This window comes from Nymphalis io, chromosome 13 (assembly GCF_905147045.1).
Source record: "Nymphalis io chromosome 13, ilAglIoxx1.1, whole genome shotgun sequence".
NCBI lineage: Eukaryota > Metazoa > Arthropoda > Insecta > Lepidoptera > Nymphalidae > Nymphalis > Nymphalis io.
Window position 1 is genome coordinate 6,170,721 of NC_065900.1, and position 144,179 is coordinate 6,314,899.

A 144,179-nucleotide genomic window follows, 5' to 3' on the forward strand; every position below is an offset into this window, starting at 1 on the left:
TTTGGAATAAAGTTCATAAATTTTAAACCTTTTTTTCTTTCCTTAAAGCAATTCTTCAGTAAAGAAATTAGCCTTTAAAGAGTAGTCAAAAGGAAAGAAGTATAAGAAGTAATAAAAACTTTTCGGCGAGCTTCCCGGGCTTGAGTAATAAAACAGTTATGACTGAATCTTTGGGCGGGCTTGGAGTCCAGAAGTACCTAAAAGTATTTGTTGTTAGAAAAAACTCTTTCCCTTTACTACAAACGAATGGCCGAGAAAATAACACGCTGTAAATCTTTCGGGATTAAGATGTTTACACTCGCTCACTAAATCGTACTGGATTTCCTGGTAGACGTTTTCTTAAAATTAATCGGTCGGTTTTTATGTTATAAGACAACCATAATCTTAGTAAAATTTTAATATCTACAACTCGTTTATACTCTCCACGTTAAACGTGAAAAGTTTTAATTGGTAAAAAGTTTTATACAATTTATAATTCATCCAATACGCAATTGTATGTTTCGCATACAGTTAGAACGCTAAGAATTAATATTTAAACTTTGTAATAATTGTAGTCACGTACTGTATTAGACTAAGATTAATGTTAGTCTGTATATTTATATATTGTGTATTGTTTATTATTAGTTAATAATTAATTAATGATATTAAATAGAATATTTAAAATGCGGAAAGTATAATGAAAATAAAATACCTACATATTACTTTTCTTTATTTTTCTATACATTGAATAATATAATTAAAATTTATAATATAATAATAGTTTTTATATTATACCATCAAACTAAATGACTAATTAAATTAAACGATTTTACTTTTGCTAAAAATAAATATAATAAATACAAGAACAGCTGCATGGCAGGAGAACATAAATAGTATTTCGATATTATAATAAAGTTTAAAATTCGTTGGTATATCAAAGTTTAAACTTTTCATTTTCTAAAGACTTAAAGGAGCATTTATATGCACAGAGAATATAAAAAGACATCTTCTTAAACATATTCTTAGCACAGAAAATTGAAACTCCCTAGACAAGCCAAACTTTGAGAGTTTGGATAGTTTGTAGTTTTATACACCACCTGACCCTTATATACTATATAAACTACGAAGTAAATATGAAAAAAATATATATATAATTAATAAGATTGTTATTTTTAATAATATATTATGTACAGTCAGTACAGTTATGTTATGTACTGATATACAGTGACGGCCTGTTAATGTCCCATTGCTGGGCTAAGGCCTCCTCTCCCTTTTGAGGAGAAGGTTGTGGAGTTTATTCCACCACGCTGCTCCAATGCGGGTTGGTAGAATACACATGTGGCAGAATTTCAATGAAATTAGACACATGCAGGTTTCCTCACGATGTTTTCCTACACCGTTAAGCACGAGATGAATTATAATCACAAATTAAGCACATGAAAATACAGTGGTGCTTGCCCGGGTTTGAACCCACGATCATCGGATAAGATTGACGCGTTCTAACCACTGGGCCATCTCGGCTCTTGATATGTACTGACATGTTATGACTTAACTGATTTGGATGCGATTTTCACTAATGTACTGTAGTAGACTTCACTTAATTTAGTGTTTGTTTTATTTCAATCGGTTTATAAATAATAAAGTTACATCACTTTAAATAATCATGTTGAACATTTATTCGATAAAAATGCTATAAAATATCTGTTCAGTTGAATTGGCTGAAACTCTAGCTACCTATAAATGAAATTCTGTAAAATTATGATGATTGAAAGTTTATAGGAACAAAACAAAATTAAAAAATGGACAATTTCATAGATATAAAACTTCCAATATAAGTTGACCTCAGATCTATATTATCTATCAAGGTACCAAGAGGCCCGTTGCGTGCACTGCGTAAACGGTTAAAGTTACACAACAATCATGTATGACGGAATTGTTCCTCTTGAAAATTTCTAAAAAAAGTCCGCGATAGTATGTGTATCTTTTAAGGTTGACTCACTATCACCTTTTGTATGGTAATCAAATGTCTTCCAAAAAAAATGCGTTATTTTCGAAGACGTTTTTGTAAACATGGCATTAATTCTTATGAAGATATCTAGATAAGATTATAGACAATTTTTAGTACTAGAAGTTGTTTCAATACCTGTGTAGTTGAGTAGGTTGTATGAAAATACTCATACTTAAGTATTTGTTTTCGGTTTGTAAATAACTTTGTATGTTAAAGTTTATAGGTTAGATAGGTAGTTCGTTTGGTTGTGGCATATATTTTTATTATTTTGTTAAAGTTACTTAGTTGATTAGTTGATAATAAGTACTTTTTTTTAAATACACAGATTTAACTTTCAGTTTTGAAAGGACATGATCTTTTGCAGTCACAATAAATAAAGCACAGGGAGACTCAAGGGTGTCGGAATAGATTTAAGGGAGTGCTGTTTTTCTCACGTATAGTTCTAATTATATGTTGCCCTATCTAGATCCGGGTGCGGCAAAAACCAATATCAGCTCTTAGTGATTGCTTTAAGTTATACGCGGGTGAAACCGCGGGCACTGCTAGTTATTATATAAAAAATGTCTTATTTAATTAAAGTCATATTTAAAAAGGTTGTTTCTTTGTCATTCCACTCGAATAATAAAAAATAAATTAGGATTCATTTCATTTTACACGCCCAACGTCCTCGTCTTCAGCACAAACAAAATATACAGTTAGAATCAATTTTTATTATAAGAAACACAGTTCGTTTTATATTTATTTTTAAGAAGAAAAATGTACCATTTTGTGCCTGAACATATAATTACAATAATTTATGTATATTCGAAGTTCATCTGCAGTACGATCACGAAACACTCTATGAAACTTGACGAAGGCTTTTTGGTAGGGGAAAGTTTCCTAGCAACGAATACATCCCTTACATACAAATGATGGCCAATTGTAGCCATGAGTTACAAAAATATTAAATATTAATACATAAATATAATGCTCTCTTGTTCCGTTATATTTTATTACATATTTTTTTCTTTCAATTACATTTGTATGTCAGTTGTATACAAATCTATCATACATAAAATACTACTTTCCGCCGGCAACCTCTCCCGTGGTTTCTTGTTTGAGGTGGGTGCTAGTTATCTTATGTACTATGTATTTACTGTCTCCTGTCAACATGTACACAAATTTTATATACATGTTGACAGGAGACATGGGTAATCAGATAGTTAGACGTTAAAGCAACACAAACAAACTCACTATCCCATTTATAATATTATGTAGGATTATTAGATAAATTAAAGTTATTTTATTAAGTCTTTATTGCACACAATATATAAAAGGAGAGCATAAAGTAGGTAGATAATAAGTATGCAAAGGCGACCTTATCACCTACGTAATAAGAGATACGGTGATACGAGATCACAGGCAACCTCTATTAAAAATGAAGACAAACAAAGAATGATTTATTCCAAATATGAATATTATGTAACCTACATATACATACCTATAAAGTGTCAATTACGATTTTTAATAATATTAATGACTAAGAGTTAAATAAATTATTTATTCTCATACGTACATGTAATACATGCAAACGTTCCTGTATTTAACAGAATCTGGTACACATTTCCAAAAGGGTATGTTTCAAATAATGTGAACACATTTCTCTGACCACGCAAACTTAACGGGACTCGTTTTTCTCACCCGATATAAATCATTGTAAGCGGTTTCTGGCGAACATATTCTCACCTTTTTTGCTGCTTTATAAGAAATAGCAGGAGGGATATTACGCTTCGTTTACACTAATATAATATCGATTGGGACAAACAAAATAGGTATGATAGAACCAGGTATTATGTCTCGGAAAAGTATTAAAATAATTTAGAATATCTATAAAAATAAATGAAATTGAAGATGAAGTGTTTGTGATTTCAAAATAACTGCCTCTTTTAAGTTAATATGGCTTGTAGCTAATTACCAAAATAATTTCTTGTTTATTTTACACTACCGCTGCTAATTTGTATATCTATATTAGTTTGTTTTACATTATATATATATTAGCATAGAGATCAGGTTAGGTCTTCATCGAAGATTGCGAGTTCAAATCCAGCCAAGCAACCAGGTGAGTTTTTAAGTACATCATATTTTATGATTTGTTATTCATTTCGTGCTACCTGAAACCTTCATTTGTCTGACGAACATCTGCCGCATGTGAATCCAATAATCTAATTGGAGCAGGGTTATGAAGTAAGCTCCAAGCCTTCTCCTAAAAATGAAAGGACGCCTTTACCTGGCAATGATAGCTTTTAGACTTTCATATACCTTATTATATATATTTAGTGGAACATCTTTATTATGATCATTAAGTTGATTTTCTTTTTACTTTATTTTTGTTATTCATTTTTTTCCACCTTTATTATTTAACGCAGCAGTAATTTTGTATTGTTTATTTTTTTAAGTTTAAGGTCATTCAAATGTATTGTTGTAAATGCCTATCGTATTTTTTTGTTTTTAATTTGATAAATATGCGGTTGGTGTTATAATATCAATAAAATAAAATGATCGGTTAGGTATCATCATATGATAAGAAGAATAATTTTTTGTATACTGAATCACATCCCTGGCGTATTAAACAGGTAATATAACTTAACATTGTAATATTTGCTCTCTGAGCTTCAATACGAAATTATACGACCTTTACAAAACAACTACAGAAGCAGAAGCGAATAAAATTGAACATAAAAGTTTGTACCAGATGTTGATTTTGAGAATTTGATTTCGAAACACGGAACCGATTTGTTTTCATTTTTCAGAAACTCCCAGCGGACAAAACAGACACAAGTTATTCATAGCATTGTGTCTGTTTTATTTCTTATTGATCTTATTTCTTCGATGACATTTTATTTAAAAATCGGATTCCCAATTGTATCTTTTGATCAACTATCTGATAGCCAGCTTTGGTTGATGTAGATTAAATATTTTTTACGACTATTTAAAAAAGTATAAATATTAATATCCTTCGTCCAGTTGCATCGTGATTTACTAAGACAACTATCGCATTTATAAAATTTGGTAGTTTGTTTTACACAATTATCACTATATATGAATTAGATATTACGCAATAAAGACATATATTTACATCTTAATTGACTTATTGATATGATAAAATATATAATAACGTAAAATCCTATAATAACTTATTTCATATAACGTTACAGTTATATAACTAATAATTCATAATAAACTTCAAGCTATAAAATTATAATTTACTATTTCTAAATAGGGATTTTAATGAGAACACTCTACAATTAGTAAAGTTAAAAAAATAAACGCATGCACTACAAAAATATGAGTGGCAGCTGTAACAGTTTCTAAACCGTTTCTAATTAGAAATACCACTTTTATAATTTCAAGTATACGAAAATATATTTGATGTTAGGACGAAAGACTTTAAGAATATAAAAACGAACTCGCTCTAGTCAAAATTATTCTATTTCACAGTTATGGCTTTTTGACAACTTCTTGGAAGACTTTTTAATTTCCCAATATAATATAAAGTATTTGTCTATACAGTAGGTGTAGTACCCACAAAGAGAAATTATTGGTAATATATATTATATATTATATATAATAATTATTGGTAATATATATTATATATTACCAATAATTATTATATCTATAAATATAATACCATTGGTATGTAAAACGATAAGATGTGCCATTGTAAAACATATTCTTCCTGATAAAGAGCAACCGCAACCGCGATGTATCACCGCAAAATAACAAATGCTATTATTGAATTTTATATAAATTGCTTTGTGCCTGACTTCGCTTGTAGGGTTAAAAGTATTAAAATATGTTGCACCTTGAATTAAGACATCACAGCATTGAGTTTTATCGAAATCTGTTGTTACCATGTGATACATATAATATTTTCAAGAAAATAATGTTGTTTTGAGAAATATGAATATTAACATTTGCATAAACGTTTTGACTCCTATATTCATAATCAAAAAATAAGATCCAATATTACAGTTACACTTTATTAAGGTTCAGTAAAAATCTTCTTACGTTCTTAATCTAACATTTTGCCTATATATTACAGAATTCCTTAAATATATAATGTAAAAAATCCATAAGCGAACAAATCGCTGAAGTTTTGTATCATTAAACGTGTTGCTTTTTTTTAAGAGTTTTAATACTTTAGTTTTTAATTGACACTTCGTATGAATGATAATGTTCATGATTTTACTAAGAACTTTCGTTTATTAGACGTCTAGACGAAGAACGCGTGCTAACGCATAAGGCGATCTGTTTCATAATAGGTGTCACTCAGAAGACAAATTAAATAAGAAAACACGTTCGAGCATGGAAGTCACACAAATGTCAGAAAAGTTTTAATTTATGCCCTACCATTTAGTATTTGGAAACGTAAATTTTTCATTCTTAATACTTTTATGCTATAAATAAACACCTACATGAAATTTAAAATTTTTCTGTCGCTTAAACTTTTAAGATTAGTCATATTATTCAATTTTATAAAAATTAAAGACTTTAGATGTTTAATAAACTTAAGAATAATCTTCGATTTAAAATTCTTAAAATAATCTAAAAAGATGAAATAATGTAAATATATAATTGCTGATATTATTTTTTAAGGTTTTAATTCCCATTTAAAGTTGAAGAGAAAAAAAAGCCAACCGCTGTACCTTATATTATTATTAAAAAACATATTTTAATAACTAGAATTTAATATTATTTAAAAAAAATATATTAATTACGTTAAAAACAGTTTGATATATAATAATAATAATTTATTTATTATATACTATTAATAATGTCTTTAAGCCGTTTTATTTTTTAAATTTATTTTATTCTATTCGTATATTATTCGGCACATTGGATAATAGAATAATGAAAAATAACATATGATTATTTAATGACAAAAGGCTGATACAGAGTAAAAATTAACGTAATTATACAATTATACAAATAAATAGTAGATATAAATAATTACAGTACAAATTATACAAATTCTAGGAATACCTTAAAGGGGTTTGTTTTATTCTGGGAATGCTGTAGACTAATAAACCCGAGATACACAGTTATTGCGAAACTGAATATAATTCTTGATTACATTATTAATTAAAAGCTCGTAAAAGCTATCCAACCTGCTGTGAAACGCGGACTCTGTTCTTAATTATACTCTGAATAAGCCTCTTAAATATATGTTTGCTAATTACCTAAGCGACATATTATTTAAACTAAGCTGATGATAGTAATCTGTTTAACGTTTAAATAAACTCATGTTACATAGTACAAAAGACAATCGAATTTTAATTGAAATTATTATGTGTGTATATGAATAAAAATGAATGTACGTTTGTTTGTCCTATATGTGACTGCCTCGTTGGTCTAGTGGCTTGATATGAGGCCGCAGACCCGGAGTTCCTGGGTTCTATTCCCAGGTCGGGCCAATAAAAAGTTATTGAGTTTTTCTGTCAGAAAATTCTCAGTATCAGCCCAGAGTCTACACTCCCGTGCCTCGGAAAGCACGTAAAGCCCTTGGTCCTGCGACTGAACTCTTTCCGGTCGTGTCGGATTGCCGTCCCATCGGACTATGAGAGTTAGGGAATAGAGAGTGCACCTGTATTTGCGCACACACTTGTGCACTATAATATCTCCTGCGAAGTTGGCTAATCTCTCTTGAGATCGGCCGCCGTGGCCGAAATCGGTCTGAACGACATTATTATTATTATGTGTCCCTAAACCATTCATTCGATTGTGATGAAACTTTGTTGGTTTTTTCTAGGATCTTCCTGGCCCAAATAAAAAAAAAATTGTCCATCAGTTTTAACGGTTTTATATAGACCGTGATATTCGACCAGTGCAAATTCGGAACAGGCATATTGTAAATTATAAAAAAAAACATCGTCTGAAAGTAACTTATCTATAAACATTTTATTGATGACGTACTGAAAATAATACACAATGCAACATTAGAAACGTACTCTTGACAAATTATAGGTAAGTACATCATGTATAGAATTTTTTTTCTACTCGAGCATAACACAAATGCAATTCTTTGAATTTATTATACCCTAGTACTTATAAAAACACACTTTTATGATTAAACGAATGTTTATAAATAATTCGATATAACATTAATGTTTTTTTAACCAATAATTGCAAATACCTCAAGCGAATACTTACATTAATAGGTCACGTTTCAATCAATTTATGTAATTACATACTTTATCTCGTTTTACCAATTAATTATAGACGGAGATAAGAATACTCTTAGTATAAGTGGACAATTTAAGTCTCTTACATACGAGAGTGTAGGTAGTTGAAGTAGAAACTTGTTTCATTAGCACGATAATAAGTAAAGCTATATTTCAAAGTCGGTAACGATGTTTTGTACCGTGTAATTATTGCTCGTTAATTACAGCACAATTAAGGGACATAAACAATGATAAGCCATTAGGTATTGGGAGGATAGATTTTTAGTGTTTTTTTTTATAGAATAGTAAGGCGGACGAGCATATGGGCCACCTGATGGTAAGTGGTCACCAACGCCCATAGACATTGGCATTGTAAGAAATGTTAACCATCGTTTACATCACCAATGCGCCACCAACCTTGGGAACTAAGATGTTATATTCCTTGTGCCTGTAATTACACTGGCTCACTTACCCTTCAAACCGGAACACAACAATACCAAGTACTGCTGTTTTGCGGTAGAATATCTGATGAGTGGGTAGTACCTACCTTTTTCCATATATATACAGCTTTAATATTGCTTTGTAAGTAAAACTATTTAATTGTATAGTATAATTTCAGATCAGAATATAAATTCTAAGCATTTCTAGATACTACTTCTCGTAATGTCAATACTGTAAGAGAGAGAAGTTTATGACAATGGTCAAAAGCTGTGATAAGAATAATACTGTTATTTTAAGGAAAAAAATTGTCGAAAAAATAATTTTCAAATATTTAATAAGTAATATTTGTATTTAATAAAGTTATAATATTTGTTTACTAATTAAATGATATCTATTTAAATTATATCTATTAAAAGTAGCCAACTTAAAGTTACGAGAGAATCTCTTAAAAGCCTTAGTAACACTAAGACTTTCTGTGCGCAAAGCACGCGAATATAAGACCTGACCAAATTCCAAGCTCTGGGCTGCTATTGAGAATTTCCTGACTAAAAATTCACATTTTACAGTTAGGATTTAAAACAAACACCTTAGACACTGCTGTAGCCTTATAAACTAACTTATAAACCAATAGCGCAGTTACATATAGAAATATATAGAATAAAAACTCTTTTAATTTGCTCTTTCAAACCCTGTTTCAAGGTAGGGCTACTAGTACAGGGCCACATATTATATATTATATTCCTAAACAGTAAGACTTTGTATAGTTGTGTTTGTTTAAAGGATGAGTGAGCCATTGTATGCAATGCACATGCGACCTCTCGTTCTTCTTATTCAATACCCTATTGGCAGAGCGGATTGAAGTGGTGGCTGATGTTACTCTCTTCGGAATGTTACGCTATCAGCTGTCAGCTGTCATCCTAGTACATTTATGCAATGGTCTGCCGACCGCAGAAAGATTAATTTTTATTAAATAAAAAAGAAATATATTATAAGAATGTTAACTGTTTTATATATGTTTAATAAATGATTTACATATTGTTCATATGTAACACGAGTATGAGTTCAAAAAGAACACCAAAAAACAGTACACAAACGAATACTGGAATAAAAAGTACCTATATCTTTGGTTATGACGTTAATAATGGGAAAGAAAAAAAGAAAAAAATAACGCAACGAACTTGAAATTCTTACTTGAATTTTACCGAAAACCTGTAAAATGAAAAAAAAAACATTTTTCGGTGTGAAAACTTTTGTCCTGCACTGGAACGTCTGACAGCAGCCGCTTGGGAAATTTTTCAAATTTTCATTGAAATTAAAGTAGGCGAACTGGGAAGGCATTAATCACGTCAGAATATTACCTCTGTAGAAATTAAATTTTATGCGGAGAACTAAGCGTATAAAGTATCTTATATTGGCTGTATATACTTGTTAATTTTAAACGACGAACGACCAGTCTTTGCCAAGGCTTCTGTTTTATTTTGCAATTTCCGTACAAGGCATGTGTAGCACAGATAAAAAATCAAAATGACTATCACGAAACGACAACCAAAACGCTATTTAACTTTGGCCGGAATTCTTCAATAAAATCATCAGTCAACCTCTCATTTAATAATAACTAAAATATATATTAAATAAATGATAACGTCATACTTTAAAAATATTTGTATTTTCTTAACATGAATTCAAACCAAAAAAAAAACTTCAACGTAATATACAATGAATATAAAAAAGAAACAAACTATAAAAGCGCTTTTTCGCATTTAGAATCACTGACTTGAAAGAGTTTTTATTTTGCTTCACCGTGCTCGCATTGAATTTGAAAACGTGTGTAAACGTAAGAAAGTGAGTGTCGGCGTGCAATAAGTCTAAGGGGAAGTAGTTTATGACCCCGCGCCCTCGACGTTGTTAGGTAAGTCCGGGTTGATTCTTTGGTAACATAGAACAATATAAAATATGAGATTAAGCTATTATTATTATTATATATTATTTTTTGGATCCAAATAAAATAGCATAAAAGTTTTTATCATTTAATAAGTTTAATGTTATAAAAGCATAAAAAAAATGTTTTTATTATACTTGATTATATTGATGTATTTATTAATACTTGATTATTAATAATAATTATTTATTTTATTAACATAATGATGATCTTTATTCTCATAACCTTATAAATATAGAAACAACATAAGACAAAGTTTATTAATTCTGTTAATTTTTTTAATTGTAATCATGTTTTACTGTAGGTGGTAGGGCTTTATGTAAGTTCGTCTGGGTAACACCCACTCATTAGTACCCACGATACCAGGTTGGTGGCACATTGGCGATGCAAGTTATGGTTAATATTTATTACATCGCCAAAGTCTATGGGCGGTGGGGACTTTTTTTTAATACTAGTATGAGTTACATCTATTTATTTTGCTAATACTGCTTAAATGAGAATGCACGGGCGTCTTGAGACGTCCCCCAAAGGTTCACTGCAATTTTACGAGCGACTGCCCCTAGCCATCTAGGACTCCCTCGCACGCACAATTCTTCGAAGAAAACAATGCTAGCATAATATTATATTTGATTCTTAGTCGAGAATGTACTTAATCTCGAAAATATAAAAGAAAATGACTGAATTTTATTTTAGTAAAATGTTATGCAGGTACAAACGGTGAGAAGTTGATTTTTTCCGAAAAAAAATTTTTGTCGTAGATAGTACGTACCTACTTATTTTTTAGAAATAAATTAAATATGAATAAGTGTATTCATTTACCTTTTAATACTAACTTGTTTAACACGATAAGATTGCAGAATTTAACATATATGTACCTATTTATTTCAGTTATTCAAAATAGAAATCCCATAAATGTTATCTACATACAAAATACACCAAACAGACTTAAACAACATTTCCCATTCATCATTAAGGATTTTATCGTTCACGTGACGAAGATTTATTATAGGAGGCTTTCTAAACGATAAAAAAATATCGGCCCAATTATGGATCATTTATTGGAACTCATGCATATAAATCAAAGCAATAATCTAGCGCACTACGTGTTTGATAATAACAGGGCAAGAGACCGGCTAAGACGTGACAAGTGACAGGTACAGTCTAGAACTAGAATTAAGATGCAATTTTAAGCTGGCGGATACCTACATGGTCTATGTAAAATCTCATCCTTATAGAGCCTACTTTATTAAAAAGTTTTTTTTTTTAATTATTATTCCGGTTGATATTCTAATATATTTTACGTTAAACTCATTAAGCTAAATTTACTTGAAGAACTTTCAATAATTTAGACAATAAAAGTATTTTTTCGTTTTTTCGATTAATAAAATTATTCATTCCCAATTTATTTATTAAGACCAATAAACTAAAGGGTAAAATAGGTTGTTTGAATGTGGCGACGATTTTTGCTGGGAGGCAAAGCAGTTCTAACTACCGGCTGTTCATTCCCACGTGCACCGGGCGAGCGATGGCGAATTTAAAATTCCATTTTCCAGCATTGCGAAAAGTTCAAAATGCAGTTTAAAATCACCCATTGTCTATTCTCCCTGAGGCAAATATAAAAGTAATCATCATGTATACCCATTAAAATTTTAACTAATATTTTTGTATATTATACTGGTGAAATGTCACACAAATATGCGCCATATTTGTGTGTCATGATTTAGAGACTGAAATAATTTGTAAGTAATATTTTATTGCATAGCCTAAATAAAAAAATATCATAAAACTAATGTAAGATTTTTTGGCCACAAATTTATTTATCAACTAGGTTCCGTAAATTATATTGTTTTTATTCAGGTAACATCTATGTCAAATTTCATTAGATTCTTTTCAGTGACTTAAATCATCATAAAGTAACAAGCAGACAGACTGATTTGCTTATTTTGGTCATTGAATTAAATATTATTCAGCAACTAGCATACCATCTATCCAATATTCTCAACAATTCGCAGGATGTTACCTATTACTTGGGTACATGTTGGTAACATGTAGATGGCATTCCACAGCAAACAGACCAAGAAGCTTTGAGTTAGTTAATAGACCAAAGTATAGATGGCGCTAGCGGTTTGTATAATGTTGAGGAAAATATTTTTTTATTTATATAGATATACAGTAATCAATACTATTATTTGTAAGCCATGTATTTATGTAATGGTTTTACATGAACGACAAACTTAATGTTATTAATAATAAATCGCTTTTTACATGTTTTATTTATGACAATGTCTAATCATAATTATAAAAGTCCATTAACCAGAGTGCTGTTTGTAATTCATAATTTATTTCGCAATATATTATTTTCAATAATTTAGTGTATTAACGATCGTTATAACATAAATTAATTGCATTCTTCAAATAATAGCATAAATTGCGTTCACTAAGTTTGACTTTAGTTGACGAACATTTGTTACTCAACAAAAATATTAAAGAAATTCGTAAACGAATCAACCAAATTATGATAAACATTTATCGAATCGATTTTTGTTGTTTTAGTATTATTATCTTCAAATTAAAATTGACATTAGGTAAAAAATAATATTTTGTGTGAAAAAGTAACATTGTGTTAATGGCTCACACTATTGGGCTCAGGCCTTCTTCCCAGTGAGAAGATTGGATTGGAGCTTTTTCCACATCGCTGGTGGATAATTATTGTTAATATTTTTGCGTTATTGATTAATATAAATTGGTTACTCTAATGGGTAATGAATATCGATGTAGCAATTTAAAGACAGGATCGATTTTTTCCAAATAATATATTTACTAATGCCAAATCAATCTTAAACACACATCAAAACAGACATAAGTAATATGCACAATCTCACTTAACTAAGCTTTAAAAGTAGATATACTCTATTTTGTTTTTGGAAAACAATTTGTAAGAATTTATTCTCCTTTAATACTTTATTGAAAATTATAGTATATATTTATTTACAAAGTTCATTTTAAGGCACATTTGTGATTTGCCATTGTAGGTATAAGTACAAATATTATTAAAAAAAAACATGAAAGTCCGTCTGATGATGGCACAAAAAATGTTTCAATGAACAATACATCGTGTTTGAAACATTGTAAAATAACTATACACAGACTTTCAAAAACTTTGTACGTTAACTTCATTAATCACGATATTATTATACTGATATTATAGATAGATGTTAAATTTTTCATGCGAAAACTGTATGGCATCTGATATTTTTTAAATGCTATTTTTTGTACCATAGACAAAGATACAGCCAAATGCTACAGAAAATATTATCGTTTAACTTACTCGATTTAAAATAATGGGTGCTATATATTTAATGTTAAAATATTTTATATAATGTTAAAACTTGATTCAAACATAATTCTATTTAAGTGATTAATATTTTACTAATTTAAGGTGTTGCCAGAAATTATTTTGATGCAATTTATAGCACCACATATAAAGATAATTAATATTTTTAACAATGAAATTGACACGAAAAATATTGACAAAGATGTTTCAAAAGGTCTTAAATATAATATATATCTATTGCAAATTTATGAAAAAAATTAACGATTGTATGAGGTATAGATAATATCTAGATACTTAAATTCTCAGATTCTTATTAAAAAAACATAATGAATGGCGTTAATAAGATTCAAATGTTAACACATGTATACGTTGCGTAACGTATACATTACATAGAGATATTTATGGTCATTCATTTGAGTGAGAGACCAACATATTAAGTACTAATAATGAAGTAATCATGGACGGAGTGTGTTAACAAGGATTATACAATTCGAATAAAAGGCTAATAAAAATTTCATGTGTTCCTAAAAAAATTAACATACTCTTGTCGATATTTTTATACATTTTTTTTTATTTGAATGCATTTTGACAATATCCTAAAGATTCATACAAGGCACTTAAAGACAACGATTTTTTTTTTTACTTTTTCCCGTGAAAAGTTATATTTTATATTTATTCTTATTTCTAAATAAAATTTAAGGTATAAATTTTCGTTCTCAATGTAACATGTGATTAAATTTTTACAATAGTATTTCGTTAATCTCAACATCAGATCTCTCTTACTTTTGATAATTGCTCAAATAATGAGAATTTTCTATAAAATATTCATTTGATATAACATCTATTGCACTAGCTTTAATATAGTAAATTATTGAAATATTATTGCTTTTAACAATACATAGCTATGTACATAACAATTAACTCTATGATTATAATTGCCCCATTTGCAATTGCTTATACATTTTTAATTTTCGAGACACATTTATTATTAAGACACTAAAAAACACGTTAAAAGGTGATCTGTGATATTCTGATACAGATAATAATAATTATCAAGAGATTCTTACAGGAGATTGCAACGAAGGCTTTAATGTAAGTATATATATGATCCATAAGACAATTAGTCTTGAGAAGCTACTACATTTACAAAAATACAACTAATTACCTAAATTGATTCAAGACAAAGTATAAACATTAACATTAAGCGAAGTTAACAATAATTTAATCTCTTCTAAATTTACTTTTATTATTAAATAATCAATATAACAGTTTTATAGAACCACAAAAATGAAAACATTGTACATTAATTATTAAGGCACATGGGATGTGCAATATACGATTTGTTATGTATAAATATTAAGCACTACAGATTATAAAATATAATTATTTAAAAAAAAAAGAACTAATCACGAATGCGAATTCATTTACTCATCGACCAATTATTATTTGTGACGGAAGACATCTTGAATTTTGGTCAGATATAAAACGTATCAAATATTCCAATGACCGACATTTTAATATTCTTTGGTTCAAGTTTAACAATTTCCCAAAGCGATCTTAGAGTCAATAAGTAAATGAAATACAAAGACTATTAGGTATTCGATTATCAGTCCAATGAAAACATGCTAATCTACAATTTTGCGGATTAATACCTAATACATTTATACTTACATCCAGTTACCTCTATCCTGCCTCTTGTTTGTTATCTGGAGAAGCGATGTTTCTTCTCAACTCCAGAATACGAATATTTATGTAATTTGTACTATACTTAACATATAAATCGTTTATAAAAATGTAGAAGTTAAAATATAAAAATCTTATTCATGTTTCTGTATAAATAAACATGCATTCAAATAGCAGACAGTAACCAAAAGTGATTTCAGTTTTACGTCAACTACATTGAACAACTCTACTAAAAGATTAAATGATCTAAATTGAAACAGTTTAAAAATAATTTCTAAGCCATCAAAATAATATTTCGACGGCGCCAAATTTTTTGCTCAACAAAACGATACTTTATATATTTCGATAATATAATATATAACTAGATCTAATAAATAACTAAATACTAAAAAATTATTAAACAAATTTAGCGCCGCGGTAGATAGGGTAACCTAACAACACTCGTGCTCCAACAACAATACGGTCAAGCGACAACAGAAGTACAATGTTACAATACAGTAAATATAGTCGATGGCGTGTGCCACTTCAAAAAGAAATATAATATAAATTGTTAATAAAGTTCATCTTGTTATAAACATAACAGGCATATAAATGTTAATAGTTAGACTATTAAAATACATAGTACATGTTAACGTGAAAGGCCCAACAGCTATAGCTACATGGTGGTCGATGTTCCGATGAATATGTTACGCGGCGACATAGGGTCCTGTGCGGGCGGGCGACCGTTTCTTCTGTTAATGCCTCGGCGCCATTAGCACTCACCTAGCCGGGTTAACGAGAAGAGAGAAAAACAGAATGTTAGTATCGATCAAAATGTCATGGTCCGACTACACGAAGCCTCAATCGCGAGGTCGAAAGCTTCAACGCTTTTACGCTGCCCGCGTCACGCCGTATAATAATTATTGCGTTCTCGGAAATTTCAATTTTGGGCAATTCACGTGGACACAAAAATATCGTATGATACCATGAATGGGAACCGGCACGACATGCAGCTTATAAAAGCGATCAAACTGGATCTCGGATCGATGTCTAAGGTGTACGGATTTAAAAATAGATTTTGATAAAAAAAAAAAAATAATAATATCGGGAGGCTATCAGGCATTCGTGCCGCGACATTAGATTCGTTTGCTATGGTCCTGTTAATAAATTATACAACGTATACTTAAATTAGTTTACTTAGTTAATGGTTGAAAATGTTAAAATAATTTAGTATGATAATGATAATCTACAGAATAGGATTAAATGCCCAATAGTTCCCATTGAGTTGAGTTTCAAACACTTGAAGTAGGATAAGTACGCTTCGGTGTTTTAAACTCATCCCAAAACAAACAAGCATAGGTAATAAACTTATTACTTATGTATAACCATATCACCCCGATGCAAGTATGTAAGTTATTCAACACATCTGAAATAGTTCAAAAATATATTTATATGATAGCATTCACTTTTTAATTGTTAATAAGTTTGTGATCGATGTCATTACATATTTGCATGTTAGTGACTCATATAATATAAATATATAGTTACAAATAAATCTGCAGTGACAGTAGCAGTTATGACAGTGCACTTCGTAATTATTATGGCAATAGTCGGGAACTTGGCCTTGTGGAGTTACATGTTAGTTGTGTGAGGCTACATTTGACCATAATGACTGCACGTCATCAACTCTATTGACTCATTGTTTTCACTATTGTATTGTATATTTAACCAAATACGCGATCCTGTTCGAGCTAAAAATAAAAAAACTCCAATTGAAAATTTCAGACAATTTATTGTAAAGTATATTCTTCTGAAAATGCATTTAATATTTACAATCAACAATTGAAATAATATTTTATACAAACATATCATCTTATATAATTCTTTTTTATAATAATATCGATAGCGTTCAGTTTTAAAAAGTATTGCATATAAAGCGTGAAAATACGTAATCGGCGTATGCCATTTCAAAATCCACAAGGACACAAGTGCAAAAATCTTAATAATAAAAAACTTTCAAATAAGAAAGTGAATAAAATAATACCTAAGGCAATAAAATCAACTAGCTTAAAAATTTCATATATAAAAATCTTATATTGACTAAGAAAACTTGTGATGAATATAAAAAAAATGTTAAGTCAAAGGATGGGGCATTTTGTTTAATACTGGAACGATGGCACATATTCTGAAAATGCTCTTTCCTTTGACTAATACTGGGCGAAATTTAGGAAAGAAGGACTTCACAACCCGAATGTAGCACCTGCATTGAATTTATTTGCTTAACGTAATAAGATATCTGGATTTATTTTAAGAAACACAACGAGTCAGCTAATTACTGGAATTCCAATCCTTCTTCCCTTGAAAATATATTTCTAAACATTACCCGAAATATCATTGTTCGCATAGATAATGCATACGTGACTCTTAGAAGGCACATGTTGTGATAAAAATATTACAACAGAAGCATTAACAGAACAAAATGAGAAATTTGGTAACGCTGATGTTCAACTTGGAAACATTAAAATATTTCGTAAAAAACACTGTTATAACGCCTCGCATCACAACATGTAACAGGTTTAAAAATCTATAAAAAAAAAGAAATATAAAAATCACAGTTACAAATTATGCAGTGTCACTTCAGATCCGGTTTGAAGTAGTGATGGGCATAATATTCCTCGAACAAACTAATCGAGGACATAACTAATAAGTACACAATAATATAGAAAAGGACACAGAGAGACCATAAAGCAGAGGCACACACGCATTCTTACGAACGAATATGATCGCTAGCTATATTGCATTATATATTTGCATCATACATTGAGATTGTAATACTAAGCTCTGAAACAATCAAATGTCGTATCGATTTTATTATCGACTATGATTTTTGAGATTCAAATTTACCGATACGTCAATTGAAGGTTTTACGAACACAGATCGTGTATGCAAGCGTATTCATCGTAAGGCATGCGTGCACGCGCGCTTCTCACCTTGTTAACAAAATGGCGGCGTGAGAGCGTTTTGGCGGGAATTAAGGCGCCGGTAAGGCAGTGCGCTGGTAAGGGTGCTCCCTCACCTGCGTCAGCCGTCCCGCCCTCCGCACGATACCTAGCGGCATAGGATATTCATTATCTGTGTCTGAACAGAGCATTATGAAGTTTCAACCAATTACCGTTGAGCGGCACCCAGGCTTTTATATACTTTACAAAAATAAGGTTTATGTGATGATCATATAAAACTGACATAATTAACAATATAACACTTTTATCATTACCATGGAATGAAAAACGATACGATTTTAGATATTTAAATTGTTTTTAATTGCCTAGGATGCCTGTAACAAACTATATATTTAAATGCTGAAAAGAAATTATTCTCATTAATTTAACGCCATACAATTTCATACAATTTGTACAAAGTTTGCAAACAGTAAATAACAACCGCCGATGTTGGTCACGTTTAAAATGTTTAACATAGATATTATAGAAGCCGTACGCTTGGCAGTAATCACTAACTTCAAGTTTTATGCTTATCTACGTCTAAAATTTATCTATAATAATATATTATTGCTTTGGAAATAAAAAATAAAACTTTAAATCTCATTTGATCGTACAGAAATTAATTAAAAATATATAATCATTTAAAATAATCTGACTCAGCAACAAGAATAAAGAATAATGAACCTATTTAATAAACGGCTGTTTGATTTTTTTTTCATAAAGCTCACTCTTTTCTACACTAACTAAAAAATCTTTAAAAGATAAAAATAATACTTAAACCTATGGTATGTTTATAAATATAATAATATGGCTAATAAATTAATAAACTATGACATTGTTACAGCAATAACATAACATTCTAGTTCTCAATATATAAAATGCTATGTTATTATCGTAAGGTTGAAAATTTATAATTGTCTAGAATGTTCTTCTTCAATTTCTACAATTGAATGTTTATGAGATTTTTAGTAATCAGTGTGGTTAATAGTTAAATATATTACGATTGTGTTGCTTGTAATAAATATTCAATTTGTATTTGGTCCCTTTGCTTGTAATCACTGAATTATTAATAATTATTTCGTCATTCAGAGATTTTTACAGTTAATAAAAAACGAAAAAAAAATCTTGTTAATCACATTCGGGAAATCTAATAATGATCAAAATTATAACATGCAACAATGTTATTGACAAGTTTCTGAAGTATTTTATGAAAAGAACCGGCTTTTGCAAATTTTATTTTTGTCTACGCTTTCCACCAATTCTAATATTTAAATATATGTCTCACAAGGAAGTATTTATTTCATTAAATTGTTACGTTCTTGTGATCTCGGTATTAAAGCCGGTACTGTGTGAATAAACATTAACAATATGTTAATTGATTAGTTGTATTACAAGCGAGGGTTATCACAAAAACATTAGAAAATTATGTTTTTTAATCAATGCGACTATTATATATAATGTAATAATAATATAATGTATATAAAGTTCTATGTCTTTGTATATCGAAAAACGGTAACTTATAAGAGTTCTATTGGCAGTATCAGAAGTACTCAACTACAATATTTATTCAAATCTGCCTTCAAACACTGTTATGAAAACGTTAAAATAAATATTTCATTTATATTACTTTGTGTAAATAATTTATAATGCTATATAATAAATAAATAATATCCTTTGTTCGTTGAGATATAAAATATACTTTGTATGACTGTACAAAACGGCTAAAGAAAAAACAGTTGGTTTTTTAAATTAAAAACATAACGTAGGTACAATATCGAGTCACTAAATTAAATCGTTCTTAAAGTAAAACTTAAATCTAACTTGTTAATGGCTCTTATGACTTTAGAAGAGGCGTTTTAAAAAACAATTTTTCAAGGACGGTTAGGTCTTGCGGACACGCATATAAAAATACCACACCCAGACTTATCTATGGTAATTTAAACAGGCAGTAGAACTAAAGTCGATTTGATAGTCTATGGTATAAGATATTCGACTGCAATTTGCCAGGTCCTAAAAATGTTGCGTTGACCGTAACGATGAAGTTGGAAGCCTGTCGTATCTTATTGCGGTCTGCAATTGTGGCCAATGTCAAAAGCCAGCAAGTAGATATCTCGACGCTGCAACCCCATTAAAACATTTAAAATCACAGTTCAAAAATTTTGTTATCTACAAAATTGTATTAGTCTGTTAGATGTGTAAAATTTACTATCGGTATCCAATTATGAAACATCTTCGAATATTATTTTTTGTCGATACTATTTTCCGATTTAACAACGTAATTTTAACCTAATATCAATGGGGTAACAATGTAAGTAGGGGTTAAACAGGCAAGACAAGCTAAGCTATAAAACGAACACTGCTAAAATTACGCATGCTTGTAAATATTTGTGTTGTGATTGTATAAAATATATCCGTTCGTGTATAAAAAAACGTGCTGTTAAACATCATTAATACGTAATGCGATAAGCTTTAAACCTCCAGTTAATTCTAACATCATATTCACCTACCTAAATCGATAATAACTTTGAGTCTAACAAACATTTGTAGTCAGATACCCGGTACCTTTAGCGTTAGTTTGTTTAATCGACATTCGATAACACCAACATTTAAATAATTGATCCTTTTTTATAATCACGTACTCACAACATGATTTTTAGGTTTGAAATAGATCACTGAAATGTTAAAGATGTTATCAAATGCTATGTAAATAAAAGATCAACGGGCGAATAACCCACCCGTATGGTCGGCGGCGGCGTACTCCGCTGTCAGCAGAGGATTGGCAGCCGCTGTCAGGGCTGCGTAGTTAGCGTAGTCAGCATATGGTGACGCGTAGATCAACTGGTGAGACGGTTCTCCGGGAGACAGAAGACCAGCGGCAGCACCAGCGCCTGATCCGTTAAGCAACCCAGCTTGTCCACCAGGTGCTGTAGGTATGCGTGGAGACAGTATCAACGGAGCTCCCAATGGCGCTGATGTGCGAAGAGCAACGCTGCCTACACCACCTACTCCACCAGTTGGTGCCAATAACCGCTGGGTTTCTGCGGCTACACGTCGCCATTCTTCATCGGCTGTGGATTCACCTTTTGTTATCAATAATTTTCAGTAAAGATTGTTAAATCTTATTCGATAATTTATGATATGAGAAGCTTTAACTGTATTTTAAGTTGAAAAATGGAAACAAAAGTTGTTTAATAACAAAAATCAGTGATAATTAATTTTGTTATTGTCATTATGCTCATTTTTGCAATTTGAAATAAATTTGTCAAAGATTTATCGTACTGGTCGCAATGAAATCACCCATGCTAAGAGTTAACAACCGTGGCATGCCACAAATCAATTAAGTTAGTCATCTTAATGATGGTGGATGACTCATGTCGGTCGACAAACCAGAAATCATTTTCATTTAACAGTTATATGTAGCATAAATAAGTATACACAAGTTTAAAAAGAGAAACACTTATGTATACATAAAAAACAAAAAAAGTAACATTGTCGCAGTCCCATTTGTTAATATTTTATAAATGGATCTCAAGATAATGTTGACCACGGAGCATTTCAGGTCAGATCAGCCATCAGTCAACAAAGTGGGTCAAGCATAGTCACTTTTGTCCCAGAATAAGTGAATTTGATTTCCTTGTAGACAAATATGAGCAAGACAAATATATATCGCTCTCTCACAGTAAGTTACCGAACTTAGGTCCTTTTTCAGGTCTTTTTAAGTCAAATGGTTATTGCTCTCTTTGAAAACGGAAAGTGTCAAATTTGGGTTAAATTCAATTTTAAACAAAAATGGAAAATATTTAACATCCATTCCAAATCCGTTCCCAAAATCAAACGCAAGAAAAGAAATGATAGTATCTATGAACTTGATAAGTAATAGAAATAAATAACCAAAATTTAAAATATATGTTAGATCTTAATTTATATTAGTGACAAAACATAAAGGCGGCCATACTTATTAAGCACTGACCGTTGACGGGCATGACCGCTTTCGTGCTTGAGTCACGGTATGTGCCATTTATAATGGCCAATTCCATTAACTGACGTTTTTTCAGTTCATCTTCGCCGTCAGCTTGCTGTAAAATAAACCCTTTTATTAAAATATATTCAACAATTTTAACATCTTATTCGTCAAATAATAAACATATAACATCCAATAAGATTTGAAAGGATATTTAGTTCAGCGTAATTTTAAACACAACATACGTCACGTCTCAGGTTACACGGTTTGCCAAGCATTGCATATACGAAACTTGACAAATATCGAATACAGCCAACGCAGTTCCGATTGACAGTTCGTTTATGATTGATTTGACTATGACGAAATGATCATTATTATTTGAAGATCTGTGGCGATGTTTTTGCCAAAAGTAAATCTATTTATCAACCAGTTTCATAAATGTATATAAGACATCCTAATATTGCTACTGCAAGAATATTATGTCATCGACATCAAAAAACTGTTTACAATTTAAAGGCTTACTATAAACATACCGTTTGTATTACAACAGATATTCTAAAATAATTCATTTGAGAAATAGATTATACGATTTGAAAATGGAGTGCTTATGTAATTTTGAGTAAAATTTAATTTAATAAGTGGTTATGTAATATTCCGTTAAAAACATATTCTTGCAAATAAAAATGTCACTTACAGGTACCAACAGGCGTTTGACTTCTTCAACAGCCCTGGCCAACTTAATCTTCGCTCTGTTCTCTGTATCTTCGACTGTAAGCAGTACGTGCAAATCGTCAGCTAGGTGCTCCCAATTTGGCTTACCCCTGTTGGCGTCCTCCTGGAATATGCCCAAAAGATAAATCATTGGATACGTAATACTTAAAAGACGGTTTATCCAAATTTATTTGAACGAAATTGTTGGGCCAGAAAAAGGAATATTAGTGCCAAGAATGTCTAGTGACTAGAAAACGGTCGTAAATGTAAATTATGCTAAGTTTAGGAGAAGATAAAGATGACTAAAATAAATAATTAATAAATTCAAAGGAATATTTCATAGAAATATTAATACGAGACATCCTTTTAAGGTTTTCTGTATAACTTTTCACAGAAGCGGTTGACGCATGATTCTGACGAATCGTTTTAGACAAAGTATTGTATAATATAAACCTGTAGCATATTCCAAACAGCGCTGCATGAAACACAAATAACATTTGTCTTAATTTTTCGTTATATATTATTTAAATAAAGGAGCCGTTATCATTAAAATAAATAATTTACCTTCTTCTTATCCCTCATTGAGCCTTTGCCCCTGACCATAATTTTACATCCAGTTTCCTGTTCTAACTGTTTTGCAGTCATACCTCTGGGTCCGAGAATCCTTCCCACAAAGTTGAACTGTAAATAGAACAAAAATGCTATACAGTTTTATAACAAATATTAATATAATTATTAAAAAGGGAGGATAATAAATAATATTCGGCAAGCAAAAACAATCTTTATTACAAAATGCTTCCACGTGCTAATCTCAGTTCGTGTTTAATGCGCAACTACTGGGTTAATTACTACCATTATACATAAATTGTGTTTGCCGCAAGCGCATATTACATACTCGTGCAGAAGCTTAGAACATTTAAATCAAACTCATTTCCTAGGCATCAAAAAGCTTTGGACAGTTCAGCGCATATGAATCGTTAACGGGCATCTCTGCCCCGTCTACAAAGTAAGAAATGGAACAATTGGAATATTGCCAAGCAACTCGCAATATCATAGACAATTTTTACGCACAATAATTACAAAAATCAAATATCTCGGACATAACTAAAATGTTTAGTATTAAATGGTGGATGAAATTAAGTCTTGAGATTTGTCGCGTCTGTCATCTTAAATTGTTTTCTATGACAGATTATTAATTATTATTTCAAAACGGTTTAAATATTTTAAAAACAATATTGAAAATAACGAATTTGATGTCAACGGCATATTACGATTTTACTAAATTGTAAATGTAGCTTATAACTGAAATAATTTCTGGTTCTTTGGTGCTACAGAAAGAAATATGAGACACGGAAGTGGGAAACAATAGGTCTGAGAAAACAGTCGTGATTATAACGGTCCAACGATTTTGATTATGACTAGCACGGAACATATAAATATTAGAAATGATTATATTAAAAATCAATACAAAGGCTTTTCTGTATAAAAACACTTTTAGAGTACTTAATTTACTCAGCTAATACACAATCGGTAACTAAATTGCAGCAAAACGGATAATAAATCTTCGTTTTCATATAAAGTTTTTAGTCTACCCAAAATTTGACACCTTGTTTTATTGCATCAGTTTTAAATTAATGTACCAGATTCATGTTGACTTAGTGAAGATATATTTTCAAATGTCGTAAAAAAATTTATTTTCTAATCTTTTAACTTCGAAACATCGGTCACTCGTCAATAATAATAGTGGCTTATTTTTCCCAAGTGCGAACAAAGCTCAGCCGGACACGAAGCCATGTTGAAATAGCGTCGCACTAGTTGGCCGCGCGCCCACATTCGTTTTCTCACCAGCCGTTAATATTTTCATGACAAAAGTGATTACTGTATTTTCGAAAAGGCACAACATATATCGTTTCACGTTACATTCGCTGTGCCTTAAACATGTACGTACAAACACCATGACTAATCTGTTCAAAGTGTACCGTAAGAATTTGCATATTCTTCCAACGGTGCAGAAAACGTTGAATTTTTATCCGATCAATTGAATTTCATAACAATGTTGACTTATTCACATAACTGAATGAGTCTACGATAGATATGATGATAGTTATAGCAGTTTTATAAATTCAAACCCAGTAAAGGGGTCGTCACGGTCAAAGCTGAGTGTTCGGTCCCAATTAACACACTGGTCGCAACAGAATGTAGGTTAGGCATTCTAAATGCTTCCTAGTTGATCATAACTCAATCTGAATTACAGTGATGCAGTTGGTTGAATATCGTTGCGAGATATTCCTGTTTCATATTTCTGAACCGTGTTTAGATGAGTTAGCGCGTCGCGGAAGCACTTCCCAAAAATTTATAAGCAGACGATGGAATGAAATCGGTAAAATTCACTCATATTTATTTGGCTAGCGGACTTCATTGGACTTAAAATAAAGTTTTAAATATTTTAATGATGTCGGATGCAGAATAAATAAAATTCTATGGTTTCCACAAACAACCAATGACGATTAGATTTTTAATAGGTATTACATCATATAGCGTTATTACAGAATACTCATCACTTTAAAAATAATCAATTGGTAATATTGTATGGGAAATTCAATAGCAATCAATATAATTGTCGTTTTAAAAATGAAATAATTTGATTTGTACTTGTGTAAGTAGATACAAGAACATTAATAATAGCAACACTGGGAACGCCCTCGCCGTCGGCGCATCTAATCGATAAACATCAATTGCATTCCAACCTATGTACCATACTGTATTGCACTCTAACTACACATTTGGTATTGCTATACGTTTTCAAATAAGTACTGGGCATTTAAAAGCAGTACTGTAGTTCCTATACAGTTAAAATAATAGTAGAAAAATATTTAAAAAGGTAGAGATCTTTAACTGTTTTTCGTTTATTGAACAGAATTGATTTCACAATTAACATGATTATGTGTGGCTCAAATTTTTTCAACTTAAATAACGTATAATATTCTTATTTTTTATTTTTTTTTGATATTGGTTTAACTATTTAGTTTAAACATTTAACACGATTATTACAAAATCAGATTACAATTTAATGACAAATGCATCAAATAAAACATGAATACAAATCAAATAATTTTTTTTCAACGAATTAACGTCACCAGCGGTACGGAATTATGTTATTAGGTACCGGATATATTAGGTAAATTGTCACAACAGTGTTACACCAGCATAATAGTATTCAATAGAAATGTGCAATTCCGAGGCAACAGTTTTTTACACTAATTATAGATTAAATCTCTATGCAAGCAAATGTAAACAGTCCGAAGGTTGATTATAAAGATTTAGAGAAGGGTGCTTTTTAAAGTTTGTCAATTCATTGTTGGCCTGCCTTAAGAAATAAATAAATTAAAACTTAAGATCATTATGATCAAATTATCTTAATTCCAAATGAAATGTATTTTAGAACGCCTTTGATGAAATATATTTTTAATTTCCTGCAATATACCGTCGAGGTCTTACTAACAAGCAGCCTATAATAATTTTATATGGTTCATTGTATCAACAACAATGTTGTTATTTAAAGGAACGACTCAAAGCGCTTTTGTTTTTTCAGCTATTCTTAACTTCATAAAACATATGCGATGCACTCACTCAGATTGTTTTGATTTCTGAGATTGGATCTTCTGCAAAGTTATAATCATGGATATACGAAGACGTTTTGAAAAGAAAACATCTTAAGATTTATGATATGATTTAGTACGTGTTATAATACAACCTACCGCAGTTTGACTGGACGCATTAAAATAATCTACCACATATATTTTAGTTTTTAAATTTAAAATAACTTGTTTTATGATATTAAACAAGAATTATTTACAAAACAATAAAACTGTTTTAAATTGTGTTTTTAAATTGACCAATTAATCTAGAATGATGTCTTCTCATCTCAACACTTTTTTATTCTATTTTATTACTAAAACCACATAAAGTTAGATAGAAGAGGATATAGGTAAACTAATCCGATAAGGTCGATCCGGTACTACAGCGAGAAGTGCGGGGGGGGGGGGGGGGGGGGGTGCGAGATTACCTTCACCCCCTGAGGAGAGCTCCACCTAGCCACGAGCGGAGCACAACACGAGAGAGACCGCGGATGCATTATATCACCAAGATCCCGCAGCCTCTCCGATCCGTGCCGAGGACGGTCATCGCAGTGGTTTTAGTGGGTAAGAATCCATAACCAGGTTCCCCTCCATGGGAGCCGGGTACCTTTCTGAAGGTTTCCACTGCGCGAAAAAAAAGGTAAACCAATCCCTACAACAGTCTGGGTTCAGTGGGTAGCTAATCACGTATTATTTACTAAATATGTAAACATTTTGACTACGTAATAACGAAAATTCTATTTACAAATAATAAATATGTCATCTATAATCATTCTCACATTTTAATAAACAGTTAATTAACAAATTAATTTCAACTGGTTAGATCGTATTGATATTACTCGTGGCGTATTATTAAACCACTTAATGTTTACTTTTGTAAATAACGTTTCAACGCCAGTTGACCGTGTTCTTGTCTAAATCAAACATCTTTTGTTTGATGAAACGTATATATGAACTATTGACCGCTACTGATTGCCAGCCATTACGAGTACCGGATGAATGCAGGTGTATTACGAATCAATATTACTTTTGATTGAAGGGTTAATTCCTACGTAAATTGTCCAACTATCTGTCACGACGATTATTGTAAATGACATTCGATTTAAACATTTATACATTCGCTTATAAAGCACATTTTGGCGTAATACTTATAGAATGTATATATTTTACAGTTGAGGAATGTATGGATTGGTCACGACGTGCGTTACCGAGAGTTGCCGCAGGCGATAGTGGTATTTAATTTTAAGCTAAGAATACATGAACCCAGAAATCATAAGCTATAATTTATTAAAGACTGCTGTCATATGTGAATCTACGTAAATTATGCGAGTCGGATAACATTTTGAGATAATGAATGATAGAATGGAAACAACGTCTCTTGTTGTTCATTATTACTTGACGCGGAACATTAAACAGTAGAAGATGTAGTATAGATTATTCAAGTCCATAGTTTTTCATGAAAACACAATGTCGTTAGTAATAACGTATACTGTAAAGTAGCACGTTAACGAAAATGTCTTCATTATTTCCGCTTTAAGGCCTCTTCTTTTAAGAGGTTTTCGAGCGTATTCTAAAACGCCGCTCTAATATGAGTGTTGATGTTGCAGAATTTCATCCGACAATCATACAGCACAGGTTTCCATGTGAAGTATCACTTTTCGCCCTTCACCTTTACCCCCGAACACTACATACATTATAAAAACAAATTAATATCGTAATAATAAATCATTAGTCTTTGACAAACAACATAGTTACCTATATATTTTTTCCTTAGACTGTACTAGGAAAGTATTAATATTGAATAGTTTCACTATTGCTTCTATCATTATCAGATCTTAAGTATAGAATTCTCTTCAACAATTATCACTTTACGACATTTATATTTATGCGTAAATAAAGTTATTGATAATATGCGTAATTGTTCAAGCTAGGTGTGTCTGCAAATATTAGTTTTAATTTATTTATTTATTCGTAATATGCACATACATTACGTTGTATATTTGCACAAGATAATATAATATAATTTTTAACGTTCAATTGCAATCACGTTGGTTGAAATGTTTATTCAAATAGAAACATTTTTAAATAATGTATAAATAAGATCCCAGATTCGGTCACAAACATAAGCTTAATAGTTTAAAATTTTATTTGAATATTTGAGAGATTATGTTTAGTAGACTATCTATTACTACTAGACCGGTATAAAATATATAAAGACATTTCGGTTCAACTACTTCAGGTTGCAACTAATTATATAACCTTTTCGAATGAATAACTTGTTATCACACACACCGATGCAGATTCACAAACACATGGGGCATTTATATAGCTTCCCTTGATAATTTTATTGCACGTATTACTGTATGGGTGAAGACTTTTTACTGTCGAATCATTAGCTACTATCGCTTAGATGTTATATGATATATTAAGTATCATTTGATAATTGTGTTCATCATCATCAGCCGAAAGACGTCCACTGCTGGACAAAGGCCTCCCCCAAGGATTTCCACGTTGCCCGATCTTGCGCTGCCCGCATCCAACGGCTAATTGTGTTAATTCACCGGAAAAAACCGGACAAGTTTCATTAAATTTCATTGCCAGGTTTTCGCGTAATGCGTGACACAAAACTGATAATATCAAGATATATAAAAGAAAAATATGCTTGTTCATAAAATATGTCATGGAGATATTCGATGGGTATGGATATACCATGATTATATACAATGACTATGGATATACCCATCGAATTATTATAATTACATGAATATATTGACTCCATATTTCAATGTTTGTTTATAATTATATAAATGAAAAAGGTTTTTATTATATATTTTATTAAATGTAATAAATTAATTAAAGCTAAAAGAGTAATAAATAAAGTTCACACACATTGATAAACGAAACCATTTTATTATCATTAGTGAATCAAAGGCTTTAAAGAATGTTTTACATAATCACTTTACGATTTAATTTTTTTAACAGTGTTGACAGACTAATCCTTCAGTCACGAACTACGTCAATCGCTTGTTGTCATTTATTTCGAAACGCCGTAGTTAAATAAACAAACTGGCTGAAAATAAACTACATTGAAGTTGGTGTAAAAAAAATTACCGACGGACTTGCGTCTCTGACTGTTTCTCTGGCACCAATACTGTTCATTCACTCGAACGAACATTTGGCGTTGGAACTAAATGGAACGTATCATACGTACGGCGTCTGAATTCGCTAACCTAATTACTGGCCCTTTTACCATTACTAAGCGAAAATCGGCAATTATTAAAAAATAATAAGTTTTATTAAATACCTAATAAAAAAAATTAATAATAATTTGTTTGGTTCAAATTGAATATGTAATATAATCTGTAATTAAATACAGATACAAAATGATGTTTTTTTTGTCTGTTGACAGTTGCGTGAAGGTTTCTGGCATAAAACATCAACGGACAATAGAAGTCCGCGAGACGAATCGGATGTTTTTACAAAAAAAAAAATTATTCAGGTAAAATTAAATTCTCCTTTAAATCAAAATAATTCACACAAGTATAATCAGAATAATAAAATAAATTCAGATTTACTAAATATACGTGTGGAGTATGATTTTTTTACAAAATGGCGGCAACTAACATCTATGTTATGACGTCACGACATTTTTATTTAATTTAGGTACATGCTCTTGCCTCGAAAAGCGAGAAATGCCGCTAGTCCTGCGCTTGAACTCTTTTCGGTCGTGTCGTCTTTGCCGTCGGAGTCGAATTATAAGAGTAAGGGAATTCATTTGTGCATTGTAATACTTCCTGCGTAGTTGCCAATCTCTCTTTAGATTCGCCAACGTGGTCTAAATCGGTCCACAGGTCTTTAACATGTAATTTAATTTTTATGTAATGAAGACATATCTTCTTTTCATTTTAGTCGTAACGCAAACAGATAAAATATTAACCCGACTTAAGCTTTACGATAAAACCATCTGCGTATTGGTAATTGGCGGCAAATAAAGATTAAAAAATACAAATTTATATATTTAATCATTCCATTTATTTATGGAGGTTATAACGCGGTAAGTATTGAAATAAATAGAATTTTAATTTCTTGAAACTGCGTTTTTATTGCCCTCTTACGACATATGGACTTATCTAAAGATTATTACCAGATGGCATGAGCTAATGTGTTTATTACGTATGTCATGTAAGTGTTAAAGTCGTTAAACGGAGATTGATTTGGTTTAACCCACGTACAGTATCAGTTAACTATGTCTGTATAAGATATTTAACAATGTATCTTTTCACGATCTTAATTTAAGACATAAACAATTGATTTGTGGCAATCAGGTGTTATAATTGTTCATCTGTTTACAAAATATATTACTTATAATATTAATAATAAATATATTACTTGTGTTCCGGGTATAAGCACTACATGCGAAAGTAATTTTGTATATGTATCCCATTTTGATGAAATGTCGTATGAAGAAGATTGCAATACCTAACATCTACTAACACGCGAGCGAAGCCGCAGACGAAAACTAAATATAATTAATTGTATAACCGTAACAGCTTGTGAATGTTCCACTGCTGGGCTAAAGGCTTCCTCTCCCTTTTTGAGGAGAAGGTTTGGAACTTATTCCACCAGCGTGGTGGAATGTGCGGGTTGATATTATTTAACTGTTGAGCAGATGGACACCACTACCATCGGTAACCAAATTTCTTCTATTGTTTCAACGGCATTATTAATGTTTGTCATTATTATGTTGTGTTAAAGTAAAAAAAAAACTTTACTTCATTTACATATTAAAATGCAACCTTTTTTCGTTCAAGAGGATTTGACGATCAAGCATAACAATCAACTATATTTTATTCATTCTGTTTTGATAATAATTTATCATTTTTAAATTTTATTCTATTTACAGATTATAAATTACCATTTTAAATATAAATGAATAAAATAAGAGCGACATAAAAGCGTAAAACGATACACGGCTAAGACGCATCGGTCGGGTGCACACGGCATACGGTTGACCTCTCACCGTTGACCCGTGCAAGAACGGTACAGAATCTAGATAATATGATGTATTTATCCATTTCCTAGATATTTCAACTAGGAACATGTATGTTTTGACTGTAAGCTAATTGCAATATTAAAAATAAATCATGAATTATAAACAGACAAGTTGAAAAAAAAAACAGTATTCCTCTTGTGGTTTTTGAATCTGTGCTGTAATGAGAATCGTTTAACTCAGCCTGTATGACGCCATAACGAAAATAAAATGTCTAGCGGATACTTCATATTGTGGATGTGGTAAGATTCGAATTTTAATTTCGAACCACAAAGCAACTGAACTTACTCAAAAGGCCTAGTAGTGGGATATTAATATACATTACTTCTAACAATACAAAAAAATACTTTTAAGAAATTAATTTATTAAATAAATATTAATAAATTCATTTATTAAACAATATACAAAATTTATCTCATATCATGTCAATTATATGTCAGTTGCCTATTAAAGTGACTTGACGTTTTTATTTTCAATGATTAAAAAAAAACACTATAATTAGAATATTATAATAAAGAATATCTTTTACAAACCGATTATTGCTTATAACTTATAATGTATAATGAATTTGCAATCCTGACAAAAACTCTTATTAGTCGTAATAACTATAATAAAGAACGACAGCTTAATGTACGTCGGAATACATAGTGTAATAACCTAAATTATAATATAAATATTGAACAAAATTATAGTTACCTGGTATTTTACTGAATGCAAATATGTGAACATATTTTGTTGACAAAATATAGACTTGCTTTGACATTATTTACGAGAGGGAAGACTCCATTCACGTTCATTTTTGATTTTTAACTTTAAAATCTTATTTAAAATAGAGTGGCTTAAATATATAATTTGGAAAAAAACATAGTCTGAACATTTTTTAACTAACGTGTATTTTATGTTTTCTGGTAAAATATATGAAGCCGATTAATCCCAAAAAGAAAAAAAATCAACCTGAATCGTATATTAAAAACATAATTTATGAGATAATTTATTTTTAACGGGACAGACGAATTTTTAGCTAAGGATTAGCCAATGAAAAGTGAAATAGTTTAAAGAGAATGAATATCATATGAAAAATTGAACTTTAATATTTAAACGGATTATAATTTTATCTAGTTTGTTTATAATCGTACTACATTTCTATGTTATGGTTCATGACCTGTCAAGTGCAATCTAATCGCAAGGTTCTGTGTGTATTTGTTATCAGGACAAATGTGCAGGTGATAAAAAAAGTATGTGCTTATCTCAAATAAGAAATGCAACCGCTAAATGCTATCGACTGAGCGGACAATTATTTATTAAATCCTATACTATTTGTATAGGAACTTACTTGCTTAAGACGTGTTACGACGTGACGTGACGTGATCTACTTTTATTTTTTTATTACCAATACTCTCAAAGAATTTGTGCGTTTTGCACTATTATTTATAATACAAATACAATATTCCACTAATGTTATTTCAATACGAAAATGTTCGTGTTTTGATGTTTGTTAATGTTTCTAAATCATCGCTGATACAGATTTGAATGAAACTTGGTACAAAAGGTTGTAAAGCGGACATGTTTGATTCTGTCCGGGTAATTATTTACCTGTTCGGTTTGTCCGGCGTGAGTTAAAAGACTTTTAGTTTTAATTTAATAGTAGATAGCACCTCCAGAGCGAGAGTTGATAATATTATAAAAGTTATGTTTAGCATTAAAAACCGATGTCTGGTTATAAAAATATAACTGATTTTTTGATTTTAAATAAAAAAACCCTACCTACATTTTAATGAACGCCTTGAGAGTAAAAGGGCCTACAAACTAAGAGCCTAAAATACTTAGATTATAAAAAAATCACGACTTGTGGCGTTATATGTAGAAGCAGTAAGCTTATACTCTGTAAAGGAAAACATACTTCAAAATACAGCTATCCACAGCGACGTTTCCCGGCTAGTTAGTTATTTATAAGTCTTTCCGCTAAAGCTTCCTTGATTTCTTTTACAATTATAAACATCCAAGAGTTAATGTCGTTTAAACTTTTTTAATCTGTCTCTGTATGTTGCCATAAGAATAAAGTTTATATTAGCTTATAAAAAGCGTTATAATTGTCATGGTCCAAATTACGGCCGAACTAAATTTAGTTAAGTCATATTTAATTTCTAATTCCCAGTTTCAAGTTTTTAAATATATTAGTACCAGAACCAGCTTCTATTCTATAAAAATTCTATCACCCCTTTACAGCAACACGTTTTTTTATGCTTTATAATATTATAATTATTATAGTTTTACGATTGTGTTCTGCTGCAAGTTTCGAGTTATTTTTTCGGAATAGCTCTACAGATTAAGAAGTCACAGCTGAGCGCGTGTTGAAAAGAGCGACACGCGACAAAAATAAGAAACACGCTGTATTTTATGAAATTTAAACAATTTAAAATGTTTACGTAAGCAAAAGATGTAATAAAACGCGCATTTAGATCTGGGAATCTGGTCAAATTTTATGAAAATAGTACGTGAGTCATATTCACCATTTGCCATTTCGTCTAGCAGATCATGAAACTTATGATAAATGAAACGGAAATTAGCGTCTCCCACGCATGTGGGTTTATTGCACTATTTAATGGATTAATACACCGAGATAAGTAGAAGAAAGTTCATTAAATATTTTTAAATGAAAGGCAAACATGATCAACAAAAAACAACCCACGGATTTTTTCTTATATCCTTTACCTTCGAGTCCGATTTTTGAAATATCAACTTTTATATCTCATATTTTTCGTTTTAGTTTTTAGTTGATTGAAATTTACTGGGATATTTGAGAAATGTTGTCTATAAATAACTATCCATTTCGGTGTAAATTTCATCCAGATGATTATTGTTCTTGAATAAATGCATACATACACTCCAAACCAACTAAATGTGAAGAGCTTGGAAAACCCGATCATGTTAAATTGAAATCACTTTTTATATAACTTCTTCTATGTTAAAAAAAAATAGTAAAATGTCTAAAGTTATATTAAATATAATAAAAAAATAATTTCGTTTTTATTGATACAAAACAAATAATAATAAAATTATTTATTCATAGACATATCTATAAGTTCCGGGGACATATAATAGGACGCTCAGAAACAGAAAATATAGTTAACAGAAATGTATTCACGGTGCAAAAAACAGATTAATAAGCAGTCTACTTTTACAGCTCACCGGATCGCAAAGAGGAACTGGCTAGGCTATTTGAAATGTTTATTTACATTCATATGTTAGCCGTGAATTATTATTGCTTGTTTCTAGATTTCCTTCCCGGCCTAAGCTGTTTTATCTTCGAAACGATTCGGCTTTTACTGACGTACTCTTGTGAATGATAAAGCACACACTGTAGTATACAATATACATAGTGACCATACGTCCTGTTTTGAGAAGGACAGTTCCGTTTTTAAAATACCTCAAAAACCGCCGATATGTAGTCCACAATTCATTTAAAACATAAGGACTCAAATAGCAACGAAAATCCTAAACCGTCTTCAAAGGTCTACCGTTAAATATTGAAAGTCAAATATTAAAGACATCATTAATTATTTATTAACGTTATTAATTATCATTTATATAATAAACTTGAATTTATTTTAAATCCTATTATTTTGTAAACATTCCAAAAATATTCAGTTTAAGTATAAACGTACTCAAACTGTTCTAGCGCGCCATTCGGCAAATAATATATTTCTTTCATAAAATAGTGAACATTTGCTTGGATTATAAACAACAAAAGTTGTTATGATTTATTGAATTTTTTTTTACTAAATACGAAACAACTGACCTAGTACATTTTTTTATACATATTTAACTATCAAAATATTTACTTTTGCTAAGAGGATGATTTATCCAAATATTATGAAAAAGTTTCAACAACTGCCCGTAACCTATATGAGAAGTTTGGAAAAAATACTTAGAACCCAAATTTAAGCAATAATATATAATAAATGATATATAAATTATATATATTTACCACAATCAGGGATTGAACCTACAGTTAACAAGTCGCATTGCATCAATCGTATTTCGTTGTTACGTTATCAAGATGAAAGGTCCCGTTACACATTGTCTCAATATCCTTATTTAATACGTATAATTATCTGGTTTCCCAAACAGGTTTTAATTAATGTCATTTACGTCTTCGCTTCTTATTTTCGGTATGAAAAAAAGGGTCTTTTTGTCTCTTGATATCGTTTTCTTGTTTTATAATTTATTTATTAAAGATTTTAAACAAAAAAAAAATATTTTAAACTTGATTACTTGATTATTTATTTATTGATTTTTTTCAGTGGTAGGTTTACGTTTACACATATAATTCAGAAAAATGACGACTCAAAAGTGCTTAAAATGTATATTTTTATTTTATTTTATTCGTGAACAAAAATATGTTATATTTATTTATTTTACATTTTAGCTAATAAAGGAAAAACACATAAATATATAGAGAACATTTAAAAAAGATGATTTTTTTTATTACCCTGTTAATTTTATAAATAAGTCATTGAAATGTCCATATAACAAATTATTTTATAGGAAAAACATATCAGTATTTGTAACTAGCTTTGAGATACATCGATGAGAAACTTGAGATATCGAACAAAAAGTTCATAACGGACCTTACCAGTATGGTGGGATTTAATAATGCCGCCCTATAAGGACACGAAACGGTACATTGATCGATGCCGATGTCATACAGTTGGGTACATTTTATTATATCTAGCGTTTGTTAACTTTCGCTCACGATTTCATAATAATATTTGTATCTAAATATCAAATGATGATCAACTGTATTTACACCATACATCATATTATTTTATTTAAGTCACGTCACCTGACATAAAGAAGTTGATTCTTTCACTGCAGAAGTAGAATTAAAAAAAAAGATAAAAAAAAAACAAAAAAGTGTGTTTCCAAAAAAATATTGCACATACATATTATACAAAAATAAATAAACTGCTCGTAAACTAAAATAAAAGCAGTTATTTGAGAGAACTAAGAAATGTGAATACATCACAATTATCATAGCATCGAAGTAAGCACTAACAAGAGAAACCCGTAAGACGAGTTCAGTAGCTGCAATGTCTAATCAACTTGATATGATTGAGCCCGCTTCCTATGCGCATAAAATTTATACCTAGTATAATGTAATTCACAACGATACGGAATTCTGTTCCACAACTGGCGTAGTTGCTTATTTCTATTAAGGAACTTGTATACATCGCAGTCTGTCCAAATAGCGCCATTTCACCATCATGATGATGGATTGCTTCTGTATTGAACTTATGCGTTATTTATTCTTTAATAGTGAATGAACGACGCACGCGCATGTTTTATTTGAAAGTGGAACAGTCTCGGTGGTTGTTTAAATAGAAACAATTTAAATATGAATCAGAGAAATAAAACTAAGCATAATAAATCTTTATTTCTAATTTGTATATTAGAAAATAATTTCCGTAGAGTAATAAAATATGACCTGCAATTATTACAAATTGATTAATTTATTTACGAGCACCGTTTTGTTAAATGGTAATTATAAATTAATATCATAAGCTGTCCACGCTTTCTAATCAAAGGAGAATTAAGTAGGAGTGTGATAAAATATTTCGAACCTAGATGCAAAGCTAACGGTTGCGCCAAATTTGTTTTTGGTACTATTTCAACACTATGCCGCCATAAATAAGATGTATTGGGCGGAAGAGCGTATAGAACATCAACGCGGGTGATGCCACGAGCACAAACAAGTCATTAAGACAAATTTAGGGTGGCCTACATGTGAACGAACGCTATAAACGAGTTCATCATGAGATTACAATTGTACAGAACTAAAAGTGATGATTAAATCAACCGTTAGAAGGACAAAGTCTGTGGTGTTAGACAATTTTACTTAATATTTTTTTATATTAAAGCAATAATTTATAAAGTCGGCAAAACGTAAACAAAACGCTAACATTATGCTAATGAACAGAAACAAATTTTAGTGCATTAGTCACAGCAAAAAAAGGCTTTTAAGTTGAACCTATTTATAACAAACTATTGAAGACAAGTGAGGAGAATATACTAGCTGCCCGACCTAACATCGTAAATAATAAGTTTTGTTTTGTATCTGATGGTAAGTGGTCCTCACCGCTCAAAGACATTGGCATTGTAAGAAATATTAACCATCCCTTAAATCGCCAATGCGCCACCAACCTTGGGAACTAAGCTGTTATGTCTCTTGTGCCTGTAGTTACAATGGTTCACTCACCCTTCAAACCTGAATACAACGTCACTGAGTATTGCTGCTTCGCGGTAAACGCATATGAAAATCTAAATAGTGTCTGTACGGTTTGACTTCGATTGAGATCATGTTCGAACTAGTCAACTAGGGTCAGAATAAACAATCATAATAGATGACGTACTATTATTAAACCTTTAGATTCTTGTTTTATGTAAGATAAAATGATGAAAACATCGTTAGGTTTCCCATTAATAACAAAAGCATATCTTTAAATGTCTTAGCATATAAATCGCGTATCGATATTTTACAGCAAACGATTTATCTTAAGATTTATGAACGTCATCAAAACAATTATTTCACCTATTGATAGTCACAATAATTGGTATATAGGGTAATATTTGATTTTCAAATGAAATTTCGTAGACCGACTTCAATTGTTATTTACCTACGAAATGATTAATATGCATTTATTTTTCACATGCCGTGACTAATTTAATGAAGAATTTATTAAATAAATCTTCCTGTTCAACTATTAATTATATGACTGCAAACGTTTGTTATCTTTTAAAAATATTAAATCACAAAGCTTCAAACGTACATGGCCTTATTAGGACTAACAGACTAGGAGTCGGATGGCGCCAACAATCGATCGCTAACAAGATCGTTGATATATATATATATATATATATACCTATCTATCTTGACCAAATGCTCGAATAATAACCTTAGCTTTACAATCTGGTTATCTATATAATCATTTGTAATTGCTTTTTATCAATATTAATGTCGATAAATAAGAATAACAGGTTTTGCGGCGTTTAGACGAAGAAAATATATTTAAAAAACAGTTAGCGGTATTGTATGGTAATGCGAATATAACTTGAATGATTAGGTTCATACAATGAATCCAAGCAATAGAAATTTCCCATCAAAGACCTTACTTATACCTAGAAAAACTCAATATCAGCTAACTTTTTTTATACAATTGAATATATACATGAATCATTCAGTTCATTGAACTTTACGGTCTATATATGAATTATATAAGACGAATCATTTGCAAATGAGTCTGTAGTCGTTTGTTCCAATGAATGGACGGTTTCATTCAGGTTGCGGGCCCCGAGCGCGTGAGCCCGTCGAAACACGAGATCGCCATGACATAAGTCACCAAATGTAGCAAGCTGCCAACCTTGTCTTTCTATTTATATGTATAACACTCGTTCATTTTGTCCCCCGATGCAATAAAACTTACAGCCTATAATACTTATTTCAATCTATGTCGTAATTAACCAAACCCTTATAAAATAACAGCGGACCATGTATCTGACAATTGTCAGATAGCTGTAAATGAACTGGGTGTGACATGCTAGAGTTGACGGGAGTTTGAATCGTTTTTGTCGTTAATGAAATCTATTGCATGCATCACTTATGTTGAAACTGTTTTATTATTGTGTCTAGGCTTGGCTGCGTTTTATTCATTTAACTCCATTACGTATTATATTATATAGTAATAACCTTCTGCGTTGTTCTATTCATGTTAAATGATTAATTTTCTTATTCACTTTAACTGTACAAATTACGGTAATGTTTGTTTCTTTCATAAGATTAAGAATTATTATTGCCTTATGACATTTAATTTTTAATAAATATATTTTTTTATAAAAATAAGAAGGGATGCCCGGGCACATGAGCTGCCTGTTTGTAAATGGTAACTATCGACTTTGGCGCTGTAATGTGAAATATTAACCATCCCTACATGGTAAATGAGTCGGTGGTACCTACCGACACAGGCTTGCACAAATCCTTGCTACCAAGAAAATGAGTTCGTATTTATTTTATGACTTAAATTAACAAACTGTTAAAATAATTAAACAAAGTACTCACATCTGGGTGTTCTTTTACTGGTACATATACTTTTTCTGTCAGCGTGGTGACCATGCCCTCTGGCTCTGGTAGAATAAGTGGTTCCTTCTTGACTCCATTTATTTGGAATAAGCTTGCTCGTACTTTTGCTATTTCTGTAAAGAAAGAAAAAATATGTCATCAATATAAAACACCAGCCGCTATAAATTTTAAAGATTAAAGATGTCATATTAACGAAGCTAACATAAGATGCCAGCCCAAACGTTTACCGGGAAAGATAAAAGTTAATGTGCCATCGTAAATTTACAAATACGAGAACATGATTACAGATTTGGAAAACAACCAAAATTCCGTGCCATCAATAATAAGTTGTGCTGTCTCGTTGACCTAAGCTAGCATGTAGGATCGAAGCACCCTGGTCTTGGGTTCAAAGTCAATCGTTAGGTCAGTCAAAGCCAAATTCAAAAATCTTTATTCAATATAGAAGCGTTACACTAAAAAAGTGAATGTTCTTCCGTGGAAATAATCTCAGTAGCAGCCCGGAGTCTTTTTTATTACAAACAGGATGGCAAACCTGTAAATGGGAATCTGATGGTAAGTAGTCACTACTGCTCATAAACATTGGGGCTGTAAGAAATATTAACCATCCCTACATGGTCAATGCGCCACCAACCTTTGGAACTAAGATGTTATCTCCCTTGTGCCTGTAGCTACACTGGCTCCTTCCTTTTCAAACCGGAATGCAACTTTATTAAGTATTTCTCTTTGGCTGTAAAATATATGATGGGTGGAACCTACACAGACGGACATGCATAAAGCCTTACCACCAAGTTAAATCTGCAAGAAGGACCATGTTCCAAATAGTGAGAAGGTACAATTGTAGCAATCAATTATTGTTATTTATTTAAAAGGATATTAAATTTTATATAATACTCATGGTCATATAATGACTGGCTATGACATCATTCAATTGATGTAACATTGTTGATAGATCTAATACTGCCTCGATAATGACAAAGCGAAGCCGCCACCTTCGTCGCTTTGATGTCATAAGTTCATGCTTAATGTAAATAAAAACTAACATAAGTAAACATTAAGAGGATCTTATTTATATATTTTATATCATTTGTTATTACAACTAAACAATCTTATATAAAATCAACACAGCTTCTTGAACTAGTTGTATTTTTGTTTCTTTGTATTAAATATATATTATATATAGAACATAATATAACTTATAAGAGACATAGAAAGTATGTTTTTTTTTTTTATAGAATAGGAAGGCGGACGAGCATATGGGCCACCTGATGGTAAGTGGTCACCAACGCTCTTAGACATTAGCATTGTAAGAAATGTCAACCATCGCTTACATATCCAATGCGCCACCAACCTTGGGAACTAAGATTTTATGTCCCTTGTGCCTGTAATTACACTGGCTCACTCACCCTTCAAACCGGAACACAACAATATCAAGTATTGCTGTTTTGCGGTAGAATATCTGATGAGTGGGTGGTACCTACCCAGACGAGCTTGCACAAAGCCCTACCACCAGTAACAATATTATAAATTCAACAGAAACACACACACATAACTGTCAATATATAACAATATTATAAATTCAACAGAAACTCTGGCTGTCTATTCTTTCACGGCTAAGCCAATAAACAGAATTTGATGACTTTTAGTATGAAGCAAGCTTGAACACCAAGGAAGAACATGGGCCAATTTTTAATACCAATTGCCTGACACCACCTTCCCTTGCAACACGCGGGCTAACTGGTACTTTAAATCTCTCTATATATTTTGATAACACTAACCTATTATATTTATGTTTATAATTCAGCTCGTGTTTTGTGTTGAAGCTAAACATCGTGAGGAAACTTGCATGTGTCTAATTTCATTTTAAATTCTATCACATGTGTATTCCACTAACATGCATTAGATCAGCGTGATGGGATAAGCTCTAAACCTTCTTCTTAAAGCAAGGTCTTAGCCCAGCAGTGGGACATACATAGGCTGTAACTGAAATATCCTTCCCCACAGTTCTAACAATATTGGAAGCCAATTGTAAATATAATTGATCATTGTGAAAATAACATTTAATCGTTTCGATATCCCATTTTCGTATATGAATAGCATAGTATAATTACATAGTCTTTATCCAGATACAGGTGATGAATCATTGAAATATCCGGAGTACAATTGTACGACCATATGTTTTAACAACATCACTTGCATAAAAAGTATGCCAGGTTCTTATGTTTATTCACGAGTGTAGCCTTTAACGTATAGTTAGTTCTTGTATAGATATAAATAGATAGAATATATATATATTCTTCTATTGAGTACACTTATAAAAGACATAGAAAGTGTGCCACAGAACTGTTAATATATAACAATATTATAAATGCGACAGAAACACTGGCTGTCTATTCTTACACGGCTAAGCCAATAAACAGAATTTGATGACTTAGTATGAAGCAAGCTTGATCACTGAGGAAGAACATATATATATATATACTAACTACTATACGAAATCCAAATTACATTTATGTCAGAGACCGATTTGTTGATCATTGAACATAGTACATTTATATAACGACTGTCAACGTGATTTTGTTTTTGTCATTCTAAATCTATTTATTGTAAACAAATGTTCATAGAATCGCTAAAGTTAAGTTTAACAGAAAACTTAACTATACAATTAAGTGTACAAAGGCGGATTTATTCTAATAAGATATCTAATTCCAGATTTAAGCTTTGTAGGCTCAATATTCTATTCTAAGTTAATTTAACATTTTTTTTCTAAATTAAACTTAATATGTATCTCCCATGTATATAAAAAAAATTGTACACCTCTTTTAAATAACTAATCTGGCAATACATTCGGTATAGGCTTGTCAAAAATGAACTAAAATTGTTTTATAAAGAAAAGAATAGACATGATTTTATTTATTCAAATATATTTCAATATGAACGCAACATATGTACACAACATGTATATAACGGGTTTAGATGTTAATCGAGTTTTTTTTAATATCATAGACGATCAAAGGCCATACGACGCGTCCGTACGTCCATATTAAGGCCAGTGTGGACTGGCGACAATGTAGCGGAGCTTTCACGCCATATAAGGTTGGTAAGTGAATAAACAAGCCATTAAACCACTGCAGGACTCCGTGATCAACGGTGGATTATAATAGTTATTTAATTGCAACATCTGATATTTTAAATAATAGTATGAATAACAATTTGGGAAAATTAGACTACGCTCGTTTCTATTTTCGTTTCTTAAAACATACTATTCATATATTATTCGAATAAATTCTAAGGATATTATATTATTTTTAAAGAATGTGTTCAATGAATAAATTAGAATAAATAAATAAATAACGCTTACGAAAGACAAATAACTTGAAAAAATATATATAACCCATATTTTATTCGGAAACCAATTATGCATTTATTCGTTTAGATTAAGTAGGTTAACATATCGAGTAAATATTTTTAGCCTCTTTTAATATCCAATAATTCAAAATGAAATATCCATTAAAAAGCGAAAATTTAACAAACCTATTTTACACTACATCTTTTCTCAAATTTAATTTGTTATATTTTGGATTAAGCAATCCTTAAAATTACAAGCCAGTCTAAATTCACGAGGTCGTAAAGAGCGTGTCTTTTAAAAAAAAACCGTGAAAACTTGTCATAGCGGACGCGACGTTGACTGGTGTCGAAACACTTGTACGAGACTAAACAATACGACCGCATTTCTGTAACAATTGGAACTTCAAAACAAAAACAAAGTGTATAATAGAGGCTTTATTGACGCAGGTGATCTTGAGCCTGTCTGTCCGTCATTTCTCGTGTACATACTATGATTAATGTATTCATACAAGTGAACTAGATAACAATTGTCGTCTTACGTCATTTTCGCTTACAATATGTAATATTTATTATTTATTAAGTCTGCCTTGTGTCTATGTTTGCAGAATCAACGATGTTCATGAGACCCTGAGGAAATCAATTAAGTTCATCGGTATCTGATTTATAATCTAGCGGTAGAATTAACAGTAAAAGTCATTACAATTTGACCACGAGCATAATATTGTGTTGTTATTTATAAATACAAAATAGAATTCACGATGAAATAAAAACAAATCGCAAAATTCGCAAATCGCAAAATCGCATTTTCAAAGCGCTCAAAACGATTGCTACAAAACAGATGTGGTTGGGAATTATATTGTTTCTTTATCCACAAACGAGTTTAAAACCACAATCAGCATAGTTTAATTTTCTGATTACTTGAATTACAATAACCACAGCGGCGTTCACTCTGCGTTAGTAATTCTAACCTTGTAGAGCAAATGGTGACATTATTTTGAATCTTTTGGTGTATTACAGTTGTTATATTTTTTTTTTTTTTATAGAATAGGAAGGTGGACGAGCATATGGGCCACCTGATGGTAAGTGGTCACCAAACGCCCTTAGACATTGGCATTGTAAGAAATGTCAACCATCGCTTATAGCCAATGCGCCACCAACCTTGGGAACTAAGATTTTATGTCCCTTGTGCCTGTAATTACACTGGCTCACTCACCCTTCAAACCGGAACACAACAATATCAAGTATTGCTGTTTTGCGGTAGAATATCTGATGAGTGGGTGGTACCTACCCAGTCGAGCTTGCACAAAGCCCTACCACCAGTGATATAGATAGTGATATAGATAATGATTGGAACGTATGTTGGGAATTTGAATTGAATAGAATTAAAACTGGCAGATTTGTATTATTATTATTTTAAAGTAAATAGTTAATAGTAGACCCTTTATTTAAAGAAAAAATTACTTTTTTTTACATATTACCCGTCGCCTTTACTATCCATAACGGTTGTGATTAGAATCATCAGTTAAAGTTTAAATGCGAATAAAGAATATCTTATTATACAGGTAAACCCTTATACTAAAATAAACACAAACTTAAGACAATAAAAGTATCGAGTTGTCGATGCTCATAAACGCAATACAAATTAATAGAACACTAGATTTACTAGTTTTTATTATATTTCCATGACATGCTCTAAGGTATAAACGACAATTATATACATTAACATATTTATAATCGATCAACAAGCTCAAATATTAACATTAAGTACGACGTTATTGTATCTAGGAGTCTATCAATCTCGGTTTCAAATTCACTTTTAGTTTTAACGTATCTGTGCGGAAAATTAAATTGCATTATTTCTTGTTTTGTTATTAATTAGCACTGTTTACAGGACGTAATGAAAGCTTTGTAGCAAGCGGAGGTGTTGTCTAGACAGTGAAATTTTATGATGGTGCGTTAATTAAACAAGACGGCGACAATTGGAGCAGAAATGAGCAAAATATATTAGTTCACATACCAGAAAATGTGAAATGCATTTACGTCAGGAAAATGATAAATGATTCAAAAAGGTTTTTCTAAAGATCAACGTAAATTGAAGCTAAATCGATGTGTATGTTATAAGTAGTAGTTAGAATTCGTAGTTATATTAACGTTAAAATAATACAAAAGTTGTTTTTGGGTCCCGACGGTAAAAACAAGGGTATGTACTTTAGAACAATGAGGATTTAGAGGGAATTTTCTCACGTCGAGCAGCGACGCGTTAACGAACCGCTACGGTCAGTTTGCGTGTCGACTTCCAACCAGCGTGACTTGTATCACGCGAACGTCAATATATTCTAGATTATAATGTTGTTCACGCTATATATAAAGTGAACCTTAAATACCTTATTTTTTAAGAAAAACAGATTTAGTATTAATTTGTTTATATTTACTTTGTGATAAGAAACCAAAATAACGCTTTATATTCAAGATACAGCTGAAAATTAAATTTGTCTACGTGAACAGTTATTTTAGAAACTATTGATTAACACATATTCTTATATGTATATAAAACTAATATTTAAATGAATTTTTAAATTATTCATAACGTTGTACTAACATAACCAACGAAGAATATACTTAAATTTAAATATCGCGTATAAAACATTAAAAATATTTAAATGGAATTGAATAATATTCTACTACAAAAAAATGTTTAAGAACAATTATGTAATTAACAGTTTAATGTACAGATTTTATATAATTATGAAAACATAATTATGTAAATTTTAAGCAGAAAAGAACGAGTCATGACAATTTTTGCTCAATCCTTTTAGACAAATGTTATTATAAATGTATTTGAACATGTTATTTCAACAGAACGGTCACTTTCAGTCAATACAAGTGGAGACTTCCTGCCTCCGATGTCAAGAACTGATGTGTTGTTACGTATGAATTATGCATAAGATTTAAATGGTTGCAGCTGACAATGACTAGGAAGGTATAAGAGAAACAGCAACGAATGACTTTGAAAGACAGCAAACACGCTTTTCTTACTAAACATATTTAGTAACTGTGGGTCAAATCTTGTAACAAAATTTTGAATTAGTTCCACAACCGATTAAGCCGAAGTTTTGACAATAATTTTGTATGAAATTAAATTTTATTGTTATAATATTGTGACAGTTCACAATAGTGTCGGTTGTCATGAATTCAGTTTATAAACCCGTATCTTAGGGTAAACGCTCTTCCTACTTGCAAAAATTGATACACGATGAATAACAATGCAATTACGTAACAATTTTAGTATTTTGTGACAATAAAGTAAACATCTCATAGGAAAGAAATTGTAACTCGTCGGTAATTTAAATGAAATAAATGTATTAGTATGTCAAAGTTATATTCTTAGAATATTGACGAAATAATAATTTATTTTGAATGTATCACATTTATTAAGTGAATTGTAACATCTTGAGTTGAGTATTGCAAAACATCCTCAAAAGGAATCTTGTTTGAAATGTCAGCGGATTTGCTTCAGCGCTTAAATTATTTAACTGTTATCGCGTCATAAATAAATTTAAATTCATTTTTAAAAATGAACCTATATGGGCCCGGAGATTTTAAGACCGCGGTATCAAACCCGGACAAGCAACGCTAACAATACACGTGTTAACGTTATTCTCTTAAATAGTTTATACCATGCGGTGATTAACATCGTGAAGCAACCTATATGTATCTGATGAAATTCGGATGCATACACTACTAGAATTGCGTGTCGGAATAAGCTCCAATCCGTCACCATGACAAGCGAGGCAGCCTTTCAAATTCCCACAAATAGGAGTGGGACATTTATGAGGTACCTGTTACATTTGTTCAAAACATTCGAAATTATATCGAAAATTATGTTATTAATATAATGTTTCTTCTTAATACCTCATATTCCAGCTAGTGACGTAAGAATGAGTCACGTATCTCCGAAATAGGCAGCCTATCATGCGTTGTTTATTTTTTTATTAACACTTGTAACATTAAACTCATACTGTTGATTTATTATTAACAGAAAATGTTATTGTCAATCAAGTATTCTTTTAAAGTTCTTATTATTTTATATCGGAATTTAATTACAATGATATAATATTGTATGCGCATATTTGTTCTAAGAATATGCATTCCACGCAGTTAAATGGTAATTAAAAAGTGTAAAAAAAGATACAAATTTAATATTTATGAATAGCACTGGATTGGCTATTAATAGTAAGAATAGAATAAAACTGTATAATATTATATGTTTCAAACATTATATTGATATGTTAAATACTAGAAATTGCTAAATAAAACAAACACGTATTCCCAATACCATTCTAAATAAAAGATATTATTAATTTTTAGGCTTATTGTATTTACATTAAAGCCATCAATATATTCAAATAAAAATTAAAAATTGTTTCGGTACAAATGACGACCGCGAGAAATGGTGTTTTGCTAAATAACAAAATCATTAAAGCATCATACTAGCAATTTGCACCTGATAGAAAAAGAAAAAACAGCTCGAAAAAGAAATGGATTGGAGGCGATCGTGTAATTTCCCAAACGGGCTACCTTCCTATTAATGTAACAACTTATAATTTAATAACCTTTTGCATACCAGCATCTCTTCACATTGTTTTTTTTTACTAAGCAGCAGGTTAGCCGCTTATTTTGACCCTGTTGTAACGCGTAGTGCGCTTCAAAAGATTTACTAGGCTAAAAGGCTATGTAGTTACTTTGTCACGAATATTTTTATTCATGAAGGGGTTTACGAGCCGTTTGTTAAAATTCACGCGTGTTAGAATAAAATATTAAAGCATAAATGTTTGAAGTGACAAAATGTGTCGAATTTGAAGGCAAAATAATAATGAAGTGACGACGTTCGGGTGGTGTTTTCAGTATGCAGGTCGCGTTCTGTACTATTTATTCTCAGAGCACTGTCCGTTGACGGTTCTTTTATTATAGCTATAAAATCAGTGAAGTAAACCGACGATTTTCGCTGATTTATCGGCTAATATTTATTTTTCATGGTTTACTTGTAAAACTACTGCGTAAATAGGGCGTTTACGGTGGCTTATCCGGTGTAGTTACAGCGCTAGCTAGTTGCAAACGACCGACAATATATTTTTAATGCATGTTCTTTGTGAGTTTAGTACATCATTATTCTCGTTTCTTTATAATAGAATATTTATATGATGAACATCTGTTTTTAAATTTATAATGTCTTGCTTATGCAATCAAATCATCATAACGAAAAAATATTAAATCAAACACGATTCTCGTTATAACTACATCTTAAGAACGGCTAATTAATAAACCTCATATACCTTATAATGTTTCGTAAGTAAAGCTGAAACAATAACACAGTTTGTGAGCATTTGGCACATCCAAACGATCAAATGCCTGTCGACTTAATCATTAATAACAACTCCTCAGGAGAAGCAACGCCTATCTTAGACACGTCAGTTTTGCTTTTGATGAATGCATAATAATGAGTTGTCTCACTTAATATATGCAAAGGTAGTCCAGATGTTTATCTCATCGCATCCACCTACGCAGATGTTGTGACAATGCTTCTAAGTACTTGGTCTGTCAGTTAATTTAATGGGTCACAATATATGGCTTTTTACTGCCGGCTCAATGATTCATCACGATTCTTTAGATAATTGTACGCTCGACTTAGTTTGTGCTATGAGTTATGATTTTACCAGCATTATGATATAAATACAGTAGGTAAACTAAGATAAGCCGCCCTCTACGCTAAGTTTAAAAAAGTAAGCGCTTTTTATAATCTACATCCTAAATAAATTGAGTTATCGTTAGATAATTATCCTGTAATACATCCGTCTCCGATGTTTATGAACAAAAAGTTCGTTTGTTCGCAAAAAGTTTTGTACTTAATTTACGTTCAAATGGAATGTTAAAAAATATATTTTTTATATAAAAAAAAACACTAAGAAACTGATCTGAGCGGTTTCACTGGTACTTCTTCGCTCCTATGGGTTGTTAATATTTTATAGTCTATAATCTTTCTTAATAAATGTGTTATTTAATAGTAAGGCAAAACAATTGATTCAAATTGCACTGGTGCTAGGATGCACCAAGGTTTAGCGAGTTTAATAAACAAACAAACGAATCCAGCGCTAATATATTATTATAGATTATCATAAAGTATGTTAAATTAATTTAAAATAAATAAATTAAAAAATAAGTACCATAATTAATTTTATCGAACTATTTATTTCGGTATTTTAACTGTAGTTAGAAACATTCTTATACAAAATACTTTCAAATTAACATTATTTTATAATCATTCATCAACGATTTAGTCATCATTTGACAAAATCGAGCCTTTCCTTTAAGCTATCAATTAAAAACTAAAACTCTAACAATTTAGTAACTTTTTAAACGATCTAGATAAATAATTTAAATATTCATAAATCAATATCAGAAATGAAATCCACACGATAATAATAATGATCGTGTTTAAAAATTAGTCAACCAGTTATTTTAAAATGTCTTAAGAGTCATACTTTTTGTTTTTTAATTATTTTTAAATACAAAACAACAGATAAATTATATGTTGATCTCGCCTTGATGATAATAAATAAAAGCGAAATTTAATGTTGCATTAACATTGACTGGCACAAATGTAATCAAGAATATTTAATAAGACATAGGTATTAAAGGTAAAATTTCGTTTATAATAAATTTTATATGTATTGTGTTTTATATGTTAAAAATCGTTGATATCCGAAACCTTTAGTTGAAGATATTTCAAACATGAATCACCGCTAAGAAAAGCTTTGAGATGTGCGCACTCGGTCAATTCAATTCCATGTTGTAATCACACGCGAGATTTGGTTTAGTGTTGATATGATTTCATGGTTTAGATATAATCAATCAATTATAAGACGCGCCAAAATGTTAGAAATGCTCGAGACAATCCTGTTTACACACTTTTTTTTTTATCGAAAACAACTATGTTTTCCGTATAAAATTTGTTTGGGGAGTGTTTAGTTAAGCAATGCTGTTGTTCATTTTTTAAATGTCACATCAATGATGACAAAAAGATAGCAATCTATGTTTTAACTAAATATCCATTAAATAATAGTTAGAAGTAAGGCCGATAATGTATTACATACTTACGATTAGAGTCGAAATCAAACTTTTATTTTTTCATAAATATAATCAAATATTAATATTCTAAAGAAAATTTTTTCTACCTAACTTTACTAATATTAATATTAGAAATATATACATATACTTCTGGTGACTATTATGTAATTGTTTGTATTAAAAAAATGTTCCCAAAAAATATTAAAACGACATTCACGAACGAGTTAATACTCCGACTTCCGTTTCCGCTCATTTTCGGATTAAAAAGTATATTATATTCATTATTATCTTCTCAAAAATATTTCGTATTTAGAATATCAGAAGCTATTACATTGAGCTTATGTTACTTTTTACCATCGTTAGTTAGCTTATTAGAGTGCAGATCGCCCGGTCCTAGGTGCAAGACCATTGGATTTTTCTGTTAAAAAAATCTCAGCTAGAAGCATTGAAATCGGATGCGTAGATACTTTCCTGTTACATAAACTCGATACTATTTTATATTGAAAGTAGTGGAAATATATGTAACACTTAAAATATTTGTGTATTTATATTGGCATTAACACCCGTGTATATTACACGTTTGACGCTGGCGAACATCCCGGTCGTTATTATAATTCAAACAGACACGTCTTGGAACCCATTTTGTCGTGTTCATTAAATGCTAGCTGAATTCATTTACTAAGCGTTTACTTACGAATGTAAATTATGTTAATATAATCTATATCCTTGGCAGAAATATTTTCCGCCGCTTGAGATTTATGAAACATTTTTTTTTAAACATTGTTGCGGTGTGGTTGTTTGATTCTTAATTGGTACTTATTATTTTTATTATTGTTAATTTAAGTAAGTAGTTAGATTAATAGTTTTAGTCATAATTAAATTAATGTCTATTGTGTAACCAACTGTAGGAGTAAGAAAAATATCATGGTTTTTTATATAATATAAGTAAGAAAATGAGCAAATGGGTCACGTGATGGTAAGTCGTCACCATCCAGAGATATTGGCGCAGTAAGAAATATTCACCATTCCTAACATCGCCAATACGCCACCAACAATCTTGGGAACCAAATGTGTAGATGTTAATATGTCCCTTATGCTTGTACATACACTCAGTCTTACTACAGAACACAACAGTACTAAGTAATGCTATTTGGCGGTAGATTATATACAAGTTCTACCCAGAGGGGCATGCACAAAGCCTTACCACAAATTAAAATGACGGTAAAATCGCAATAGGTATATTAATAATATTTTAGGTCACAAATGAACAAGCCCTTACATTATCAGCAGATACGATTACATAAGACGAGGATTTAATCTTGTAATTCTTATATTAATTAGTGTTAGCAATTATAGTATGTTAAGTTTTTATGCAGGATTCACAGAACTAATATTTTGCTGCTCGGTAAAAAATACATTACATAACTAGGTGCTAATAAGTATAGCATGAAAACTAAATAGTTATTAATAAAGACCCAATAGCTATAGATAATTAAGAATTAAATTAAGAAAGACCTAAAATTAAGCTGAACAGCTCAACGCATGTTCCTTCGAATAACTTAAATTTTATTTAAACGTTTGATAGTTTGAGTGCGTTTATTCAGAGAACAAATATTGACTGATAAAATAAAATTATTGTTTAATAATTGACATGCAATTTAAAATTATACCTGCATAGGTTCACGCGTATTATCATCGGCCATAATAATAACTTTGTTTTTCCCTTACAACTAAATAATAGTTTGGATAGATCACTATTTATAAAAATAGCGATTTGTCATACATAAAGTCCTTTGTGTTCACAGCACACGTTTCTTTATACTAAATCGATGGTCACATGAAGATTAAATTCATTCAAATCATTACATCATTTACGAAGATCATCATTGACAAGATGACGAATATCTTGAACTTTATATCTGTTTCTAGATTTACAGCATACAAGTAACACCTCCCAACTTTACACGGGTGATATAAACAAATATAATAAAACTCGGTATTCGATACTCAGGATAGTAAGCTATCTAATATCTATGCGCCTTTATTACAATAATTTTCTGTAAAAAAAATACTTCGTGTCTCAGTGGTGAAATGTCGTAAAACAAATTGCAGTGATATGCTAATTTGATACTTGTATCCTTTAAATGTTGTAATAAATTTAATCAATGTCGCGTATATTACATACGACCATCGATTTTGCTGTAAGTTTCGTGTTCATTTTTACAGAATAGCTTCATATCTATTTTTTTCATGCGTTTATTCAAATATATATCTTGTAAGTTGTATAATGTCTTAAAACTACTAAATATAGATCTAAACCTGACATATTGAATTATGTATATAACGATACACATAATTGTTAATAAACCTATGTATTATATATGAATCAAGAATTTCATATCAATTGGTTTTATAGTTATTGTGTGAGTCCCGAAAAATCAAACAAACTTTAATGAAATTAGTCATGATTGTCTTATCTCCTGCTTAATCATAAAACAGCTGTTACGAATGTTAGTAAAGCTGCATTTAATGGTATAGCCTTTGGCTGTTTCCTGGAAAATCTTTGATTCGTTGATGCAAACTTTACTGAAATTATATTGTTTATATGTAACCTATCTATCGATCGGCTATACATGGGTAGAATAAGGATATACATAGAACGTTTATACATTCAAGATAACACATACAAAGTAAAAATGGTGGTAAAGCTTTGTGCAAGCTCGTATGGGAAGGTACCACCCACTCATCAGATATTCTACCGCAAAACAGTAGTACTTTGTATTGTTTTGTTCCAGTTTGAAGGGTGAGTGAGCCAGTGTAATTACAGGCACAAGGGACATAACATCTTAGTTCCCAAGGTTAGTGGCGCATTGGTGATGTAAGCGATGGTTTACATTTCTTACAATGCCATTGTCTATGGGCGTTGGTGACCACTTACCATCAGGTGGCCCCTACGTTCGTCCGCCTTCCTATTCTAAATATATATATAAGACTAAACTTTCTCGGGCGTACGCAGAACAACTTATAAGTTTCATCACAATCTGATGAATGGTTTAGTAACACATGGAGGACAAACGTACAAACTCATTTTTATTTATATAGATATATAGAAGTAACAGGCAATTTATTGGAATATATATAATAATTTCTGGTTATATCTGTATTATTATGGTACGCTAAGCTTGTAATGTATACACAATGGAGGATTCAAATACGTTAAATAATGTGATTTTCATTAGTTATAGGCCAAAAACGAGACCTCCCACAGGCCTGGAATACAATAATTGATTATACTCTGTTGTCCACAAGACAAGAAAGGTCAAAGGCTGACCTGACTGGCACATTTTTTTGTTACACTCGTCATCGGTCATGAGAATATATTATTTTGATTAAGTAATAAATTAAACCATTAGTCATATTTAGTTTGCTTTGAATATATTATAAAAGTTTTATTAATTGCACAGAAAATCTATTCAGTTTAAAATGTCCTTAACTGATGATGTTATTTATATAAGAATTCTTTTAATATACAAAAATGTGTATCGAATTTCAACACGATCGACAATATAATTTCTTTATACATATTTAATTATATATGTATTAATTAATCATGGAATGACATATTGTAAATAAAAACTTATGTTTTGTTGCATTTTTCAATAGATGTTAATTGCTGTAAAGAAGTAACGATGAGACACATATGGCAAGATTTTACGACACACGCAGGTTACCTTACTGTGTTGTTAGCCGCAGTGTTCCGTTACTGAAATTCTTGTATTAATAAGAAAGAACTAAAAATATTTAACGAAAATTCCATTATTTTGTCTACACTTGAAACCTGAATTAAGATTCATGTGATCTAGCCACTCGTCAATCTTAGCTTTATTATGTATGAAATACGATAATTATGTTTTTTACACATATATTAAATTTATCTTGTCATATACCAAGGTAATGTTCAAGAACATATACTCTGCTTCCCACACTATAATGTTAGTGCAATTATGAAACAGATGCGTATAACCATTATTTCTTCCTCAAGTTCTACTCAGGAATAGTGAGTACTTAAGTGACCGCCTACGTACAATTTTAATATCGAAGTTGAATCAATCGCCTACGTGACAACAAAAAGAGTCATTAATACCTATTTATAACAAAGCTTGCCGATTCGTCGTATTGAAGTCGTTACGCCCATAATAACAAATATGGTGTTTTAAACACTGTTAGTGTAGGAGGCGCAGACAGCCCATACCTTTATAAGGACAAAGATACTTAAGCGCTTTGTTCTTAAAGAACACATGTTAAGATACAGATAAGAATAAAACGAACGATATCATAGAAGTACAAGAAGCCAAATGGTTGGGTCGTAGACCAACAGTATTGGTAATTATAAAGACAAGTGCTCTTAGTTTGTATAAGAGCTTGTATACTCAAGGGCTTTTAAGCTAAGTACTATTTTAAAGTTCACTATGGGGAACATTAACTTACTGACCTTGCTATGAGATCTTTAATCATAATTTATCTTGACTTTAACATTAGATGAATACATATATTTATACGTAAAATTTAACGGAGATAGGATTTCCTATACAATGAAAACAATATTACACGCTGTGATATGTTGATACCGAGCAACGGTTTGAAGCCGCAAGAGGCTATATTTCACACAACGAATAACCTATTGTGTGTTACGCTATGACAAATTATGTCAGCTGAATACACATACCTTCATTACAATAAATTAAAGTGAGTTTACAGAACGCAATTTGTTTGTACTTCATACCCTTCAATCTCCCTTCCTTTCTCTGCGAGGAATGTATAGGACTTGGTACGCAATTCGTTCGTACCTGACCTTGAAATCTATTTTATTTTTTTACATTGGCAAGAAATACGGGTAAAGCATCACCCGATGGTCAAATCACCAGACACTGAAACATACCACGGCTCAATCATCTTTTACACACATACGAACAATTGAAAAGATAGAACAATTTATGAGTGGGTGGTATTATCACTACCACCCCAGATGAACTTGTACAAAGCCCTACCATTAAATATTTTATTACTCATAACACATTGGTTTTACATAATTATTTGACAGTTAATAATATTTACAATGCGTAAATACAACTAGCTAATGTTACAACTAAAAATAAACCTCTGTCTCGTGAAGTAGTTTGATCTTTGTCTTAACAGCCCCGTTTGCCTCCAAACCCTCTATTATAATAAGCTTCGCATTGTTTTCAGAGCCAAATACCTTATAGATTATGTCAGTCGTATCACTGTGCAGATAAAGGCATCAGTGCAAACACGAGGCCAGACTTTGTCAACCGTGACAAAGGAATGACAATTCTTGTTAACGTTTATATTTTGATTTCGAGAATATTAATCTTAATTGCTTGGACATTTATTTAAAGAAAAATTACAGATTGAATACAAAATGTTGTTAATCTGTATGTATAAATCATCTTTCAAGACATATTTTAGTTTTGTAGTAATTTTTCTCACTTATCTAAATTATAGTCGGTAACTATTTATGCATTTACATATATATTACATAAATTTGACTGGCCCCTTGGCGTAGGTGGCAGAGACTGTGTCTTCCTCTCCGAGGTTGCGGGTTTTAATCCATATCTATAGTTTAAAAGTATACATTAAATTATATGTGTAAATATGTGTATAGGAACAGCCGATCATGTGTTAAAAAATATTAATATTATTATTATATTACATCGACATCCAAGCGTGAACTGCATATGCGTGAGTCTTGAGTAGATCACGTTTTAAAATAAGGCTAGGCTAAGGCGTCAGAAAGCGCTAGGCTATGAATAAATAAGAAAATGTTACAAAAATGTATTATATAGCACAAACAATCCATATGGCAATAGAGGCGTGCAGCGAGTAACAGGTTATAATAATTGTAATATGTATAAAATATGTATATCATAAATTGTTTATTTTAAAATTACATTGTTTAAAAAAAAACAACCGCTCATAGTAAGCGAGCATAAATTCTTTCGTTACTGAACAAGGCATTTATTTTTTTGTAAATTAATAGATTAACAAACTTCACCTTGATAATACAACATGCTTTTGTAATTCGAGATGTCTGTAAGCACTCTAACTACAAACGCACCCCGCAGTGTATAAACATTAGAATTCTGAAAATAGATTTTAACACCAATGCAATTAAATTCAGTGTTGGAGCAACTGCCCGAGCGCTTACTTCAGTTATGAACATTTACGTTAACATTTTGCAATAATTGTCAATGAAGTATGTTTCCTTTGTTATGACTATGACAATATTACTAATAGGTAACCACAGATGATATATCACATAAGCAACTATTACATTAATTATATTGTCAAGTTGTATAAAATATTACGAATCAATTCTAGAACGAATTTCATATACAGCTAAAACAAAACATTTTCAGAAGCATTCTGACGTTATTAATAACGTCATGAAATTGCGTCATGTGATCATTTGTTAAAATTGATATAGGTAATTAAAATATACTACTATTAAACGGTAATCATACAGACGACATTTAAAATCTCTACTTTAACTGGACTCTACGTCGTAATATAAAAATAAACTATGTTCATTATATAAAGTGAAATAAAATAAAACATATCGAAATATATATATATACATTTAACAGAGAACATTTCAAATCGCATTAAAAGAACAGAAAAAAGTGGAAAATCTAACGATCGAAATGTTGGTTGCATTGTAATCACTAGTATAGCAATAAACGCAACAGATCAATTTAGAAATTATGGTTTAAGAATTTATTTCTCAAAAAAAAAGAATACAATACACTTTAAATATTTGAGAAAACAAGATTGACATATTTAAATAATATATATATTCATACACAACAGTTAGAAGTATAATTAAAAAAAAAAAACTTAGTAATAAAATTTAAATTAATTATCGGAATCCTCGGTAGTCATCAAAATCGTAAATAAATCGGTAGCGTTTTTTTTTTTAAATTATTCTACAATTCGATGTTGCAATCTCCATGCAGGTTTTAGGTCACTTGATTTACGGTTATTTTTCCCGGTAACGTGACATCAAAATTCAAAACAGATTCCGGGAACGTTCCCTATTGGTAACACGGTTTTATATCAAGCTATTAAACATTAGTTTATCCTTTAGTTGGTGTAGTTAAACCGGTGACCTCATTCATTTTCGCAATAATATAATTTTAATGTTTTATTACTTTGACAGGAAATATTTTAGCAAATTACAACCCGCTAAGAGTTTATTGTAAGAATAAATCTTTCCTAGGATAATGCTGCTACGATTCCTGACACAAGTGGACCGTTAGAAGATCGACATAGTAAGTGTGGTGAATGACCTCTGAACATTTTTCGACTGCTTTCCGTCGCAATATGAAACTTTAGTTCTCAAGCCAATACTATAAGCGACTTATAACACAGGTACTTATAACAATAACAAAGATCATATCTTTAGTGTCTATTCAAAGCTATTGGTGTACTGTTTTACACTGTTTGTCATTTACAATAGATTTAGATTTTTTACCACGACTACCTGATTGTCGCTGTTAGACATTGGCGCTATAAGAAATTTATAGCCATATGCAATAGCCAATGCACCGCCAACCTTGGGTTCAAAGATTTGTCGCTTGTGCCTTGCTTATACTGGCTTACTCACCCTTGAATCCGAAACATAACAATACTAAGTATTGTTGTTTGGCGGTAAAATATATGATGAGCGGTTGGCTGGTTGGTTCCCAGGTGGGGTTAGTGGTAGGGTAGCACCAAGTAATTATTAGAATAATCAATAAGCGTTCAAATCATGGAATCGTGAATGATCCCCAAGGACATGAATCCTTGCCACACGTTTAGAAATTAACATTACTCATACGATTAAATATAACATCTTAGTTCCCAAGGTTGGTGGTGCATTGGCGATGTGGGCGAGAGTTAACATTTCTTACAATGCCAATGTCTATGAGCTTTGGTTACCATCAGGTGGCCCATATGCTCGTCCGCCTTTTATACTATAAAAAAAGGCTCGTAATCCTAATACGTGAATATACCTATACTAATCTAATATCAACTTTTGGCGTCGATCATTTGTCTAATTTTAGTTATTACACATAAACTTATAAGTACCAAGAGTACTTAAAGTCAACTAAGCAGTTCGACTATTTATTTTAATTTAAATTTGACATTAAGTGGACGTCTACCATCTAGTCTTAATTTTATAGAAAAACTATTCGTTTTAAATTATTACTAAAGATAAGTTTTTGTTAAAAGCATGTTGAAAAACAAAAATGAGCTGAAATAATTTGTTAATCATGATTTTAATTCAAATAAACTAGCACAGTATGTGCAATGATTTGGAAAAAAATGAAAAGAATAATTTCAAATACAATAGATAAACCGGAGGTTAAAACTGTGCGAGCTCCTTTGGGTAGGCTATTTCTGGGTAGACTGATAAGTGGATGGAACTTATCATTCTACCGCTAAGCTTCGATACTACTGCTGTTACGGATTAAAGAACGAGTAAGTCAGTGTAATAACAGGCACAGGGGATATAATATCTTTCATAGTTGGAAGCGCATTGGCGGTGTATGGTGTATTAAATTAAAAAACAAGATCGTTTCAATATTATATTTTGTTGATGACATTGTGATATAGTCTCGCTTCGGCGTAGTCAATAAAAAATGATGATTTCTTAAAATAATGCAAAATATTCCGTAACATCCTGTGAATTTCCCACTGCTAGTCTATATCTCCTCCTCCTATCCCTTTTTGAGGAGAAGGTTTGGAGCTTGTTCCATCACGCTGCTCCAGTGCGGGTTGATGGAATACAAATATGGCAGAATATCCGTGAAATTGATTGACACATGCAAGTTTTCTCACGACGTTTTCCTTCACCATAAAGCACGAGATGAATTATAATCACAAATTAAGCACATGAAAATTCAGTGGTGCTTGCCCGGGTTTGAACCCACGATCATCGGTTAAGATTCACTGCTGTGTAAAAACCTTACACAGCAGTTAAATTACAAACAGACGTTTCCCATTTAAACTGAAAAGATAATTTATTTCAATCGCCGCACAAAAGGGTATGGTGAAATTCCGTTTGTAAAAATAATTTATTAAATTGAGGGTACTCCTTCTGATTGCCTGAAGGTACCACAACCAAATACAGTTACGAGAACGTATAATACTCTGGAACTGATTCTTAATAAAAAAGGCAATGGTTGTTAAGATTTTCGGACATTATAACATGATACAAACACGCTAACATGTCACAATCGCAAGTTCAAGGCAAAATCTGAGAAGACAGTTTATCGGGTTTTTCTCATTTGAATCGTACACCGAAGACTATAAAGTTGGATTTCATTTGTGCCGGCAATTCTGTATCGCTACAATAAACGTTCCAAAACTGCAATCACAAATTGTTACGTGGCAGCGGACGCCAACAACCTGATTGTACCGTTAAGTGAGACGCGCAGAACTGACCTAGTGCCGGGAAAGTTATCAGGGACGACAGAGTTCCGCTTTATGGCTGCAGCGTCCAACTGTGATCACTATTATATGATATACCTTAATAAGACCTGATTCTGAGCAAACACTTAATATAACGGGTCATCAGGTGGCGATAAAATCACTAAGAAAACAAATCTGATGTCACTCTGCGAAATAGAACAGGACATCTTAATAATCGTTTTACTCCAGGAATGTCTGGTTAATATATACTGCTCAGCTAGTTTTTTTCACAAGAATATCCACGGGAACGTCGACAGTTTAACCTTTTTATTTTTATGTATGTAAATATTACGTCTGAATAAGTTTTGATAGAATTATAAAGACTTGATATTATAATGAAAATGATTATTTCCTCTATACTAAGTCATTAATAAAGTCATAACATAGTTGATTATAATAAAGTTATTTAGCTGCAGATTGTTACAGTCTTGCTATATGAATATATATTATACTAGTTTTATATTTCGTAAGACGTTCAAACGTGTCATATCATTGCCTGTTAATGAACATTAATTTGTTGCAAGTGGAACTGATTCAATTGCTATCACCAATTAAAAGATGGCGATGGCATTGACCTTTACCGAAACAAATTGTGGCTGTTACGTTGAATATTCAGACGCTACATGTAAATCGTGGGACAGAAGAAGATAAAGAGAGTAATGATAAGGAGAGTATTAATTACTGTTCGTTAAAAAGTATCGAAATTAAAATTTATTCGTATGTCCACACATATACGTTATGACTTGGTCGTCAGCAGTATGCAAAGGCGATATTTAAATAAATCGATACCTACATTGTAAGTGATAAAAGTAACGGGACCACTTCTGTACAAGTATTTTTTTTTATTTAAATTAATCGTTGTGAATGTGCTATCATGTAATGGATAAAACATGGTTTTAAAATTGTTCGTCTTAACTTAACATTTATTTTCATTAAGTACATACTAAATACCAATATCAAAAGGCTCTTATAAGCACTTTTGTAACGTCATGTTATTGGATTTAATTGAATTTAAAGTTACCATTATTACAGTTTTGAATATAAATTCTGCCAAATAGCAAGAAACTCATATTTAATCCTTTTTATCAAATGAAATGCGTAGTAAAGCAGTTTTGATATGCTTACCCCTGTGTGTTCTAGGAAATCTAAAGAAATAACGGCTAATACCGTCAAAAATGATAATGACAATGTAATTGAAAGCGAGACCGAATTTAGGCCTGAAAGACACGAACAGAACAGGGAGTTCCCGATGCGTAGATTAAGTATATTTATAGTTGCATGCGGGGTCGTTGCTCGTGCGCATATCCCACGCCGAGCCAGCGGGACGAAACCAATCCCTTTATTAATTTTGTTAATCTATTCTTTAATGACACAAAATCTATTCAATTATTTCATATTGAAATTATTAATAAAATATCTATGACATCTAAATTCAAATCATTGATACACGAAATTAACGACAGTAATCTCACGATATATAAATAAAGTCGGATTTTAAAATCATCATTTCAAACATTTTATATGTTAATAATTATTGCATTTCCTGTATATAAATAAAAAATATTATTAAGATATTGCTGAATCAAACTTTACTGTCAAAACTTAACCAGATCAAGGTGAGCATGATTTCTAAAATTGATCAAATTTATTTGTATATATTATTAATTGAACCCGTGGTGTGACATGCGTTGTGTGTTATATATATACATATATAAATCATGGATGTTACAATATGCTTACATTTTGTAAATTATGAGTACGTACGTCTAGAAATAACGAGATTGGTTGACCGGAAATGAGGCTCGTAGCTTGAAGCTTTATAGAATACTATAAGGATACTCGATACGACCCTTTAAACTTCAAAAAAATATTTTCTTTCAATGAAATTAAGATATATATAAAGAAGAGTTGTACGTTGTAACTCAATGGATGAAGGACGAAGTGAATTACTTTGCCCTTAGAGACAAAATGATCAAGCAATTAATGACATAAATCAAAAGCTTGGCGTGTTTTTTTTAAGTAATTTAACTCGAGCTAATAGGAAAAATCTTCTGTCATTTAATATAATAATTTTAATGCCAAGTCATATGCAATTCACGTACATTTAAAAGTAAATTAAAGATCAATTACAAAATTCAGTTTAAAAACTTCTTTAATTGTATCTTTTTAAAAGTGTGAGATACACACCTTATTAAAAATATTTTAAATATTATACTTTCATATGTTTTGTGTATTCGTTTATTAATCATACTTACTTTAGCAGGATTCTTATTAAAATTTTGGTATAGAAGTCATCTATATCATGAAATACGATCAAGGTAATTATTTACTGATTATTCATAAAAATAATATGTATTTAATTTACGTCAAACAAAACGGACGTGTAACAACCGATATTAAATTAAAAAAATAATTTCAACCTATAGTTGGTGTAAAACTGACTATGAAATATGTATAAAGTTCCTGTCAGTAAATTGATAATTCGTGCGTTGCTTTTTACGGAGATGTCTTTGCTTTTTACGACCCTTGTGTGGCTAGAACATGTGAATCTAATCCGAAGGTTGCTAGTTAAAGCCCGGGGAAGCATCACTGAATTTTTGTGCTGTCTTGTCTACAATACTTGCATAAAAAAACGTGCCACGGTCATTGAACTCGTATTAAGAATATGTAATATGTCATCTTTAATTAGTTCACCTTCATACAAACCATCGTGCGACAAAATTTCTAAATTCTTATTACGTCGATTTGTATCTAAATAGCTGTTTCAACACGTTGTCATAATGTCCTACTATTATTTGTAAGTCATTCGTTTTGCTAGAAATATGTCGAATGAAAGATAAGTATTATTAAAAACATTTTTTTTTTGTTTTACAAATCGCAACCAAGCAATACTGTATTTTTTTCACGAAACATTCATTCGTAAGACAAGAATAAATATAAGCTTACTAATTACTCTTTGGACGAAGTCCCAGCAGATAAACAGCTAACTCCAGCCAAAAATATACAAGATGGCGTCGAGTCCATAATAAAACTATTTAATGGGCCAGCGCGTTTTCCGCGGTGATGAAATCTGCGTCGGAACATGTGAACTTAATAAATCAAAGATTTGAAAATCATTTCACTTCATAGATATCACCCATAAAGGATTTTGAGCTACATTCAATACACTTTTCAAAAAAAAATAATAATTAATACATAGTTTAATGAATATCATTACCCGCGGAAAACAGGAACAATTTCTGTTTTCGTTATATAACAAATCTAATCTACACTGTAGTATATAATATAACAAACTAATCGAATACAAAATTCATACAAAATAAGGAAATGTATTGTCATAAAATCCGTTACAACTTCGGTGCAACATGGACGTTATCGTACACAATACACGTAATAATTATTAAATATATTTCCTCTAGTAAATTTGTAATATGTAAATAGATGTCGCATTGGATACGAATCTGTATTGTTTACGCGTGATGGTAACGGGTGCGGCGGAAGTGCCGGAACCTCGCATCATTGGCTCAAATATGAACAGGGATGCCAACAGAATTTTTAAAAATATTTTGGATCATAGGATGATATATTACTAAACTTAATTTTTTTTAATTAACGTTTTTTTGTAGTTTTCCGAATTCATAGTTACAACGGAGAATTGACGATAATTTAATTGTATTTTAACAATATAGTTATTCGGTATTGTATTTTTCAATAATTATTAAATACTATTAGTATGTCGTTTTTAAATGACGCAACCCTCAAGTCAAAAACTCAAAAAAATCTTTGGAAGTTTGGCCACCATCACAACACTTCATTCATACTCAGGCAATACATTCGACGTCTTTTCGAGAAAATTAAGACAAAATTAGTCCTTACCGTCCAAAATACTAAACAAACTAAATTTTCATATAGAATGGAGCCAGATTATTTTACAAATATGACGTTAATATAAATGGAAAGACGTTTATATAATCTCTAAATATATTGGCAAGGTTCTCAATACTAAAATAGGTCAAGACGTTGTTTTCGCTATCTTATTTAGAAGCATTTTGATACAAACCATTTTTTCGATATACATTAAAATATTTCTGAAAAATTGTGTTCTTTTTACGCTTACATCCTTACTAATATTATAAAGGCGAAAGTGAGTTAGTTTGTTCGTTTGTTTGTTACGCTTTCACACATTAAATACTCAACCGACCATTATGATTTTTTTACAAAACCAGTCATATATATATTAACATGGTTTTTTTTAGACGGGTTATCTCTCGACAGTAGAGATACCACCAGACATAGCAGATGACAACAGCTGAAGCTACTGATTAGTATTATATAACTACGTAAAAAATATTCTGTTGCATTCCGTAACACAAATATATTATGTAAAATACATTAAATCGAAAGTAGTCTATTGTCGACAAATGGCTACGGTTCACTGATTTGGGGACAAGCGCCACGTGCCATTAGGCACTCCCATCCTGAGCATCTTGTAATTTTTGTTACGACAACCCCACCTCGCATTGTTATAGACTAATGATGTTAAATATCTACTCATATTCTCGCTAGAGGAAACGTCATTCGCTGTTGTAATACGGACATAAATATTCTCTATAATTGTTCAGTGACTATTTCGCTGAGGAAGACATCTACTGTTACATTTATCATGATCATAATTACATTTGTGACAATAATAAGGTTCATTAATTATATTTAATTACTCACGACACTGGTTTTCTACTGTATTACTCTCTGAACGTACCTGGAATAATAAAAAAAATGTATTAATTATGTATATATATTGTTTATAATTTTGCAATCTTCGTGTAATACTTTCTGTTAGAATCTTACATGCTCATGTTGGAAGTATCTATTTGTGTATCATTCGTAAAGCGTTCTTCTCCAGATGTTTTAAAATTATCTATCACTTATGAAAAATGTTAGATTAATTCAAATATATCCCTACATATTGATATCAAACGAAATTGACGCTTAATTCAAAGTATTAGAATTCATTTTACTTTGTCGTTTGGATTTCGTTTATCGTTCAGGGAAATGTAACTGCCGTCTATGTAATTAGAGAATTCCGACGTTGATTTTGATACTGTTAATAGAAAAGAATATTAATAACATCTTTATTTTAAATCAATTAATAATTAAGTAATTTCAGTTTAAATAACATTTTAGTTCACGAAACTTTTCTGCGATCACAATTAGATATTAAATAAACATAAAAATTTACAAAAAAATATTTCATTAATAATTTGAAAGGAATACATAAATGCTTGTAGAGTGAAACGTATGTAATTGTGAACAGGGGTAAGCAATCGTTCTCACAGTGCTCAATGAAACATACTATTCAATATGAAATGCAGGAGGGATCGATATTGTAATGCGGGTTATTAAAACGATTTAAAATAATTTAAAACAGCCAATCATATCATTATGATTCTCATCTCAAACATTTCCAACAATGAAAATCGTAAACGATATTTAAAAAATTCGTAATTTAAATTTCTAAATAGCAACATTCTGGCGCAGATCCAGAGACAACAATCTTATTACAATCGTCGTAACTTCCCGTCTATTTAAATCGTACGGTTTTTTTCTATCAATACATTTCAAATTAGTTTTAGTTTTAGTTCGTGCAGTTATAAAATTATTTCTTATTTTCTATTAGATCACATTCCCGTTATTTGTTTAGATGATGTACAATTAATAGTCTTGGACGAAAAAACTGTCGTCTTTAATTTAGTCGTATAACAGCAATGGTTAGCATCGACTATCAATGATTTAAATAATTATCGCATTAAGATACACAATTAGTATGACCTTATAACGATTAAAACACATCAACAATAAAGTAAACATCTTAACTGTGATAATAATATGTATTACTTGTTAGTACTTTACAATTTTTTAGAGACAAAATGAAAAACTGTAAATTATTTAACCTGTTTTTTGTTATATATTTAAAGAAGCTTGAATTATATTATTATGAACATTTTTTAAAGAAACATCGACCCTCTTTTTTTCTTGTCATAATTTATTAGTCTATGCGGGAGAGTGTATAAACTATAAACTTGTCTCATTCAAAAAGTAAGTTCTACAGATTAAAATGTCCTTCACGTTGAACTTGTTTAATAAGTTGTAATAAATGTTTTCGATAGTTATCTCTTTACATCTTAAAAGTACAGTTGAGTGTTTACGAATGATGCAAAGTAGGTAGAAATAATTAAATTAACACATGTCGTCGCGACGTGGGCGAGCATGCAATCTTTATGTACGATTTGTGTTAGAAGGTAATAGCAGCATTTGCCACGAACAAGTAAGAGTGAGATGATAACAGTTTATGAGTTACGCAAAGGAGACACATACTGCTAACTTCTCTTCGATGAGTCACTGAATCAAGCATGGCATTTTTTAGTGACGGTCTAAAAAAGACGTGTATTGAATAATGTGAGTACCTTACTAATAAATGTCCAATTTCCTTATAATTTATTATTTGTTTAAAATTAAATGTCTATTTCAAAAAGGCAATGTAAGCATCGATGTCCACTTAAAACGTACGTAATTCCTATATGAGAAATAAATAAATATTAACTTACAATTGACAAATTTATGACGCTTAGTTAAATTGAGCTCGAGGTTTCACAATCGCATGAATGAATCGGTAAACATTGTGCGTTCACCAAATTGCTTAACGCGAAATGAATGGGACCCTTAAGTCCATACCAATACAGTGGAGCCGACGGCGGGCCGGCGCCGACGCATCCCACACGTGTGGCGCAACAGAGGCACTTTCAACATTCACTGTTTGTGCTGCTCGTTAGTAACACTCGGTCTATCGATTATTGAAAGCGAATCTTTAGATCTGTTTGTAAAATAGCCATATTTCATTAATGATATCACTTAAATAATATTTACTTATTTAGCAATAAACTTGTTATTAGTTTAATGTGCAATTTATCCTCATGATGTACTTCAGAATTGAGATAGTATCTATAAAAGTGTCCGATCAGCAAAAGTTAAGATGTCGCCACCTACATGCAGTTGTAGAAAGTTGAAGAACTAGACTGGCCCCGATTGGGCGATAACGACATCGTTCGAAATCAGTCTGTTTTGATTTTCACTCAGCGGAAGCAACACAGAAAGCTTACGTGATCAAGGGGTCGTTGACCAATTTATATGCAATACGACATATTTGCATGTATTTAATTAAATATCAATAGATTTTTAATATTTGCTATATGTATAACGAGCATGTGAACCTATTATGTTTTATTGTATTAAATTAACAAAACACAACCGAAAGAACTATAGTACGCATTTGTTTTTAATCTTTACACAGGTGATTGTGTTTTGTTTCATACATTATAATCGTATTGCTTGTAATAAGTACATTTAATGTACATGACACATTTCGAAGCATTAAATAACTTCAAAAATTAACTATCACAACATTATTGAATAACTAATGAAACAAAATCATTATTTAAAAATTTCATATATTTAAATATTATTCATTATATAATCCTATTGATTAATGTACGTTGTAAAATATAATAACAAAACTAACAGGTCAGACTGCGTCCGCGCACTGCGTGGATCGCGATTATTTTAAAGCGTGAAGGCCGATGCGATATCACAAACACAAAAGGTAAACATTACAAATGAAGTAGTTTCCAGTAAAAACAACTAATATGACATTAAATTGAATTATTATTTAATAATTAACTCGGCAAAAAAAATGCACTATGTATACTAACTATAATTTAAATAAACTAATTTCCAGTAAACACGTAACGATTTAATTCAATTTGAATTTAGTTATTTATTCTGAAATAAATTAATATTCCAAGTAAAGTTGAAATAATCTTTTAGGTAATATAAGGTATAAGCTCCAAACCTTCTCAAAATGGAGAGAGAGAGGCCTTAGCCCAGCAGTAGGCCATTAACAGGCTTTTACTGTTACTGTAAAAGAACATAGCGAATATTTAAGAGTGTGTAATATATCATCGAAAATCTGTAATAAATGTGAGTGTTTGTTGGTTTGTCGTTTATTATATATATATGTATATTTCAAACATCAACGGATTGACGTGATTTATTTGAAAATATATTTTATGTTTTTATTCCAGAAAAATGAATGGTTCCGGTGGCTAAAAGCTATTGTAAATTTTATGTAAACAATTGAAAGCAAGGTCAGTTTGAACTCGCATCTATTCAAGATCCAGTATTTATTGAATCATATCGTCTGTGATGGATAATATTTATAAAAAAAGAACATTACACGTAATAAATATTATTTACTTTCGCATCCGTAACTACATCCTTAATGGTTACTGAGAGTTCGACTATGTTTAAGAATTAGTTAATAATTCATATACTAACTCATTCATAGATAACTTTTGAAACAATTTAAAAAAAAGGAATATTTATTATATTTGTATTACTTTACACTGGATTACTTAACGTAATGTTTTTCTAGCAAATTAAAAGTAAAAATAAATTCCGAATCAAAAATATTGGCTGTCACATTATTTATGTGCTTTAAATAGGTAACTTAAACAGTACCTATTTTTTTAAGATAATAGGAAGGCGGACGAGCATACGGGCCACCTGATGGTAAGTGGTCACCAACGCCCATAGACATTGGCATTCTAAGAAATGTTAACCATCGCTTACATAGCCAACGCCACCAACCTTGGGAACTAAGATTTTATGTCCCTTGTGCCTGTAATTACACTGGCTCACTCACCCTTCAAACCGGAACACAACAATATTAAGTACTGTTGTTATATGGTACCTACCCATATTGTTTCTTTCATAAAAACAGAAAATTTATTAAATAAAAAAAAACATTTATAATGAGATATTGATACATGTTTAGTTTATGTATATTTCAGTATGAGATATATTGACCGTAATTCTGATTAAAAAAGACAAAATTTTCGAATAATTCATTACTTAGTTTTATCGATAAACAGATCATGACAACAGGTATAGCCTCGATGCGAAACCATGAAAAACACGACAGGACGAGAATAATTAACTAAGCGTTTGTATCTTTAGACTTATCATAGACTTTATCGTAAGCAATATAAAGTAAATACAAAATATGAGGTTTAAATAAAGTTATAATCCCATCAAAAACATAAATGTGAAATAAAAGCCAAGTTCAATATTATGATATATGATTTGGTTGTTGACTTCAACAATAAAAGAAGTGAGATCTTAAATGGGTGCCAAGTTCAATGGTCAGTTGAAATTTATTTATACCAGCATAAAATATTTTATAACAACTTAAAATATCATTCTTCTTATAACAGGATAATATATTGAAGCCTAAGGTCTGATTTGGCTAGTTTTCTATACGATTTATTCCTTTGTATTCAATACCCAACTACCTATCTGGATGTACGTACGTACGTACTGGTGGTAGGGCTTTGTGCAAGCTCGTCTGGGTAGGTTCCACCCACTCATCAGATATTCTACCGCAAAACAGCAATACTTGATATTGTTGTGTTCCGGTTTGAAGGGTGAGTGAGCCAGTGTAATTACAGGCACAAGGGACATAAAATCTTAGTTCCCAAGGTTGGTGGCGCATTGGTTATAAGCGATGGTTGACATTTCTTACAATGCCAATGTCTAAGGGCGTTTGGTGACCACTTACCATCAGGTGGCCCATATGTTCGTCCACCTTCCTATTCTTTAAAAAAAAAAATGCCAAATTTGAACTTCTTCATTTGGTCATCTGGAACTGGGTTAGACTTTTGATCTATAGGTCAGTCAGTGATAAAAATGAGGATTTTTGGACGTTCATATTTAAATAACGGTTTGAGGTGTCTTTATGAAATTTAGAGTACATATGTATCTGTCTCAATATATGAGCCAAATTTGACATGTTTATGTGAATTAGTTATTGAGTTATGAGGGGGTCAAAAGTAATTCCAAATGGTTCGTGTAATATTACACACGGTGCTGCTCGCCGGTTCTGTTAGCTTGAACTTGGCTTGATACGCTACCGCGTGTTTAGATAACTATATTTAAACATTAATATCGATTGTATGTGGAAAAACAAAATACGAAATCTGAAGATAAAATTAGCTAAATATTTAAAATTAAGAACTATCATTTTGGTGTTACAGACGACCCAACAAACACCACAATACTAACGTTGGTTAAGTAAGCGGGTTTTTGTTTTGAATTTCGATGATTTATTGATAAAATCCAGTATGTCTAAGATATTAGCTTCTATATTATTGAAATTCAAATCTAACATGTCGACTACACTACGAAGTTCTGCTTGATGAGATTTGAAAATTAGATCAAAATCAAATAAATACATTTTGTAAGTCACATTGACGCGTTACACAATAAAACTGTAACTTAAGTCTATGTCAAATCAAGGTTGGAGACGTAAATCTATCAAGTTGAAACCAGTGTCCAATATCACTGGACGTCATCAATAAATCCTTTTTCGTCTCAAGTCAGATTTATATACCTTTTGTTTAATGTGGGTCAATAGTCTTACATCGTTAATTTTAGTACGTTTAAAGAGATTTAGGCTCACATTCAATTTGTCCCTCAAGTCTCACAGTGAACCGTTAATGTAATTTATATGTAAATACGTAAAATAAAAATGTAGACTGTAACTATTGTTGCTTTCTGTTTGTGTGGCCGTGGACGATATACTTATTGAATTAGGAAAAATATTAAATTTTAGTAATTAATAAAATGTCTACTTACGATTGCTACATTTAAAAATCGCAGGCACTTATTTGCGCACATAATTTGTTGCGATATTAAAAAACAGAGCTGCATAATATAAAACAGAGTAGAATATCTTTGCTAATGCCAATTGGTAAAGGTGCCATATTACATATGTGCCTTATGAACGTATTAATATGTACTCATGAAATAATTTGTCCTGACTGAAGAAGAAAAAGAACAACTTTAGAAGAGGAAAATTTAGAAAATTTTTTGTATAATTTTTTTACGAAGTAAGGACGAGCACCTCGTTTCTATTCAAGATGCATATTGCAGAGCATCATGAATCTCTTGGAGGAAGTAATTGTGAACTTTTAATTTTTACGCGCAAAAGCGCTAATAATGGTTTCAATTGTAACATTTACGTAGCGTTATTTTATCTATAAAAAAAAAATATTTCGATTTCTTGTGAGAAAACATGAAACCGAATGCTCATTATGGTTATCATTATTGCGTTCTTCCTTTCGACGCGTCCTTTGCTCTTGCAGCCTCGAGTAGTTCAAACGTCCGCTTTGCAGCACACCCATGATTATTTAGCTAGACGAGATAAAGACATCCGTTAAATATACAAGTAAAATTTCTAAGTCTAAATGTATAAAGAGCGTCGAGACCGTACCCGTTGATTTCAATAAACGACATTTAAATTTAATTACGTTCATACTTGACTATGTATTAAATTTGAGAAAAAGAATAAACAATTTGTTTCTTGCCGGTTCTTCTCGATACAATTTACAGCCCGAAACGTGAATTAGTACCGATTCATAAGTACTTAAATCTATATAGATATTATAAATGCGAAAGTAACTGTGTCTGTCTGTTACGCTTTCTTGGCTAACGGCTTTGCTAACGCTTTGGTTTCAGGCTTTGGTATGAAGCAAGCTTGAGCCCCAAGGAAGGATATAGGCAATTTTTTATACCTAGCACCTGCCCGCTCTCCCTAAAACGCGGACGAAGCTCGAGTGTAATTTGCTACATTTTTGCATATACAATTGAATTATGCTTTTTTAAAGATGTATTTCTTACCATTTAATGAATGCAAACCCTTTTATAATGATATTGTATGGCATTTGACAATTTACTGCATCTTCTATATATTTGCGATATACTATGCTGTATTTTAATGAAAAATAACATTCATACAGTAAAATTAAATATAAGATCTGTGAGCTCCCATTAATCTAGTCAGCAGTATATTACATCTGGCCGTGGGCAACTGGCTCCCACGCTTTGACTTCGACCTTTTACAAAGATACTCAATAACTTCATCAATGACATTACACAGTTTGCTAAATACTCAAGAATGCTTATTGAAGTATAATAATATATATACATATATATAATTATAAAGACCAATTCTTATACTAATTCATACAATATCACCTAAATCACGGAAAACATGTATGATTTTATCTTTGTTAATGAATAACATTAAATCTTATGCAATTAATCATTAATTACTAAGGCACGTGAAGATAGTGATTTGTTGTTTTACAGGCAAAACATATTATACATTATGTTTTTATTAATATGGATAGGTTATTTAAGTGATGCAAAAGAGTACCTACTGTTTCTTACTAGTTCTTCTTGGTAGAATCTAAATTCCGAACCGGTGGTTGATTTACATTTAATATAATCTTGTAAAATGGCGATTGAAAAGTCCTTTTAAAAAAATACTTGAAAACAAACTTAATACTAAAATTGACTATGCATTTATTTTCTTCCAATATTTGCAAATATTTTCATACGTCTGTAATCAATTTAAATTCATGGGAAGGAGTACGTCGGGCAGCATTAGCACGCATTTCCATTAACACGTCTTAGAATATAGCAGAGTTTTATTATCTACTTTCTCTATTGAATAAACCAATCTAACTTTTCAAACTTTAAATCTTTAACTGTCTAAACAGAGAGTTATATTCAATAAATCATAAAGGTTGCGTAGGAGAATAAAATTTCAAAAAGTTTTAGACACGTATTTGTAAGTAAGCTTGGTAAGCGTAGGCCTCAGTTACACCCACAGGACTGGTTCACGCGGTCTGAAGAGATCGATTTTCATTACAAATTACAATACCCACGCGCCCTTCTCGTACACATTCTTAAGCGTTCAAAACAAGTACAAGCGACGGTCACTTACTTTCATTAGTATGTAGGAGACATGTCTTCTACTATGGTAATTTGTCACAAGAGACCATTTTGATACCAATGTAATAAAAGTAAAACTCGATAGTTCTTGGTATTGCACCTTTCATTAGCAGTTCACTCTGATGAGTAATTTCCTCATTATATGCGTATATAAATATATATACAGAACCGATATGGCAGTGTTTAAAACAAGTAAATCCTAAGCAAAGATTGTTTTTCATGTGCTTAATTGGGCTCATAATTCATTTTGAGCTCAGCGGTGACGGAAAACAGCGCAACGAAATCTGCATAGGTCAGATCTGAACCGTTTTTATGTATCAACGTGTACAAAAGCAGCATGCATTATTCTACATAAGCTACAGAAACTTCTCTAGGGGAAAGGAGGTCTTAGCCCAAGCATATTTACAGGCTATATATGTATTTAGACGTACTATAAATCAAAGTTGCGGTTACAACAGTTTTTCAAGTCGGTAGAAATTTCTCATTAGTTGAACGATCACGTCGCTAAAGATCAAGAGTAGATACATAAGCAGTGCCGTGGGAACGGTGAAGAATAGATGGCTTGCTTGAGCCAGTTTTCCGAGAGATGTAGTGCAGCCTTATAGAGGCCAGTGCGATAATGAATCGCATGTCAATATTTGTTCCTTGACGCATACTCAAAGCCAGCTTAAAAGGTAACTTTGCTTTATTACTTGGAGAAAAAAAAACTCTGCCTACAATCGGCTTTGTTTTTTCTTCAACCTTATTTAGTCATCGTATATCAATTGACCATTATATTAGTGAAACCGATGACTGTTTTCAATGAGATGTATTAATTAAGCAACCCACAACATGTTACAACGTGTTTAAGCGACTGGAACAGCCTTGGCTTCTACACCTCCATGCTACCCACGACTACCCTCATTTGGTCATTCATGTGGGCGAAAACACCTAATCACAAACTAAGCAAGCTTATAATGACCCCGCTAAGAGTCACTTTAGTTACAGGGTTGCGGAACCGTTCATATCAAAGTTAAGCAACACCTACGCATCATAACGCAATAATTGCAATATTATTATTCAGATCGTGTTTAACATTGTCGGTAAATTTGATCAAGTCAAGTGGATACAAAGGCGATACCACTTTACTTCGAATGTTTCGATATTTATCTATATTTTAATACGTGAAGAAAAAACTTAGTAAGCCTTTTTAAGGACATTGCGCACAAGGGTTATGAGATTTGGAATGGTTAAAGATACAAGCTTTAAGACTTTCGGAGAAGAAGTGTAGAAAGCTGAAACTTATAAATACATTATATGAATAAATAAAAACAATCATAGGTTACGTTTATTCTGCCAATGTCAAACACAATCTATCGTTCGTTGTCAAATATTTTTTGACATAGCATTGGGTTTACATTTTTATTAGCGACCAGGTTTCACCAATTATAATTGAAAAATGTATGCATTGAAGATTTTTTTTTATTAGCAATAAATTGTGATCGAATTACGACCACTGCGAGACCTCTAGTTCAAATATCTAGTAAACATAAACTCGAAAGACAGTAACTTCCTTTTTTTCTAACACTAAAAAATTTTATTTTTCACATTCATATCGGATGCTATTAATAACACATCCAAAGGCTATTAAACTCAAATTTATATCTTATCGCAGTAAAGTGTGGAGCGTCTTAGATAAAACCCTTATCTGCAAATCTGATTAATTTAACTATATCCCTATTATATATATCATACAAAAATTATGTAGTTACCGATATTATCTTTCAATTGTCCAATTTGTGTCATAAAAGATTGATGATAAAAGTTAATGTTTTGATTTGATTGACAGTGTTTGCTTATATCGATATCATCCACATACCTGTTTTATTACTGTTTATTTCTTTAAAAATAAACATCACAAAAATATGATAATCAACGTATCATATATTCATATATTAATAGTTGTTTTCATTTTCCATTACATATTTTGAATAGATTTTTGTTTTTTGTAAGAAATTTGTCGATTCTCATGATTATCTGTATATTTTACATGTTAGACTTAACCGTTTCAAATTTTATTATGTCAAGTCTTCTACCTCAAAGTTGTTTGAAAGATATTATTGTTTTAGCAATGAGACCGTTTTTTGTATCACATTTTTCTAGATCATTCTTTATTTTTCTTATTTATGAGTACAAAGTGTTTTTGTATTTTATCTTAAAATTATGAATATCAATAGGTTTTTGACGAATTCCTAGCGCTTAATATTTAGTGGCATACACCTATTTTTGACAGTTGTCTAGCCCTTGAGAGGCCTTTAATTCGGTGTAACTTGATACGCTCCGCTGTCAGACTGCCATAGATATTTACGATGCTTAAACTAGGTGAACGGACGACAGTTTAAATACGCCATAAAATAATCTAATATCACGCTTCTGATTTTACGCTCAAGAATCCCTACTAAGTTCGATCGAGTCTTAATTAAATAAGTATTAATTTTTACTTTAAAAATAGTTCACATAAGGTGATAATTACATAATATTATCTTAAATTTGTATTTGCAACGTTCTTTGTTCTTCTTGTTAATTTGACATAAATAAATATAAACAAACAAATTTATATAATGAAACTTTGGTTAAAATTATATTAACAATTTATTCTGATAATAAAAAATATGAAACGGATTTTTTTACTAAGGGATCTCTAAATTTCTTATGTCGTCGAAGTTGGCCGTAAATCGTTATGGTATGACAGAGGCATGAAGTATGACATGTTGTATTTAGGTGTCAAGCTAACAGACCTTGCTTCGGCGTCGGACGTGACTAGATTAAATTTTTTTTTGTCATACATTTTGATGGCTTCAAATGTACCTTTACAAATTGAGATCCTTAAAATAGTTTAAAAGAATTTATTATTATTGCAGCAAACAGTTTTTTTTTTTAATTTAATTTCTAATTTATTCGTCAATGCAATTCAAAATTGATTGCGTTTTACATAAACTGCTAGAATATTATTATTCAAAATGTTAATCAAGTGTGCCAAGATTACTAATAAAGTTTTCTGTAATTGGAACCGGACCTATTTCCTAAGAACAAGTCAAGTGTTTTAAGCCATTAAATTCAATAAATCGTCTTATTTTATATATATACGTTACATATTCTTTAAATTGACACGATTTTTAAATTAATTTGATGAAATATATAATATTGCGTCATAAAGTATTTTATGCATTTTCTTTTAAATATTACAAATAATAAAATAGATTTTTTTAACACACTTAAGAGTCATTCGCCATTCGACGCAATAACCATGATTTGAGATTTAAAGTGCAAATAATGTCATAACATTATAAAACAAATTAAATCTTAATAATTTATATTATACTTACTTATCTGTGTCACCAAAGAAACCTCTTTGCAAATAAATCGTGCAGTTAGCTGTGTTTAATATTCAGTAGTCCAAGATAAGACTTAGGTACATACATACCATACATACATACATACTATCTAGGTGCGCTAAACGAGCCTATGGCCAGTCAAAGCCGTGCGCCTGCGTTGCGTTGCGTACAAATCTCGTATGACTGAAAACGGCGGACGACTACGGTACCTACACGAAGTGGCGACATTCCACTACTCGCGCGGAATGTAACACGGCCCTACAAACAGGTTAAGCACAGGACCCGCAATCCTTCTCTTAACACGCCCTTATTTTATGGCCCCACTCTTAATTGCAATTACACAAATGGTTTGATCAACAGCTGAATTAACAACCTCAATTTGTTCTTATTTGACATGTTCGCCGAACAACAATTATAAAAGCGATCTCTTTCCAAGACAATCTAACAGATGCTGACCGCAGATTGCCACCGCAGAGACGTTCTGCTTTACTTCACTTTCCGAAATGCAGGATCGCGTTACAAACATCACTGGACCATAACTCGGCGGGGCGAAGACAAAAATAAACTTAATATCGTGTGCGTTTGACGACGCATTCAATTTACAACCGTGCCGGTGACAAGAAACAGTTATATATTTAGTTTCTAATGTTTTTACGATAACCACATGCGAATATCACCTACCTTCATCCAGAAGTCGCTCCATGTGCATGAAAACATTCGGGAACGCAGCCAGTTGCTTCCTGTCTTTGAGCAACTGAGCTAAGTAGTCCGCTATACTTTGTGTCGAAGGATTGGTATTATCACACATTTTGATTACTATTTATTCAACTAAAGACACGTTAAAAGTTTATATAAACACGTTCAATACGAAATAGTACTTTAGTAATTGGTTATTATTATTTTGTGAGAATACTATGTTAGAAAAGTTAACTTCACTACCACACACATCGAAGTTTCGGTCACCACTAAATGACGAAGATGAAGTTGACCGAACTGAAGTTGTGGGCGAATATAGCGCTGCGCTTGCGCTATCGTCGAATGGTTTTTTGTGAGCGCGTGCGCCTTCCGTTCACAGTGTAGGCGTAATAATAACCTATAGTGCTCCCGCTCGCACTCGACATAGCGGCCCAACTATCTCTCTCTAATAAAAGAGGACAGTGGCGATGGAGGCGCCATCTAGTTAACCTACTTACAACTACCACAACAACCGCTTATTATACCGATGACGTACAAACCAAATCTTAAACCACTGTATTATGTAAATAGAATTATCATAATTTTATATTAAAGACTAAAGTGATGTCGCTTGCGGCCATCATTTCCATATAAATCTGTTTTCAGAAGTGTCACAGTAAAAAAGATTAAGCAAAAGGTATTTAAGTATTTAATTTTGTTTTAATTAGGCGGGTACTTACCTATATATTAATTAAGTAAATAAATATTACCCACTTTAAATATATTACACAATCATAAGGGCAATCATGAAATTAAATTTATTAAAAAAAACGAATCTGGTATAGGTTATACAACGAATAAATGTTCTAAATAAAAAAATAGGTACTTTGGGTACCTACGTCCTACCAACAAATATTTCAGTTCTGAAAATGTTATTCTAATTTTAACATAAAATATTCATAATTAATCCATATCAAGAAAATTTAAATTAAATGTTGTATTGTAAAAGAAGTAATTGAGTATTAAACTGTTCCTAGGTAATATAATCTTAACATAGAATAAAATTATACAATGTAATTTTTTTTTTTTAATTTCTAAGTTTAATGTAAAAATAATTCATCATAAAATACATAAGACATCTTAATTATATACTAGTTTAAATTCTGAATGACTTTACCTAATACCTAGTCTAGCGTGACATGTGACTTATCCAAAACACCACTAGGGCTTGGATATCACACGATATACTAAGAGATAGCAACCGTCCTAGCGTTTTTCTACCCTTGGACATTCTGGTGGATATAGACGCGAGAGACTAAAGGGACTGCTGACACGCATCCTTCTTCAACAGCGAAAGCATGCCCTTCCGAGAGCGCTCAAAGCATTGAAGCAACGGGAACATCTTCTTCTTGTGAGACCATTATGATCCAGAAGGAGACGGCTGAGCGGGAACAAGAAAGACGAGCGGAGACGACGTCGGCGTTGTCTCGGCCTTTCCTATTCCTGACACCCGGGGCTTGGAAGACAGGGACCAAAACGGTCCACAGGTGATCTTCTAGCGTACGTAACACACCTCTGGGGTGGCGCTATCGACAAGCATGGAGAATCGTTGGCTGTCAGCCTCGATATCTCCAAGGCTTTCGACAGGGTCTGGCACAGAAGTCTTCTCTCCAAGCTGCCGGCATATGGTCTACCTGCTCAGCTATGCACCTGCATTGCCAGCTTCCTACACAAGCGTAGCCTATGTATTTTAGTTGATGGCAATTCTATGTAGTGAATGCTGGGGTCCCCCAAGGATCTGTGTTATCTCCCACACTCTTTCTTTTGCATATCAATGATATGCTCTCTCTTGGGAACATACATTGCTATGCAGACGATAGTACAGTGCATGGTGGATACCACGGACGCGCAGTGACTGGGCGAGCGGAAATTGAGGAGAGGCGGAAGGATCTTGTCATTGAACTCGATAGGACGTTAGAGCTCATCGTCAAATGGGGCTCTGATAATCTTGTTGAGTTTAATGCCAAGAAAACACAGGTATGCGCTCTCACGGCGAACAAGTCAACATTTTCCCCTCTTCCCTCCCTCTGTGGTACTCCGCTGGTGATGCAAAGCAAAATCGCCATGCTGGGGATTGACGTTCGCTGCGACCTTAGTCCAAGGGATTACATCGAGGCTGTTATAAAAACAGCTTCACGGAAACTCGGAGTTCTGAACAAGGTGCGGCGTTTTTTCACGCCACAATAACTGTGCCTGCTTGTACAAAACACAGGTACGGTCTTGCGTGGAATATTGCTCGCACCTTTGGGATGGCTCCGCTAAGTACCTACTTGAGGCCTTGGACCGGTTGCAACGACGTGCCGCACGCATTATTGGAGACGTAAAGGGCACAAACACAAATTAAGTACATGTAAATTATGTGGTACTTGCCCATACTAAGAATCATCGGTTAAGATTCACGTATTCTATCCACTGGGCTATCACGGCTCATGCTGTATTACAATTTTATATTAGTGATCTGATTTAGATCAGACAGATATACAAATACAGATAGATCTATATGTTACGCTATAATCAACCTTTATGTCATTTTATTAAAATCCTTCCAGCATAATTTTGTAAGTATCCAAACATACAAAGTTACGAATTAATAATAGGTATATTTATGGAGTAACTATATTTCAAAACCAAATTAATTGATAATATTTAATCAATACGTTTCATATACGCCAACGCGTTTTTTCATGTTTAGGAAGAAAATAATTTATTTTTTGTTTCTATACAAGAGGAAATAGTGGGCGAATGTTGAATTGGTTTCCATAATGTTATGGTCTGACAATTTACGTAAGGCGGAGCTTCGGTTGATTACGCAATTGCGTTTCATTTCTTTGTTTTACTATTCTATGTATTTAATAATCCCACACAACACAGACTGGTAAATTTATAAAATACATACATATATCTAGTCAAACTATGTAATGTACAGTATTATATATATTAAAAATCGGTCGATATCTATGCAATGTCAATAGGTTCAATAAAAGTAAATTATACTGACACACACACGCACTGCAGTATATAAGCATGCAATATTTTGTGTTTTTTGTTTTTCTTTTTCATAACTTTTGTCGAAAAACGAATAATAAGAATATCTAAATGTGTAGTAGTGCACTATATTGGTTTATGAAATTATCCAATATTTTGGAAGGCAGGTGCCTCTACGGATTAAACGGATACGGATTTTCCTAGTTTAGGGGTCGGGGTTCCTAATATAATACTAAGTTGTACAAATAAAGATTTATTATTATTATATATAGCATAAAAAATATACTTACAAACATAACACAACAATAAGTAACTAAAAACACGCTTAATTCAGAATAGGTAATATAATTATGGAAATCAATGAATCAAATAACCTCCGCAAAAAAAGGAGAGGAGGCCTTAGCCCAGCAGTGGGACATTAACAGGCTGTTAGTGTATGGATCAAATACGCCCAACCTTGAAGTCCTTATTATTAAACACTGAAGAATTCCAATATGGAGGATACAGGATACTCCTCACTCCACAATCAGATCCGTCCGATAGAATTATTGTTAGTTAAATTAAGTATTTCAATTATAAAGTTTCAAAACGATTAGAAGCTGGTTAAAATCGCCATTTTATATTTGTTGACATATTGATAATATTGATTATTTACTCTATGTAAACTAATAGCACATAAAAACATTCTCTTAAACTCAAACATTTGTTATAATTTTTTATATCGAACACGTTGTTACTCGAACCACATATAAAAAAAATATTTAAGTTATAGCTGCAATTGATTCACTTAAAACGATACGTTCACCGTTCCGACGAAATTCGTTTTTAACTCACTATATTCGATCAATTAAAATCACCCGAGTTGGTTTCGTTTTATCAATTTCGTTAAAAGGATAAATGGACAATTGACCCCTATCCGATGGGCTGGGATCTATCGAATTAAACGGATTAAACTGTGTTCCACGCTCTATTTCCAAAATAACTATTGTCTTAACGCGCATTATAATATGGGAAGTATAGTCCGTATCGATAAAGTTGAATCTTAGAAAAATAAATAAGAATTCGTTTTCTGTTCACAAATTCTACATTTATTAAATTGCATTTGTTTATTAATTAATTATAAAAGCCTGAAATTTCTGTTTTTGTTAAGAGTGATGCTATAATTTTTTTTAAATGCAAACAAATTATCAATTTCGTGTTATGTGAATCTAAGAAATTTCCTTATATTAAGAATTTACTTTATTGTGTATAAAATATTGGATATTAATATACCTAATATCGGAACTTAGTGTTCAAAGTCATTTGTGTTTTTTCAAGTTCATTTTTACTTCCACATTTTTTTTTTACTTTTGCAATAATTAAGAAAAGTAAATTAATATTATATTAAGTCGCAATTCTGTGGCTTGGCGTCAAAAGGGCCATAGAACATTTTTGAGTAAAATCTAAATCGCATATTGCCAAACAACGGCATTAGTGTAACTTTATTGTATCAGGCTAAAGAATATTTGTAGTAGTTATTTGGGCAACATAAATAATATCTATCCATTAGCGGAGAAATAAATTAAGAGAAAAACTCTAAATGTATTTTTATCGCAACGCACAAGCAAAACAATCTTCGGAAAAAATTCCACTCAATACGATCATTTCTTCATTGTTAAATAATACCGCCATGGAGGGCCCAGAGCTGTTCACACTGTCGAACCCACTTACTAAAATAATATTAATGTATCAAAAATCGACTTTTATGGAAATGAAATTCAATTTATCTGTTTACGTACAAGTAGGATGTTTTCCTAAGTGTGGATAAATAGGAAACTTAATGAATAAAACGACTTTGTCATAATTATTTCATTTACAAGTATGACTATTATGATATGCAACACAATATTCAAGTTAATAATGAATACTTCAAATATCATATCAATATCAATTGTTTTTAGTATAAACGAAACGAATAACATACAGTTTTTATAGTACCTAAGCCGTTGCTATATCTAGTGGTATTTTGTCTTGGCAACAAGAATAGGGAAACTCTTCAAGGGCTAAGCAAATTATGAAGCATTACGAGTCAGCCATTGATGGTTATTACTCTACGCTTTTAAATATACAGACTTCGTATATATTTGTTATGTGGAGAGGCATTTAAGAATTTTTATTTCATCTTCTCATATTTAAAGCTAAGCTTCTTAGTGTATTGGGAAAGAAGTGACGTCTTATGATAAAAGATAGACAAAAAAATAGTGGTAAGGTTACCATAATCCAGATAGAGCTGAAACTTTGTTGTTGTTGTTCTGCTTTTTAAATTACTTGTTAATACTTTACTTCATATACTTTAATACTTGCTAAATAACTTGTTCTTGTTAGGTTCACTCCATGTTTCAATGTTAAAGTGGAAACTTTGTTGGCTTATGTGAAACTTATTTTGTTATCAAATGTTTATGTGTTATATTATGCTTTATGTTTCCCAAATAAATAAATAAAATTGATACATTTCGGAGGTATACCTAATATTACGTGTGTAATATCCAAAATCCCCACCGATCCTACGTCTGTTAAAAAAATAGTTCAGACTAATATTGTTAATTATGCAATCATCTATAAAAATCAAAACAATTAAATAAGCGTATATAGGATAATTATATTGTATGGTACTGGATACTACTGGTATTGGATACTACTATATAATGAATATCATAAGAAATATTATTTAAATGTTACATTACGCTTACGATTGTTAACAAAGATAATAAAAAAACCTACAATTTCATTTGTCATATATTCATGTAGTTTACAAGTTGAATAATAATCTGAAGTACGATAAATCAAAATGTGATCTTTATTGAAAAAATATATTTATAGAAGTATTTATTTGAGTTGGAAAGTTTGCGTTAGTTAGGTATATACATAATTTTATAAAACGCAATGTCTCACACTCTCTTTGCATGTGACAGTTTGTTTATTTATTAGCTATTTATTACATCCTATTCAAATTATTAAATAAATTCTCTCATTACACGATAATATTACGATTTTTTTTATAGAATAGGAAGGCGGACGAGCATATGGGCCACCTGATGGGAAGTGGTCACCAAACACCCTTAGATATTGGCATTGTAAGAAATGTCAACCATCGCTTATACAGCCAATGCGCCACCAACCTTGGGAACTAAGATTTTATGTCCCTGTGCCTGTAATTACACTGGCTCACTCACCCTTCAAACCGGAACACAACAATAACAAGTACTGCTGTTTTGCGGTAGAATATCTGATGAGTGGGTGGTACCTACCCCGACGAGCTTGCACAAAGCTCTACCACCAGTAAAAAATCTGAAATTAATATCTTTACTTTATCATATAAATATCCGATTTAAAATTAAATCAAAGCTACTAACCAACACACGATTTATAAAATCATTACAAATAATAATAATAATAGGTACTATTTGTAATATTATGTACAACTTCCTCAATTGCAAAAACACGTTTAAAAATTACTGTCAATAAATAAAACTATTAAAAAATAATATATTGCAAATAATATCATACAAATACATATATAAGCTTGTTAAACTTGCTTGTTGTTAATTACACTAGATTTTGAAGATGGTATATTAAAGGCAATAAATAATAATATTTGTAAATATTTTCTTGAAAGCAGTAGTATATTTGTTACTTTATTAACATATATGTAAATAATTAGTAAAATACGGCTTTACTTATAAGCGTTGTTTAGCGAGTGACAAGTTAAACAATATTGTCTACTTCTTTCGAATGTCAAATCAATAATTACAGAAAGAAAGCAAACAGTGTGTAACTAAACAATCGCTAAGCAACGTTTATAAGTAAGGCCGTAAGGTACGTCATTTTATACAATTGTAGCGTTTACAATTTTAAATTTCCAACAGTCTGCGTGGTTACTTTGTACTTTGACTGAATTGTAGTGCAATAAGATATTTGGAAAATTCTGATATTTATCTCTATCAATGGTAGAAGGTAATAATATTAATATAAGATAATTAAATAGGACTCTTCTAAGTAAATTGCCACCTACTAGTTTCGCAGTAATTCAAAGAACTGATAAATACTAAAGGCGTTTTAAATAGTTTTATGACAACATTTTTCACCAATACACGCGCTGGCCTACCATAAATGTACCGGCATTACGCGGCCCCGAACCACCTATGGCAACCCGCTCCGAGCTTAATTATCCAAACGTTTTAGAACTTGATTATACGAAGATGGTAATAAAATGGCGCCGCTAATAGTTCTGATCAGAAAAACGACTTCAAATCCAGTTGCTGCGTAAATTACACTTTCACCAACAAATATACCCCAAGAAAGGTACGGAGAAATAATTTAATTAAACGAAAAGAAATAAAAACTTGATTCCTATTAAAACCTTTTTTAAATAATTGCCATTTTGTGCATTTTTAGAGATATCGAAACAGTTTTCTTACTAAATTATCTTATTAATTATTTTATTACCTATCAATGATTCATTGTGTACAAAATAACTGTCGTGCTGGTAGTTTTCAAGTACTTGTAAACTACTTAATATAGGGTAATATAGCTGTATAAATCAGCATAGATGATTTGATTAAAAAAAGTGTTAACTCTGAAAGCATTTTTATGCTCTTTTATGTAGGTTGAAGTGCCGTGTGCACATTCTGCGTCTTAGTCTTACATGTCCGGCTTTCGGCCTACGACTCAAGCGTGGAAAACATTACGTCACCGTAGTGACTTTGTGCAAAACTTTACATCTTTGGTAATGGCAACGAAACTTGATCACGCGAAAGTGATGTTGTACAAATATCATTTGATACTAAAACGTAAACCTTTATTGCAGCGATAATATACGTAGGATTAATAAAATCGTATCTGATGAAACCTACTAGTTTATACAGCAAAATAATAATTAATTCGCCTACTAGATTATAACGTACTGCCATATTTTTATTGCGTTATAATTCAATTAACGGAAAAGATTTGAGAATGTGTAAGCATATTTTTCGTATCTCATGTTAAAAACATATTATATTTCACTCAAATTGGTTATTAAAAGTGTCTGAAAAAATAAAAATACCCCTGCAAACTGTTATTATTTATTTTCAGCCTATATTAGAAAATACAGTAATTTCTTTTTATGTTTATAAATTTGATCAGCAGATGAAGAAAATGAAGATTCAAGCTTGAGTATATATAAGTATAGACGAAGAAACGATAAGCCTAATGTTTTCATTAATCCGCCTTCAATTGGTCGCTTTTCGGATGAACATTCTCACAATATATTGGTGGAAATTGATGAAAAAAAACAGCAGAAAACTTACGCTATACTGCAAGAATGTAGGTCTGATTTCAACAATAACAAGTTACGTTATATCCTATTGATTTACACTAATCCTATTTGGAATCTCTTCAACCTTTCATCAATATTTATCGCTTACTTTTTGGAAACATGCCTTTACACTTTTACTACGCCGCAGAACAGATCCATTTGGATGATAATACTTATAATATCATTGAATTTAGTATTTACTGTTGATGTTATAATTGTTTTTGGATTAAAATTCTTTGAAAAATGGCGGAAGACATTAAATTTAGTCGAACCAGAAACAATGCGAGTAGTTATAGATGTTATTTTGGCAGTGCCGTACTCATTTTTATATTTGATAATAACCATAGAACATACTGCTTTTAATATATACGCTATTGCACCAATGATGGCAACCGCACGAGTATACAGAATAATTGAATATTCTTACATTAAATCCTCACAAGCTGGCACGAATCAATGGACGACCTTCTTGGCTCAATATTTAATGCTATTTCTATTGTCAGTACACACTTGGACTTGTATATGGTACTTATTCTCGTACAGACAATTTGATATTTACAAAATACAGTCATCGTGGTCCGCTGCCGTCGTTAATTTGCCTACAGAAACAACGTTTGATTGGTATTTTGTCGGAGCTTATTGGTCGGTAATGATTTTTACAACAAATGCATTTGGAGATATTTATCCAGTGACTACCAATGAGAGAATCACAGCAGCAATTGCTGTTTTACTCGGTTTTTTGCTAACAACAGTAGTATTCGTAGGTTCTCTAACTTCATTATTTATAACAATTACTACAAGACGCGCAAAGTATGTACGGCAATTAAAGAAAATAAAAAATCACTTGTCATTGATAAAAATGGATGCAGATACGACAAAACGTATTATAAGGTATGAGTTTTTATTTAATTTATCCTTTATTGTAATTATACAAAGTAACTACATAACTATTAAGTTTAGAATGTTTAACATAATTATTATTTTTTAATATTCTCTTACGAAGGTTAGTTAACATTGTAGGTACTACGAGGATCTTTGGTACCAAAAGTCAGGTGTTTTTAAGCCTAAGCTTATAAAACTTCTTCCTGCTCCATTACAAATGGAAATTGCTTACGATCTGAATGCAGTGCCTCTCTACAGTTCTTTACTATTCAGAAAACTTCCGGAAGCATTCCTTAGAAGACTATCAGTGACCATGACTCACCAGTTTTATTTACCCGGTGACATTGTTTATAATCATAATCAAAGCAAGACTATTATGGTAATATTGTATTTCTGCATTGTTAAATATTTACACTTTGCCTCTTAAATGTTATTTATTCATAGCACAATGATTCCATAATAAACATATCATTTGTTTTCATTCAATTAAGATTTGTATCACGAGCGGCGTTTTAGAATTACTATCTGATGAAGATGATGAAAGCCCGATGATATCTTTTGGCAAAGGAACATGTTTTGGAGAAATTTCTCTGGTATATAATATTCCAGGTAAAAAATATATTAAAGGAAAAAAAAATATTATTAAAATCTTATGCGCCGGTTATTATCACTAAGTCCATTTACAGCGCGATGTACAGTTAAGGCTGCAACATACGTTGAATGTCAAGTTCTTAATAAGACTGACTTTATAATGTTGATGATAACTTACCCAGATTTAGTTGTTGAAATACGAAATGAAATCCAAGAAAGAATTAATCGGAGTCATCGTAAGAAACATAAACAGGGTAGCTACAAACAGTTATCATTAAATATTTATGCTTCAAAACAAAGGAAAAAGAGCAGCATAAAATGTTTAAAGGAAAAATTACGATATATTCAAGGTATTTCTAATGTTATTATTTATTATAAATAAGATTTTCGTTTTAAATTGAAAACGGAATGTTTTTTAAAATTAACTTACAGGTATAACAGACGACGAATCCGTTTTAAAAGATGACGAACTCGATGAAAACTGTTTGAATCTTTATATATTATCGGAACATATTAAAAAGCGGACGAGTAACTTTACTTGCGCAAATTCCAAATTTCCTTGGATATTAGAATTTGATTGTAATCTTGTCAAATACTGGGAACGATATATGCTTTTTGTTGTTTTTTATATTTGTCTCGTTTATCCTTATTTTATTGGTTTCGAAAGAAAATTTCCAGCGGGACCGTTTTTCTATGCAGAAATCGTAATAAATATTTCTTTAATACTTAATGTACTCATAACAATCGTAACTGCTGTGAAAACTAAAAGGGCTTATATAAAAACATTCGTTGAAATATTAAATTATAGAATGAATACATTGAAATTCTATATGGATGTTGTCGCGATAATTCCATTTGAATATATCGTAACAATACATACTAACGCGTCTTATCTAGACAATTACAGGAACCATCTTTTTTATTTATGTAAAGGAACAAAACTGTGTCTCGTCTGGAGATTATCAAATTTCTTTGAGCATCTGGAACGAAGGCTACTGTCGAACTCAATAATAGTCAAGGTCACGAATAAACAAGCATCTTAAATACACACACATATACATAGAACTCACAATAAAAAGTAACCATGCCGAGTGCCGTTTTCAGATTCTTAAATATTGCGTGTATATTGGCTTTATATGTTACTGGTCTGGTGTGATTTTGTATATGGAATCCTGTTTCGTAAATAGATGTTCACAAAATTCGTGGTTCGCTAGAGCTTTGACCTGGGAAGATCAAAGAAGCGGTATGACATCGAACAAGTATGTAATCACTTGTTATAAAAAGAATTTGTGCTGCCTAAAATTATTTTTAGGCTTGAGTTCGACAAACTCACACGATTCTATTTAAATACTAGCAATGATATTTAAACGTCATGTTATAAATTATATTTTAGAGCTAAATATCCCGTATTAACCGGTATATATTTTGCGACTACAACTTTGCTTTCTGTTGGATACGGAGATTTTATTCCTGGGGATCAATATGATATGGGATTCATTGCATTTCTCAGCTTGTATGGTGTCTTGCTATCCGGTTACTGTGTCTCTGAATTTTCAGCTGTAGTAACACACTGGTCCAGGTAACATCTTAAATTAAACTTTTTCACTTGTTTAAACTTAAATAACAAAACTACTTACTATAAATTTATTTAGAACAAAAACGGCTTTTTTGGAAGTCATAATGACAATAGATAAATTTATGAAGGAAAACAATATGCATCCAGCAATTAAATCTAGGATAATGGCTTTTTACGAGTTACAATGGCAATACAATTCGGTAAGAATTTTGTGTACATAATTATTTAAACTTGTTGAAAAGTTGTATGAAGCCAGACATATGTGATTGAGATTTGGATTCGAATTGATCTACCAGATTCCATAATTAATTAACCTTCTTTTTACTTTTTACTTATTTTATTTTATAAATGACTTAAGTTAAAAAAATGACTATTTTTAAGGGCGTCGAACTAACCGGTGAAAATTGGCTTGAGAAAACAGTTGTGCCATATGAATTGCGAAAGAAAGTACTCCATCAGGCAAGATTCAAGACGCTGACTTCAATAAGATTTTTTCAAGTTAAAAATAAAGCTTTCATTCATACGCTTACTGAGAGTATGTATATATAAATATATAACTAGTAGGTCTTGAGTAATGTAATTATTAGTGTGTAAAATGTTTTACACGCTCGACCTAGTTTTGTCAATAATGCATGCATGCAGATGCAAACTAATTACTGCTGCTTCCGAATTGGATCAGATGGTAAAATTTTTCGAACGCCTTTGAAAAGTTACTAACGTGGTTTTTATTGAATAGTAAAAATGGTATTTTTGATGCAAGGGATACTATTTATGACTCATTCTTGTATTTTAATATTAGAATCTTTCTATTTATTTATCCAGATAAAATATGATTATACATTTTACCATGATGTATTATAAACAATATATATATAATATAAACAATATTAAAATATAAGCCGAAACAAACAACCTACTTTATTTAGTTTTATTTATAATATATATAAATTAAAACATAACTATTATTCTAATTGTAATTGTAATGCTGTCGACTTTCTTTCCTATGTTTACTAAAATAAAACTTGGAAATATAATCAATATTATTTATATTGTAGCTGCTAGTGATATAATCCTGCCACCAGGAGAAATAGTTTACTACGGGGGTACCGTTACAAGAGAGCTATATATCATTGAGAGCGGTTACTGCTTGGTGACATCTATCGAGATGAGAGAAACGAAGACAGAACGTGTCATTGGCCCCGGGAACCATCTGGGATTATTAGTATTGTTGTACGGCGTGCCGGCTGTCAGTACTGTAATTACTCTGACACATTGCAAAGTAAGTGATCATTTATTCAGTGCATATTAACAATAACATCTGTTAGGTTAGCTTAGAGGTTCGTCGCACTAGGAATTTGTGCGTGAGAGTATATTTGACTTAATGAAAATAATTTAATATTAGTATTATATATATATTTATTTAATTTAATATAAAAATAATTAAATAGATTTAATTATTTCAGCTGATAAGTATAAGTCACTTTGCATATACATCAGCATTGAACCTGTTTCCTGATATGCGAGAACATGAAGGTTTGCTTACTGATGATGAGATGAAAAAAATAGAAGAACAAGCAAAATATAAAAACTCCGACGCATATTTGAAACATTATAACCGTCTTAGAGCTCAGAAACAGAGAAAACATATAACAAATATGGTTCAAGACTTCTTTAATGGTAAGTTTATTTATTGATACTATAAAATTATTGTTGTTTATACCTAACATAGGTGGTATAGCTTTGTGCAAGCCATTGGGTAGGTACCACTAACTCATCAAATACTCTATTACCAAACAATAATACGATGTGTTATGTTCCGGTTGGGTCTACAGGCAAAGACATAACATCTTGATTTCCAAGGTTGGTGGCGCATTGATGATGTAAGGAATGATTAATATTTTTACAGCGCCAATGTCTATGGGCGATGATAACTACTTAGCAAATAGATGACCCATCTACCCGTCAGAGTAGTATTATAAATAAAAAGATACAAAACATTTCAAACGAAGTATAATTGTTTAATTAAGTGGTTTGTTAACATATATAAGCCGAGATGGCCCAGTGGTAAGAACATGTGAATCTTAACCGATGATCGTGGGTTCAAACCCGGGCAAGCACCACTGAATTTTCATGTGCTTAATTTGTGATTATAATTCATCTCGTGCTTTACGGTGAAGGAAAACATCGTGAGGAAACCTGCATGTGTCTAATTTCAATGAAATTCTGCCACATGTGTATTCCACCAACCCGCATTGGAGCAGCGTGGTGGAATAAGCTCCAAACCTTCTCCTCAAAAAGAGGAGAGGAGGCCTTTAGCCCAGCAGTGGGACATTCACAGGCTGTTACGGTTAACATATATGGATCTTAACCCAAGATTGTGGATTCATAACCGTCAAATACTTAATTTATGTCAACTTGTACACGAAGGTTAGACAATATCGTCATCGAAACATGATGTGACATGGATGTGACAGATGAAATTCTGCCACATCTTTATAAAACAAACCACATTCGAATAGTGTTCTGAAATTAACTGTAAATCAAGTTTATAAGATGAAAAAAATATTTACTTATTTTTTTTTTATTATCTTAGATTCTTTTATTAACGTATGGGATGACTATAGAAAGAAAAGAGAGAGTTATTTGCAATCATTCAAAAAATTTGATGTGTTCAATAACGTTTCTCCTTATTTGTTGTTACCAATCGCAATTAAACCAGATGGGATGTTTCTTAAAAGTTGGGCTCTACTTAGAGTCTGTACCGCATATATGCTGAGTTTATTGATACCAGTAAGTTTTTATTATTCATACGGAATTAATTCGCAAATAATTTGATTGGTATTGTCTTCAATTCTGAGATATACATAATAATGTACTTCATACACCAACCTGCATTGGAGCAGTGTGGTGAAATAAGCTCCAAATATTCTCCTAAGGGACAATAAGATCTTAGGACATCAGTAGGACGTTAACAGGCTGTTACATACTTTTCATGTAATATTTTTTTATTTGAATCTTTAATAACGCAAGACTTTTTTGTCAATTCATTTTTTATTATAAAATATAATGGAACTAGTTTGACGAATATCGTACATCTTCCTGTCATTATATTTTGAAAATCTCAATATATTTTTAATATATATTTAAATTAAATTCGAACTTTAATATATAAATTTTAATTTAATCTACAGTACCGTTGTGACAAACTAAGTGTCTTTAGTAATTTGATAAAGGAAGAGCAAATATCTTTAATATTTTTCAACTTAGTACCAAATAACTATTAAGAAATAAGATCTAAAATTTTATCTAATGAGCTAGTCAAGCGCCTATGCGCAGTGTTTATTAAACCAGTTTTTACTTAGTATACGTCCTAACGAAGTCTACATTTATTTTAGATCGTCTCAGGAATTTAACTTGAACATATGATAGAGATAGTTTACAGATAAACGCGGAAACACTAACGTAGGCTTAATATTACCATTCAATTTACATTAATATAGATATATAGATTTGAAAAAAACGGGATGGCAATGCTCTTTATAATTTATATTTCCTACTTCACCTTTTTAGATTGTCGTATCAATGGCACCGACTTGCAAACAGTTTAATATAACAATCGTTGTGTTGGAATCTATCTGCTACTTTGATTTATATCTAATGCTACATGTAGCCTTCTATGGACCCAAAAATCAACTTATATACCATCCTTATTTGACTGCAAAAAATTATCTAACAGTATGTATAGTTTTTATTTACACATAATAACAAAAACAGGGTGTAAAAACTATAAACATGTTGAGCTATTCTGTAAGGACTAAGTCGTAACTCATTCCAGAACGAAAATCGTTAATGATCAATATTAATTATAACGTTCACATAATTAACATTGATATAATATGCGTATATAATTAATATGCGATTCTTAACATTTCACGAAAGAGGTACAAAGTGAATTTTTACTTACTAGCACTGCAGGTCTCTTAACAGCCAATTCAGTTATTATTATGGGGGTTAGCTCGAAAACAGGAAAAAAATCATGGCTTATATACATAGGTACTTACTGCTTCCGAAGCACACTTTATATTTTTGTAGATATTTTTTAGTATAATAAGTGGGTATATATCAAATTCCATTCCAATTTCCATATATTAACGATTTAACTTCTTATAGAGAACCTTTGCAGTAGATCTACTCACATGTTTTCCTTGGTACGCGATATGGATGCTTTTTGTTCCAAAACATGACGAAAATCACACGGAAGAAGATCATGTGATCAATTATCATGTGTACCATTGTATCATTAGGATGGCTAATGTTTTACAAATTTATAAACTTTATTCTGCATTTTGGGCGGAATCTATAGGCGCTTTAAAACGAGTAAGTATAGCCCTAGATTATGGTTATGATAAATATTTGTATAGCCTATTACAACCACCGTAGCCGTAAAGAGAAATAAGCAACTTCAATACTAAATGGACGCTATATATTGGTATATATATTGGCGATATTCATTGCGAAATTTTTTTAAATTTTTTTTTTTATAGAATAGGAAGGCGGACGAGCATATGGGCCACCTGATGGTAAGTGGTCACCAACGCTCTTAGACATTAGCATTGTAAGAAATGTCAACCATCGCTTACATATCCAATGCGCCACCAACCTTGGGAACTAAGATTTTATGTCCCTTGTGCCTGTAATTACACTGGCTCACTCACCCTTCAAACCGGAACACAACAATATCAAGTATTGCTGTTTTGCGGTAGAATATCTGATGAGTGGGTGGTACCTACCCAGACGAGCTTGCACAAAGCCCTACCACCAGTAAATTTTTAATTATTGGAATTTTGGAAGTTTAATTAAAGTAAATGTTTATAGTAAAGTGGAACCGTATTGTGTTATAAATAAAGATATGTTAATCAATAACTGTTTGTAGTGTATAGGGCTATTACAAAATCGCAAGGAACATGAAAATCTAAGATTTATTTATATTTACTCCTTTTTCGATCACAATAGGCTATAGGAACATAAAAAATCCTTGACAATGCATAATTTATTCTAGTTATTGCTCTTTAGATCTATTCTGTAAGAACAAACTCGAAACTCACCGCAGGACACGTGAAATATCAAAATTATATATGCGAGATAGATTATTAAAATTTTAATGCACACGCATCTAAAAAGGTTTTACAGAACACGTTTTATAGTACTGTTGTTAACTGTACTTTTTTTCATGCCAGAAAAACTCGTTTACGCCTTTCCCCATGTAAAGCGCAAGACCCACTAAACTCCAGCGGTACTGACACCTCCTCTTCGAAGGATGTATAAAAGATCCCGTATCTTTTGCGCATACTACTATGACACCTCGACGGTTGGCCCGCCTTTGTGGACCTCCAAATCCCAGGGGTTTGTCGGGGTATAGATACCCCTAGCCCCAGCAACACTTACGGCGGGAGGAGAAGGTGCGCATAGCGTCTCCTCCGGCGAGTTGTTAACGATTATATTTATATATAATACTTCGATGACATTTAATTAGCAACAGATAGCTTTGTCTCATAACGCCAAAACGCGTTTCACACACGCATGAATAAATAGTTATAGTGCCTTGTCAGAGTACATTTAATACTGAAAAATTATTGCTTAACATTTAAATCAAATACAATCTTACAGAACAATACAACCATTACGGGAATTTTTTTTAACAATAGATCATTAAAAATATCCTGTTCTTTAGTTAGCTACTGAATTGAAACAATTGGTTTAAGAATTCACGCATGATATCAGCTATAAATAAAAATAGTCATTTAACTACACAGATATGACGATACTATTCTTAAATAATTAGATATTGTCAGTAAAATAGAAAGACAGAATTCTATAGAAATATGTAAGGCTTGTTAAGTTAATATGATTAATTGCAAGTTATTAAAACAATCTTCGCAATATTTTTTTCTCTATTTGTCCGGGGTCATCTTTAAAAATGGGTAAAAGTTATGTATATAATATTCCGTCGCCATTATTGTTTGCATTTATTTAGCCTTAAATACCTATTTCAGAGCACGCTACATAATTGAGTGTATTACTCAATTTTAAAGTAATTCAGTCCGTATTGGACTGAATTACTTTAAAATTCATATCTAAAATGTAGGAAATTGATGTTGTCATCACAATAATAGATATCCATTATTGTTACGTTATTGCAGTATAATTTATACAAAAGCAAATGTAAAAACGTATTCAATACCAGTATAACTCGTATTCTAGAGACTTAATTTCTCATTTATTGAATTAATAAAATCAATTGGAACGCTTTCCTACAATTGTCTTTTAAGCACACGCGGGATCGATTTTCTTTTATGACTCAAAAGATTTGAGCCAATGCAGGTATTTATATAAGTCGGGCTTATAATTTTGGTATACAAAACGATCTTTTCATATTTATTCAAAACCTCGAATCGAATATTTGTTATGAAGACTGCGTGATAATGTGAATTATAAATGAATAATTTATACTACATTTTTAAGCAATCCTTAAGCCGGGATGATTTATGGTAAGAACACGTGAATCTTAACCAAAGATCACGGGCCATCCAGCCCACCACAAATTTTCAGGTGCTTAATTTGTATTTGTATGTTATCTCATACCTGGCAACGAAGAAGAACATCGTGTGGAAGATGGCAAGCGTTGGATGAAATCTGCCATATATCCACCAACATGCATTGGGGCAGAGTGATGGAATATTGAAGCAGCAAACACCTTAAAAATAAACCTCCTCTTCAGCCCGGCAGCAATATTTACTTATTATGAAGTCCATAAAAGTACTTTAAAAAATTGTACTTACTATATTTTTAGGCATACCTCATGAGCGTGGTGCAGTTTCTTTTACTTACGCTTTTCTTCCTAAACCTTTATACTTCAATATTAATAACGTTGACGTGTAGATACGTAGTTGGTTATGACAAAGATGATTTCTTGAGAAAGCTTGAAAAACTATCCTTACGTGGACCTTTTATGACAACAACTTACAATCCAGATGGAAACATGATCTGTAAACTCGGTATGTTTGAATAAAGAATCAGTGTTTTATTTTAATACAAAAAAATCCTTTTTTTCCTATAAAATACAAATTCGTATATATCGTACATACATATCTATGTATGATAGACACGTCAATAACAGTAGTGAATTTGGGAAATAATTAGTTAAGTTAAATACAATAATAATAATGTCCTCCAGACCGATTTTGGCCACGGCGGCCAATCTCAAAAGAGATTAGCCAACTGCGCAGGAGATATTATAGTGCACAAGTGTGTTCGCAAACATAGGTGCACTCTCTATTCCCTAATTCTCATAATCCGATGGGACGGCGATCCGACACGACCGGAAAGAGTTCAGGCGCAGGACCAACGGCTTTACGTGCTTTCCGAGGCACGGGAGCGTACACACTTCCAACTTCCAGACCCCGGGCTGCTTTCAGACAGAAAAACTCAATAACTTTTTATTGGCCCGACCTGGGAATTGAACCCAGGACCTCTGGGTCAGAGGCCTTATATCTAGCAACTAGACCACCGAGGCAGTCAAAAATATTTAACAAATTAAATATATAACAACTACAAACTTCCTTACAGGTTCGTGGATAGACGGTAGCAACATTTTTAAAGACACCTACCTAACTCCAACTAAGGTATATTTGCTGGCTTATTATTGGGCAGCTACAAGTTTCACCGGCGCTGGTTTTGGTGATATCACTGCCCAAGACACCGCCCACATGATACTTTCGATTTGCATCAACATACATGGCGTTTTGTTTTTTGGGTGGGTGATTTTATTCGTCATAATGCCTTTGACCTCTTAAATTAGGTACTAACATTACTAAAGAGAATAAATACAAAATAAAGGTATAGGGGATAATCATATTAAGCAATATGGTTTTTAAGAGTTAGGCAATATGCATCGATGAGCTTCTAACGTAGTTATACGTTGTCAGAAACGAATAAGATAGGTAGGTATATTAATGTTGTGTAATATAATATTATTTTAATAGGTATGTGTACGCTCGCATAGCATCATTAAAAGCAATGGCTGATCAAGTAGTTACAACCTATCAAGAAGATTTAAAACATTTAGTGCTCTTTTTAAATCGAGAGAAAGCACCATATCTGTTGAAAAAATCCGTTATTGACTATTGGAAATATCAATGGAAAAGGACTGGGGGATGGTCGGTAAGTTTGTGTTACATAATATTTCATGACGTATCGGGCTGCTATTTATTTGCCAATTAATAAATTCTGTATTCCATAAAAGCATCAAAAAATTTTGGGAAAACTACATGCCAACTTAAATGAAGACGCTGTTTTATACATGTATGAAAAAACTTTGCGCGAAATACCGTTATTTGAAGATGTGGAATATTCATTCTTTAGAGCATTTGCAAAAAAACTTAAAGAACGATATTTTCAAAAAGGCTATATGGTGATGAAGTCTAATGAGATTATAAGCGACATGTACATAATTTACCGCGGTAAGGTATGTAAATGACAACTTTTGATATTGTGGGTCATGGAACATTAAATAGGTAGATTAATTTTAAAATTCTCGTTTTAAGGTAGATATTATCACGAACATTAATGAAGTTGAAGCGTGTATGGGTCCAGGAGGTATTTTCGGAAATATTCGTGGGGCATCAAAATACTTAACGATGTCGAATGTTCTGGCATCAAGAAATATTGACTTGCTGTATATAGGAGGCGCCGAATTTTACACACTTTTAAAAGTATGATGGATGGAATTAACGCTTGAAAATTTGTCTAAACTAAAACTATTTTTTTTTTATTATTTTAATTTTTAGAGTTATCCATCTGTGCTGAGAAAGGTTAAATATTCGGTAAATACAACCACGAAAGATTACGTTTTACCTATAGTTATGTCTGAGAAAAACAGCATGGAAGTAAGTGTGAAAAAATATATAGTTAAATTTAAATTAAAGAAAATATTTATTTTACAAGAAAGTTTTTACAGGAAATGTATCCATTAACATATGAAGCAGAAGGAGATGAAGACGATGAAATAGACCCAAATGTTTTCCTAGATGTAAGTTATTTCAATAAAAAAAGAATGATATAAATTTTATTGCAACAGTAAATAAACAGAAAAGACAGTAATGGCACGGCCCATGAGTACATACACCTCACAAACTGTTATAACTATAATTAAACAAATTATTTTTCTGTCAAATACAATTATCCGCGAACACTAAGTGTGTATTATAAATGTTATGTAAATTAAAAATTTAAAGTAAATAGCTTACTTTGATATTTGAAAATTCATTTACTAGAAAACTGTGAATGCTTTACAAATTCAATTTTAATTCATTTTCTACAGAGTCCTGACAGAAGCATTGCTGAATCTCATGGTTCGAGATCGATAACATCAGCTGGAAATCTTGATTACGTTGCAGCGACATGGCTAATTTTTAAGCCTCACAGGTAAACACAGGTTACGTACAGGTTTAACAATCGGGCTTCGCTTTCGTTTTCGTGCATAGCTTTACGAATTTCGTTTCAGAGCGATCCTCTAAGAACAAATTGGAAACTGGAATCCAACACGAACTCTATTACAATTAAAAAATACTTTTAACACTACTTGAAATCTTGCTTATTACGTATTTATTTTATTATCTTTGTTTTTTTTTTATTAAATCTCTGAACTTATATAATTATACTTAGGTAAACTCCAATAAAAGTTGTGTCCAAAAAGTCTGTCTTTCGTTTGCAAGAATGTATTAAGAACAGGTATATATTATGTATAGCATCAACAATGCATGACATATTTGGGGAGAAATTTTCTACTTACAAAAAATCTCATAAGAAATTAAAGTTATAAATTGATTCCAAAAAATACTGAGATCGAGCTTAGTTGTATGCTTTTCAAGAGATTCTAGCAGTGGACGAACACGGGTTAATGATGATGAGGATGACATTGATTCCAAATTTAAATTTATGCTAGAATATTTATACGTGTCTAGCGATAATATGCCACGAGACAGAATAAAATATATTTTATATGATCTTTATTAACAATATAAAGAATATTAATATGTATAATTAAATAGGTGGTTTCGAAGCAGCGTAGTGCCTGACTGCAAATGGGTCACTTTTATTGGTACGTAAATAGTTTTATTTATGTTAATATATAGGTGCCTACTTGTTGTATATTCTTAACTTTAATTTAACTTTTAGATTATTTAATAATGTTTCTTTCGTACGTGGACTTTATGATTCTTGTTTACCAAATGGCATTTTTATCCAATACTTACTTCTTTTATATTTGCATCGTTTTTGATGTTATATTTTTGTACAAAACCTTTCTGGACTTGCATTGCGGATACATGAACAGATACGGAGACTATGTTTTAAATCCGAAAAAAGTGCGCCAAATGTAAGTAGCTTTCAGAATTTTAATCATAATATTATATTTTCTCATATTATTCGCAAATTGGTTATGCTATTTTTGCCTTTAAATCATTGATAACTAATGTTTTATTATCTGCCTTGTTTTTCCTTTTTCAAGAGCAGGTGATAAAACAATTAGCTATGCATTCGCCTTGACTTGATCGTTGATTAAATGCAAATTTTTCTTGTACCTTTCCTTGTAGCTGAGTAAAGAATAAATATATAAACGGCTCCGATGATCTGGTAGGTAGTTTATGCAAACAAGGTCTTGACTCGAAACCCGGGTCATGTCAAACCGATTATTTTTCTGTTATTCTGTAGCAGCCATAAGTTGGGATGTAAAGCAAGTGGACCTGTTTTTGCGAACACACTCGTGTACTGTAATTGATTTATTGTAGTAGAAATTTACTCATGTTTTTTTTGTAATTTTTAATATGATAAAATGACAATATGTAACAAATATTAATATCCTACGAATTATTTCGTCAGACTACGTTTTTACTTGTTTATTGTAATTTCTAACTTTTATTAGAACATTTTAAATAAACACAAATAAATACGTACATATGTTATTACACAAAATTATAAATAATTATAATCTTCATAAGCCTGCATTGTAAAATCAGGTCATTTTTATATTTTTGGTGGATGCTTTTCGCAGACATGTAAATCGAAATACAGCTAATGAGGTTATAGCTATCCTAAAGACGACGCGAGAACATTTTCTTAAGCATCAATTTTTTTTTTAGGTACTTTTCTAAAATCCATCTTCGCAGACGCGACTTTTTAGCCAACTTACCTATATCCTATCTTGCTTTTGCTTTGAATCTTCGTCAACCTGTGCAATATGCATTATTCTGCTACCTTAGGACCCCTCAGCTTCTTAGAATTTCCTATTTATTTACATATCGGCAACATAGAAAAATTAACATTGGATCCGCAAACTTATTTCTTAAATTGACGTAAGTGACATCTTACCTAAATAAAAAATACCTTTGTTTAAGTAACGAGAACAGACTATTTTGGTATGATTGATTATTTCTTTCCAATTAATATAATAGTGAAAATACAGTACCTAGTTGAAGATGTTTCTTTAACTATACAGATATGTCATTATAATTTTACTATTCTCGTTCATGATTCTCTCTGCCCCACTAATGATTTGAGAGTAATATTTAGAGTAGTTTAAATTTCTCTAATATTACAGAACTATTGCAATATGGGCATCTCTCTTATCCCATGTAAATGCCTGTCTATTCTTCAAAATGTCTTGCCTCACACCAGTGCAATGCCAATCGGCTAATTGGATTTCAAAAAAGGAATTAAATTTACGCGCCAATTATGCCCAGGTAAAAATCAAAAGCGCTGTGTCTCGTGTTAAAATATTAACTTATATAAATTAAGTCAATGTGCTTATGCGTATACACATTTAATATAATATATTTAATTATTTTTTACTGTCACATTTTGGCGCGGTCTCTAGTAAGCTTAAGGCACTTCTGATTGTTAGTAACAGATGGCTTATAGAAAAAAATAAACTGGTATTTTATGCAATTTTTTTTAATATGTTTTTTTCTGTCATATAAAATTTACATTTATTAGTTTAAGTTAAGTTAAGAATTAAGAACACATTAATAAACGTTGACACTCATTTCTAGAAAAACTTTTTTCCGCTGTACGTGGCCTCACTGTGGTACATGATTAACTTATTGACAATAACAGGAACTGGAGACGTCTCTTCTCAAAACGACTTTGAAGTTATCGAAACCGTATTCATAACCATTATTATAAAATTCTGCACTGGTATGTTATTCTATCTTTATATATATAATTATTATATTATCTGTGCTTGTTTCCTTGCGGGTCTCTAGACGGTTTATTTAGGTTATGGTAGGTGAAGCTTGGATCGGGGTTCAATAATACATTTAAAAAAAAAAAACAAACTTATTTCTCCCTTACAAAATCGAGACGGGCAGCTAGTTATCGTATATATTTCTTTTTCACATCCTGAAGCCACTTGTATCGAACGCCCTTAAGATAGTAGTATATATTTTTTTGGATTAAGTTTTTCCAAATATATATATATCAACTTGGAAAAACCTCTCTGAAACATGTAAAAACAAATTGCTTTTCTCATTTGTGCAGATGGCACACAATTTGTTTTCTATTCAAAAATATTTGTACTACACACATTATTATTTTCATCATCTTGACACTTTCAGTGACAGTACTTTCAATAGATAACTGTTATGACTACAGACTCATACTGTCCCAGTAAGTGATAATCCAACGATTATACATTGTATTTTTTTTTCTGCTCACGTGTTCCCCTCTTCTTACAATCCGGCTTCAAACGAGGCGTGAAGAGGCATCTTGCGGGCCGGCAAGGCGGGGGCGGCTAGTGCAGAACATTCTTCCCGACTGTACTGGTCGTCGTCGCGTTTGGACTACCACTTATCATCAGGTGGAGTAGTCATTCGCCCTCCCGGCGCATATAAAAAAACATTGTATCTGCTTCGTTAAACTTTACTAGGTCTTTTAATATCGGAGATGTCAGCTATGATAACTGCACACTCATCATCTCGCATTGCTTATGACTACGGTATAAACGAACTCAGAGATGGTCTTCGTGATACGGATCTCAGTGACCATCAGATGAATAAAATGTGGGATTATGTAAGGGAGCTATGGAACAGGCAACAAGGAAAACAGGTATTGAAGATTGGCTCTTTAAAATCATCGTATTTAATAATTTATGGGATTGATATACATTTTTTTCTAATTTATATTACATTCCAATGAGTTAAGATAAATCTACATATTGCAGGCAATTTGCTAACAGCTCTGCTATATACATACAAACTGTTCTTAATGAATATATGTTTATGTACAATACAACGCCTATGCCTATTAACTACTTATATGCACTTTATTTTTATAATTCTGATTTTTTCATAAATCCATAATAAATACCGAATATTCATTTTCATTTTCACTAATAATGTTAAATTCCCGTCAATTAAAGGGCCAAGTTGTTATTTTATGTTTATTCCTCTTGTCATTGGAACCAACTGCAAGTATATACTTACTAGATTTTTTTCAAATTAAATACTAAGTTTAACAAACTTAGTAACTACATTTGTAATGTGTATATATATCCTTTGAAATATTTTGAGAAATCATACAAACAATTTTACAATGTAGGAAACATATTTGGTAAAATCCTATTAAAAAATAAAATGAATGTGTTTTAAGTATGGAGAATGGCTGTGAACATGTCTTTTTCTTTCATGTGTAGATGCCAAAATTGGTCTATAAGCTACCATTTCGACTTCGGTGTCAAGTTATGCAAGCGGTTTATGGAATTCATATTAGAGAATCATTAATATTTAGGAATACTGACGACGATTTCAAAAGAATGCTGTCTATGTGGTTGAAACATTGTGTTTTTTTTCCTGGCAACTATATTGTTCAACGAGGCGACGCAGATCAGTGTATATATTTCATACACAGGGGAGAGGTACCTTTCTTAACAAAATTCATGAGTTAAAATAGTAGAAAGAACATTCTTGTCATACCATATACAGGTTTCTTTGTAAAACTCATTATAACCTCACAGGACCATATTAAACTGTAAGCACCAACTTTTATTCTAGGGGTTTTAATTTTATTACGGTTAATTTATTTAAAATATTAATTAAATTGCTTTAAAAATTAATAACGCTGCACGGTAGCAAGGAAGGGTCTTGTGTAAACTATGCGTTGCGAAAAACAGCAACGTGCGGACACGAAACTGGCCTTGATTGATTAAGGACGTACAAGAAATGTGATGGTCAATCAATCAAACAATCAATCAATGAACAGCCAATCGTTGTCCACTGCTGAACATAGGCCTCTCCCAAGGTGCGCCAAAGCTCCCTGTTCTCCGCCTTCCGCATCCAGTTGGTGCCCGCCATCTTCTTAAGGTCGTCGGTCCACCTGGCTGGAGGGCGCCCTACGCTGCGCTTGCCGATTCGCGGTCTCCACTCTAGGACTCGTCTGCTCCAACGGCCATCGGTCCTACGACATACGTGACCAGCCCACTGCCACTTCAGCCTGCTAATTTTGCAAGCTATATCGGTGACTCCGGTTCTTTTCCGGATAATCTCATTTCTGATCTTATCCTTCAAAGATACTCCGAGCATAGCTCGCTCCATAGCACGCTGAGCGACTTTGAATTTGTGGACTAGTCCCGCAGTTAGTGTCCACGTTTCGGCACCATATGTCATGGCAGGTAAGACGCATTGGTTGAAGACTTTCGTGATGGTCAATAATTTGTTTTTATTTCACAGTGCTTAGTACCTATTGTTAAAGATCTACCTAGATATTTACAAGTGCTACATTTCAAGGTAAGTTAAAAAATATATATCATTCAGATTGACTTATGTATAAACACTGTCAGAGAGGACAACAAAAACTAAAAATCTATTTTTGAAAAATCTAGCATAGTTTGTAAATTGTCATAGAACAAAAGTTTTTGTTTATGGTGCTAGTTTAGTAATACGTTCCTGCGAGGTTATTAGTATTTTACAAATAATAGTATACTATATCATGTACCTGGTACCCCTTGAGAACTTGAATGAAATTATTAATTTCAGGTTGAAGTTCTCACGGTTCATCAGAACTTGACAGAATCTATTTACGATATCCTGGGACCAGACGACAGCTTTGGAGTGGCACAGGTACACCAATTTATTTTTAAACAGCTCTCACCAACGACTTCGCTAGGCGTAAATAAAAATATTAGAAAAAAAAATATGTTTAAAAAAAATCATGGACATCGGATGAGACTGAACCATGACACCGATGATAATATTAACACAGACAGGGGAGTATAAGATAACTGAGCCTAACCTAAAACTAACTTATTGTTATATAATTAACATGGATTTCATTATCAGTATGGTGGAAATCATTACTGGTTACCGTACCTTGTCCTGAAACTATATACTATATGTCTTTCGGCACATTTGCTGAAGAAGCCATATACGAATACATACAATATTTAACAACTGCATAACGAACCGAGTACAAGAATGCGGCAAATCTAAAGTCGGCCGTTATGGTTTGGGCTGCCGAAATCGCAAATGTTGGTGAAATTATTCAAAAGGATATAACTATTATTTTTTTTCAAAGGAAAGAGCCGGATCCCTTTCAAATAAAGGTGGACTTGGCTAAAACCCGATAACGGAACAAGATAGACTTTACCATTTCATGATATTCGAGATATCTCAAAACTATTGTTTGAACACGGGAAGTGTGAGATCACCGATTTGTTCTTACCTCGGTGACTTACAATGCTCCAAGCTGTTCAATGTAACAAAAGTTTTCAAATACGAAACTATTTCACCGCGTTGAAAGCCGCATCTACTATTGAATACAAAAGAACACAATTTACTTTTTTCTCAAAACCTGTCATGAACTTTCTTGGCAGATTTGACTAGTTCCAGTCCCTGCTTTCAAACATGCTACAACACTGAACTACATCCATACTGTTGTATGAGATTATGCAGAAAATCAATAAGTACAATCAGCTTTGCATATTCATACATATACCAGCAATGAACTACGAATAGCTGAACGATAATTATGAAAATCTTTAAATCTTTTAAACCTATAACAAATAAATTTACAAAACCATTAATTTGTAACAAGCTAATGGCTAGAACAAAACAATGATAATAAAGTAATTATAATTTTTAAGCTCGAATTAAACTTTACAGGGGATTTTTGTTGGTGTAACGCATCATTTTTCCTTCCGTGCCCGAACAGTTGTTGACATTGTGTACTTGAAATTAGACGAATGGAAATATTTATTGGATTTTTATCCAAAATCGGCAAAACTTATTCGAAGAAAAGTGGAAAATGTGTATTTAGCAATTTAATGTTTAATAGAACTTAAACCCTATATTATTATTATAAATTTAATTGAATAAAAAGTTTGTTATTTTAATTTAATATATAACATTAAATTACCAAAAAATAGTCAAATCATTACATGAAATATTATTAAAAATCAATTCGTTTGTTAGTTCCAAAGGATTTTAAAAGCATTTGACTAAACGAAATAAGTTATTCACAATAATAATACTGCAAAGGTTACTTAAAACATCGATAACAATCTATTTTATAAAAACTACATTCAATTAGAATCCCAAAATATTCCCAATTATAAAAGAACCGTTAAGGAATGTTTGTGATCTAAAGACATTACAAAACCTATAAATTTTAAGAATGTAAAATGATGACCTTGGGAATGATCGCGATTTAAATTATTGTTTTGTTTCTTTAGGTGGTTCTTTTCAGAGCTGAGGAGTTTACTTTCAAGCTGGTGATAGATTATTGACAATCAATAACCAAGTTTAAAACTTCTATATTAAATAAAGTGTAATTTTGTCTCAGACTTGAAATTATTCAATGTTATATGTATTATATTAATATAATTATTACAAATTTATATCAACAATTTGGCATTAAAATCAGAAAATACTTTGAACCAGTCATATATGAAGTTCTCTTTTTACTTTACCAGACCCCATTAATTCATTGATCTTCTCTTCCTCTTCATCGACTGCGAGATTCCTATAATTGTTTCTTCGGCTTCTTCATCTTCTTCTATTCTTTGAGTACTACTATCCTCTATCCTTTGAGTACTGACATTGGTAGTTTCACATCGATATTGTTGATGTGTTGAATTTATTGTTTGGGACATTCTGAAAATAAAAGAATTGTAATATTATTACTTCGATGCATAAGATGGCTGTTTGTTCTAGAAGCATTTTTTGTTGGAATTTAAAAAAGACAAATTCTTTCCGAATTGAAAATACAATTGAAGAAGAGTAAGAATGGCAACTTTTTTTTGTTCAATTCTTGTATGGAATCCACCTAATCAGTTTTTCCCAAAGATGTTTTGATATATTATAAATTAATATTTATAGCAAATAGTAAATGCATGTATATCCGATTGTGTCGTACCCTTCATCTTTTAATAAAGGTTGCCTGGAAGAGACTAATAAATCACTGTTATTAGAACGCTTCTTGTATGCTTTATAATTTACTTTTTTTTTTGTAGAATAAGTTTTGTATACTGACTTCTATGTAGAATAAATAAATAAATAAAAACAAAAATAATGCAATCTGTGAATTTTGATAAAATCTAAATATATGTAGATGCCATTCAAAACACACTTAATTTACAAAAACAATCTCTTTATTCAAGCGTGATTAAAACACTAAAATTCAACAAATAAAGATTTTACCCTTGACAGTTAAGTCGCTCGAGATGGGCGTCAAAAAATTCAGCCTTACAGCATGGCCATTTGTGATGTTTGTCAGTGTAATTCCTCAAGCATTTTGTGTGTATTGCTTCATCACATCCAGGACAATTGTACCCCTGAAATATGATTACTTAAATTAAAACAAGTACTAATAAATAATTATGCAACTATTTCAATAATATTTCTGTTAATAAAATAGTAATTGGAATAATTATTGTTTAATATTGTTGTTACAAGCTTGATATTAGAAATTTATTTTAATTTTATGCGTTTGTTATTTAAATAATTATTGTCAGTTTAAATAAAATCAAATAAGGGCCAATATTTGACGCACAAATGTGAATGCAATTCTGGTCACAGTCAAACAAATTCAATAATAAAAATCTCTTCTATCAAATGTCAAAAAAAAAAAATGGTACTAAAATTATAGTCAGACAGATTATTATATCATAAGAATGTATTAATGTTTTCATTTAATTCTTTAATGTATCATTTAATCTTATAATTTGACTAATCAAAGTCTTTTAAGAATGATTTGTAACATTTTGGTTAGATTATAATAAAATATTTTATGTAAGGCACAGTAACAGCCTGTTAATGTCCGCCTACCGGGCTAAGGCCTCCTCTCCCTTTTGAGGAGAAGGTTTTTAAAGCTTCCATCATGCTGCTCCAATGCGGGTTGATAGAAAATACATGTGGCATAATTTCAATGAAATTAGACACATGCAGATTTCCTCACAATATTTTCCTTCACGGTCAAGCACAAGATGAATTATAAACACAAATTAAACACATGATAATTCAGTGATTGGTTAAGATTCATGCATTCTAACCACTAGGCCATCTTGGCTTATATATTATGTAATTTATATTAAATAATAATATAAATAGGACAGCTGTGTATGCAATTGTGTTTTCTTGTCCCATTCACATTCTGAAGATTAATTGTTATGTGATGTCAACACATGTTGATAAAAAACTTTCTATCCTTGTCCTATAATGGTATTAAAAATATTTAATTACTACATTTCAATGGCAGGAGTAAAGATAAACAGAACTTAGATTTATATATTCCATTTTTGCCTGTTAGCAAATAGCATGTATTATATACACTGCTATACTATGCACTAAGAATTCTTGAGTAATATATCTTTGTTTACAATACTATTCTACTTATCTACTTATATCCACTTTAATGTAATATTCAAAGATCTGATAACAGCTATACCAACACTCACTATAACCATAATGAATACAAGGTCAACATACTTTATTTATCTTTACTCCTCAGGCTATACAATGTTGTAATTGTTGCTGCTGTTGTTGTCAGTTGTTATAATGACTTCTGAAGAATTTCACATTGCAGACACAGAAACTGCCAATAACAGTATACTTGGAATAAAAAAGATTTATGTAACTTACTCTAAACACGTTTTGGTTGCAAAGACAACAATTTTGTACGGTATCTGGCATGTTCTCTTGAAAGTATCTTTCAAACTCATGAATGGCTCGAAGGCCTAATGCATAGTTATGGCCAGTCTTTTCTAAGTAATGCATTTTACACCATAGATGAAGCAAAGCCTGAAAAAAACATTTGATGATATAACTCGCTATGCTTTAATCATATATATGACATACCTAAATTTATATAGAATTTTAGTAGAAAATACTAATTTATGAAACTAATAAGTGGATGGAATACAGGCTGATCTGCACATATGGAACAGACTTTGAGTTTACAGTTTATCTTGTATATATATAAATTCTTATATAAATCTTGTATATATTAAATGTAAAATTTGACTACTATATATATTTATATATAGTCAAATTTTACTTTATAATATTAATATACTAAGTAATAATAATTTTATACAATTTTACTTGAAATGTTTCAGTAATTGTTTTTAAGCCATACCTCAGTATCTTTCATGGCAATAGTTCCTTTTCCAACCAAATTGCTAGCTTGCGTTGCAGTTATTTGTCGACTTTCGGTGGTCATAATTTGCTCTAATAAAACCCTGAAATAGGCTAGCTGTTCTGATGAAAACATATTTTGAGTTTTGGTGGCTTCATCATATCCCAAAGAGATAAATACTAAGTTCTTTTGCATTGTTGTTTCATCATTTACAATCTTTATCATTTGTTTAAGAGGTTTTATCTTTTCATTTATCTTCGTAACTAAATCCTTAATTAAAATTTCACTCTGATCTAAAACAATAAACATATATTTATAGCAGTATTAAACTGATTATATTAAAAAACTTAGATAAAACACCAGCTGCCAGTTTTGTAAATATTTAGTTTATTAGATTATACTTTAACCATTACCAAGTGTATGCAATATTTTAGCTCAATTGCTTGAATGGAACTTGTTTAACACTACAGTACATTAGACACAATATATAGGTAAGTAATTTTTATGACTTCTGTAGGCATGCACCATTCTAAAAAGTATTATAATTCAATTGCAATATGCAACCCCAGTACGCTAAGAAATAAAATAAAAGCATATAAATAAAAACCTTGCATCTCTACCACTCTCAGAATATAGTACTTCTGTACATTAACAAAACATTGTTTCAGTAGTAGAATATATAATACTTTGGTACAGAATAAACACTCCAAGTCATGTGGTGTAGAGGCTTTTCAGACCACCGTAATTTATTTTTTCTACTAATTGATTGTGTTGATCTATTGGCTTTTCTAACGTAACCGGGCGGTAGGGCGAGTCGTTATTCTTAAGCCGGAAATGAATTTAAAAGTAACAACAGAACCGTATTTAAAATATACACATATATTTAAATACAATGTTTAACAACTTACCGGGAAAAGATCTAGACAAAATTTTACCAGCATCATGAAAGGATAGAACTCCAAGGCTTGCAACTGTACGTAATAAAAATCTATGTACACTATCGTAAGACATTTTGAACGATTAAACAGAGGTATATTAGTGTATTATATTTTGTTTTTTGCTTTAAATGCGTATTTGAAATCTTTGTAAATAATTGTATTAAAACAGTATAAAGCTTTAGCAGTTTTTGAATCACTAATTTTTAAAAACTACTCGCTTTACAGTTTACCGTTTACATTACTTGATGATTTGACATTTGTGACAACTGACAGACCTGTTGATTTGACTTTGACTGGAAGTAACTGACACTAAATTTATTTTACCTACAAAATGGATATTGAGCTACAGAAAAAAGATTAAATATAGTGTACTGGACAACTTGAGAACTCTGATTTCGATATTGACACGAGATAACGCTAAATTAAGTAAAACACAAGGCATCTCATACCATATTAAAATACCAAGAATTAAAATTGTTTGTGAATTTTGATTAATCGGCGTATCGATCAATGACGACGCTACAGTCTCGCCGTCATATCTAAAAACATTTTTTTCCGAGTGATATATCTAAACATAACCTAAGATAAAGGTGCAAGGTTTGACATCGAAGGCAAAAATAAAATAAAATAAATATGTTTTCAATTTTTGTTTTTTCACGTTTTATTTTTGTGTATAAGATCTCCCGCCCCTCTACTTATTTGTCTTGTTCTATCAAATATTTTAAGAGCATAAAATTTAATTGTTGTGTGCCGCACACCGTTCTGCACGTTAAGGAAACATTTCGATTTGATAACTATGGAAATATTTCTCTAGATTTGACAATTAAAAAAAACTCAAAATATATTAATTAAAGAGTTAAATAAAGGAGGACTGCGGTGCCACAATAGCATGCGCAAGCGAACCTGTGGCACTCCTCGTTAAGACGGAAAGGGTACCTCTGGTTTTTTAGTGGGTATTCCGATGTTCGGGGCGCACTCGGCGCCTTGGACACCGGCGAGCCCCACATATTGTTCCCGTGGGGGGAAACCCGAAATGAGTTTTTCCAGCCTAAAAAAAGGATGACTGCGGTTTTTGATGTGTGAAATAAAGCAATCAATAAAAAACTACATTTTAAGACACGTCTTGAGTTGAAAAATATCGCAAAGAATTTCGTTCCTGACGGAGGTCCCCCGATTTTTTTTATAAATAAAATTAGACATATTAAACGTAATTTATAATGAAGAATTTAATCAACACTAGATATTTTGTAGTCATCCTCATTTTGCTACGAATGCATACAGCACTAAAATATAATACAGTAATAAAATATAAATGTATAGTAAGAAAAGAATAATAAACAAAATGGTATAATCTTCTAACTCTACGAGAATTTATGCGAGAGTTCGTTAAAAGTGACAACCAGCGCAAACTGGTTTAATCCGAATTTAGTCACTATGTTTGTAAGTGTATGTGTATTACACTACTACAAACGCAAAAATGTCTTCTTACTGATTTACCTGTTATTATATTTTTTTAAATAATTTGCATTGCTTGCAACTTTTTCATATAATACCTATTAATGATGTAATATATTTTATGAAAAGTATTACGCTAAAACTACTGCATGGATTCAATTTTGAATTTAGTATAGTATAACGTTGAATTTAGGAAACATCTCGTATTTTTATAAGTTAAATAGGTATTCAAATAACACGAAAGACTATTTATATGGTAGATTTCAAATATTACGAACATACCTATGAAATTGGTGTGGTTGGAATAATACTTACTAGTTTGAAGATTAATCTTTCATTTTGTTTAGAAATCCAAATTTAAATTAATTTTATAATAAGGATACGACATATAGTTTAATTTATGTCGTAATTTTGTAAATTTTATTTTTATATCGATATTTGTGTGACCGTGTAAAATCGTAATTGTGCGTAATTTTCCAATTCGAGTCTCGCCACCAAGGCAGCACAGACAGTATACAATAACAACGACGTGTATGGACCTGTATACCGCAGGTGAACACACGATTGACGGTACATTTACGGTTTGACTGCTTTCATTCTGAAAATTTTGATCTCAATAATATGGGCTATATTATTGAGATCAAAATTTTGTGGCTGACCGGAAAAGAAATGTGATCGGCAAAAGTGCATTCATATACTTTTGCCTCAGTATTGGTCATTGTTGTCGAAAAATTAAATAAAAAAACTTCATTAGTAGCAATTTAATAGACAATGTTGATTACTAATGATTACTTAAATTTTGCAGTCTTATTATTGTATTATATGTATAATATCATGTGTCGGTTCTAAAACAGTTTTAACTTTTACTAAAAATGCATTCAGAATTGAATTTTTAACGACTCGATTTAGAAGTAAGTACTTATGTTTGCATGAATCGAAGCTTCCTGTCTTTCATAACATACGGTTCATTGGGTATTTCGAATTGGAAGCCAAATTGACTCCATTAAAAGTTTTGAAAGCGCTCGTAGCTTAGAAAATTTACAGAACGAGTTATGCCTTGTATAATAGCATGCATGGTACTGAGCACGAATGAATATTAAAACTTTGAAGATTTTGATAATAAGCGTTCACTTAAAGTTTTAAATTACTCTTTGAATAAAAAAAAAATATAAATTTGAGTATACTTTTAAGTAAAAACTTTCTTCTTGTTATGTTTTTGTGTGTATTATATCAACTTTTGTATTATGCGATAAATAGTTTTGGTTTTGCAAGTGGAACGTAGTTTCTGCATTCTTGGGGTTAAAATTTATTTCCTTCGCTTTAAAAAAATATCGGACCAACAACAAGTAAAAATAGTTCATGTCTATTTTTAGTATATTTATTTTAGGATCGCGGATCAAGTGGGTTCTAATGCTAATGTCGTAGTGCTTTAAGAATTATAATTTAGATACATTTTATGCCGTCATACGTCATCGACTATTATATTATTTAATATGCAATAAATTTCGATAACAGTAATATAATCTTTACGAACATTTAAATTCATTTCTTTTTTCAATCTAAATAGGTTTTGAAGCCATTTATTTGCAATCGGTAGGTAGAATCATTTTAACTTTGTATGTTACACTTTACTTTTAAGGAATGGAAGGTTAAGTTTTATAAAATATCGGGAAAGTAGACGTTTGGTAAATTAAGAACAAAACTATTATTATAATAATAACACGATTTCAATTTAAAAATATAGAAATCATAGCCCATAGGTACATTAAATATTTGTTTTAATAAGTAGTAGGCATCTGCCAAACAAAAACCTCCACAAGCGAGGTCAAAGCTAGGAGGTATTAGCTAGCTACAGATAAAATAAACAAAAGTTTAACGTACATTTTAAATCGTATCTAGACTAAATACATTTTATTTTTAAATCAATAACGTTAATGCGAAATTACTTAGAAAAACAGGAGTCTCATTAAAAGAGCGCATTGAGTTTATTCAGTAGGAAAAGATAAATACGTAGCGTTTTAAAAGAAGGATGCCATCACAAACAGCACTGCAATTAAAACCGCTTGTGTAATTGAGCGTTACAGTCGATCGCTAGTGATATTTGAAAAGATGTAGCTCTAAGAACAAATCTGTCTTTATTTAAAAAAAAACAATATATGATTATATTTTTTGAAATGGGAATAAAATTTAAGCTCATTTAATAATAGATATTAATTATATCTATATCAAATGTAGGTGATATGTTATCCAAACACTTTATAATTTAAAAATTTGCCTGCTATGTTTTTATGATAGTTTTTTTATTTGTTGTGACGTTGTTTTTTACAATAAAGTAAGTATTTTGGTATAACAGTCACTTATTATTTGATGCCTATAACATAACTGATATTTCAATTATTCTGTTTTGGTTATTTGTAACTAGAGACCTTTCAAAGTGTATTTAACAAAGTCGGATTATACGTGTGGTAGCGTCACAATATTTACGTTTAACAATATTACGTAAAGCAACACAACATTGCCGATTATTTTGATAGAAACAGTGACAAACATTCTGTACAGCAACAAAGTTGTAATAAACAGTCTCCGTCTTGGCAAAGTACGATTTCATAATCTCAGTAAAATATTTGGATAACCGACGTGTTTAAAAATATAGAACTTATTATAATTTTGAATGAGAAGTTACTATTTTTTTAATTGAAATCGATGTCGCTTGTATTTATTATTTCCATCTTAATACTAACGTTAGCTAGAAATAAGCTTCAAGCAAACCTTTTCCTCAAAAGGGAGAGGACGTTTAAGCCCAGCCGTGGGACATTACAGGCTGTTACTGTACTGTAATTAGTATTACAGTACAGTAACAGCCTGTAATGCTATTATTTTATTAATAAAGACGTTCTCAATTGCCTCGGAAGGAAAATATCGGGAAATGTAATAAATAGGATAAGTTAACAGCATTTATTAGATTATTCTCATGTTACATCTTATTCTGAGGATCGATTTTCAAATACATCTCGTAAATTCAGGTCAGTCATGTTGTTGCTCAATAGCGACTCGGGTGAACGACCAAGCAACGATTTCGTTTTTACAAGTTTTTATTTAACTTCTCGTGTTTAGTATGTGCGAGTCAGATTTTGCATTGAATTTTTAACAAGTTCCACTCAACCGATTGATCTGAAATTCTGCAAACACTTTTATTATTCGATTTGGTACATGGATAAAAAAAAACATTTTTAAAAAGTGTTTTTGTAACAAACTAATCTGAATTTAGATTATGTTGCTAGCAATTTATAGGCAATTTATGCTAAATATAATTACTAATGGATAACTTTGTGAAAAACAGAAGAACGCAAAACGCAGTACTCCGTGTCCGGTGTGTCCGGTGTGAAGCTTGTATGATGGAAACCAGACAACTGATATACTACATATACTACTTTTCTTTTGTAAATAGATACTTATATAGATAATTACGTCCAGAGTCGGGACACAAATGTCTGTCCTGTCCTGGGAATCAAACCCACAACCTTCAGCGTGAAAGGCAAGTATCTACCAACCACGCCAAGGGCCCGTCATTTTTTATAATACTAATGTCTATGGGCAGTGGCGACCACTTACCATCACGTGGCCGACATTTGCCCATCCGCCTTCCGATTCTATAAAAAATGTATATTTATTAATTAATGAAATACAAAAAACTTTAAGTATCAAACATTTGAATATTAACATCCAACAAACTTTATCCTCGCCAGATCATAGCCCTCTTGTTTAACATTAGTATTATTACTTTAGACATTGCAGACATAAAGTTAAATATGTCAACAACGCCCAACTGTATAGTTGGACAACATTCGTGAATAAATGAAATAATTTGACATCGCTCCGAAGTAGTTCAGCGGAGTTAACTCTGCCTATTACGAACTGAACACAGTCTGCTAATAGTAATCAATCTTTGCGAACTACGGTCAAAGGCTATTGACAATGCAACTCTGTCTAAGCAATAAAGTTTCTGCCTATCCTGAAGATTTAGTAGTAAAATATAATGTACAAGAACATGAAATTCACGCTCATCAAGTCAATAGTCGAAATTGCAAGCGAGTGAAACTGCGAAACGTAGCTTATATTATATACTAAAATTTCTCTGAAACGCGTGTAATAGATAGATAAATATAACAATAGATGTATCTATATAGTTAACTTAATAAATAGGTAAATTACACAATAATGTTAAATATATTAAATAAAATCAAATATACCGTAACCGTAACAGCCTGTGAATGTCCCACTGCTGGGCTAAAGGCCTCTGCACCTTTTTTTGAGGAGAAGGTTTGGAGCTTATTCCACCACGCTGCTCCAATGCGGGTTGGTGGAATACACATGTGGCAGAATTTCAGTGAAATTAGACACATGCAGGTTTCCTCACGATGTTTTCCTTCACCGTCAAGCACGAGATGAATTATAATCACAAATTAAGCACATGAAAATTCAGTGGTGCTTGCCCGGGTTTGAACCCACGATCATCGGTTAAGATTCACGCGTTCTTACCACTAGGCCATCTCGGCTTTTTTAAATCAAATATACAATACATATAAATTTATAAACTATGTATATTGGATAATATAACCGTAACCGTAACAGCCTGTGAATGTCCCACTGCTGGGCTAAAGGCCTCCTCTCCTCTTTTTGAGGAGAAGGTTTGGAGCTTATTCCACCACGCTGCTCCAATGCGGGTTGGTAGAATTCACATGTGGCAGAACTTCAGTGAAATTAGACACATGCAGGTTTCCTCACGATGTTTTCCTTCACCGTAAAGCACGAGATGAATTATAATCACAAATTAAGCACATGAAAATTCAGTGGTGCTTGCCCGGGTTTGAACCAACGATCATCGGTTAAGATTCACGCGTTCTTACCACAAGGCCATCTCGGCTTGTTGATAATATAAATAAAACACTAATTTGATTCATCCGTCATTCAATATGATAATGAGAGTGGGAACAAGTATAGAAGTTTAGTCCATCGACAGAAAGTTCTCAATGCCAAAGACTGCTTAAAGACACCATGTGAAGAACGTGGTAGCGCAGACGCGCGCCGTAAGAACCCTCCTACGTCCCCTACTGGCGTCACACCTGCCGCTCCATGTGAAACTATGCGTTTACAAAGCTTACGTCCGCACGCGACTCACCTACGCAGCCCCAGCGTAGTTCGCGCTGGCTAGCGAAACAAGCCGCAAGTCACTGCAGGCGGAGCAGTCGCACCATCAACGGACCACCTCGCTACGTGAGGAATGTAGTGATAGCCAGAGATCTGCGTATGGAGAGCCTCGACGACCACGTTTCCCGCCTGAGTTCCTCTAGCGATTCTAGCACCTGCGGGGTATCGCACCATACCATCGGCGACCACCGGACCCAAGAGGACTACCACGCGACCTCACTCAACATTGACCACTTCCTCGTCGCTGACCGATGGGTGCTCGCCGGCAACTACCGACGGACTCGACCTCGCTGAGCGACGAGCGAAGCCAACACGGACCCACCACTCTGCCGCAGACCGCCGATCGTCGAGGCTTGATTGACTCTCTGCGGCGTGAACCTTCACGGATTAGACACCATGGACAATGATCCTACCCAGTGACCCGTCTGTAGTTGCAGACGGCGTTGCCACCAATGCAGGGGGCCGTTGCCTCCGATAGTTACGCCAAGGCCCATACGGATGCGTGGACATCTCTGGAAGTTCAGTTGTTCCCTGGCAAGCGGCGAGTATTACTAAGATACGATAATTGTTTTTATTGTATAATATTATTGTATGGCTGTTATATTGTCTTACTATAGTGTGTTTATATTGTGAGAGGGTTTGTATAATATGAAAATAGATAAATATACGACACAATGAATTATTATTTATGCTCCTAATACAGTCATTCATCAAATTAAGCATTAATTTAATCTTTCATATATTAAAATATTATATATATATATATATATATATATATATATATATATATATAGACATTGCAGACATATATATATATATTATTGTAATATATATATATATATAGACCAGCCCACTTCCACTTCATCGAGCTAATTCTACGCGCGATGTCGGTGACTTTAGTTCTCTGGCGAATGTCCTCATTTCGGATTCTATCTGCCAGAGAAACCCCAAGCATCGCACGTTCCATTGCTCGCTGAGCGACTCTAAATTTGTGGACCAGTCCTACGGTAAGTGTCCACGTTTCGGCACCGTAAGTCATTACAGGTAAGACGCACTGATTGAAGACCCTGGTCTTAAGCGACTGTGGGATCGACGATTCAAAAATATGACGTAACCTCCCGAATGCCGCCCAGCTCAAACGTATTCTTCTTTTAGCCTCCTTCTCAAAGTTGTGCCGGCCAAGTTGTATAGTTTGGCCCAGGTAAGATATATTCCTGCACAACTTCAAGTGGAGAGCCATTTACGACCACTGGTCTCGGGGATACATGACGCTTTGCCATAATTTTGGTCAATTTTCAATGTTCATCCCGAGACCTACTTGTCTTGAAGAATCGCTCAGGCTGTTTAGGATCTCTTCCAAATCCTGCAGAGTCTCCGCCATGATGACAATGTCGTCGGCAAATCGCAGATGTGTAATGTGTTGGCCATTTATATTAATGCCGCGTCCGTTCCAATCGAGAGTCTTGAAGACGTCCTCCAATGCATTGGTAAAGAGTTTCGGTGATATTACATCTCCCTGTCTTACCCCGCGATGCAATTGGATTGGTCTTGTGCTCTAATCTTGTACTTGGACGGTCATGGTTGCGGCTTCGTACAAACACTTCACCACCTGGACATACCGACAGTCAATTAGGCATCTCTGCATGGATTCCAGAACAGCCCAGGTCTCGATGGTATCGAAGGCTTTTTCGTAGTCCACAAACGCTAGGCATAGAGGCTTATATTCCTCGGTCTTCTGTATTATTTGCCTTAGTGTGTGTATGTGGTCTACGGTACTGAAGCCTTTTCGAAACCCAGCCTGTTCCACGGGTTGGAAGTCATTGAATTTTCGGGCAAGACGATTCGTGATTACTCTCGAAAACAATTTGTAAACATGACTTAAAGGTGAAATGGGGCGGTAGCTTTTCAGAAGAGCTTTATCGCCCTTCTTGAAAAACAGCACCACCACACTTCTGCTCCATGTCTTCGGTGTTATACCATTGTGGAGGACGGAATTAAAGATGTTAGCCAGCTCTCTCAGAACTGGTGTGCCTCCTGCTTTGAGAAGCTCTGAGGTAATTCCGTCATCTCCTGGAGCCTTGTTGTTTCCAAGTTGCCCGAGAGCAATCCTAATCTCGCCCAAATCGATGTCGGGAAGATCGTCTGATAGGTGGCGTGTTAGTCTGGCTCGTGGCTCATCCACACTGTGTGACTCAGGTGAAGGTACTCGTGATGAGTATAAATCGCAATAGTACTTTTCGACTTCAGCTAGAATCTCTGGTTTTAAGGTGACGGTTGTGCCTTATATGGTTCTGAGTTTTGTCAGGTGACGACAGGAGGTATGTGACTTTGCAAGAACCTATGAGCCCCTATTGAGTGCTATAGCATCTTCAATATTCCGGGTATTCGCTCGTTTTGTGTCACGCCTTATTAGTTTTTTAACCTTCCTGTTAAGTGCCTCAGATGGCGTCATGTTCTGCGATATATGTGATATATAGCTTATTAAATATAGTTTTGTGGATTTCATTTATAGTTTTACTTTTTGCAAAGTGTTAGTGTTTATAGTTATAGTTATCAAGACACATACACACATACAAACACACACACAAATACACCCACTGTGTGTTAAATAAAATAAAAAAAAAATTATCACCTAATTGAAACTTTTTATCTTATTAATTAAAGCAATTTAATGAATATTTAATCCTTTAATTAATTATTAAATGCAATATGTCTAGATAACGTCTTGCACAGGTCGTTAAGTATTAAGCTAACTGAATGCAGTAAAAGTTTAAGCAACACTCATAACTCAGTGCACGAAGTCTGGTCTTAGTTAACGATTTATGTGTGGCAATAATAAGGAGGATATAAACTCGCGAACATATTATTCACACTACACATTACATGAATTTATAATTTAAGTATATATTTACTAACAAGTAAAAGCTTGTGAATGTCCCACTGCTGGACTAAGGCCTCCTCTCCCTATTTGAGGAGAAGGTTTTAGAGCTTATTCCACCACGCTGCTCTAATTCGGGATGGAATACACATGTGGCCGAATTTCAGTGAAATTAGGCACATGCAGGTTTCCTCGCGATGTTTTCCTTCGCCATCAAGTACGAGATGAATTATTATCACAAATTAAGCACATGAAAATTCAGTGGTGCTTGCCCGGGCTTGAACCCACGATCATCGGTTAAGTTACACGCGCTCTTACCACTGGGCCATCTCGGTTATATGTAGGTATTATTGTGTCTGAAATATGTTAAATTAATTGCATAAAGCGACTATATTTTTTGGTTATAGTGACAGTTTGTATGGTTATGGTAACATTTCTTCAACTAACGATGATATTGCTTTAAAATATAAGTGTACCCTCACAAATATTTTAATAAATCATAGTAATCCTGTATCTTACGCTGCCTCTATACGTAGCCGGCTCCTTATCCAACGAGATTATATCGTACCATAGATTTTTTATAATTCTTCTTAAGCTATACATATTCGATACTAGAACAATATACTTACACTTAATCTCATTTAATTTTATATTGAAAATACATGGCCAGTAACACATCCCTCCATTAAATCCATCCACCCACCCCTAAATTAATGTGTTTTGTTTTAAAATTTAATTAGTTTACTTAGTTTTTGTTTCTGTTTTTCTTTTTTCTTTAAATATTACTTTTTGTAACTGTGTTTGGGAATTGTGTGTAAAGCGTGTTTTGAATGTGTGTTATGTACAACTGTTGGAGATCCAAATAAATAAATATTTCTGCTGTAAATGGCAGAAACTATAATTTCAAATTATATGATTATTTATGTCATAAGCACGAATTCAGTATTGACAGACTGACTTCGATTTCAAAGTATATCTGAGATTTACTTATAGGTAATGTAGAAGAGGCGACGCAAACAAAAACAATTTACGATGTTCAGGCCGTATGCTATTCAGTAAGTCAGTTTTAGACGATTTCTATTTCATTCACTTGCAAATATTCTCTAGATATTTTATCAGGGATTTTGCCGCAAGACTATTTGCGATATCGGCCTCTATTCTAACAGGAGAATTCCCCCGAGGATATTTGCTACACCTTTTTGTAAAAAGATCTAGTCTCGTACAAATACGACAATAGCGTAACTATGTAAAACTGAAATAAATTCATTACAATCCGAACCTCTGTTGCTGGTAAATTTGGCTAATAATACTTGAGCTCTAATAAAATTCAAAGTAATTTCAAACTTTTGTCTAACCTAGTGAGTCCATTCAAATGTCAAAACAAAATTTAATCAAATCGATAAATAGACCGAATTTAGGTATTAATATTAAAACTATAACGACTATTGCATAATACTTGGGTGACCAATATTTGCTCTACTCTAATAATTAATTAGCTTATATCACTTTTTTTTTAAAGTAGATCCGTGTACGAGAAACAATATATATACAAGATGAATCAGCTATTTAATTTGGTTAAAAAGAGTTAAATTCTTAGCGGTTCTTCACGGTAGAACCTACATTCCAAATCCTTAGTACCTTTAAAATTTAATTATTTATTCGAATGAAGAATATTTTAATCTAAAAAATATTTATAAAAATAAAAAAAAAACCTTTGTAATATATCAGAGGACTATTAAATGTGCTTTCTATTTCATATTGGTTATACTATTTCCATTTATGAATACCGATGCCTGGAAAATATTTGCCGCCTATCTTTCCGAAAAACTTTCTAGTGCAATGCATACATGAACAGTCGACTGGACTTCACGTTTTAATCGAAATTAAAAAAAAATTGACCTAATTTTATATTTAAAATAATTGTAATGAATCAAGACGAACAAAGCAGATTAAAATCATAAAACGAAATTTTCCAAACGCTTTACTAAGCTATTAGATATGTCAATTGTTATGTGATTGTTCAACATTCAGATGTCAACGAACACCAACAGCTTGGGGTGAAACCAGTTAAAGAAGTTTTAATAGAGCAATTTTAAGTTGCATTGGAAATCGAGTTCTCTAAAAATCCCCCGAATTATAAGACATTAGACGATAACTCATGAGATGAATGATTAAAAATAACAATATTATACTATCCACTGGGAAAAACCTTTAGGATACATAGCCCACATATAAAAAAGTCCATGTTTTTGTTCGTATTATATGCGTTCGTATTATTTGCAGTTATTGTTGGGTTTCTGACCTAGTATCACCAATATTAAGTAGGTGGTGCACGATTCGCACCCTATTAAAAACATTGATAAAAACTTTATAGATGACTAAAAGTGTGCAGTTAGTAATCATTGATTTTGAAAGAGGATAAATAATATATGTAAATGTATTTAATAAACATACCTATGTGAATTTGTGGAAAAGAATCTTTAAGAACTTTAGCAATCGAATTATGGTTGCCGTTTGAATATTTTCGAATGAAGCCGACTGTTTAAATATTCTCGAATAAACACAAACATAGAGATATTTTTTTCCGTAGCTTAAACAAAATATTCGTAGTATAGCTACAAAGGTTTTTTCGGCTTACCTTTACCGCCGATACCTGCTCGAATCCAGTTAGTATTTAAACTGCATTGAGTAGCAGCCATGGCACGATCGCTTACATTAGCAATTCCGTTTCAAGCGTGATTGCATCAGGGATTCAAAAGGGAAAAATTGTGGAGTTACAAAGAAAAAAAAATGAAACGTGATATTATTATTTTGCAAGACTTCTAAAGAAAAATAAACCGAATTCTAACGTGTATATTTGTTTTACCAATATAGAAAGACCTGTATATAGATGGTAGTCTTAAAAATAAAACGTACGTTTTTTAACAATTGATACATATAAAGAAACTTATTTTCTATGCTAACTTGGTGGTAGAAACTCATCAAACATTCTACCGTCAAGTAGCACTACTCATTATTGCGGTGTTCCGGTTGGGAGGGTGAGTGACTTCAAGGAAAAGAGACATAACATCTTAGTTCCCAAAGTAAATCCAAATTCAAATTCCCAAATCATTTCTTTATATAGTGTTGTAGTTTTATATAATAAAAACTAATAAAATTAAAAACGTACTATTCAACTATATGCAGTTTACAAATAATAAAAGGTGTAAGTAAATAATAGACTAAGCATAGTACTGTTCGCTCCCGTAATCCGTGGCTCGCTAACACCGCGGCATTTTTCTTACTCTGCTTTATTATTATAACTAAATTCTAAACGAAAGTTCCGATTCGAATAATTTAAAAAGGATAATCAATCTTTATTATAAAGCTATTTAATTAGTATTAATATCATGACATGAATGACATCGTCTTTCGATTCTACCAGTGTTTTTATTGACTAATTTTAACAAAAAATTGTTATTGTGATTTAACTATAATAGTTAGAAGTATAGCCATGCGAGCTTTTTTGTATGTAATAATGAGTACTATAGACCTGCAATACATTATTTTTGGCATTATCAATAGTTTTTCAGCGCAAGCCAATTAATGTCTTTTATCGGAGAAAAATTGTACCTTGGGTTACATTGTTGCAATTTTCGCACATATATACATAGATATATAATATATGATAGATATAAAGTATAGATAAATCATTATATTTTGTTAGAGGAAAAGCTACCTAGCAATAGGGTCGCCTATTCTTATTTGTAATTTCTGTTTAACTCTGTGTGCTATTCTATTCGATTTTATGGCTACATTTGATTTGTTATTATTGTATAAAATCAGTTGTTATAGGTTAAGATATATTGAGACAAACCTTTTAAATATAAACAGCGCCATCTATGATTTTTTTAAACATTATTCAACAATTACAAATTTACGACAACAATTACGCTTGAATCTGTTAAATTAGCATTATTCATTTTATTCATTTTTAGCATTATTCATTGTTCATTAAATAACGTGAACTCCGGGTAATATAAAATTAAAAACAATCGAAATAAAATATTTGCCTGCGGTAAAATAGAGACTATATTTTAAATTAGAACAATACATCGGTGAAAACTGCATTCAATTCCATGCCGTAGTTTTTGCGTAATGCTGGTACAAACATACACAGACAGACAAAAATTTTAAAAACTGTTGTTTTGGCTTCTGTTGCTTTAATAAAGACCACCCATATTAATCTAAGAATATGGGTGATATTATTTTTTTTTTCAATAACTTTAATGTACAGACATCAGCCTGTTACAATTTTATTATAGATATGTATAGACTTAGTAGTAGCCAAGATGGCCCAGTGGTAAGAACGCGTGAATAAGATTCACGCGTTCACCGATGATCGTGGGTTCAAACCCGGGGAAGCACCACTGAATTTTCTGTTTTTGTTTTTTATTTAAATATTATATTTTGTTACCTCTTTTTGTAAATGTGTTTGAGAATGGTGTGTAAAGCGTGTTTTGAATGTGTGATCGTGAGGAAACCTGCATGTGTCTAATTTTACTAAAATTCTGCCACATGTGTACTCTACCAACCCGCATTGGAGCAGCGTGGTGGAATAAACTCCATACTTTTTCGAAAAGGGAGAGGAGGCCTTAGCCCAGCAGTGGGACATTCACAGGCTATTACTGTATAGACTTATTGGTGGCAGAGCTTTGTACAAGCTCGTCTAGGTAGTTACCGTCCACTCATCAGATATTCTACCGCAAAACAGCAGTACTTGGTATTGTTGTGTTCCGGTTTGAAGGGTGAGTGAGCCAGTGTAATTACAGGCAAAAGGGACATAACATCTTGGTTCCCAAGGTTGGTGGCGCATTGGTGATGTAAGCGATGGTTAACATTTCTTACAATGCCAATGTCTATGGGCGTTGGTGACCACTTACCATCAGGTAGCCCATATGCTCGTCCGCCTTGCTATTCTATTTAAAAAAAAGAATAGAAGATATATTTACATAAAAGTATATATGTATTTACTATCATCAAATTTTATTCGGTATGTGGATCGTGACTGCATTCTTATTAGTGTTCAGTATTGGATAGTCACCAAGGCATTAACAATTTGCATTAAAGGCAGTTTTGAAACTTTTAATGGAGCAATTTGAAAGTGTATTGGAAACAGCCGCCTCTCGGAAGCTACAGAATTAATCCACGCTACGAATTCACCTCACATTATGTGATTATAAAAAGCACTTTTAATTTGTACAGTTTGTGTATGTGAGTTTGATTGTTTTGTATTAAGTTTTTAAGTGTTTCTTCTAAAAAAAATGTTTTTAGTTATTCCATATATTTCTTTTTAACCTATAGTTTCTAGATTATAGATTGCTTGAATAGCCTTCTTTTGCAGTAAAAAATCGGTCGTATTACCCCAATAGTAGAATAATGTAACACATTATACTGTAAACGTATTGCCAATTCATTTATAAGGGCGACCCTTTGCAATTTGCCAAGGCGATTCCACTGGGTCGGTCATTTCCCCATTGAGAAGTAAGTACATCAGCTTTTACATTTTCCACAATTGGAGTGCTACATTTTTTTTCTTTTTTTTGTAACAATATACTAATAACATTTACACTACAATGTGTATAATGCATAGAAAGCTTGTACTTCGTCATTCTATTTCATCTGTTATTTCTTAGTAATGATTTCAGTCTTACTTATATATTTAGTATTGTTTATACTGAATTTTATACCATATTTTAAACAATCCAAGTCTTTGGATAAATCATACGATATTTTCAAGCATAATGTGACTTTTCAGTCATTGTCAGAGGCTTTTACAAATCCTCTAGCAAATTGTGTCTGTTAAAGTGAGTTAATAATATGATAATAATAATTATATAGATTTAATTATTTTTTTCCAATAATTTTGCTTGTTTGTCTATACTCGTAGTTCTGTGGAATATAATAGTATTTGAATGTTGTAATTACTTTACAGAGTTTTAATTGATTCATTATTGCTATACTACGTTGACAAATAATAATAGTACCTACCTACATCACCAGCCGAAAGACGTCCACTGCTGGACAAAGGCCTCCCCCAAGGATTTCCACGTTAGCCGATCTTGCGCTGCCCGCATCCAACGGCTTCCCGCGACTCGTTCTAAGTCGTCGGTCCACCTTGTAGGGGGCCTGCCCACGCTGCGTCTTCCGGTTCGTGGTCGCCACTCGAGAACCTTTCTGCCCCAGCGGCCGTCGGTTCTGCGAGCAATGTGCCCCGCCCACTGCCACTTCAATTTAGCAATTCTTCGGGCTATGTCGGTTACTTTGGTTCGCCTGCGGATTTCATCATTTCTGATTCGATCTCGCAGAGAAACTCCGAGCATAGCCCTCTCCATTGCCCTTTGAGTGACCTTGAGCCTTCTTATGAGGCCCATTGTGAGCGACCACGTCTCTGATCCATAAGTCATCACTGGCAACACACACTGGTCGAAGACTTTCGACTTGAGACACTGCGGTATTTGGGATGAGAAGATATCGTGTAGCTTCCCGAACGCTGCCCAGCCGAGTTGAATTCGACGATTGACCTCTTTCTCGAAGTTGGACCTACCTAGTTGGATGGTCTGACCTAGGTAGACATAGTTGTCTACAACTTCGAGTGCAGAATTTCCAACCTTGACTTGAGTGGGTGCAACATGGATGTTCGACATGATTTTCGTCTTGTCCATGTTCATTTTTAGACCCACTTGTTGGGAAACCCTGCTGAGGTCATCGAGCATAGTGCCGAGGTCTTCCAAGGTCTCAGCCATAATTACAATGTCATCGGCAAATCGAAGATGAGTGATGTACTCGCCGTTAATATTGATGCCAAGTCCGTTCCAGTCCAGAAGCTTGAAAACATCTTCCAATGCAGCGGTAAACAGTTTCGGAGATATCACGTCTCCCTGTCTTACACCTCTCTGCAGTTGGATAGGTTTTGAGTTCTGATCCTGGAGTCGGATCGACATGGTGGCGTTCTCGTACAAGCACTTTAACACCCTGATATACCGATAATCAATTTGGCACCTTTGAAGAGAATTCAGCACGGCCCAGGTTTCGATCGAATCAAAGGCTTTCTCATAGTCCACAAACGCTAAGCAAAGTGGCTGGTTATACTCCTCAGTCTTCTGTATAACTTGCCGCAGCGTATGTATGTGGTCTATGGTGCTAAAGCCTTTCCGGAATCCGGCTTGTTCGGGTGGCTGGAAGTCGTCAAGTCTTTGCTCGAGACGATTCGTAATGACTCTCGAAAACAACTTGTAAACATGACTCAGCAGTGAGATGGGCCTGTAATTCTTCAGAAGGGTTTTATCACCCTTCTTAAAGAAAAGTACCACCACACCTCTGTGCCATGCTTTTGGCGTTTGACCTTTGGCAATGACGGAGTTAAAAAGCCTCTGAAGAGCCCTGAGGATCGGTGTACCACCCGCCTTCAGAAGCTCGGCTGTAATACCATCATCACCAGGTGCCTTGTTGTTTTTGAGTTGTCCGAGAGCCATTCTAATCTCGAAAAGACTGACGTCCTGAAAATCTTCAGTGTAGTGTCGGGTTAGTCTTGCTCTGGGATCTGCAGCATGACTACTGACAGGTGATTGAGCTGTCGTGTACAGCTGACCGTAGAACTTCTCAACCTCTTCCAACAGCTCAGATCTTGACGTGACTATTCTGCCATCCTCAGTTTTCAGCCTTGTCAGTTGACTCTGACCAACAGACAGATCTCTGGCGAACACTTTAGAGCCTTTGTTCCGCTCGATGGCCTCTTTAATGCGCATTGTATTAAATTGGCGAGTGTCGCGAGTTAGAGACTTTGAAATCCGTCTGTTGATCAGCCGATAGCCGGCAGCATCAGCTGGGGACGTCAGAATCATTTTCCGTCTTTCCTCCATAAGTACCTACCTAGAATTTATTAAATCAACATTGTTTCTCATTCAAATCCGTAATGATTATAAAGTATTTATTATGTTATTAGTTTTCAATGTCAAATAATTTAGAGTTTGCAGTACGCTTTATAGCGTTTTATTTGATTAAACTTAGGTAGCAGAGGCTTAAAAGTAAGGGACTTAACGTGGCAGTTGAATTCTAAGTCGTAAGCAGAATTTAAATAAGAAATAAACGTTCTTAGCTAATTATTTGTTTTTACTTTTTTAAATGACGATTCCGGAGTCTGCTGCACAGCATTGCTTCATTTACAATAAAAATTGCGTTACCGGTTGGTAATTGTATTTTACTTTTACAAATTTTGTATACAATTAAGACTATTCTATGCTATTCGACGTATGAAAATATAAACCCTTAATAAAACTTAAATAACTATGATTCGGTAAAACTTTGGCAAAATCTATTATAGAAAAAAGGTATTTATTTGACCCCTGTTCCATCTCCTGTTTCTCAAGCGAACGATAATTCATCTTTGAATTTTATCTTTGAGAATTCGATCAGAAAAAGTTTTTTTAATAATAAACATATTTAATGGATTTTAATATAAGCATTGAATGCGTACTACATACTATTATATAAAACTTAAAAAAATCTTTATTAATATTATAAAGAGAAAAGGTTTGTTTTATTGTATAAACTCATTTTGAAAAAGTCAAACAAAAATTTGGATAAACTCAAAATCTACTGAACCGATTTAAAAATTTTTTTTTACCTATAGAAAGCTATATTATTACGAGTAACAAGGGCTATATTTTATTTCAAATTATTGAGATGAGATAAATGTAAGGGAGCACAACTGTATCTAGCTGTTTCCAGCCAACCTCACCTGCACGTGGTGCATCCTGCCGTTAACAAACGAGGCTCTGGCGACCGACTAATGGCGGTATAACCATTCCATTAAGGCGTAGCTAAATACTGCAGACCGGTGACGGGTGGCAGCGTCATCTGTACGACAAGTACGTCTCTGCGATCACAAACCCATCTGCCCAACGTGGTGATTACGGGCAAAACCTTTTATGGCACACACCTATACGCAACGGCCCCTAGTTCCCGGTCACCCCGCTGTTCCTGGCCAAGGCGGCGGTCATGGTAAGGTTGGGGCAAGGGATGCTAAGAATCCCCGGGTTACGGTAGACCGCCAACACCGACTGACCTTGGCTACGTATAACGGACGCACGCTACGGCTCGACGAACACCTGGCACAGCTCGAAGAAGAGCTGAGGAACATAAGGGGGCATATTTTGGGGCTATGTGAAATCCGAAGAAAGGGAGAGGATACCATAGCCTTAGAATCAGGCCATCTTATGTACTTCAGAGAGGGAGACCAACCATTCCAAGGTGGCGTCGGGTTCTTGATCCACAAGGCTCTCTCTGACAACATCTTAGAAATCTCCAGTGTGTCGGCAAGTGTAGCGTATCTTGTGATCAGACTCACCAAGAGGTATAGCCTCAAGGTTATCCAAGTATACGCACCGACTTCGACACACTCGGATGATGAAGTGGAAGAAATGTACGAAGACATTTCTAAGGCATTGCACACCACCCAAAAGACCCACTTCAATGTTGTCATGGGGGACTTCAACGCTAAAGTGGGAGTACATACTAGCAACGAATCGGTAGTAGGACAACACGGATTTGGAAGCAGGAATCATAGGGGGCAAATGCTCGTCAACTTTCTGGAGAAAGAGGGTCTGTTCTTGATGAACTCTTTCTTTAAGAAACAGCCTCAACGGAAGTGGACGTGGCGAAGCCCAGACGCTACGATTAGAAACGAGATTGACTTTATTATGACGGACAAGAGGGGAATATTTAGAGATGTCTCTGTGATCACAAGGTTCAATACCGGAAGTGATCACCGACTTGTACGAGGCACTCTAAATATTGACTACAAGCTCGAGCGCGCCCATCTAATGAGGTCTACACTCCGACCAAAATTGCTCCAAGCCGTGGAGTCTAGTACATTTCAGTTAAAACTGGAAAATCGATTCGCTGCCTTGGAAACCAACAATGACGTTGACATCAAACTCCAAAGGCATGAAGCAAGAGTGTTGTCGTAGTGTTCTTCAAAAAGGGAGACAAAACCTTTTTGAAACGTGGCAAACGTAGCGTAGAATCCAGCTAGGTGGCTCAGTGGCGTGCCATTCGAGAGACCTATGTCCAGCTGTGGATGCCAAAAAAAGGGTGATGATGATGATTAGATAAATGTTTTACCCGGACGATATCTTTAGAAATATTTTTAATAAATTTTGAATAGTACTATTGTAACGTGTTCATGTTCATTCCTTACAATATTGCCTTGCAAATTTTGGCATTTACTCGTCACATGGTAATTATCTCTTGTACTTGTTGCATTTGCTCAATCACCTTTCAAAGCGGAATAAAGCTACTATTCACCGGTCAAAATATTATTATATGAAATATATAATAGGTATTAGAGTAATTTGAAAAACAAAGCATTCTCTTAAGTTGCATAACATAAACAAAACGTTTGCGCAAATAAATATTAATTTTCATTAAAACTCGCAAGTTTGAATTCATTATTTTACACATTTTCGTATATTCAACAGAGTATACAACAAGTCCCGTAGCTAAATTATCTAAGCTACGAGGGCTTTTAAAAGTTTTAATGGAGTCAATTTTGCTCTGTATTCTAAGCCTGACACACTGTATGTGACGGCAGGTAACTAGAAATTTCACAAACTGAAACATATAAGCACATTGCATTAATATTGAATTTCTCAATATATTTTAAGCATATATTGATATAATTAAAAAAAAATCTTAAGAAAAATTAAGCATTATTTTTAAATATTTCTCGAAATGTTCACCTACCACACACTTCTATCTTCATCAGTTATCTTACCATTTGGGTGGGTTAGTAAGTTTAATTTACATCTAGGAGGGGTTTACCATCTCAGAGCCCATGGTTGGTGGCACGTTAATAGTGTAGATGTAGTACAACTATACATTGACGAAGTTAACCATTTACCATCAGTTGGATACCTGTTTTGATTTGACTTTAAATTAATAATTTATTCAAACATTAATTTATTTAATGTTAAAAAATTACACACAGTTTAACATTTATATATTTGTTAAAACTCTAAAACTACGTAGCAAGAGAAGAGGCGGTACTTCATTAAACCAGATCTTTAAAGCAGAAACCTACAGTTAGAATTGGAATTTATTCGCCAGCTCTTATTCCAGTTTCCATCCGATTTAATTTCTTTCCGCGTTTGGCTTTTGAAATAGCTTCAGGAACGAGAACAGAATAATTTCACGACTACTTTATTTGTTGGTTCATGATGACAACAGAGTAGAAAAATTTATTAACTTTGCTTCTGTCAGTTAGTGATAAGAAAGTTTTTTTGAAATCGCGACCAACAGTTATACTATTTTATTGTTTCGTATTTTTTTTAAATTTTAATTGACAAGTTTTGTATATCAATGGGGTGCATGTCAGTCACCTCCACGTGGTGCAACCTTTTTTTTTTCTCGCTGGAAAAACACATTTATGTGTTTCCCCCACATGAGGTGGTGGGGTATGTGGGACTCGCCGGCGCTGAAGGCGCCGGAATACCCACTAAAAATCAGCGATAGCCACTCCGTTTTGTCGGGGGACGTCACGGGATCGCTTGCGCATACTACCGTGCCGTCCCGACGGTTGGCCCGCCTCTGCGGGCCTCCAAATCCTAGGGGGTTCTCGGGTTACAGAGATCCCCTAGCCCCGGCAATACTCACGGCGGGAGGAGAAGATGCGCATAGCACCGACGTCTTCTCCCCAGTCTTCTTCGGCGAAGCGGGTCAGTGGCCGCTCCGCGGCCTCCTTCTGCGACATGACATTTTCGCAGAAGGAGACCATCTCCATCCAGCACCTTTCGCTACCAAGCATGGCATTTATCACGCTCGGTAGGGAAAGGTTTCCGCCGATTAAAGTCGCCAGGGAAAGGCGCTGAGGCCCACAAGCGGCACACTCCATCAGAGTGTGGCATGCCGTGTCCGTAGGCGCACCACACTCGTGGCAGGATAGCGTTACCTCCCGCTTGACTATTCCGTGCAGGTACTTACCGAAGCACTCATCTAGTAAGCACCTGAGTCAGTCTGAAGCTCAGTGTGCCGCCTTTTCTCGTTACCCAGCGACTCAAGTGGGGACAGATAGCCTCCACTGTCGCCAGGCCTGCTGATGGGAACTTCAGATCCTCCTCCCACCTGTGAATCAGGGCTTGCTGGGCGAGAGTCCTGATTCGGAGCACCTCCTTCAACCCTAGACGGTCGCCACGCGACCTCACTTCCGCCTGGAACCGGTACACTTCCGCGAGCACCTCCACCTGGAGCTCCCAAGGCGGATCGCCCACGAGAAGTGTTGCCGCCGTCCACGACACCGTACGATATCCTCGTATCATCCTCACCGCTATGATTCTCTGTGGCCTTCGCAAGAGAACCTTGTTCCGAGCGTCCAACCAGATGGGCGCACTGTACAGAGCCATGGACCACACAACACCGGCGTACAATCGCCGGCATGGCGTTTCCGGCCCTTCTTCATTTGGTAGGAGCCGGCTTAAGGCAGCAGCAGCGTTGATGAGCTTCGGACTAAGTTGGACAAAATGCTGCCCGAAGCTCCATGCACGTGGTGCACCCTGGGCAACGGGGTCGACAAGCAATCCGATGTTTTTTCCGGATTGCTTGTCGACCGTGGCTGAGACTGACGCGGCGGAAGTGCCACGGGCCGCTCCTGGTACTTCTCCGTTCAGCAGAGTGGACTAGCGAGCGGCTTCGTGGCAAGTAGGTGGACTCCGTGGTCCACCCCCCAAGAGGAGAAAACCTCAATAAAAAACAATTGTTGGGTCGCTAACCCATAGCGACGGCCCCTGGCGGGGTCACGGTGGTGAGCTAACCGAGTGAGCATTCCCGTAACCCCACCACCATGCGGTGAGGCGGAAACAGAGAGGTTTTAGTGAGTGCGGCTAGCCTTCTGCCCCGTGAGTCCCACATACCCGTCCCGGTCATAGTCCAGGCGAGAGGCGTAAATGCATTTCCTCCTCGAAAACAATAAATATAGATATCAATGTCATGTAGTACAGAAAGTACAATTATCCTTTACAATAAAAGGATTTAAAAACGTTGATTTATTTCATCAAAAAGTTAATTTAATTTAATTTTGTAAAATAGAAAAGCGGACGAATGGGCAACCTGTTGGTAAATAGTCACCATCGCCCATAGACCCGTAGAATCTGAGACTTGTGAGCGATACCTACCCAGACGAGCTTGCACAAAGCCCCAGCACCAAGTAAAACACAAAGTATTTTATTTAACGTTTTATTACTTATTCATTACGAAATTTGCTTGATAAAAGGCTTCAAGGATCTCTAAATGAACTGCCGGGTATTTTATGTTATTTTAAGTAAAAATATTTAAATTTTGTTGTATCAACATATTTTACATACTAAAGAAAGATATATTTCGTTTCGAAATGTAAATAGAGACGTAATAAATGCTTGACAAAATATTGGATAACAGAAAAGACGCTGAATTAAGTTGTCACTTCTGTAACGTGAGTTATGATTCTTGTGTATAAAATCTTAATAGTTTTATTTAAAAAATTAAAATTAAATAATATCGATGTTAGCAACCCTATCTGATACACTATTTAGGACTAAGATTAATTGATTTTGTAATCGTAAAACTTAGCCGAGAATGTTATTGTCATTTCGAAACTTCACAACAATTTCTGCCAACCTTCCCTGCCACCGCTCAGAAATCCGGACGGATCGCTAGCTCACAGTCCACAAGAGCAAGCTGATCTCCTGGCTAAACTCTTTGCCGACAATTCCGTCATCGATGATTGTAGTGCGCTGCCACCTACAATACCTTCATGTGGCCATACGATGCCTGACATTAAAATCAGGCAACGTGATGTGCGTGCGGAGCTGCAATCACTTGATGTACGGAAAGCTAGCGGTCCCGATGGAATATCAGCCATAGTGCTGAAGAAGTGCGCAGCGGGGCTGTCTCCTGTGTTAACGCGCCTGTTCCAACTTTCTCTCTCTTCGGGATGTGTGCCGGAGGCTTGGAGAAGAGCTAATGTGCAAGCGGTTCCCAAAAAAGGGGATCGGTCTGACCCAGCAAATTATCGGCCAATAGCTATCACCTCGGTACTTTGTAAGGTGATGGAACGGATTTTAAACAACCAACTGATCCATTACCTAGAAGATCACTGTTTAATTAATGATCGTCAGTACGGGTTTCGACCAAAACGGTCCACAGGTGATCTTCTAGCGTACGTAACACACCTCTGGGGTGAAGCTATCGACAAGCATGGAGAATCGTTGGCTGTCAGCCTCGATATCTCCAAGACTTTCGACAGGGTCTGGCACAGAAGTCTTCTCTCTAAGCTGCCGGCATATGGTCTGCCTGCTCAGCTATGCACCTGGATTGCCAGCTTCCTACACAAGCGTAGCCTTCGTGTTTTAGTTGATGGTTGCGCTTCACAATTCTATGTAGTGAATGCTGGGGTCCCCCAGGGATCTGTGCTATCTCCCACACTCTTTCTTTTGCATATCAATGATATGCTCTCTCTTGGGAACATACATTGCTATGCAGACGATAGTACAGTGCATGGTGGATACCACGGACGCGCAGTGGCTGGGCGAGCGGAAATTGAGGAGAGGCAGAAGGATCTTGTCATTGAACTCGATAGGACGTTAGAGCTCACAGGTATGCGCTCTCACGGCGAAAAAGTCAACATTTTCCCCTCTTCCCTCCCTCTGTGGTACTCCGCTGGTGATGCAAAGCAAAATCGCCATGCTGGGGATTGACGTTCGCTGCGAACTTAGTCCAAAGGATTACATCGAGGCTGTTATAAAAACAGCTTCACGGAAACTCGGAGTTCTGAACAAGGTGCGGCGCTTTTTCACGCCACAACAACTGTGCCTGCTGTACAAAATACAGGTACGGTCTTGCGTGGAATATTACTCGCACCTTTGGGATGGCTCCGCTAAGTACCTACTTGAGGCCTAAGACCGGTTGCAGCGACGTGCCGTACGCATTATTGGCGACGTAAAGGTTACAAACACCCTTGAACCTTTACAATTGCGTCGTGAGATAGCAGCACTGAGCGCTTTCTATCGACTGTATCACGGCGAGTGCTCTGAGGAATTATTCTCTCTAATTCCTGCTTCCCCCTTCCTTCTTAAGTCCACGCGAGCTGGTTCTCGATGTCACCGCCTAACTGTGACATCAATTCCATCGCGAACAAAGAAATTTGGCAACTCCTTTCTTTGTCGCACTTCCAAAAAATGGAATTCCTTACCAGCTCACGTGTTCCCCTCCTCTTACAACCCGGGTTCCTTCAAACGAGGCGTGAAGAGGCATCTTGCGGGCCGGCAAGGCGAAGGCGGCTAGTGTAGAACGTTTTTCCCGTCTGTACTGGCCGACACTTACCATCAGGTGGAGTAGAATAATTTGCCCTCCCGGCGAATATAAAAAAAAAAAAAAAGAAACAGCGAAGTTAAAAAAACTCGAGTTCCAATAAACATTTCCGTCTTAGTTACAAAGTTTTGTATCAAACTTGCATCAATATTGTACCGAATGAGTTCACATTTGAGCTGTATTGATTAACCCCTCACACTTAAAGCTGGTTGTACACTATGAGATCATATATTTTTGCTTATTTTAATCAGAAGCATTTTACGTTTAGATGTAATTTATACCAATAACAAATGATTCATAAAGACGTGTTACATCAGAGTAACAGACTAAGCTAGAGGACGACACTACTTATTGAAGAAGTTAGTTGTGTGTAGGTGTAATTTGGAATAAGTAGATAGATTGATAAAAAGAGTTATCTGATGGTAAGTGGTCACCACCGCCTATAGACATTGGAACTATAAGATATATCCAAAATATTAATCATTCCTTACATCTAATGAACCACCAAACTTGGGAATTACGATGTTATATTTCTAAAAATACACTGGCTGACTCACTCTACAAATTGAAACATAACAATACTACCAGTATTGTTGTTTGGCGATAGAATAAATGATGAGGGGGCGGTACATAAACAGACGGGTTGCACAAAAGACTACCACCTAGTAAAATAAAACTTATCACGTAAAACTATTATTAATATGTTAATATACTCTTTATGATCGTTATGTATATATATTGGAATTGTACGTAAAATATTTGATTACTTCTTTGCAATCGCTTCACAATACTATTAACTGTTATATATTACTTACTAATTTATAGTGTTAACAGGTTTGGTTAAATTAAAGCAGAAATTATATATAAACACGATAATCTATTTTTATCATTACGAGAACTATCACTCTCATTAACATATCATAAACACGAGTGAATATAGTTAATTGCAAATTAAAAGTACATAGTTATTCAATACAAATTTTAAATATATAATAATATAATAAATAAAGCTGTTGTATATATTAATGTATGTACAATAATGATAAGTAAGGTATGTATTATAAAAAAGCTGTGATCTTATCGATACATTATTTATTATATTATACAATTTTTGTTTATAATTAAAACTTTTGTAAAAAAGAAAAACATAAAACATTCCGTGATGTTACCACTGTAACATTAGTATGTTTTTTCATGTTGTCTTATTAAAGAAATATAAATCTATGTGTTAATATGTGAAGAGGACCTTGTACCCCTTTTTAACCCCAATTTCTGTCACGGCGGCCAATCTCAAGGGAGACTAGCCAACTGCGTAGGATATATTATAGTGCACAACAGCTTTGCTTTCTGAGGCACGGGAGTGTTTACAATTCTAACTTTCATACTCCTCTCAGAAAAAATCCAATCTCTTTTTATCGGCCTGACCTGGAGTTTGAACCCAGGACCTCGGTATCTGCGGCCTATTATCTAGCCACAAGACCAACGAGGCAGTTATAATGTATGTATATTTGTGTTGTAATATAATAAAACATCGCAGTTTACGTGCAAGCTCAGGAACCAATTTTATACATTGGTTGCCTTAGGCCGACGGTAGGTTGCCCTCCTAGTAGTTGATTTTTTTAATAATCAGAATCTTTGATATTTTAATGATTCGGGCAACTAAACTACGGCCCCTAGTCCCCGGCAGCCCTGCTATTCCTAGCCTTGGTAACAGCTGTGGTAACGGCGGGGCAGGGGGTGCTAAGAATCCCCGGTAGATTTCATGTAACCAACACCGACGACCTCTGGCCCTGGCAACATATAACACGCGTACACTGCGGACCGACAAGAAGATCATCGAACTGGAGGAAGAACTGAGCAGGTTACACTGGGATATCGTCGGATTATCCGAAGTCCGAAGACAGGGGGAGGATACGATGATCCTGAAATCCGGTAACCTTCTCTATTTCCGAGAGGGCGATCAACTGTCTCAAGGTGGTGTCGGGTTCATAGTCCACAAGTCCCTTGTTAACAACTTTGTGAAAATCGAGAGCGTGTCGACTAGGGTGGCGTACCTTATACTCAGAATCACCAAGCGGTATTCTTTGAAGGTCATACAGGTATACGCGCCGACTTCGACACACTCCGACGAGGTTGAGGTCATGTATGAGGATTTATCTAAAGCCATACATACCAATAAGATTCATTTCACTGTTGTAATGGGGGACTTTAACGCGAAGCTGGGCAAACGATTCGGTGATGAGTTAAAGGTGGGACCACATGGAATTGGAGACCGCAACCCTCGGGGCTAGATGTTGGCCGGCTTTATGGAGAAGGAGGGACTCTTTATGATGAACTCCTTTTTCAAGAAGCCATGTCAACGTAAATGGACCTGGGTGAGCCCTAATGGGAAAACCAAGAATGAGATAGACTTCATCTTGTCGACGAGAAGACAAATATTTAATGACGTCTCCGTGATCAATGCAGTCAAAACTGGGAGCGATCACTCGTAAGAGGCTCATTAAATATCAATGTTAAACTCCAGAGGTCCCGACTGATGAAGTCTACGCTCCGACCATCACCTCTTCAAATCCGAAATCCCGAAGCCTTTCAGCTCGAACTCCAAAACCGATTAGGTTGCCTAGCAGACTGCGAGGAAGTGGACACATACAACGACAGGTTTGTGGAAACTGTCCGTACGGCTGGGTCTAAGACCTTCAAGACTAGCCGTACAAAAGGAACCAAATAGGTCTCTGCCTCTACCCTACAGCTTATGGAGGAAAGACGGAAAATGATACTGATGTCCCCAGTTGATGCTGCCAGCTATCGGCTGATCAATAGACAGATTTCAAAGTCTCTAACTCACGACACTCGCCAATTTAATACAATGCGCATTAAAGAGGGTATCGAGCAGAACAAAGGCTCTAAAGTGTTCGCCAGAGATCTGGCTGTTGGTCAGAGTCAACTGACAAGGCTGAGAACTGAGGATGGCAGAATAGTCAAATCAAGATCTGAGCTGTTGGAAGAGGTTGAGAAGTTCTACGGTCAGCTGTACACGACAGCTCAATCACCTGTCAGTAGTCATGCTGCAGATCCCAGAGCAAGACTAACCCGACACTACACTGAAGATTTTCAGAACGTCAGTCTTTTCGAGATTAGAATGGCTCTCGAACAACTCAAAAACAACAAGGCACCTGGTGATGATGGTATTACAGCCGAGCTTCTGAAGGCGGGTGGTACACCGATCCTCAGGGCTCTTCAGAGGCTTTTTAACTACGTCATAGCCAAAGGTCAAACGACAAATGCATGGCACAGAAGTGTGGTGGTACTTTTCTTTAAGAAGGGTGATAAAACCCTTCTGAAGAATTACAGGCCCATCTCACTGCTGAGCCATGTTTACAAGTTGTTTTCGAGAGTCATTACGAATCGTCTCGAACAAAGGCTTGACGACTTCCAGCCACCCGAAAAAGCCGGATTCCGGAAAGGCTTTAGCACCATAGACCACATACATACGCTGCGGCAAGTTATACAGAAGACTGAGGAGTATAACCAGCCACTTTGTTTTGCGTTTGTGGACTATGAGAAAGCCTTTGATTCGACCGAAACCTGGGCCATGCTGAATTCTCTTCAAAGGTGCCAAATTGATTATCGGTATATCAGGGTGTTAAAGTGCTTGTACGAGAACGCCACCATGTCGATCCGACTCCAGGATCAGAACTCAAAACCTATCCAACTGCAGAGAGGTGTAAGACAGGGAGACGTGATATCTCCGAAACTGTTTACCGCTGCATTGGAAGATGTTTTCAAGCTTCTGGACTGGAACGGACTTGGCATCAATATCAACGGCGAGTACATCACTCATCTTCGATTTGCCGATGACATTGTAATTATGGCTGAGACCTTGCAAGACCTCGGCACTATGCTCGATGACCTCAGCAGGGTTTCCCAACAAGTGGGTCTAAAAATGAACATGGACAAGACGAAAATCATGTCGAACATCCATGTTGCACCCACTCAAGTCAAGGTTGGACCTAGATTATGTCTACCTAGGTCAGACCATCCAACTAGGTAGATCCAATTTCGAGAAAGAGGTCAATCGTCGAATTCAACTCGGCTGGGCAGCGTTCGGGAAGCTACACGATATCTTCTCATCACAAATACCGCAGTGTCTCAAGTCGAAAGTCTTCGACCAGTGTATGTTGCCAGTGATGACTTATGGATCAGAGACGTGGTCGCTCACAATGGGCCTCATAAGAAGGCTCAAGGTCACTCAAAGGGCAATGGAGAGGGCTATGCTCGGAGTTTCACTGCGAGATCGAATCAGAAATGATGAAATCCGCAGCCGAACCAAAGTAACCGACATAGAACGAGTCGCGGGAAGCCGTTGGATGCGGGCAGCGCAAGATAGACCAACGTGGAAATCCTTGTCCAGCAGTAGACGTCTTTCGGCTGATATGATGATGATGATGATTTTAATACAAATATTATATAAAAAGGAAACTTTCCACGTGTTTACCTGCAATAAAGGTTATAAGTAAATTACATTTCTACTTTACAAATTGCTGTTTAATGTTTTTACTTAACTAAGAGCTGTATTCGCTTGCCAAAGAATAAACCATACGTGTAAAGCTAACTTACCTTGTTTGTTAATACAGCATTATAATTAGATAACGTTTAAGTCAACTTTATAATCCTATACTAAACTCACACGTTAGTCGCTAAATAATAAAAACAAAAACTACACTAAAATAATACTCAAGAGAATAACTCAATTAGGGTTTATGATTAAAAGGCGAACTGGCACGAATTTAGTAATCACTCTTGTTTACTAATTCAAATACAATTATATAATGTTTAATTTTAAACTTTAAATTACGATTGCGAATTATAAACAAAAAATATATAAGCGTTTGTAATGACGTTTGTAATATTGTCATTAAAATATTACAAATTGACACAAAAATTCTAAGACAAATTTTAAAAGAAACGGTCGACGTAGATTATTTTTTATTAAAAAAAAACCTTTATTACTACTTTATATACTTTCCTTTTTTTAAATGAAACTGGAATAGAGTGGTTCATTAAGGCTAATGTTAAAATAAAATTGTACAATCGTTTCTTGTTTTCGCTGATTTTGTTTTGCATACTTTTTATATGCTTGTATATGTGTAACTGAATTATTTCAGAGTCAGTATACTTTTTGAAACGTATGTATGTATATAAAATAATTTAGCTAAATTTGAATTTATAATTATAATATTTACTTTATTATAATTATTAACTAAAAAAAATAAGTATTAACTAGCTACCCGGCTTCGCACCGGTAGAATAAGGGTCTACATTAACCGTTAATATATTAATACAGAATATAACTCTATTGGTTTACGCGGCACACCCCAGTAGAGCTCCCAGACGGTATCAGCCAATTTTTGGATCACTTTTAATAATAAATGTTTGCAGATATCGGACTAAAATCCATCGAGCATTGGATTTTCGTACTTAATTAGTGCTTATGAATCATCCTAGGAAATCATCTGCATCTTAGTGATAAAGGAATTGCAAGAAAACCAGTATATGTTGGATGATATTCTAACACTTGTAAGTCCACCAAGTTGCAATGGAGTAGCATAGCGGAATAAAACCAAAACCTTCTCCTTAACTGGAAGGAAAGGTCCTTGTCCAGCGGTGGAACATTTTCGAGCTGATGTTGTCCTTGGATAGTTTGTCTTCGGATATTATTTTAGATAATCCAAAATTCTTATTATACCGTTTAGTATTCGATTGTCAACAAACGTTACCAGTTTGCGTTAAAGGCAGTTGGGAAACTTTTAATGGATCAATTTGAAGGTGTATTGGAAACAGCCGCTTCCACTTGAAAGCTAGATTTCAGGCGCTTTGTATTTTATATAACATCATAAACACACATTAAGTAATATTGATCATAATGACAATTTTATTTTTCTTTGTATTTTAAATACAGAAAATATATTTCATAAAAGTATATAATGACAACCTATAAATGTCTCATTGTTGCCTCCTTACTCCGTTTGGACGTTGGTGGATATCCATGTGGGGGTTTTATGCAGGTCTTCTCGTAGTTAAAATTAACCTATTCTGACTATTTTAGCTATTTCGGCTTAATTCCTTTCCTAATGTAAGAGATAACGTATACGTTATGTGTAAAGTCTCGTTACGTATAAGATAAATGTAATTCGTTTAATTTACTCAATTTGTGTTTAAGAATACTTTATACAAAATATAATTTGTTATAAGAATCTTCGTGTAAAGTGCCGCGAACTGTTCAAGCCAAAGTAATTCAAACAAAGTAGATAAAAGTTGCGGCGATAAAAAGCGATTAAAAGAAAAATTTGCATTCTTCTGAATTAATTACTCTCATAACAAAAGTTTTGAGGGAGGAGTCTATGAAAAAATCTGCGAAATTCTGCTATGGTTTTATATAATATAAATTTAATCAAATAGATTGTTGCTAAAAAACAGTGCAACTGGTCGTTGATTAAAATTTATTGTAATAAAAGGTTTTTAAATGTAAAATATCATTGTAGACATTTAAGAGATTTCAAAAATCGAAATTTGAGTTAAACAGGTCCTAGAAACGGATAGGTTCCCAAGGCGATACGTGGATGGCGTGAGAGCCGGCTAAGTAGGTTTTTGCATAAAGAATTAGTAATTACGTTTATTAAAGGGTTGATGTCAGACTCGATGAGATGTAAAACCTTTTACGAAATATCTGAAACTGTATTAAGTAAATATTTTTGGTAATATTAGCAAGGCAATGAAGGGATTAAAACAAAAAGTTGAAGCCAATTACTTTAAAATTTTTAATGAACGAGTTATACGAACTAGAAGTGCTGTGGTAACTTTAAAACTCTGTATACTTTATTGAATTAAAAGACGATTTTATAATATTCGGTCTATCTTCATACTATTCTAATGAATTTAATCAAAAGATAACCGACCGGCCTTCGCATGACTGAAATAAAGGTTTTTTAAATATAATAAAGAATCGAGATGGTCTATTGGAACATGTGAATATTAACCGAAGATTGTGGAAGACGAGAATCTTAAACAATTGTATTAACCATTCCGCAATGGACCGGCGTGGTGGAATATGCTTCTAGGAGCTCCTCAAAAGGAGCCACATTTAAATATTCAACATAACCTGTGTAATCCCGAATCCATCATTATATGAAAATTTCACATCAATAGGACTAGAAGAAAACAAAATAAATAAACAAAACTGATCTGTTATTTTTTATATTACTATAATGAGCTTTTTATAATTCATTTCAAAGTAAATACAAAGACGCCAAAAAATAATAAGTTTAGATCGCCAATACACGGCGTGCGCTGTCCTACCACTGCAAATTTGCAAGTAATTATTCGATAAGACTCGTACGCTTTCTATCGTTCGTAGATAGTAAAGATAGTAAAGTAGACATGGAAGCATCTAGATGTTATTTTGTATTTTACTTTATATTTATATTATTTATACTTTATATTTATAGTTCGCGCTTAGCTGACATATTCGAAATTCGGTTCATGTTGTCATTCCAGTGGTTGTAGACTTGCAATGCACAGAGAAACCGCTTCAGGCAACGCAGCTCTAAGTATTTGCTTGTAGGAGATTGTTCACAACGAACTATGTGAGAGGCGGTTAACCATAATTCTCTGCGTATATATAATTAATACTCATACTTTAAATAAAGATGATTATACTTACACAATATAAGCCGAGATGGCCCAGTGGTAAGAACGCGTGAATCTTAACCGATGATCGTGGGTTCAAACCCGGGCAAGCACCACTGAATTTTCATGTGCTTAATTTGTGTTTATAATTCATCTCGTGCTTAACGGTGAAGGAAAACATCGTGAGGAAACCTGCATGTGTCTAATTTCATTGAAATTCTGCCACATGTGTATTCTACCAACCCGCATTGGAGCAGCGTGGTGGAATAAGCTCCAAACCTTCTCCTCAAAAAAGGGAGAGGAGGCCTTAGCCCAGCAGTGGGACATTAACAGGCTGTTACTGTACTGTACTGATACTTACACAATGAGAGCACATAACATCATAGTTCCCAAGGTTGGAGGCGCGATGACGTGAGGGATCGTAAATGTTTCTTATAGTGCCAATGCCTATAGGTAGGGGTGACCACTTACCAGTTCACATTTGCTAGTCTGTATATCTATTTTTAATAAGAAAACATTAATATATATATATATATATATATAGGCCTCTGCATCTTTGTCAGATGATTTAAGCAAGCCACTCTCCGTGTTGTTTTCCACCTGCAAGACAGGTGAGCGAAGTGTCCTCTCCGTGGATGCTGCTACGCCTGGGCAGGCGACTTTATGGCAACACGGGCTTGCCCAGTACCCATGCCACCCTCTCCTCCTCCCCAGCAGGATCCGCAGGAATGACGAGTCAATACGTGTGATGCTGGTTTGGCCGCAGGTGACTGGCTTACGCCTAAACGGAGGCACCGCTCCGGGTTTAATATTAGTTTTCCTTCTTCTTTGGCGTGACGCTGGGATAATTTTGGGAAACAACGTATCAAGGAGAGGGGGGAGGATACTGTGATCACGGAAGATACAGGAATGTGACACTAGTAGCTAGAGCAGTCCAGGGTCGCGTACCCGTAGTGATTCCAACCAGCTATCGGACAGATAACTGGTAGATCCACCCTCTGGACAAAACAACATTAATAAGCTATATATATATATCAATAAAAATCGTATGCTAGATAAACGCTATTAAATTTTAATTGTTACATGAGTCGATCCAATTAGTGCCCTGTTCACCATGAAAGTCGTCACTGTCGGTGACTGCCGTCGGTGAATATACGAAGGTCTTCGTGTAATGCGTTTGTGGAACCACAGTATGGGATGCGCTGTCGTATAAGTGTTGTTTGGTCGCACATTTTATTTAAATCATATATAAAGTTATGGTATAAGTAAGCGGTCCTAATTCGAGCAAACATCTTTACTTCATTGGGGATTCCAAGTGACGCGTAATATAAAAATATTGTATGTTACAAAATTATTTTATTTTTTAATTATAACTCCTGTTTTTCAGCTATTTAATCATGGGTACATATTTTATATAATATATTTATCGGCTGCCGCGGATCCTGTGATGATGATTATATTTTATATAAAAAAAAATTGAATTTAATATAAAAACTAATAAGAAACAAAATTATTTTCGAAGTTATTGCACTTGCTCTTAACTATTCTGTGGATTTAAATAATTCAAGCTTTATTGTAAATTGTTAATTTACTGCATCCAATTCTTATTATAGAAAATCAGTAAACCACTCGCTTCAAAATCAATTGAGTTTCTACTTCACGGTGAGGCACGACAAACAAAAGGCAATTCAACAAGATAAACAAGTAAAGCCCACCATCCATGTAGTCTCCTGATAAATTGTTCTTGTCTTATCAACTCTATTGGTTCCTTGAAAAAATATCCAACGTAAATTGTCCTTAAGGCAATGCTATATAAAACATACTTTTTGACACACAGGCTCAATATTGCATGTAGCTATACAAATGATATATTTAAATCACGTATTCACTCTGAAATTTATTAACTATTTCGTATGGATATTAATACTATTATAATTGAATTGATGGTAGGGCTTAGTTCGAGCCCGTCTGGGTAGTACCACACACTCATTAAATATTCTACCGTCAAATAGCAATACTTAGTATTGTTGTGTTCCGATTGGAAAGGTAAGTGAATCAGTAAAACTTCAGACACAAGGGACATATACCGTAACCGTAACAGCCTGTGAATGTCCCACTGCTGGGATAAAGGCCTCCTCTCCTCTTTTTTGAGGAGAAGGTTTGGAGCTTATTCCACCACGCTGCTCCAATGCGGGTTGGTAGAATTCACATGTGGCAGAATTTCAGTGAAATTAGACACATGCAGGTTTCCTCACGATGTTTTCCTTCACCGTAAAGCACGAGATGAATTATAATCATTAATTAAGTAAGGGACATATATAATATCTTATTCCCTAAAGTTCTTCACTTCACAACAAATAACCCATTTTCCCGAATGTCACTTAAAAATTAACAATTAACAAGTTTGATCGTGTAGCTAGGCATGTATATTTATATTGTACATCAATCATTATTTGAAAAATGAAATGAATGAAAAAAAAAAACAGATTTTGGTAGA

General features: G+C 33.0%; 4 protein-coding genes across 9 annotated transcripts in view; 2 read left to right on the top strand and 2 right to left on the bottom strand.

Moving 5' to 3' along the window:
- The window catches only part of LOC126772883 (probable salivary secreted peptide), a 14,500-nt gene extending 12,162 nt beyond the window's left edge, over positions 1-2,338 (top strand). Inside the window, exon 3 of the mRNA XM_050493490.1 lies at positions 2,326-2,338. Within this exon, the coding sequence (XP_050349447.1) occupies positions 2,326-2,331 (6 nt within the window). The 3' untranslated portion in view covers positions 2,332-2,338. The remainder of the gene's footprint in view (positions 1-2,325) is intronic.
- An 11,025-nt stretch (positions 2,339-13,363) lies between these two features.
- On the bottom strand, positions 13,364-77,384 carry LOC126772844 (protein held out wings). Of its 6 annotated transcripts, none has more exons than XR_007669696.1 (8): positions 77,031-77,382; positions 40,039-40,172; positions 23,799-23,915; positions 23,218-23,358; positions 22,518-22,638; positions 21,298-21,630; positions 18,554-20,679; positions 13,364-16,346 (listed from the first exon to the last, which is right to left on the bottom strand). XR_007669696.1 is itself a non-coding variant. In XM_050493447.1 (8 exons), the coding sequence occupies exons 1-7, from the start codon at positions 77,155-77,157 to the stop codon at positions 18,595-18,597; spliced, it is 1,050 nt and encodes a 349-aa protein (XP_050349404.1). In that variant the 5' UTR covers positions 77,158-77,383; the 3' UTR covers positions 13,364-16,346; positions 18,554-18,594. The 6 variants fall into 6 exon arrangements, 5 of the variants coding, with proteins under 5 accessions (XP_050349404.1, XP_050349405.1, XP_050349403.1 ...); XM_050493447.1 differs by having other exon boundaries at positions 18,554-18,671; positions 77,031-77,383; XM_050493448.1 differs by lacking the exon at positions 13,364-16,346 and having other exon boundaries at positions 17,336-18,671; positions 22,533-22,638; positions 77,031-77,384.
- A 6,668-nt stretch (positions 77,385-84,052) lies between these two features.
- LOC126772954 (uncharacterized) lies at positions 84,053-104,862 on the top strand. Its single transcript, XM_050493562.1, has 32 exons — positions 84,053-84,062; positions 85,236-86,295; positions 86,425-86,665; positions 86,778-86,895; positions 86,973-87,227; positions 87,310-87,896; positions 87,982-88,136; positions 88,271-88,456; positions 88,530-88,653; positions 88,835-88,988; positions 89,509-89,732; positions 89,917-90,130; positions 91,047-91,243; positions 92,024-92,188; positions 92,624-92,830; positions 95,304-95,508; positions 96,080-96,266; positions 96,496-96,673; positions 96,756-96,977; positions 97,057-97,224; positions 97,300-97,404; positions 97,470-97,541; positions 97,833-97,936; positions 98,563-98,612; positions 98,690-98,888; positions 99,652-99,864; positions 100,110-100,251; positions 100,561-100,705; positions 101,436-101,614; positions 102,201-102,422; positions 103,540-103,623; positions 104,665-104,862. The coding sequence occupies exons 1-32, from the start codon at positions 84,053-84,055 to the stop codon at positions 104,824-104,826; spliced, it is 6,534 nt and encodes a 2,177-aa protein (XP_050349519.1). The 3' UTR covers positions 104,827-104,862.
- Positions 104,863-104,993: 131 nt separating this feature from the next.
- On the bottom strand, positions 104,994-109,516 carry LOC126772955 (uncharacterized). The gene is made up of 7 exons (XM_050493563.1): positions 109,447-109,516; positions 109,305-109,367; positions 109,045-109,107; positions 108,137-108,429; positions 107,641-107,799; positions 106,201-106,334; positions 104,994-105,654 (listed from the first exon to the last, which is right to left on the bottom strand). Exons 1-7 carry the CDS (start codon positions 109,514-109,516, stop codon positions 105,480-105,482), a joined length of 957 nt encoding a protein of 318 aa, XP_050349520.1. The 3' UTR covers positions 104,994-105,479.
- Positions 109,517-144,179: the final 34,663 nt, after the last annotated feature.

Excerpts from the sequence above, each read along its gene's own strand:
- LOC126772844 (XM_050493447.1), bottom strand. The coding sequence starts at position 77,157 with ATGTGTGATAATACCAATCCTTCGACACAAAGTATAGCGGACTACTTA. Across the intron at positions 23,359-23,798 it reads CAATGAGGGATAAGAAGAAG|GAGGACGCCAACAGGGGTAA; the intron begins GTAAATTATTTA and ends GGCATATTCCAG. Across the intron at positions 18,672-21,297 it reads CGCCGCCGCCGACCATACGG|GTATCGTGCGGAGGGCGGGA; the intron begins GTGGGTTATTCG and ends CTATGCCGCTAG.
- LOC126772954 (XM_050493562.1), top strand. Across the intron at positions 92,189-92,623 it reads CTGCAAAAAATTATCTAACA|AGAACCTTTGCAGTAGATCT; the intron begins GTATGTATAGTT and ends AACTTCTTATAG. Across the intron at positions 103,624-104,664 it reads ACAGCTTTGGAGTGGCACAG|GGGATTTTTGTTGGTGTAAC; the intron begins GTACACCAATTT and ends TAAACTTTACAG.
- LOC126772955 (XM_050493563.1), bottom strand. The coding sequence starts at position 109,516 with ATGCCTTGTGTTTTACTTAATTTAGCGTTATCTCGTGTCAATATCGAA. Across the intron at positions 107,800-108,136 it reads TTGCCATGAAAGATACTGAG|GCTTTGCTTCATCTATGGTG; the intron begins GTATGGCTTAAA and ends TGTTTTTTTCAG. Across the intron at positions 105,655-106,200 it reads GAGCGACTTAACTGTCAAGG|AATGTCCCAAACAATAAATT; the intron begins GTAAAATCTTTA and ends TTTTATTTTCAG.